This window comes from Myotis yumanensis, unplaced genomic scaffold (genome assembly GCF_028538775.1).
Source record: "Myotis yumanensis isolate MYYU_CA2020_CCGP unplaced genomic scaffold, mMyoYum1.0.hap1 SCAF_15, whole genome shotgun sequence".
In the NCBI taxonomy this organism is placed as follows: Eukaryota; Metazoa; Chordata; class Mammalia; order Chiroptera; family Vespertilionidae; genus Myotis; species Myotis yumanensis.
The window spans coordinates 49,189,987-49,301,767 of record NW_027223766.1 but is presented as its reverse complement, the minus strand read 5'-3'; the positions used below and the strand labels follow the sequence as shown (position 1 = coordinate 49,301,767).

Below are 111,781 nucleotides of genomic sequence, written 5' to 3'. Positions count from 1 at the left end.
GGACTCCCAGCTTGGAGGACTTGGCTGACCGCGGTATGTGTCATTTATGTTTGTATCTGTTTGTTTCTGTGTTGTGTGAGCTCACTTCTGAAATCTGTATTCGCCCACATTGATCGTGGACGCACATGGGGATCAAAGGGCGGGAGGAGTCGGGGGACGCCTCGATCCTCCATCTGTATCTGTAGGGGTGTAATTTTGCTTCCGCAAAGTTGGAAGGTCTGTAGAAACCCCAATCTGAGATGGCCGGGTCGCACCCGCTGGTTGGTCTGCAGCCACTGGGTGGTGAGCAGCCATTGTTTTCGGTTTACAGGCGGTTCGCTCCCGCTTCGGTTTTCGCTTCCATGGAATTGGAAGGCTGTATTTTCGGGCCCATTTAGTTTTCTGTGTTTGTATGTTTCTTTCTGTGAACTTACTGTTATGCCCAGATTTCAAGATTCCCAAGAAACCACATCAGGGAGCCAGCCAATCCGATGCAAAAGCACAAGAATCTGTATTTCAAGCTAGCTCGGCTCCCGTCCACCAGACTCACCGACACAACGGCAACCCAAGTGGCTGAGAGAGCGAACCCCGCCTAGAGTCCGGTTATATAGGGGGGGTTGGAGTAAGGGGAGGAGAAAGGACTGTGCTTTGCCGATTGGCCAGGCGCAAGCCGGGTCTTGTTCTATGGCGCGCACTTCCCTTGATTGTCATTGGTTAGTTTAAAATCCCGGGCATGGCCAGCAGAGGCCTGGGCTTCCGGGAAGAAGGCCGCATGTGGCCCCAACATGAAGGATACAGGCAAGATGGAGGGCATAGCCCTCGCCCTTTCATTCCCCCCTTTGTCTTGGAACTTCCGGCTCAATCATGAGACGGACTGCATTTCTATTCCACCATTGCTAGAGGCCCGAACTGGGCATATTTTAACAAATGGTCTGGTGGAAGGGAAAGAAACCATTTTAGCTTTAACAACTTCTATTGAAATAGGATTTTTCTTCTTAAAATCCCTCCATGGCTATCAAAAAGCCAAATTAAGATTAATTTATCCACTGTCCTGATGTTTGCATAAACACAACAAGAATGGTAACTGACTACCTTTGCTGGAATCTCATGGTTGAATCTCAATGTGCCCCGTAGGGCCAGGAAGCCACGCCACCCAGCTGCCATCAGGCCCACCTGCAGTATCTGCTGAGTTAGGTGAATCCCTCACCTGCAGCAACTCCACCTGAGCCCACGCTCTAGGCTTTAAGCCAATCTCAGTAGCCCCCCTACTTGTTGCGGCCCAGAGTGTGTGGGAGTTCCGCAGGAATGCAGAGGCATCCCTACTGCTCCCCTTCTACTCTTACCAACCGCCAGTGATGGTAGGGCATGGGCCTGACGCTCCAGCGCCAGCCATCTTCAGGGCTTCCAAGCAGGATACCAGGCTTTCTTCGTGGCATTTTTACTGGCTTCAAGTCTTTAGAGCTCAGACAGGGCTCTTTAAAACATGATACTCCAGTCAAAGTTTTCCGTTAATAAAACCACTATTAGGAACCAGTCTTATTGAATCTATGCAAAGAAATGTATTGCCATGTTAGCATTGCCAAATTTCGGAGGAATTACACAAGAAGAAAAACATACTGATCTACGCTAAGATTTTCTGACTTTCCTTGCCAATTCCTTTTAATAAAACAGTAATTGTTGGCATTAAATTTTCTTTCTATGCATAACCATGCCTTAGACCTTCTATTCTAAACAGGCTTCTTTCAGACTACCCCTGACATGGGCATGGTCACAAAGGCCTGCAAACAGTACACAGGCTGCCAACTGTTAGCTGTCTCTCGACAGAGACCAAAACCTGATGGGCACCGTTCCTGCCCATTTGGGCACCTGTCCTCTTGGCAGCTGGAACCCTTTACTTTTGGGGGGTTACCCCACATAGTTCCCTTCCAGGACAGCCAACATACATTCAAACCTGCAAGAGAATTAAAGGTCAATATAACACATCAATACAATGAAACATAATATTGGCATCATGGCCACTTTAGGCAGCCAAATTCTACTAAAGTCTATTCTTGGCCTTCCTATAAATTGTCCTTGTCTCTTTGGAGCCATGTCCATGAAGATGCAAGCATCATCTAAGTCTATTGTGGGGGCTCCTGGCGACAGGAGTGATCGCGAGTCATGTTACCAGCATCAGGCAGGTGGAGCACACCGTAGCTTGAGCTTGAGTGGGTTGCGTTGATCTCGATTGATGCTCCATTTGGTGATGAAGTCTTTTTGGACCGTGGATGGGTCCGCTGACCGGACGTGGGTGTGAAGGACCCAGGTCGCGATGCCGTCTACCTTGAGAGCAGTGGGGTCATCAGCACCACGGAGTAGAGTGTAGGGACCTTTCCATCGAGGCTCCAGGTGGTGCCTTTTGACGTAGACCCAATCTCCTGGTCTGTGCTGATGAGGAGTTGGGGTTGGGCCAGTCGCCTGGGTGGCGCCGAGGCGTGGCCAAATGTCCTGGTGCGCCCTCTGGAGCCCTTTCAAGGAAAGAGACAATTCGTGCAGGAAGAAAGTCAGCTTTAAGGTTAGGAATGACAGGGGGTGGTCTGCCAAACATGATAGGAGAGCCACCCAGTCCTCGCCAGTTTCCATGGTTCGTTTCTACCAGTTCCCTTTGTGGCAGAGCAGCAACCAGGCCTCTTTCAAGGGAATGCGCTAGAAGGAGATATCAGCCCCTTCTTTTCTAGCAGCAATAGGTACCAAATCCTTTCAGTATATTTGACCAGCTTCATTCCCGCCCATCTTTACAGATTCCAAGGCCCATTGTCTTCCTTTAATCAGTACTGGCCTGTATTATCTAATTCAGCACAGGCATGGGGAAGGGCCATTAAATCTTTGCCTTGAGGAACTGTGAGCCCCACTCTTAAATGTAAAAGCCATAAATACCTTTTAAGTTTACCCCAGAATTTCAAAATTCCAACCCAGCACAGAATATCACATAGCAAATCAAAGTTCCCAGCAAACAAACAGACAGAGGTGTTTACAAACATACTTACACCTTTTCAGTGAACAAGTATCTTTACAGTCTTGGGCTCTTGAGCAGATAACAGGAACACCGCCCCCAAGTCCCCTGATGGGGGCCTGACAGGAACAGATGTGGGGGCCTTTCCCACATCCCAGGACAGGATTCTTGACCTATGTCTCATTTAGATAGAAACGGTTTTCATCACAAGTAAACAAACAAATCCAAAACCAAAAACTAAGAAAATCAAGGCCAGAAGTACCCTCTGATGTTTCAGGGGTACCAAGGAAGGAGAAGTTAGGCAATGTCCAGCGCTTCTCACAATCCACCACCAGTGACCAGTTCCAGCTTACTGGCCTACCATTCATTTAACATTTCTTTCCTCCCATCACACCAAAGCCATGCTTTTTAGTTAGTTGGAACTTTTAGCCTTAATTTTTAGGTGATATGTAAATAATTAACATTCCTCAGATTAACAATATATTCAAATTCAATAACAAGGATACACATTTAAGCATTAAGGACAGATCAGTTTACAGAAGCAGAGACAGCATGCAATCCAAACCACAGCTGTGGGTAAACACATTATCTAGAGTCCTTGGGTAACCTAGGTCAAACTTAGGCATATCCTGGGTCTCCCAAACACTGAGTTGCAAGTTAGCTGGAGCCCTCCCGACCCTGGGACAGCTGCACTGTCCCTCCCAGGCAAAGGAAAAATATGCCCTTGAAGATCAGTATGAAGCCACAGTTTCTATCTGACTTTAGAAATTGGATTACTACTATCAGTCTCTTTTAAAGACTTTGACATAACCTTTAATTGTCCTTAGTTTGAGGAAAGCAGGGTTTTCTAGATTTAAGAGATTAGCTTAAAAATAAATCCGCAAAACAAGCACACTTGCAGCCCCATAAAACTTTGCCTTAAAGCTCCACCCCTGACTATATCAGAGGGCGGGGCCTTTGCTGTTTCAAGATGGTGGCCCCCAGGGGAGCGGCAAACCATGCGGCCAACATGGCGGCTGCCAAGGCTTGCAGCCCAAAATGGTGGCTGTACCAATAAGCAAAGGCATTTAGTTACCACAATAACATAATTTTTCCCAATTCAATCCAAACATTTGTCAGGTTCATCTGCCATTTTTAAGGCCAAAACAGTCTCGGGTTTTTATTCTGTACACAGCAAAAGGTCAAGTTCAGCTCAAAACTATGCGCACTCGTTTTTAAACTGGCCTTTTCCCTCTTCATGTGCACAGAAATCCCGGATGCATTTTAAAACTTTTCAATTACAAGAAGGACTTTCAAATCAATACTTTTACATTGAAGGATACATTGAACTTCTATCATCTAGCTGGGGTGATCTCCATGGGAAGAGCCCTGCTCCCGTCCAGAGTAGCCGCCGCCGCCACCGCCCCCAGGTGTCCGCCCCGCGGGCTCTGCGCGGGACCTTTCCCAGACCTTCCCCTGGACCCGAGGCTGCCGGGGGCCTCGCTGCTCCGGCCTCCCGCAAGTGACTCCCCGGCCTTGACCCCCGCGCTCCGCCCAGCTCCACTCGCTCGCCACAAGCCCAGGGGCCAACGCCCTGCCGCCGCCGCTGCCGCGGAGCCTAAGCCGCCTGGGCCCACGGCGCGGCCGGGCCCCGGGGCGAGGGCTGCGCTTGCCGCGCACTGCGCTCCTGCACACCTGCCCCCAGGCGCCCGGCGCCCCGACTGCGCAGCAAGCGGCCTCGGTGCGCCGGCCTCAGCCTCCGCATCCAGGCGCATCTTTCCTCTCCTGTGGCCCGAGGCACAGTGATCCCTGCTCACCTTCCCTGTCTGGGAGGCGTGTGGGCGGGCGGGGACCCCTCCCCTGCCTTTACACTCACATACTTTTACCAGACATTCATTCAGAGTTTAAACAATAACAACTTCCCAACTCCTGAGGGAGCTCTACAGCCTCCCCCAATCTCCTTGAAATGATCAATCACAATACCCAAAGGAGCAGTTTGAGTCCATTCCATAACGTCCGTCCAGTAAGTTCACAGAAAGAAACATACAAACACAGAAAACTAAATGGGCCCGAAAATACAGCCTTCCAATTCCATGGAAGCGAAAACCGAAGCGGGAGCGAACCGCCTGTAAACCGAAAACAATGGCTACTCACCACCCAGTGGCTGCAGACCAACCAGCGGGTGCGACCCGGCCATCTCAGATTGGGGTTTCTACAGACCTTCCAACTTTGCGGAAGCAAAATTACACCCCTACAGATACAGATGGAGGATCGAGGCGTCCCCCGACTCCTCCCGCCCTTTGATCCCCATGTGCGTCCACGATCAATGTGGGCGAATACAGATTTCAGAAGTGAGCTCACACAGAACAGATAAAGCACACAGAACAGAATACACAACACACAGACACTTTCCGCGGCCACGCAGATTCTACGAATTGGGGGAGTCCCTACATGGTCTTGGGAACCCCGGGCGAGCCCCCAAATGTTATGCCCAGATTTCAAGATTCCCAAGAAACCACATCAGGGAGCCAGCCAATCCGATGCAAAAGCACAAGAATCTGTATTTCAAGCTAGCTCAGCTCCCGTCCACTAGACTCACCGACACAACCAAGTGGCTGAGAGAGCGAACCCCGCCTAGAGTCCGGTTATATAGGGGGGGCTGGAGTAAGGGGAGGAGAAAGGACTGTGCTTTGCCGATTGGCCAGGCGCAAGCCGGGTCTTGTTCTATGGCACGCACTTCCCTTGATTGTCATTGGTTAGTTTAAAATCCCGGGCGTGGCCAGCAGAGGCCTGGGCTTCCGGGAAGAAGGCCGCATGTGGCCCCAACATGGAGGATACAGGCAAGATGGAGGGCATAGCCCTCGCCCTTTCACTTACTGGACGGACGTTATGGAATGGACTCAGACTGCTCCTTTGGGTATTGTGATTGATCAGTTCAAGGAGATTGCGGGAGGCTTTAGAGCTCCCTCAGGAGTTGGGAAGTTGTTAAACTCTGAATGAATGTCTGGTGAAAGCATGTGAGTGTAGAGGCAGGGGAGGGGTCCCCGCTCGCCGCTCCCTCCTTGCTCGTCACCTGCCCGAGGGCCTCCCGGGCAGGGAAGGTGAGCAGGGGTGTGCAGGAGCGCGGCGCGTGGCAGGCGCAGCCCTCGCCCCCGAGCCCGTCCACGTCGCGGGCCCAGGCGGTTTGGTGGCGGCGGCGGCCGCAGGCCGGCGTTGGACCCCGGGCTTGTGGCAAGCTAGTGGAGCCTGGTGGAGCACAGGGGGCGGGGCGGGCGCGTTGCTCACGGTAGGCGGGAGCGGCGAGGCCCCCGGGGGCGTCGGGTCCGGGGGGAGGTCGCCCCAGCTAGATCATAGAAGTTAAATGTAAAAGTTTTAAAATGCATCCGGGATTTCTGTGCACGTGTAAAGAGGAAAGGCCAGTTTAAAAACGAGTGCGCATAGTTTTGAGCTGAACCTGACCTTTTTCTGTGTACAGAATAAAAACCCGAGACTGTTTTGGCCTTAAAAAGTGGCAGAGAAGAACCTGACAAAGAAATGCAGGCTGATTTCCCAAGGCGATTTAAAATAGCTCTTTTGAAATTTCTCGTCCCAAGGCAAGTACCACCAGGAAGTTAATAGTCAAATTTAAAGAATGTGGTCAATTTACATCTGAAAAGACCAGGTAGACCAGAATCTGTTTGCAGGGCTCAAATGTGGTTTTCCAGAGCCCATTGGAAGTAAAAAAAGTAGTTTACTCTAATTTGCCTCATGAAGAATCTAAAGAACAGAATTCGATTCTCAGTTTCCCCAGGCAGAGAAAAAAAGCATGGTTTAAAGTTAACTATTAGATTCTGAAGTTTATTCTTAAAAATATAAAAGTATAATTAGTCCAAGAACTGCTAATATTTGACTTGTGGGCTCTGAAGGTTTAAAGTGCAAATTGAATCGGAAGAAATTAATATCTAATATATAACTTGTTGTTGTCAAAATATGTTACCCATTGGTCTGATTAAAAAAGGAGATTAATTTTAAGATCTCAACTGAATTTTTAATACAAAAACCAGTTTAAATTTAATTAATATTCTTTAAGATAATTATAAAAGGTATAAACAGTTAATGAAATTTCTGTTTGTCTACAATATAATGTTGGCCATCTATCTTTTAGGGATTTTGATTTGCTCTTCCCTTGTTTATTATGAGAATAAAGAAATCATCTTTTCTGTCAGAGAACAGTTTAGACAGCCACAATGTTGAGCTGCGTGACTTGGCAGCCGCCATGTTGGCCGCATGGCCTGCCGCTCCCCTGGGGGCCGCCATCTTGGAACAGCAAAGGCCCCTCCCTCTGATTTAGTCAGGGGTGGAGTTTGAAGGCCGAGTTTTGCTACAGAAATGTGGATAGGGCAGGAAATGTGTTTGCTTCATGGATTTATTTTTAAGCTAATCTCTTAAATCTAGAAAACCCTGCTTTCCTTAAACTAAAGACAATTAAAGGTTATGGCAAAGTCTTTAAAAGGAACTGATAGCAGTAATCCAATTTCTAAAGTACGATTATTTCAGGTAGAAACTGGTCTCTGTAAATTGATCTGTCCTTATTGCTTAAATATGTATAACTAGTGAAATTTCTGTGTCTCTTAAAAATTTTGAATGTATTACTAATCTGAGAAATGTTCATTATTTACATGACACCTAAAAATTAAAGCCAAGAGTTCTAACTAGAAAGCATGGCTTTGGTATGATAGAAAAATAAAATAAAATATTGAATAAATAATAGACCAGTGAGCTGGGACTGGTCACTAGTGGATTGTGAGAAGAACTGGACGTGGCCTAACTTCTCCTTCCTTGGTACCCCTGAAAGGTCAGAGGGTACTTCTGGCCTTGTTTTCTTGGGTTTTGGTTTTGGATTTGTTTGTTTATTTGTTTGTGATGAGTGCCGTTTCTATCTGGATAAGACATAGGTCAAGGACTTGTTCACTGAAAGAATGTAAGTGTAAATATTTATTTAATATTTGTATACATATGAAAGTCTGAGGAGAAAAAAAAAAAGGCACACGCTTGATTTCTTAAGGCTCAGTGCTCTGACCGATAGCAAAGCATCCTGAGCGGCCGCTGGGATCTTTCCCCAAGGGCGCTTGCTCTCTGCCAGAGGTGGAATCGGCCCGCCTAACTAGTAAACATCTCTGTTTGTTTGCTGGGAACTTTGATTTGCTATGTGATATTCTGTGCTGGGTTGGGATTTTTGAAATTCTAGGGTAAACTTAAAAGGTATTTGTACATTTAAGGATGGAGCTCACAGTTCCTCAAGGCAAAGACAATGGGCCCTTCCCCCTGCCTGTGAAGGAAGACAATGGGCCTTGGAATCTGTAAAGATAGGCGGGAATGAAGCTGGTCTAATGCACTGAAAGGGTTTGGTACCTGTCTGCTGCTAGCAAAGGAGGGGCTGATACCCACTCCTAGCACACTCCCTTGAAAGAGGCCTGGTTGCTGCTCTGCCACAAAGGGAACTGGTAGAAACAAACCATGGAAACTGGCGGGGACTGGGTGGCTCTCCTATCATGTTTGTCAGGCCCCACCCCCTATCATTCCTGACTTTCTTGCTGCAAGAATTGTCTCTTTTCTTGAGAGGGCTCCAGAAGGTGCACGAGGACATTTGGCTGCGCCTCGGCGCCACCCAGGCAAAAGGAACCACCTGGAGCCTCAATGTAAAGGTCCCTACACCATACTCCGTGGTGCTGACGACCCCCACGGCTCTCAAAATATATAGACGGCGTCTCGACCTGGGTCCATCACACCCACGTCCGGTCAGCGGACCCATCCACGGTCCGGAAAGACTTCATCACCAAATGGAGTGTCGATCAAGATCAACGCAACCTACTATGGCGTGCTCAGCCTGCCTGATGCTGGTAACATTGCTCGCGATCACTACTGCTACCGGGAGCCCCCACAATACTGTGTAATAGACTTAGATGATACCTTCATCTTCATGGACATGGCTCCAAAGAGACAAGGACAATTTATAGAAAGGCCAAGAATAGACTCTAGTAGAATTTGGCTGCCTAAAGCGGCCATGATGCCAATATCATGTTTCATTGTATTGATATGTTATATTGACCTTTAATTCTCTTGCAGGTTTGAATGTGTTCTGGCTGTCCTAGAAGGGAACTATGTGGGATGACCCCCAAAAGTAAAGGATGGCCAGCTGCCAAGAGGACAGGTGCCCAAATGGGCAGGAACAGTGCCCATCAGGTTTTGGTCTCTGTTGAGAGACAGCTAACAGTTGGCAGCCTGTAATACTGTCTTGCAGGCCTTTGTGACCATGCCCATGTCAGGGGTAGTAAGCTGGAAAAGGCCTGTTTAGAATAGAAGGTCTAAGGCATGGTTATGCATAGAAAGAAAATTTAATGCCAACAATTACTGTTTTATCAAAAAGAATTGTCAAGGAAAGTCAGAAAATCTTAAAGTAGATTAGTATGTCTTTCTTCTTATGTAATTCCTCCGAAATTTGGCAATGCTAACATGGCAATACATTTCTTTGCATAGATTCAATAAGACCGGTTCCTAATAGTAGTTTTATTAACGGAAAACTTTGACTGGAGTATCATGTTTTAAAGAGCCCTGTCTGAGCTCTAAAGACTTGAAGCCAGTAAAAATGCCACGAAGAAAGCCTGGTATCCTGCTTGGAAGCCCTGAAGATGGCTGGCGCTGGAGCGTCAGGCCCATGCCCTACCATCACTGGCGGTTGGTAAGAGTAGAAGGGGAGCAGTAGGGATGCCTCTGCGTTCCTGCAGAACCCCCACACACTCTGAGCCGCAACAACTACTGAGATTGGCTTAAAGCCTAGAGCGTGGGCTCAGGTGGAGTTGCTACAGGTGAAGGATTCACCTAACTCAGCAGATACTGCAGGTGGGCCTGATGGCAGCTGGGTGGTGTGGCTTCCTGGCCCTACGGGGCACATTGAGATTCAACCATGAGATTCCAGCAAAGGTAGTCAGTTACCATTCTTGTTGTGTTTATGCAAACATCAGGGCAGTGGATAAATTAATCTCGATTTGGCTTTTTAATGGCCATGGAGGAATTTTAAGAAGAAAAATCCTATTTCAATAGAAGTTGTTACTTTCCCTTCCACCAGACCATTTGTTAAGATATGCCCAGTACAGGCCTCTAGCAACGGTGGAATAGAAATGCAGCCTGACTCATGATTGAGCCGGAAGTTCCAAGACAAAGGGGGGAATGAAAGGGCGAGGGCTATGCCCTCCCCTCCATCTTGCCTGTATCCTCCATGTTGGGGCCACGTGTGGCCTTCTTCCCGGAAGCCCAGGCCCCTGTTGGCCACGCCCGGGATTTTAAACTAACCAATGACAATCAAGGGAAGTGCGCCGTAGATATGACCACATCCTGTGTAACAAGACCCGGCTTGCGCCTGGCCAATCGGCAGGGCCCACAATCCCCTCGCTCCACCCCCCTATTAAAGCTGTTTTTTTCCCAAGGGGGGGGGGGCACTCTGTTCTTGTCGCTGGGCCGGCCGGGAGCAGAGTCGGGTTGGCGCCCCCAATAAAAGGACCTTCTGCTTTTGCATCGAACTGGCTCCCAGTCTGGTCTTTGGGGATCATGGAATCTGGGCATAACACTGGGCTGGAGTCTGAGGTCACCGCTGGGCGACCTCTGCTGGACAACTCCATTCTCCCCACTACCTTTTTCTCCCTTTATTGGGTTGTTATTGGATCAAATTAAATAATGTCTACAAAGAACCTACCCAGACTTGCGTGCCTGCCTGCACCCGCCGCTGTGATGGAGGCGGAGAAGGCGGGGGCCAAGGAGCAGCAAGGACTCTTTTACCAACAGACATGCAAAAAGAAGCACTATTAACAGGGAAGATGTGAAGCTCTTAGCCAGGAGGAGTAATTCACTGCTAAAATACATCACAGAGAAAAGTGAAGAGATCACTAAGTTTAATGTAGAATGAAAAACAAAGAAGAAAAAGAAACTAGAGGATGAAAACAAAGATTCGTTGGAGCCAGCAGAGGCTGGAGGAGTGGGAAGTGAGAATTAAACTCTGTTACCACTTGGACAAAGCAGCCCTCAGCAGGGAGAGCCACCGAAAACGCATATTGCCACAAAGGGAACTTTGAAGGGAGAAGAGATTAAACAACAAAAACAAAAAAAGAGGCGAGGGGGCCTTTTGTGCTGTTTTCTCCAAGTCAGTGACCGCAAACTTTAAAAGAGAATGGGAAACGCAAGCAGAATGCTCCCATCCCGGGACTCACTGAAGCACATGGAAAAGGTTCGTGACTCAGTGGTGTATATTGGAAGTTGTATCTATTGCAATTAATAAAATTGTGTTGGTAGTTAAAGTAAAGATTATGTAGCTTAAGTGTGATTGTTCATAGTTAAAGTGATTAACTACCCGCCTGGCACTTAGTTAAGGGGTTTTACTGATAAAAATCCTCACCTGGGGAAACAACCTTTCTCGGGGAGGTGGTCCTGTTTAAAACACATAGCGTTAAGAGGGGGAGCAAACATATTAAGAACAGTATGCCATATACGCCAGGTCCCTTGAAACATAAGCTGTGCAGATGTTTCTTCCCTGCAGTGACTGCGTCAAGCAGCAAGGGTGGATCGGCTTCCAGCACCCAACACTGGAATCAAGAAAATGTGTAGAAAGTGTAGACCCCAAACTTAGAAACTAGCTGGCCGACTGGCTGGCTCAGCAAGGGTGGGGCTCTGAGAAGCTTATATTGTTCTGTATAAGGAAAGGGAGAGGGAATTCGGGGAGAGCAGAAACCTAGAAGCTCATGACTGAAACCTGTAAGGCTTTGGGGGTAGGAAAGGGGAAAGAAAGTAGAGGAGAAGGAAGAGGGGAGGCAGGTGTAAGGCAGGGAGGGGCCGAGAAATCTCCATGAAACTGAACAAGGCCAACGTGAAAAGAGAGCTAGTGGGGAATTTTCAAGATAATAAGGTGCTGGGCAATGGCCATCCCACCTCAGTCCCCCCTGAAACCTTAAGTAAATTGGCGTCACTTACTCTTATGCAGGGGACCAAGCACTACCCTGTGGTGTGGGCACAAACAGAAGACTCCTGTGTGAGGTTTGCCAGGAGGGAGGCATGGGTGCTGCTTGCACACTGCAGGGAGGAACGTGGAGCTTCTCTGCTTTTCCAGGATCCCTGCTTCCCCACTGGCGGCTGTTCCCAGTGGAGGACCAGGGATGCTCAGCTGTGGCTGCACACTCACTGCCCCAGGTTTCCCGTTTATATCTCTCCTCTGGAATGTCCGAGGTGCTTCCTGATGGAAAACAGGGAACTGGGAAAGGAAAGCTAGCAGCTGCTTATGGTGACGTTGGTTCTAAATGAAGCCTAATTAAAACAAACAAACACAGACTTCCGGGGACTCACATAATGACAGGAGTTTTTAGGGGTAAAACAGGCAGGTTTAGGGAGTTTTAGGAATTAGGGGGCTGATGGGGGAGGGAGGCACAGTTGGTTGGGGACTTGGAGCTGGCAAAAGGCATACATTCACAAAGAACTAAAGATGCCACAGGATAAGGGGAGAGGAAGACACGCATTCACAGAGGGTAGGGGAAAGCACAGGGAGTAGAGAAACAAAAGGAAGAAAGAGGAAAACAGATTTTCACAGGGAATAGAGGATTCTACCATAGAAGGGGAGAAAAAGGGGGGGCCCCATCTGGGGTTTGAGCTTTGAAGCTGCTATAGTGACCAATAAGAAGGGAGCATCAAAAGACAAAGAACTGCAACCTTTATAAACTTTAGAAAAAAGGGGCTTAGTGGGTCACCCCCTTCAGGGCCCCCGCCCCATGTGGGAGTCTGTACTTGTTTCAAATAAATTTCCACCTTTCCATATACCACCTTTTATCCATGGCTTCATTCTTCGAATCCACCTGGACAAGAACCTGGTAAAGAAATCAACTTTGCATCCTGCCCAGACGAAAACCACCCGTTTCAGTTTGGTTTTCAAGTTTCAATAACTCACCCCAAACAGCTGAGTCACATTTCCTTGGTTTCTAGAATGTTCCAGAGTAGGGCAGAGCCCTCAGGTGCTGGCATGTGGCATAGTGGTATATGCACCTACAAAACTGTATATTTCGAGTCTGTTGTTTTTACACAAAAACAACAAATTTGGGAAGTAAATTCAGTTTGGAGAAATTCTTTCGTCTGGTGCAGTGGTCGGCAAACTGCGGCTCACGAGCCCCTTGAGTGTGGCTCTTCCACAAAATACCACGTGCGGGTGCGCACTTACTGTGCGATTGAAACTTCGTGGCCCATGGGCAGAGGTCGGTTTTGGGCCTGGGTCTATTTTGAAGTGACGTTAGAAGATGTAGGGGATGTCGGTCAGTTGGGCGACGGGAGACGAGGTGCTGGCGGGCTGAGGGATACGCAGTGCGGGGAGGTGCCAAATATCAACAGTACTTAAACTATATAGGTAGGTTAATAACAATGTACCTACCTACATAGTTTAAGTTTAAAAAATTTGGCTCCCAAAAGAAATTTCAGTCGTTGTACTGTTGATATTTGGCTCTGTTGACTAATGAGTTTGCCAACCACTGGTCTGGTGCGTCATGTAGAAAGCACAGCCGTGAGCCCTCTGGCGCATAGAGTGGGTGTCCCATTCCCCAGGTGGGGAAGGGCAGGTGTGGGACTTGCATGAACAGTGGATGGAAGAAGAGGGGATAAGTGCCTTGTGAAGCGCCCTCAGCTGCCCCTCTGAGCGTCAGAGCTGGGACTGCCTGCTCCCACAGGTTCCCCTCTGCCAGGCATTGCCCTTTGACACCGAATTTTTGGACTGGAATCTGGATTCCTTGTCTGCCGGAATGGAAGAATGAATCCATGGACAGAAAGTGGTATAGCAAAGGTGGAAATTTATTGAAGAACTAGAGGCCCAGTGCACAAAAAATTTGTATACTGGGGAGGGGGGTGTCCCTCAGCCTGGCTTGCGCCCATTCACAGTCCAGGACCCCTTGGGGGATGTCCACCTGTTGACTTAGGCTCACTCCCCAGGGGATCAGGCCTAAGCTTGCAGTCAGACATCCTTCTGGCAGCCAGGGAGCCCTCAGGGGATTTCTGACTAAAGGCTTAGGCCCCCAAGGGATCAGGTCTAAACCGCTAGTTGGACATTCTTAGTGCTGCCACAAAGGTGGGAGAGGCTCCTGCCACCACCACTGTGCTGGCCAGCCATGAGCCAGCTTCTGGATGAGTGGCACTCCCCATATGGAAGTGCACTGACCACCAGGGGGCAGCTCCTGCATTGAGCGTCTGTCCCCAGGTGGCCAGTGTGCATCATAGCAACCAGTCATTCTGCTGTTCAGTCAATGTGTATATTAGCCTTTTATTATTATTATATAGGATGTCCCTATTTCCCCCCTTTTGTCCCCTCTACCCAGCTCTTGCCCCCCACTTCTCTCTGGTTATCACCATACTGTTGTCTGTGTCCATGGGTTGTGCATATATTTTCTTTGGCTAATCCCTTCTTTAAATTCACTTCTTTAAATTTTTATTTTCAGATAAGTGCTTATAACTGCACTATTCTATATTTTCTATTATATCATTTAGAATTAAGATATTTTTTAATTGAACCCTTGTAAATTTTAGCACAATTTAATAAATTATGCTAGAAGTAATTAGGAGATTTTTCATGTAATGCAGATACATTTCAATTAATATTTTATTAATTTTTAATTTTTTAATATTTTAATTTAAAATAATCTCATACATGTAAAAAAAACTATAAAATACTACAGCATATTATATGAACCCTTCACCCAATTTCTTAGGTTTTAATAATTTAAACATAACCATTATACAACTAACAAAATTTGGTATATATTTTTCTTATAATCTCTTTAATGTTACTTAATCCATTTACTTTGTTTTTGTTAATCTTTACCCAAGGATATTTTTTGATTGAATTTTAGAGAGAGTGAAGGGAAAGGGAGAGACACATTGATTGGTTACCTCCTGCACATGCTTTGATTGGGACTGGGGATCAAGCCAGCAACTGAGGTACATGCCCTTGACTGGGATCGAACCTGGGACCCTTCAGTCCACGGGTTAATGCTCTATCCACTGAGCAAAACAGGCTGCAGCTTAATTCATTTACTTTTAATCTATATGTGTTTTTATATTTAAAGTGGGTTTTGTTTTTGATTCACCCTCATAATCTGTCTTTTAATTGGTGCATTTATGCCACTGACTTTCAGAGTGCTTACTGATAGAGTTACTACCATATCAGGCGGCTTCTGGGGTTTCTGGGGCCAGCTTGCCCTGCAGTATGCAAATTAGCCGCCATCTTTGTTGGCAGTTAATTTGCATATCATGCTGATTAGGCAATGGGATGTGTAGAGAAGGTATGGTCAATTACCATGTTTGTCTATTATTAGATAGGATAGATACAGACTCCCACGTGGGGAGAGGGAAGAGTCCCACAGAATGAACTCCCACGTAGGGAGAGGGAATGGGTACCACTGAGTCCCTTTTCTCTACTGCAGTGGTTCTCAACCTTCCTAATGCCACAACCCTTTAATACAGTTCCTCATGTTGTGGTGACCCCCAACCATAAAATTATTTCGTTGCTCTTCATAACTGTAATTTTGCTATTGTTATGAATTGTAATGTAAATATCTGATATGCAGGATGTATTTTCATTGTTACAAATTGAACATAATTATATATCTGTTTTCTGATGGTCTTGGTCTTAGGCAACCCCTGTGAACTGGTCGTTTGACCCCCAAATGGGTCGCGACCCACAGGTTGAAAACTGCTGCTCTACAGCTCATAAAAGCTGCAGTTCCTGTGTCCTGATATCCCCTCTGATTGGTCAATATTCCCCTTGGAATTGGTTACTATAGTGATTCCTAAGACCCTCCTTCCTCATAGTCCTTCCATTCCTCTGGGCTGTCTTCTTTTCCATCTGAATGAAGGGCTTCCTTCTCTTTATTTTGTAAATATAGACCTTTCCTGGCTACTTCCAGTTCCCTTGTCATATGTAAATGCATCTGTTAATCCCTAACTCCAGGGAAACATCCCTACCTGGGGAAACAACCTTTCTCGGGGAGGGGGCCTTGGTTAGAATACATAGCACTAAGAAGGGGAGCAAACATATTAATAACAGTATGCCATATACACCAGGTCCCTTGGAACATATGCTATGCAGATGTTTCTTCTCTGCAGTGACTGTGTCAAGCAACAAGAATGCACTGGCTTCCTGCAGACTACGTCATACTCTGCTCACCAGTTGGGGGAAGGGAGGATATGCTCTGCTTCTGGAAATCTGATCTTCTGTGCTGTGGGACAGCCTGGCAGATACAGTATATATAGAAATCCTGCCTGATTCTAGTCTCCACTCGGCTGAGAAGGACTTGAGAGGTAAGACTGTGATCCAGAGCTCAGCCCCAGACCTGGTCTGGAGGAGGCGAGGGCTTCATCTGCTTCTTATTACAGGATATTGCCCTGGAACTTGAGTCGGGGACCAGCTGGTGGGAAGAAAACATGACCAGCGGAGTCATACTTCTCTGTTCTCTGGATTTTGTCTGACCTCAGGCGGTCTGGAGATTGGAAGGAGCACTACCCATTGGAGCCTTTCTCTCTATAAGACAAGACAATATACAACTGGTAAGTTCTAACCGGGGACCAGGGGGTGAATAAGAAGATACTGTTATAAGTGGAAATGGGGTTCTTGAGATGCCACGAGGAAAAGAATTTCCTGAGGTCCCCATAGGAGGATGGAGTTTCATGGAGTGGAGAGCTTTATTGATGATGTAAAATTAAGGGGTTGCCCTCCAAGGTCCCATCTCCTTGGAATTCCTAACAGGTCAGCGCACCAGATAGATGGCAACACAGATACTGGCTCCTTCCTGGAACCTGTGACGGACCTGCTCGCGGCGGGAACTCCCACAGCTCATGCTCCCCTGCCCTCACTGAACAGCTGTATAAAAAATGCCTCCACTCCTTCTCGGCGTGACTTCACTGGCCCCGCTCTTTGGGGCCCGTGTAGCTCGCTCAGGAGTGCAGATTAAAGTACCACCTTTGATTTGCCTGGCTCTTTAACTCTCTGACTTTGTCTCCTGTATCACGAACTCTTACAGGGAGCACACGGCCAAGTGCTGGTCACAGAGCAAGAGAGAGAAAGAGAACAACAGCGAACAAGAGAGAGGGAACTCTTTGTCTGGGGTTTTAATCAATAGCTTCTACAAACCAATGAACTCTTCAAGATTTCACATGCTTCTGATGGGGTCACCTCCTAGCCAATCCATTGTTCCCCAGGCTAGACTGACAGCCAAGCACCCCCCCTGCAAGCCACTCCCTGACTTGTGCACATGCGCCCATCTCCCCCTGTGTTCTATCCCTTCCCCCAGTGACCTGCAGGGAGTGGACTGGTGGTTCCCAGATGAGCATGCTTATAGTGTCTGGCCTCCCCTTTGCTTTTTCCCTTTATTAATATTAACCAGCTAACTCCGGCAATAACAATACTATGGTCGGAGAGAGAAATGTTCAGACTAGGTTTGAGAAATGGGTAGAGGTGCTTTTGGTTTATTTTAGTTTGAAACCCCCCAAAGTCAGCACTTGTTCTTACAGTTCTCCCCAGTGCAGAGAATTCTGGGTGAAAACATGCAAGCAGATAAGGCGAAGGGATGTGTCTTCTCTGTATGATTTAATTCACTTAGTATAATGTTTCCAGGTTCATCCATGTTGTCACAAATGGCAAGATTTCATTCTTTTTATGGTGGAGTCATATTCCACTGTGTAAATGTACATCTTCTCCACCCACTCATCTATCAGTGCCATCTACCTGCCCTCAGAGTCTTCAGCCATGCCAACCCGCCTCAGCGCTGTGGGTGGGATGAGAAAGAAGCAGGCCTCTTAGGAGTGTCCTGCATAGGAGTGTGTGTGTGGGGAGCGGGGCGGGAAGGGGGCTCACTATGCTCTCCCTTCCCCATGGACCTCGGGGTTAGTCTTGACTGAATTGTGCTGCCTCAGAGGAGGGGTGACATGGGGAAGTGAAACTGCTCTGCTTTCACTCCTCAGTACATCCATTCCTCAAGATTTTGACCCGCTGGACTCTGTGTTGTGGCGTGAGAGCGACTGAATGACCACAAGAGTCCACTCCAATTAGAATTTAAGAGCCTTTATTACTGGCCAGTGACTGCTCACCCTTTCTCCATGCAGGGACTCCAGAGAGCAGCTCTGACCAGATGCAGAGCTGGGGTTTTAAAGGCTGAAACCACATCCTCATAGACAACCGTGCAGAGCAAGCAAGCGAGTTACATAAGCTAATTTTGCAGTTAGCTTGTTAAAGAAGAGCAAAGAAATACCAAGCATGTTCCCTAGAGAAAGGGAGGAACCCATTTATTAACACTAGTGACTAGTGGACTCCAGGAGTAATTTCCAAATCAGAGTGAACTAACATACAGAAGCTTCACTTTTTATAATCTTCTGGGGTCTTTGTCTTGTAGATATGGTTCCTTCCCCTTGTGGGCTTACAGGAAGGCCCCCAGGTGTTGGGGTTCCCAGGTCATACCAGATGATCTGTCCTGGGGCCAATGATCCTCCCCCCCCCCGCCCCCCCCCCCCCCAGGGCAGTGTATTGTTCAGTTTTTATGGCCTGACAAGCCTTGCAAGACCAGTTTCCTCCTCAAACTGAGCAAAAAAACAAATCTTGGAAAATCCCCTATAAGCCTTGTGATTAGAGTTCTTAAAATATCCTCACAGGAAGTTTAAAAAGAAAATGTGCCACTCTAGCACATTCCCCACTGGTCAAATCATGGATTCTTTGTCGGTGGTGCCTGGAGTGTGGACCTGGGAGACCAGGGCTTCATCTAAGGTGCGGGTGAGCTCCCAGGTATAGTTTACTAGCTTATGGGGGTGGCCACTATTTGCCCCCGCCGCCCCCCCCCCCCGCCCCCCCGCAGGGCCTAAGACAGCAGGAAGATTAGGGGGAGGGCCTGCGTGTAAGTCTAATTTTTAGCCGGTCCTCGGTACACTGGGTGGTCCATCTTTCAGGGAGCTGCTCCTGGGGTGCCTCCTTTACTCACGTGCAGTGAGATTGGTGTTGAGAGTACGACCTGGAATGCGGTTGGTGTTGAGAGGATGACTTTGAATGGTCCGTCCCAGCGAGGTTCAAGGTTGGTGGAGTGAAGTCTCTTAAGTCAGATGAAGTCTCTTAAGTCAGATGAAGTCCCTAGGTAAATTTGAGGGTGATTCACTGGGATTTTCAGCTCCTCTGGCCCAGGATGTGCTGCTTTAACAATCTGCTGCTGTCTGCTGAGCTGTTCCCTGGAGTGCCTGTAAGGACTTGAGCAAGCTAGGGTTAGTTTCGCGAGTGCTTCCTGTTCTAATTTTGGCAGGGGAGGAGGCGAGCGCCCGAACATGACTTTAAAAGGAGTGATTCCCTTTACATATGGGGTGCACTGTACTCGCAAGAGAGCAAAGGGGAGGAAGCTCACCCAGGTTTTGCCAGTCTCTAGTTTTAATTTGGTTAAAATCTTTTTTAAGGTTTTGTTTATTTTTTTTATCTGCCCCGAACTCTGGGGTCTGTAGATATAGTGTAACTTCTAGGTTAGTCTCAGTGTCTTAGCTAAAGATTGAGCTACTTGGGTGATGAACGTCGGGCCATTGTCGGACCCCAAAGCTAATGGGAGGCTGAATCGAGGAAGGATCTCTGTGATAAGCTTCTTGGTAACTACCTGAGCTGTCTTTCCTTTGGTGGGGAATGCTTCTGCCTAGCCTGAGAGGGTATCGATGAATGCTAAGAGATACTTAGAATTGTATTGGGATGTCTGGATCTTAGTGAAGTCTACCTTCTACCTTTCCCCTGGAGCTTGTCCTCTGAGCAGGGTGGAGGGGAGAGCAGGTAGGTCTCGTCCAGGGTTTACAAGTCTGGCATTGCCTTATTACAGACTTGGAGAGGGTATGTAGCCTAGGGATGTAGTAGTCTCTGCTGAGGAGCTCCGCCAGCTTTGTGGATCCGAGGTGTGTGCTCTGGTGAATCTGGCTGATCACAGTCCTCCCGAGGGGCTCGGGTAGTAGTACCCTCTGGTCTGGTAATATTTCCCATCCGCTAGCCACCGGCCGAGTTCCTAACTTGTTAGCTAGCTTGTACTCCTCTGTGGAGTACCTACGTGTTCCTTCTAACAGGTGTGCCAGGAGGACAGTAAGATGTCCAGGGGCCCCACTGGTTTTTGAGCCACCTCTTTGGCTGTCCTGTCTGCAAATGTGTTTCCCGAGCCTCTTCGGTGTCTGCTGTTTGGTGTCCCTTGCAGTGTATTACAGATACCGCTTTTGGCAACCACAAGGCTTTAAGTAGGTCAAGGATTTCGGGGACGTTTTTGATTTTCTTTTCCCCTGATGTCAGTAGCCCTCTCTCCTTGTACAGGGCCCTGTGGACGCGGATGGTGGCGAAAGCATATCTGCTGTCCGTGTAGACGTTGACTGCTTTTCCTCTTGCCCACCGTAGGGCCTGGGGAGGGCGATGAGCTTTGCCTTCTGTGCTGAAGTCCCATGCCCCAAGGCTTGGGCCCAAATTACCCGATCTGCCGTTACCACTGCCAGTCCTGCATATTGGACGCCGTCTGACACGAAACTGCCCCCATCCGTGTGCTGGGTTTCATCGGGGTTGGGCAGTGGCAGGTCAGTCAGGTCTTCTTGGAGGTTTTTCAGTGATGACAAAACCTTGGAACAGTCATGCTATGTAGGGTCATTGTCAGGGAGGAGGGTGGCTGGAATCAGAGCCGCTGTTTTCAGGAAACTGACCCTCAGGGGAGGGGGAGCCGAGCAAAAGTACCTGGTACTGAGTGATGCGGGCGTTGGACAGCCATCACTCCAGTGGGCTCCTCAGTAGGGTTTTTATAGCGTGGGGTGCTATTACCTGTAGATCTTGTCATAAGGTGAGCTTAGAAGCCTCCTTAACTAATACTGCCATGGCTGCTATTGCCCTCAGGTAGCTCGGCTAAACTGCAGCCATATAGTCCAGTTTCTTCGAGAGGTAGGCTACTGGCCTCTTCCAGGGACCGAGGAGTTGAGTCAGGACTCCTTTGGCAATTCCCCGGGCTTCAGCCACATGTAGCTGGAAAGGCTTGGGGAGGTCGGGCAACGCCAGGGCTGGAGCACTAACTAGTGCCTGCTTTAACTGTTGGAAAGCTTTTGTTTTGCTTTTAGTTTATTTTATTTAGTTTTTTTGTTTGTGCAGTTTCTATACTGTCCCTGTTGTTAAAAACCTTCTGGACTACTTTTTCTAACTCTGATAATTTTTTTTAAAGCCTTTTAATTTTTGTAATTTTTCAAAAATATCTGGGGCCGACTGTAACATAAATGCTGTATTGACTGTGTGCCTGTTCTCGGGCACCTCGGGATCTATGGGAGTGTAAAGCCGGTAGGCTTCATAGAGGTGCTCCAAAAATGTGGCGGGGGACTCGGTAGGACCCTGAACGGTCTCAGTTACCTTGGACAGATTGGTGGGCTTCCGTGCCACGTGCGGATCCCTTGCAACAGAGTCTGGTGATACCGATCGAGAGCCTCCTTACCTCTATCTGAGTTGGGGTCCCACGAGGGGCGGGATAAGGGAAAACCGTCTCCATTCTCCTGGGGTCTGAGGTGGGCTGCCTGTCTGGGCCCAAGACTAATTTCCTCCCTTCTTTGCACACCCGCTCCCATTCTTCTGAGGTGAAAAGGGTCTGGAGCAGTTGTTGACAGTCATTCCAGGTTGGCTGGTGAGTAAAGAAAACAGTCTCCAAGAGGGAGATTAGTCCTTGAGGTCTCTCAGAGAAGGAGGGGTTCTGGTTCTTCCAGTTATACAGGTCACTGGTGGAGAATGGGACATAGACCATGAAGGGTCTCTTCCCCTAGGGGTGATGCGACCTGCCTCAGAGGCAGCATCGGGATTCCAGACGAATCTGGAACATTTCCTGCAGGGGGAGGTTGCTAAGCGGAGCCACTCCTTGCATGTGGCGGGCTCACCAGGAGGCCCTGATCTGGGGATGGGGCGGCCAGGCTATAGTCCGACAGGGGTCGGGGTTCTGGCTTGGAAGGCAGAGGTGAGGAGGGGTACACTGGGGGGTCAGGGCTGAGGGGATCCTCCACGGGTGGAGGCAAAACGGGGGTCTTCTCTCTCTCTCTGGGGGAGATCAGGTCAGAAGGATGGACTTCCCGCTCTTGGTTTTCTTCCCTGAGGGAGGCTGCAGGCAGTCCTTCAACCACTTGGGATTGTCTGTTAAAATGTCAACCCAAATCTGGATATGTGGTATCTGGTCAGGATGGCCGGGGTCCCCAAAAAATGACTCTCTGGACCCAATAGGCTAGGCCAAGGTCTGTTGACCCCTCCGGGGACCATCCTATGCCCGGGAGTGTTGGCCACTCTCACAGAATTTTTGTAGATCAAAGGTGTTCATGGGGGCTCCGTAGCTCTCAGCTCTTCGCTTGAAATCCTGAAATTTTTTTTAAGAAACATGGTAATGGAGTACAAACAGTAACAGGGGGATCTGCAACTGGGGCAGATGGGTCCTCGGGAGGATCCGCCACAAGGGGGTCCTGGGGGCGGTGGGGGTGGTGGTAGAACGGGAGGTTGTTTCTCAGTCCCTCTGGGAGGCTTACTAAGGAGAACAGTCCGTCTCTGGCCCAATTTCTTTTTCTTTTGGCAATCCCAGAGCCATTTTGGGTTATCTGTCAAAATGTCTATCCAAATTTGGATATAGGGAATTTTGTCAGGATGTCCGGGATTTCCAAAAATTACAGCCTGGACCTGATATGCCAATCCAAGGTCCATCCAAGGTCCATTGACCCCTCCGGGGGCCACTCAGTCTGTGGGAAGGTGGGCCATTCCCGCTCACAGAACTTCCATAAATCAAAAGTGTTAACAGGGGTTCCGTAGTCGTCTGCTCTCTGTTTGAAGTCCTGAAAATTTTTCAAAAAACATTGCAGAGGCGTGCAAACAATGCCAGAAGCAGACTGTCCTATCGTTTATTCTAACGATAAAGACAAATTGAACACAGAGACTGAGACAGACAAAACAAATGACAACCAGACTCACGATCACCGGGCACCTTCGTGCTCCGGGATCTGGTCTCAACGGAAGTAATGCTGCGTCCAGCCTTCCGGAGACCCCAGACAGGCCCACAGAACCAGAATCAGGACTCAAAAGAATTGAGTCTTCTTACCGGTAAGAATCAGATCCAGATGGCTCCAGTTGAAGTCAATTAGACAATTTTCGGACAGACCCGCCAAACTCTATCGGTACCGGGGCTGAGGAACGTCTCTCAGAGATCTCCCCCTAGGTCCGAGAGTCTGGGTGTCTTCCCTGGACTCCAGTTTTGGGACTGGTCAATGGCTGGTCTATCTCACTGGGGCCTCCAAGTGTTGTGGAGTACGAGTGACCGAATGACCACAAGAGTCCACTCCAATTAGAATTTAAGAGCCTTTATTACTGGCCAGTGACTGCTCACCCTTTCTCCATGCAGGGAGTCCAGAGAGCAGCCTGACCAGAAGCAGAGCTGGGGTTTTAAAGGCTGAAACCACATCCTGATAGACAACTGTGCAGAGCAAGCAAGTGAGTTACATAAGCTAATTTTGCAGTTAGCTGAGCAAAAAACCAAATATTGGAAAGTCCTCTATAAGCCTTGTGATTAGAGTTCTCAAAACTTCCTCACAGGGGCTTAGTTTAAACATTTCCACTCTAGCACACTCTGGAACTCTGGTCCACAGATGGTTGTCAAAACTGGTGTTTCTGTGCAGGGATGAGGGCTGAAAGGTCCTGTTCTGCCACCTTACTGACGTCATTCTTTGAAATGGGAAGTGTTTAAAAGCACAATGAGAGTGTCATCCAGGTTGAGGACTACAGGTTGAGACTACAGGTTGAGACTACAGGTTGATGATAACAATTTGACAATTACCCATCCAAAGCCCCTGACACTTAGCAATGAGGCACTTCATAATTTTCTGGTGAGTCAGGGTCCACTTAGCACAACAAGGCAGGCATCTGGGCTTTTATTTAACTATCTCATGCCCACCTTTGTGACAGCCACACTCTTGTTCTGTTTCAGTCACAGCAAGACTCAGTAAGGTCTTAGAAAGCAAGGGCTTTGCAGCACTGAACACGGGTAGTTCACACACACTAACAGTCAGTCCTACAGGGGGACTAACCATCGTACAGTGTGGCTAGCTTGATGGGAACTGTGGTGGCATAAGGAAGTGTGTACATTTGGTTTTGGAGGGGAACTTACCTCCTCTTTGGCACGTCCAACAAGTTAAGCAAGTGCTCATTGGTCCCCTGATGCAGCAGGGACTCAGGTCTCGGTATCTCATCTGTTCACTAAAGACCATCCTGAGGACAGTTATTTAAGGAAGACCCAGGGGCCGTTCCAGGTAACAGGGGGTCACTTGCACATGCATATGACTTCACTGTGAATATACGACAAAGGCCTATGACACAGTCAAGCCACTACCAACTCTCTCGACATGACATGGGAAAACTCTTTTAATCTCATCTGTAAGACCCACTTGATCTTTGTGCTTCCCTTCTCTCTGCCCCTAGCAACATGCCCTCCATGTTTGAGAGAACTACCAAGAAATTGGTCAAAGAGATCGGAGACCGAGAGCTCAGACCTGTCAAAAGCTGGGTGGATGCCACCAAGATACGCCGGTTTTCTCTAATACAGAGGAAGAAGGCTCGCTCTCGGTTTTGGCATCGACCTGATGTCCCACTTGACGTCTCCCTCATGGACATCCTCGAACCAGGTTCTTCAGTCCCAGGTATTGTGAGCCAGGGGCATAGGAGGCAGGTGCTGCAAAACAAGGGTGCAGGGAGAAGGGGTGCAGCCGGCAAGACATGCTGAGACACCCACACAGGGGACCTCATCATTCCTTAGGGTTAGGACAGTATCCCTGGTATCCAGCCCCTGGGTGGATTCAAACGTCCTCAGGAGTCATTTACACTCAAAATGTCAGCTGATGAGTTAGCTTCTCGGTGGAGATTCAGTTGAGTGGGAGAGCTGGGGCGAGCTAGGGCCCAGTCGTTCCGTTTCCATGCCATTTGCCAGCTGTTCCAGAGGGAATTCTTGGCTGAACCTAAGGCACCTTGTTCTTTTCCAGATGCTGTTGTGGTGTCTGCCCTCTTCAGTGACACTGAGGTCAGGAAGCAGCAGGCGGCTGGGAGCGTGGATGCTGGGGCAGAAGCGGGCTTGTCGGGGGAGACTGCTGCCTGCCGAGGGTCCTCTCTTGAGTACCAGATTGTTAGCACCCCACAGGAAACCTGGACAGAGCTTGAGAAGAGGTGAGGGCATGGGGAGGGACCTGGTCAATGGGCCCCACGCGGAGCTCTCCTTGTGGACAAAGAGGCTCAGAATGAAGAAAATGACACCCCAGATCACGCTGCCCTTTTTGGATGTTCACCTGTCCATTCCTTCATCGAACAGTGATTAGTTATCTAATAAGTCTTCACTAAAGGTGCGGTTGTCACCTGGCTGGTGTGGCTCAGTGATTGAAAGTTGATCTATGAACCAGGAGGTCACGTTCAATTTCTGGTCAGGACACATGCCTGGGTTGCAGGCTCAATCCCCAGTGGGGGGCGTGCAGGAGACAGCTGATAAATTATTCTCCTCATTGATGTTTCTATTTATCTCTCCCTCTCCCTTCCTTTCTGAAATAAATAAAAATACAGTGGGGCTTTGACTTACGAGTTTAATTCATTCTGTGATGGAGCTCGTAACTGAAATTACTCGTATGTCAAATCAGGCTAATGTTGTGGCGTTCACGGTGACGTTCGCTGCACCAACTAGCAGTGGGGTATCTGAAGATCCCCCAACTAGCGGTGGGGTATCTGAAGCTGGCTCATAACCTGAATTTTAGCTCGCAACTCAAAACAAAAAATCGGCCGAGAGATGGCTCGTATCTCGAAAAACTCGTTAGTCGGGACACTTGTAAGTCAAGGCCCCACTGTATATTAAAAAAAGAAAAAGCTGCTGTTGTCCATTACTATGCTGTTTTGTGGTGAGACTAGAGTGATAACATGACAGATAAAAATTTCTGCCCTAAAACGTATTTACTGGGGCAGGGGACATGCAGAGAGTGAGAAAAATAAGCAATAAAAAATAAGTTAAAGTATTAATTTAAGTGAGGCAAAGGCTCTGAAAATCTGTTTAAATGAAGTGTGGCTCCAAGTGTTAGAATTTAATTTACCTCAGTGCCTGTGGGAAAAGACCTTTTAGAAACAGAGATTTCAATTTAAAGAGTATTTTTTTAAAATTAAATCTTTATTGTTTAGATTATTACAGTTGTTCCTCTTTTTCCCCCCATAGCTCTCCTCCACCCAGTTCCCGCCCCACTCTTTGCCCTTACCCCTCCCACTCTCCTCATCCATAGGTGTACGATTTTTGTCCAGTCTCTTCCTGTACACCCCTCACCCCTTTCCCCCGAGAATTGTCAGTCCACTCCCTTTCTATGCCCCTCATTCTATTATATTCACCAGTTTACTCTGTTAATCAGATTTTTTATTCACTTGATTTTTAGATTCACTTGTTGAAAAATATGTATTTGTTGTTCATAATTTTTATCTTTACCTTTTTCTTCTTCCTCTTCTTAAAGAATACCTTTCAGCATTTCATATAATACTGGTTTGGTGGTGATGAACTCCTTTAGCTTTTTCTTATCTGTGAAGCTCTTTATCTGACCTTCAATTCTGAATGATAGTTTTGCTGGGTAAAGTAATCTTGGTTGTAGGTTCTTGCTATTCATCACTTTGAATATTTCTTGCCACTCCCTTCTGGCCTGCATAGTTTCTATTGAGAAATCAGCTGACAGTCATATGGGTACTCCCTTGTTTGTAGGTAACTGACTATTTTTCTCTTGCTGCTTTTAAGATTCTCTCTTTGTCTTTTGCCCTTGGCATTTTAATGATGATGTGTCTTGGTGTGGTCCTCTTTGGATTCCTTTTGTTTGGAGTTCTCTGCACTTCCTGGACTTGTAAGTCTATTTCTTTCAGGAGGTAGGGGAAGTTTTCTGTCATTATTTCTTCAAATAGGTTTTCAATATCTTGCTCTCTCTCTTCTTCTGGCACCCCTAAAATTCGGATATTGGTACGCTTGAAGTTGTCCCAGAGGCTCCTTACACTATCTTCATATTTTTGGATTCTTTTTTCTTTTTGCTTTTCTGGTTGGGTATTTTTTGCTTCTTCATATTTCAAATCTTTGACTTGATTCTTGGGATCCTCTTGTCTGCTGTTGGATCTCTGTATATTATTCTTTATTTCAGCCAGTGTATGCTTAATTTCTAGTTGGTCATTTTTCATGTCCTCCAGGGTCTCATTAAATTTACCAGCGGTTTCTAGAAAATGCTTGAAAAACCTTATAACCGTGGTTTTGAACTCTATATCCAGTAGTTTGCTTTCCTCCATTTCTTTCATTTGTGACCTGTTTCTTTGTCTCCGCACTTTGGCTGCTTTCTTGTGTTGATAGAGTGGCTTTTTGTGCTAGGTGTCCTATAGGGCCCAGTGGCTCAGCCTCCCCAATTACCTGAGGTGGACACTCTTAGTGCACCACTGTGTGGGCTTTGTGCAGAGTCTTGTTGTAGTTAAGCCTTGATTGTTGTAGGTATCACTGGGAGGAATTGACCTCCAGGCCAATTGGCTGTGAGAATCAGCTGTGTCTATGTGGGCGAACTTCTGTGCTGAAGACACCCTTATGGGACAAGACTTGCTCCAGTGGGGCTTTGGTGCTCACTGAGTCTGCCCCCTGAGTGTGTCCCTTATGGATCTGAGGAGTTGTAATTGGATGGTCCCACTCTGACCACTGGGTACACTGGCTCTTGGATCTAAGGAGGTGCTAATTTAGCCTCTTCCTAAGGCTACCCAGCAGGAACTCTGGAGAGATCTGCAGATTCCCCTTTCTTGTTTGGGGTTTGGAGGTGCCCAGATGAGGCCCAGCTGTGAAGCAATGCAAGCTGCTGTGGGGCCTTGGGCCTTCTTTTGGATGTTCTGGGCCTCTCTGACCCAGCTGCAGTTTGTTAGTTAATTTTAGATTGCAAAGGGCCAGGGCATTCATATGCAAAAGCCTCTGCGCAGCTTGGGTGCAGCAAGGTCTCAGGGAATCAACAGGGCGGAGCAAACAGCTATGGCTGATCCTCAGTCCTGCCCTAAGAGGCCCCTGTCTCAGTGTCCCGAGGTAATCGCTGCAAGCTCCTCTAAGATAAAGCCACCCTCTAGTTCCAAGTTCTGCCCGCTGCCAGACAGTCCAGTTTCCTCGCGCATGAGTCTGGGTCCCCAGAGACTTCCCGTAACTGGAGTTGAGAGCAGTCGGGGGCCTGTGTCTCCCTCCCGATTCAAAAAGACAGCCGCGTCCTCAGTTTCCAGCCCTTTCTGCGTGCGCCTTGTCTTCAGTTGCCAGCCCTTTCGGCCTCCATACCTCTGCACTTTACTTCTGCTCCTCCTCTGAGTCTCAGTGTGCTTTGCTTTCCTTCTAGTTGTAGAATTTCCACTCAGCCAGCCTTCCTGTGGTTCTGGATGATGTCCGTTTTGTCTTTTAGTTGTATTTTTGAAGTGGTTGTGTGAGGCAGCAATTTCAGGTGTTTACCTTTGCCGCCATCTTGGTTTCTCTCTAAAGAGTATTGCTTTTAAAAAAATATTTTTATTTCAGAGAGGAAGGGAGAGGGAGACAGCAATAGAAACATCAATGATGAGAGAGATTTGTTGCCTCCTGCACACCCCACACTGGGGATTGAGCCTGCAACCCAGGCATGTGCCCTGATTGGGATTTGAACTGTGACCTCCTGGTTCATAGGTTGACACAGAACCACTGAGCAACACAGGCCAGGCCTAAATAGTATTTCTATCAGTGCAAAGAAATACTAAAGCAACTAGTGAAAATCCCAGGCTATTGGAGACTGAAAGCTACTTAGACCGGGTGTGGCACAGTTTCTCCTGGTGTCTTGTAAGACTTATTAGAACTAACATTTACAAAGACTTTATGGTGTAAAAGAGTATGTGGGTTTTTGCTGCAGGAAAATAAAATAAAATTTGTCCTAGAAATTTTTCAGCAGTTGAAGAGGCTCCAATTTGAGGGACACTTTTTATTATCCAGCACCAAGAAAAAAAAGTCTGTCTAAGGTCAAACTTGAAATGTGAGAAGAAAGGCAGTGAGACACTTGATAAATGGATGTGGGTAGTGTCAGGAGCTGGTGGAAGAGGGGCTGGACGGAGGGGCCTATTTAGGTCTCTCTGTGGAGCTAACAGTTGAACTGAGACCTGCAGAATAAAGGGAGCAAAGAGCAGGAGGAAAGTGGTCCAGATGAGGGGTTTGAAGCCTGGGCCAGGACCAGCCTGGCGTTTTCTGGAGCCGTGGGAAGTCAGTGAGGTGGGAGCTTAGCCAACCAGGATGAAGGTGACAGAAGTGAGGCTTGGAGGTGAGTGAATGTCAGATGACACAACATCTTAGACACACGGTAAGGGCCTTGACTTCCCCCAAAGGGTGACAGGAAAACCCACACTGGAGGCTCAGTGACCTCCTCCACTGAAAAGCAATGCAAGGATCTCTCAGTATTTCCCTCTGCTCTACAGGGCGCCAACCCAGTGGGGCCTTTAGTGGAAGGAGAGTTGAGCCAGAGAACAGAAATGCAGATGAAATCTGTTTTCAGTACTTTCAACCCGTCACATCCCCTGCCCAGACCTGCATCTTCACGGCAGCCTCCCAGCCACCTGCCAGGGACAGTTACTCTGTCCACATCCCCATGTGCTTGTCCTGGAAACTCATCCAGCACCTCCTGCTTCATCACAAACAGATAAACATCTGTTTGGCCCCACCCCACCCTGGCTGAGCCTCTGAACAATGTTCAGGGTCCCTGGGGACTGTTGTCAACCACGTGGACTTGTCCACTCCCGGCCTCTTCAGGTGGGAGGCCCAGGCACTGGGCATCTATAAACTGCCCCTCTAACAGGACCAATATAATTTTAGAAAATGCTGATGCCTTTCACAAAATGGACTGCGTACTCTCCTTCCCACGCCCCCATCAGAAAATGGGGCCCCTGCACCCTGCGTAGCAAAGAAGATGTTTTGCTTTCCTTGGTAACTTACCCCATGTGCCAGGATCTTTCTACCTGCAGCAGGAACACCCCTTCCAGGTTCTGAGGAGGAGGGTGACCCAGGGCCACCTGGGAAGGCATCTCTTCCCACTCTGACCCTCTCCTCCCCGCAGGAAACTGCCGGACCCAGAGCCGGCCTTCCTGAGGCAGTGCCGGGAAGCAGAGGTGAATCTGTATGTTGTGACTGACACCGTGGAGCTGCGCAACAGCTCCGTGCTGCAGGATCTCAGCAGCAAGAAGATTTCAGGGAAATTCTCCCTCCCTCTGGATATTTTTGTCAAGGTATGAGGTGGGGACCCAGGTCGATAAAATAGGAAGTAGATTTAATTATGTGGTATTACATTTGCTTTGAGTAAGTGATGGATTCTGGCAAATCTAAAGGGGTTTTATGCTGGAAGAAATGTGAAACCCCACTACCAAACCTCAGTGGTTGAAGTTCCCTAAATGCTGTGGCTTCCTGAGAAGAATGGGTAGCAGGCGGGAGATTTAAATGCCTTCAGGCTCATAGAAATGATATAACTCACTCACAAAAACCAACGATAGTACTTTCAATTATAAAGTAAATTCACTTATCAGATAGTGTGTGTTACAATGTGCTCTTACACATTATATATTTCGTGTGTAGTTTGTCCTCACTTAGAAGAATAAGAACTCAAGGAAAAAAGTGAAATTCAGAACTAATTTCCCCAAGGTCGGTGATTTTGTCTCAGAGGAGGGGAGTTTGAACAAGTGAAACATTGCTCCAGTGTGAAGGGTGTTTGATTTTCAGCTTTCGGTTTCCAACTGCTTGGGCTGGGAAACTGGCTTTCTGAGAACAGGGGACAATCCTGGGTCAGCCCCCCTCCCAGGCAGACAGGTGGTAAGTGGCTAAGGGCTGTGATGTTGTTAAACAGTTTGTGTATCACCTTGGTCATGTTTGCATCAATTTTGTTTTGGTCAATGAGACAAAAGATCAATAAGGAAATGGAGGAGTTGAGCAGCGCCATATGGGTTAATTGAACTACATTCCCTAACAGACAGACAGAACATGCTGCCGAGTAGCACACACGTTCTTCCCACGTACACCCAGAGCATTTTCCAGCTTCCTTATCAGTCTGACCAAGTTTAAGAAGCCTGAAGTTACACCAGATATCTTCTCTGGCCACAGAGGAATGAAACTAGAGATCAATAACAAATGGAAAACTAACAAATTCACAAATATATGGACACTAAGAAATACACTCTTGAACCTCCCATGGGTCAAAGAAGATACCATGAGGGAGATCAGAAAATATCTCTAGACCAGTGATGGTGAACCTATGACACCTCTGACAGGCGAACTCATTTTTTTTGGTTGATTTGTCTTTGTTAAATGGCATTTAAATATATAAAATAAATATCAAAAATATAAGTTTTTGTTTTACTCTGGTTGCAAATATCAAAAAATTTCTATATGTGACATGACACCAGAATTAAGTTAGGGTTTTTCAAAATGCTGACACGCCGAGCTCAAAAGGTTCGCGATCACTGCTCTAGACAAATGAAAATGAAAATACAATACTGTACTCTACACCTAAAATTGGTGAAATACTACATTTTTGGTGTGTGCTTTTTTTTTTTTTACCACAATAGAAATTAAATGGAAGAACTACATAATAACAAAAAAGCTTTACAAAACTAAAACTATTTTTTTTTTGTAGAACTAAAATCCATCTTGCTTTTATAGCAAGATATTGGTCTTACTTGTATCCTCAAATACCTTATTGTCATGTTCCTATTGAACAAGGTATAAAATCATAAAGCCCTCACCCCAAAAAATAGTGAAAATAACAGCAAACAAGAAATATCTGACTTCTTTCAATATCCCCTGACTTTTAATATATTTTCTTTATCTGTCATTTTCTGCAGTTTGAATTCATAGGTCTAAAATTTTTAACTTTATTTTTATTGCTTGGAGTTCTCTGAGCTTCCCAGATCTGTGATTTCATGTCTGACATTAATTTAGAGGGAAATCCTCAGTTATTATTGCTTCAAATCTTTTTTCTGTTTCTTTCTCTTCTCCTTATATTATCATTACATGTATGTTACAACTTTTGTAGTTGTCCCACAGTTCTTGGCTATTATGTTTCATTTTTTAGTCATTTTTCCTTTGCTTTTCAGTTTTGAGATTTCCTCAAGTGCAGAGGTATTTCTCTCACTTGTGTCCAGTCTACTAATGAGCCAAACAAAGGGTTTCTTTATTTCTCTTGTAGTATTCTTATCTCTCTAGCATTTCTTTCTGATTTTTTTCTTATAATTTTCATCTCTCTGCTTACATTACCCATCGGCTCTTGCATTTTGTCTGTTTTCTATTAGCTCTCTTAGCAAACTAATCACAGTGGTTTAAAATTCCCAGGCTAAGAGTTCCAATATCTATGTTATAATTGAGTTTGATCCTCAATTTGACCTGTCTTTTAAAATGGTGTTTGTTGCCTTTGAATATGCCTTGTAATATTTATTTTTGTTGAAAGTTGGACATGATACATGTGATAAAGGAACTCTGGTAAACCTGCCTTTATTGATATGGCGGTAGATCTATGAGAAGGGAAGCACTCTGAAGTTTCATGGATGGGTCCCAGCATTTTCTTTTTAGTGAGCCTGTGTCCTGGGCTGTGGACTCCCAAGAGCTTCTCAGTGCTCTCTCCCCTCTTGGATGTGGCAGGAGGGTAGAGGGAACTAGATTTGGATGATGCCCATGACCTGCATGGAAGATTAGAAGAGGTTGGAGTTGGGTATTACCCTTTTATCAATTGCTTTGGCTCCTAGAAAGAGTAGGAAAATGAAAGCCTCATCATCAACAAGAGAAAATGACTAGATATACCTGAATATATAAAAATCTAATCATTGCCATATCAACATGAAATTGAGGGACGTGAAGGTAAATATGGATGAAATAAGGAAAAAAGAGCAGGAACTAGAAACCAGGAGTAGAGAGGGTGAGGGCAGGGGGCTGCTGATCCCTTTTCTCATGTGCTTTCTAGATGTATTTGACTTTATTTATTTATTTATTTATTTATTTATTTATTTTTTATTTGGAATTATTCTTTTTATTTTTTTTATTTTATTTTTCGCTTAAAGTATTACAAAGGGTATTACATAAGTGTCCTTTTTTCCCCCCCGCCCTTTACAAGCCCCTGCCCTCCTTTACCCCCCAGTGTCTTATGTCCATTAGTTATGGTTATATGAGTGCATACAAGTCCTTCGGTTGATCTCTTACTCCCCTCCCTCCTGTCCCCCAACCCTCCCTGGCTTTCCCACTGCAGTTTGACAATCAGTTTGAGGCAGCTCTGCCACTGTATTTATTATTGTTCAAAAGTTTGTAATGGTCTTAATTATCATGAAAGAGTGAGATCATGTGGTATTTTTCCTTCATTGACTGGCTTGTTTCACTTAGCATAATGCTCTCCAGTTCCATCCATGCTGTTGCAAATGGTAGGAGTTCCTTCTTTTTAACAGCAGCATAGTATTCCATCGTGTAGATGTACCACAGTTTTCTAATCCATTCATCTACTGATGGGCACTTAGGCTGTTTCCAGATCTTAGCTATGGTGAATTGTGCTGCTATGAACATAGGGGTGCATATATCCTTTCTAATTGGTGTTTCTGGTTTCTTGGGATATATTCCTAGAAGTGGGATCACAGGGTCAAATGGGAGTTCCATTTCCAATTTTTTGAGGAACCTCCATACTGCCTTCCATAGTGGCTGCACCAGTCTGCATTCCCACCAGCAGTGCACAAGTGTTCCTTTTTCTCCACATCCTCTCCAGCACTTGTCGTTTGTTGATTTGTTGATGATGGCCATTCTGACAGGTGTGAGATGGTACCTCATTGTTGTTTTGATTTGCATCTCTCGGATGATTAGTGACTTTGAGCATGTTTTCATATGTCTCTTGGCTTTCTGAATGTCCTCTTTTGAAAGGTGTCTATTTAGATCCTTTGCCCATTTTTTGATTGGATTGTTTATCTTCTTTTTGTTAAGTTGTATGAGTTCCCTATAAATTTTGGAGATTAAGCCCTTATCAGATATGACGTTGGCAAATATGTTTTCCCACGAGGTGGGTTTTCTTGTTGTTTTGTTGATGGTTTCTTTTGCTGTGCAGAAGCTTTTTATTTTGATGTAGTCCCATTTGTTCAGTTTCTCTTTAGTTTCAACTGCCCTAGGAGCTGTATCAGTGAAGAAATTGTTTTGGCATATGTCTGAGATTTTGTTGCCTTTGTATTCTTCTAGAATTTTTATGGTTTCCTGTCGTACATTTAAGTCCTTTATCCATTTTGAGTTTATTCTTGTGTATGGTGTAAGTTGGTGGTCTACTTTCATTTTCTTGCATATATCTGTCCAATTTTCCCAACACCATTTATTGAAGAGACTATCTTGGCTCCATTGTATGTTCATGCCTCCTTTGTCAAAAATTAATTGAGCATATTGGTTCGGGCTAATTTCTGGACTCTCTATTCTATTCCACTGATCTATATATCTGTTCTTGTGCCAGTACCAGGCAGTTTTGAGAACAGTGGCTTTGTAATACAGCTTGATATCTGGCATTGAGATCCCACCTACTTTGTTCTTTCTCAGGATCGTTGCAGCTATTCGGGGTCTTTTTTTATTCCAGATGAATTTTTGGAGAGTTCGTTCTAGATCTTTGAAGAAGGCCATTGGTATTTTAATGGGAAGTGCGTTGAATTTATAGATTGCTTTGGGTAGTATGGACATTTTAATGATGTTGATTCTACCAATCCAAGAACATGGTATGTTCTTCCATCTGTTTATGTCTTCCTCTATCTCTTTTTTCAACGTCCTGTAGTTTTCTGAGTAGAGGTCTTTAACCTCTTTAGTTAAGTTTATTCCTAGGTATCTTAATTTTTTTGGTGCGATGGTAAATGGGATTGTTTTTCTAATCTCTCTTTCTGAAAGTTCACTATTGGTGTAAAGAAATGCCTAAGATTTCTTGGGGTTAATTTTGTATCCTGCTACATTGCCAAATTCATGTATTAAGTCTAGTAGCTTTTTGATGGAGTCTCTAGGGTTTTGTATGTATAATATCATGTCATCTGCAAATAAGGACAGTTTTACTTCCTCTTTTCCAATTTGGATGCCTTTTATTTCTTCTTCTTGCCTAATTGCAATGGCTAATACTTCCAGTACTATGTTGAACAGGAGTGGTGAGAGTGGGCATCCCTGTCTTGTTCCTCTTCTTAGGGGAAATGGTGTTAGTTTTTGTCCATTGAGTATGATGTTGGCTGTGGGCCTGTCATATATGGCTTTTATTATGTTGAGGTATGATCCTTCTATTCCCACCTTTCTGAGAGTTTTTATCAAAAATGGGTGTTGGATTTTGTCGAATGCTTTTTCTGCATCAATTGATATGACCATGTGGTTTTTTTCTTTCAATTTGTTTATGTGATGTATCACATTTATTGATTTACGGATGTTGTACCATCCTTGCATCTCTGGGATAAATCCTACTTGGTCATGGTGTATGATCCTTCTGATGTACTGCTGGATCCGATTTGCTAAGATTTTGTTGAGGATTTCGGCATCTATGTTCATGAGGGATATTGGCCTGTAATTCTCTTTCATTGTGATGTCTTTACCTGGTTTTGGTATTAGGGTGATGCTGGCTTCATAGAATGAGTTTGGAAGTGTTCCTTCCTCTTGAATTTTTTGTAGTAGTCTGAGGAGGGTAGGTTTTAGTTCTTCCTTGAATGTTTGGTAGAACTCCCCTGTGAAGCCGTCTGGCCCTGGGCTTTTGTTTGCTGGAAGCTTTCTGATGACTGCTTCAATTTCTTCCATAGTTATTGGCCTATTGAGGTTTTTAGATTCTTCCTGATTGAGTTTTGGAATGTTGTATTTTTCTAGGAATTTGTCCATTTCCTCCAGGTTGTCTAGTTTGTTGGAGTAGAGTTGCCCGTAGTATTGTTTAACAATCATTTGTATTTCTGTGGGGTCTGTTGTTATTTCGCCTCTATCATTTCTGATTTGGATTATTTGGGACCTCTCTCTTTGCTTCTTGGTGAGCCTGGCTAGGGGTTTGTCAATCTTGTTTATCCTTTCAAAGAACCAGCTCTTGGTTTCATTGATTTTCTGTATTGTTTTTTTGGTCTCTATTTCATTTATTTCTGCTCTAATCTTTATTATCTCCTTCCTTCTGCTCACTCTGGGGTTTTCTTGTTGCTCTCTTTCTAATTCTTTGAGTTGTAGAGTTAGATGATTAACTACCATTTTTTCTTGTTTTTTGAGATAGGCCTGTAGAGCTATAAACTTTCCTCTCAGGACTGCTTTCATTGTGTCCCAGAGGTTTTGGATTGTTGTGTTTTCATTGTCATTAGTGTCCAGGATGTTTTTAATTTCTTCTTTGATGTCATCGGTAACCCAATCAATATTTAATAACATGCTATTCAGCTTCCAAGTGTTTGAGTATTTTGAGTTGTTTTTATTGTAGTTTATTTCTAACATTATGCCATCGTGGTCTGAGAAGATGCTTTTTATGATTTCAATCTTCTTGAATTTGTGGAGACTTTGCTTGTGACCCAATATGTGGTCTATTTTTGAATATGTCCCATGAGCACCTGAGAGGAATGTATATTCCGCAGCTGTGGGGTGAAGTGTTCTGAAGATGTCAATTAAGTCCATCTGATCTAGTGAGTCATTTAGGATTGCTGTTTCTTTGCTGATTGTTTGTCTAGCGTATTTATCCAGTGATGTCAGTGGTGTATTAAAGTCCCCTACTATGATTGTATTATTGTCGATCTCTCCCCTGATAACTTCCAGAAGTTTTCTTATGTATGTGGGTGCTCCTGCATTGGATGCATATATGTTTACCAGGGTTATATCTTCTTGTTGTATTGATCCCTTTAGTATTATGAAGTGGCCTTCCTTATCTCTGGTTATGGCCTTCACTTTGAGATGTATTTTGTCAGATATAAGTATTGCTACCCCAGCTTTCTTTTCCTTTCCATTGGCGTGAAAGATATTTTTCCATCCCTTCACTTTCAGTCTGTGTGAGTCCCTTCTAATGAGGTGGGTCTCTTGTAGACAGCAGATGTATGGGTCATGTTTTTTTATCCATTCAGCCACTCGATGTCTTTTGGTTGGAGCATTTAGTCCATTTACATTTAAAGTTATTATTGAAAGGTACTTGTTTGTAGCCATTTCTTTTTGTGTGTGTGTGTGGCTCTTTTCTTTCTGAGCTTGATATTTCTTCTTTTTACACCAGTCCCTTTAGCATTTCTTGCATGGCTGGCTTGGTGGTGATAAACTCCCTTAGCCCTTTTTTGTCTGTGAAGCTTCTTATTTCCCCTTCAATTTTGAATGATAGCCTTGCTGGATAGAGTATTCTTGGATTCAGTCCTTTGCTTTGCATCACTTTGTAGATTTCCGTCCATTCTTTTCTGGCCTGATGTGTTTCTGTTGAGAAATCATTTGATAATCTAATGGGAGATCCCTTGTATGTTACTTTCCGTCTCTCTCTTGCAGCCTGTAAGATTCTCTCTTTATCCTGAACATTTGCCATGGTAATTATGATATGTCTTGGTGTGGGTCTTTTTGGGTTCACCTTGTTTGGGACTCTCTGGGCTTGTGTGACTTTTTTCTTCCCCACCTCAGGGAAGTTTTCTGATATTATTTCTTCGAATAGGTTTTCTAATCCATGTTCATCTTTCTGTTGTTCTGGCACCCCTATTATTCGTATGTTGTTTCGTTTCATGTTGTCCCAAAGTTCCCTTAGGCTCTCCTCCTGTCTTTTAATTTTTTTCTCCATTTGCAGTAGTTTGAGTGTGTTTTGCTTCCTTGTCTTCTAATTCACTAATTTGGTCCTCCGCTTCTCCCAGTCTACTGTTGATACTTTCAATGGTGTTTTTTATTGCAGCTATGTCGCTCTTCATTTCTTCTTGGGACTTACTTAAGTTGTTGATTTTTTCATCTGTTTCTTCTAGCTTCTTGCATAAGTAGTTGAGTTTTTCATCTGTTTCTTCTTGCTTCTTGAACATCTGGTGCATGTACTCTAGGAACCTTATTCTGAATTCTTTTTCCGTCATGTTGCATATCTCTGTCTCACTTAGCTGCTTTTCTGGCGAGTCCTCCTTTTCTTTCCTTTGGGGGTTTCTTTGTCTACCCATGTTTGATCTCACTGACATGACTAGTTGTTGAGTCGTTCAGTGGCTGGACCCTGGGTGGCAGTGGCTGCTCCCTGGGTGGCAGTGGCTCCTCGGGCTGTGGTTGCTCCTTGGGCGGTTGTGGTAGCAGCGGCTCCTCTGTTGATAGCAGAGCCTCTGGTGGGTGCTGTTCACAGTTGTGGTGGCTCTTCTGGCTGGTGGAGGGAGGCTTCACACACAGCAACTGTTCCCCAGGCAGAGCGTGTGGTGATCAGGAGGCCGCTGTTGCTTGAATCTGCTGCATTGATTTAAAGGCACAAAATACAACACAACAAGGCACAACGTACCAGGCACTGAACACTATTGTATTTGCGATATTACTAACCCCAAATAAAGGTGGCCACCCGAGCTAAGAGAGTTGGGAGATAAGGGGGAAAGAAGAGAAAAAGGTAGAAGAGAAAAAAGAAAGAAAGAAAAAAAGGAGTGCAAAAATGAAATTGGAAAAAGGGAGGGGAAAAAGAGGAGGGAAAAAAAAAGTAAGAGAGAAAAGAGAATGAAGTGTAAAAGGGGAAGAGACTATTTATATGAGGAGAAAACTCCTATAGGTCCGCCACTAATACCAACAAATTACAGCAACAGATTCCTGGAGATGAATACAAACTACAAACAACCAATAATATCAAGCGACGCAAGGGGAAACAGAAGCACAGAAATAACCGGGGGGGGGGGGGGGGTGGAGGGAGGGGCAGGAAAATAAAAAGAATAAGCAGTCTAACCTCACAAACAATCCTAAAAAAAAAAACAAACCCCCAATATACTCGTCAATCAAGCAAACAACAATAAAACAATAGAGAGAGAAAAGAAGAAGAAGAGAAGAAAAAAAAAATTGGATAGTGAAGGAAGATAAGGGAAAGGTGTATAAGGATTTAGAACATGGGATTGGACGTAGGATATATAAGCAGGGTTAAATTTTGACAGGGGGTAAAAAGAATAGGGAAAATCAAAAGCTGGAGTAGGGTAAGAGAAACAGGACAGCAAAAGGGAAAAAGTGGGGAAGATTGTTTAGCACAGAGGCAAATTGAGGTAGAGAAAAATGTTGCTATAGGAACGATGAAAATAGAATGGAGAACATTAGTCCCAAAATAAAATAAAGACAAAATAAAATGACACTTTAAAAAATGGTAAAATGGTAGCGGTAATAATACTAGTTAAAAATAAAAATGTAGTAGCTGAAAGGGCAAAATCAGGTGATGGAGAAAAAGAAAAAAGAAAAAAGAAAAAAAAGAAAAAAAATGTTTTCTTAGTTAAAAGGAGAAAAAGTAATTTAAAAAAATAAAAATAAAAATGTGCGGTAATGCAGGTGCTTCAGATCTTCTACTCTTCTTATTGGCACGCCCGGAATTCAGGAGAATGTTGAATTTCCCTCTGATACACTGTTCCTCCGTGTTGTAAGCCACAGTCCTGATTTTAAAGTCGGCCGTAAAATCCCCTTATTGCCTTATCTGTATTTACAGAAGAGTCAGTTCGTGGCTCTGCCTCTGGGTGGCAGTGTGCCTGGATTGACCTCCGAGGCTATAAGTTCTCTCTAACCAGGAGCTCTCTATTGTACCTGAACCAGCTCCGCCCAGAGCTGGCTCCCCAGGCGCCACTCCCAGCTCTGTTTCCCAGGCTCCCCAAAAACAATCTTCCCCTATAAGCTCTGCTAGTGACCCCAACTGGGCAATCACATGTACTGGGGTCAACAATCAAACTCACAGAAGTAAGAGGAAGTGTGCAAACAAGAGCCTGGGAAGCTGTTCGAACTCGCAGGGTTCCACCCTCCAGAACTGCGCGGAGTGTCTGCGCGCGCTCAAGCCCCTGGCAACAAGTAGCCGGCTATCAGGGAAACTCTGAGGCAGCCCTTTTGCATCCAGTCCAACTATGGGCTTATTTATAGTGTTACCTTCTGGCAGCAGCCCTGCGGGAGCCCTCCCCACTTGCGAGTCACGCTGGCCTCTATGGGCGCGGATTTCCCCCTGCGCCCGCGCGCGCGCTCCTCGCTCCAACCTGAACTGCAAACCACACCTTTGGGGTAAGTCTAACCTTTCCGTGGAGGGGTGCAGGTCTCCTCTGGGCTCTTGCAGTCGCGCTGCTTGCGAGTCGTTGCCTCCGGGTTAGTAGCTGCCGGGTTAGTAGCTGATCTCTGGATGCCGGTAACCGCTACCTAAGATGGCGCGGTCTCGCCGCTGCGCTAGCGCCCAGGGGGAGGTTACAGCCTCAATCTCTAACCATCCGCATTTTTTAGGAGTTCTCTGTCTTTCCTGGCTGCAGATTGTCTCTCAGCTGAACCTCCCCAGCTTAATCGGGCTGATTGTTACCCGTTTCAGCTGCTCGCCCCTATCTGCTCTGGGACAAAGCACCAACACGTCCGTCTAAGTCTCCGCCATTTTTTCGTCGGCTTTATTTATTTATTTATTTATTTTTTAAATATATTTTTTTTTATTTTTTACAGAGAGGAAGGGAGAGGAATACAGAGTTAGAAACATCGATGAGAGAGAAACATTGATCAGCTTCCTCCTGCACACTCCCCACTGGGGATGTGCCCGCAACCAAGGTACATGCCCTTGACCGGAATCGAACCTGGGACCCTTCAGTCTGCAGGCCGATGCTCTATCCACTGAGCCAAACAGGGTAGGGTGATGTATTTGACTTTAAAACAAGATGTACCCTACCCGGTTTGGCTCAGTGGATAGAGCATCGGCCTGCAGACTCAAGCATCCCGGGTTCGATTCCGGTCAGGGGCATGTACCTTGGTTGCAGGCACATCCCCAGTGGCGGGTGTGCAGGAGGCAGCTGATCGACGTTTCTCTCTCATCGATGTTTCTAACTTTTTATCCCTCTCCCTTCCTCTCTGTAAAAAATGAATAAAATGTATTTAAAAAAACACACACAGAAAAAAAAAAAGATGCATTTATGATGGTGTCACCTGGCTTCTGTTCCCAGGGTGAAGCACAGGCAGAGGGTATCAAAGTGACAGAGAAGCAGCTGTCTGTGCCTAAGGGCTCGGTGCTGGCCTATAAGAGGAAGCAGCTGGTTTTCAACGAGAAAGACTGGGGTAAGCAAAGGCTGAAGGAGATGGTGAGGTATGGGGGTCTCCTTCTCCTGGGAAGATAAATGAAAAGGGGAGACCATCATCAGGCAACCTTGGCTTCTCTACCTGTTCAGAGAGAAGCAGCATTTCCCAGGTGTCCAGGGCACACACATCACCACTAACCACAGCCACCTCCAAGCAAGATCACACTGATCTGGGAGGCAGAGACAGAAGGGGTGCCCAATGTGGAGGTGTGCTTAGCACTGGGTGAAGCATGATCCTACAACCACCCATCTCTATTCAAGGTTTTCCCCCACTCTCAGCAGCTCACCTGGCGGAGCCACAGAGACCTCCCAGGTTACCCATACCCCCACGGTAAAGGCTATAACATATTGGCACAACCATGAACAAAACTGTAGAGGCAGAGCCCTAACCATAAATGCATAATTGTGTCTGCATCACTCCCTCCCTCACCTGCATCAAGATGTACCTTTCTACAATACACAGTGGGTTTCAACTTCACATGGGAGAACTATTTGCATCAAATACAACTACAAACAGGGTCAAATAGTGGATGTTGTAAACCCAACCAGCTCAGGGTCCTTAGCCTCTACCTGCCCAAATGTGGAGTCCAAGAGAGAGGCCAGCCTGAGGAGGGGTCCAGCTCCTCAGAGATGAGGGGCTATACACACCATACAGCACACTTTCCACTTCTCTCTCTCTCTCTCTCTCTCTCTCTCTCTCTCTCTCTCTTTCTCTCTCTCTTTCTTTCCCCTCTATAATAAAAGCCTAGGTGGCATCGTGCGATGTTGTCACAAGATGGCCACCGCAAGATGGCCATCAAAAGATGACCGCCACAAGATGGTCACCACAAGATGGTCACCACAAGATGGCTAGCAGGAGAGCAGTTAGGCATCAATCAGGCTGGCAGGGGAGCAGTTAGGGGGTGATCAGGCTGGCAGGCAGAAGCAGTTAGGGGCAATCAGGCAGGCAGGCAGGAGAGCAGTTCGGAGAGAGCAGTCCTGGATTGCGAGTCGGACATCCCCCGAGGGGTCCCAGATTAGAGAGGGTGCAGGCCAGGTTGAGGAACACACCCTCCCCCGTGCATGGATTTCACCCTCTAGTATACTAGAGGCCTGGTGAATGACATTCATGCACATGGGGTGGAGGGGGTGAGGGGTGGGACCACTCAGCCTGGCCTGCATCCTTTTGCAGTCTGGGAGCCCTCCAGGGATGTCCAACTGCTGGCTTAGGCCTGGCTCCCCGTCAGTCGGACATCCTTAGTGCTGCCCCAGCTGTGCTCACCAGCCATGAGCCGGGCTTCTGGCTGAGCAGTGCTCCCCCTGTGGGAGTGCACTGACCACCAGGGGGCACCTCCTATGTTGAGCATCTGTCCCCTGGTGGTCAGTCCATGTCATAGTGACTGGTTGTTCTGCCGTTCAGTCAATTTGCATATTACCCATTTATTATATAGAAGATCACACACACACACACATTCACTGTTCACTATAGAGTCCTCACTGCAACATGTAGTGAAGGATGGGTTCTGCAGTCAGTGACCTCCTGTCACTGGCTGTGGATGGAATGAGTATGAGCTCTTTAATCTTATGGAGTCAGTGGCTGAACTCAAACTTCAAAATTATGTTTTGAAAGTGTTGACAAGTGTCAACTAAATGGAGTTAGATTCCAAAGGCTAACCTCACAGCAGTGTCTGCAAGTCATTTCCTGCCCACTAGGGGATGCGCGAAGCTCATCTGTTTCTACAGTTCAGGTCTAAGGGTGACTAGAAGGAACTTTTACAAAGAATGGCCCAGTGCAGTGAGCATTGCACTTCCATGAACTAATTTCATGCTCCTAACACCTAATAGTGTAGACTAATTCAAAGAACAGTTCAATAAGTTGCCTGCTTTGTGGCTTTGGAGAAAATAAGAATTCCTCTGTCCTCCATGTTATCTAAGAAATGGAAGTGAGACCTTAGCTCCAGAGCTGACGGAGATAAATGTCTGATAAGGTGTCTGAGCCATATCTATGTTCCCTCTCTCCAGTTCACCTGGACCTTTCCTCTGACCTGACCACAAGGTCAGATCTCTCCCACCTCATAACCCCTCACTCAAGCGTGTCCCCTCTTCCCACCAGTGTCCCCTCACTGCCAACTTCCTTAAAGAATCTTCTGCATCCTGCTCACTGCCTACATGCTGTCCATGCCTCACCCCACTGCAGTCTGTTCTCCTGGGAATTTACTCTCATCATCATCAACACCCACACACTTGATTATTCCTGCCTTGGACTCTCTTCTCCCTGGATGCTGTGTCACCATGGTCTTGGGTCTCTATAATGGGACTGCTTTCCTCTACCTCCTTTCTTCATGGGCTCCTGTGCCTTGTCAAACATATCAATATGATTGTTAGGCAAGTTTCAGAATTATAAACATTTCTCTATGTGAAATGTGAAACCACCCAGGAGGAGGGCAGGAAGGGACTAGATGTGTGAGGGAGGAGAGTCAGGAGAGGAAACAAAGGGCAGGAAAGAGGCGATTTCTTTTCGTGGACAAGGCAGTTCTCCAATTTGAGACTAGAATGGATAACCATCACCCAGGTGCCTATGGAAACTGCAGGTTCTAGCTTCCTTTTTAGAGAGTCTGGTGCAGAAGGTATGGAGTGAGGTCAGGGACTCTAATGAGTTTCCACAAGTGTCCCAGGTGATTCTGATGCAAGGAGTCCCAGGGCACCCTGACCAAAGCTGCCACACATGGCCCAGAGGAGGAAGTTTTGGGCTACAGGTGCTGGGATGTGAGAGGCTCCGGGAGGGATACCCTTCTCTGCTGACCTGGCTTTTTCTCACCCAGAAATTCTTCACATCACAGATGATGATTATCAGAAAACCTTTCCAACAGGTGAGTTGGCTGTTTAATAATACTTAGACCTCAGTCACAGTGAGACCTTGACCCCCTTTAGACACCCATAAACACCCTGCTGGGAATCAGCCCTGACAAACCCACAGGGAATCCTTTCCCAGCCAGGCTCCTCCATCATCTCCTCATCTGAATGCTGTGACACAGGCCTCTGGCCCCATGTCTCTTTTAAGTACTGGGGTTGGAGTGTGTGTGTCTATGTGTGTGTGTGTGTGTGTGTGTGAAACTGGGGAGCAGAGACTAAGCCTTTGTGAGTGATCACTCCTGTTTCTCTTTCCAACAGCAAGCACAATCCTTAAGTGGACAGGAGACTGTAGAGCCAGGAAAGTGGGATGTGATCCCTCCATGAGGCCACATTTTACAACTGAAATCCAACGTGATTGCCTTTGCCATCCTAACCTGGGCCACTGGGCTCTGGTTCCCTGGACAAAGGGGAGGGGTGGATGGAAAAGAGGGGTCAGGGAGTAGTGGGCAGAATGTAGATGAACTGAGAGTCTTCAGAGACTAACTCTTGAATGGTAATTTAATTTCTTTTCTAGGCAGCACAAGACACTCCATCCACCCAATAAGAGTGTGTGTTTGCTGGGGTTGAGAAGGGGTCCTCCTTGTACTCATCTGGTGAGCAGGGCAGAGTGTCCCTGCCTTTGCCACCATAGATGCTGGGCCTGGCCATAGTTTCTGTAGGTTAGGGAGAGTAAGGGAGGTTGGGGAAGGGTCAAGGAAGGTCAGAATATTGGAAGAATGGACTGGCATGGAGCAGGAAGAGATTAAACGAGGAGAGTGGCAGTAAAAGGCAGAACCTTTGGAATGATCTCTAAAGCAAATATGGTAGAAGAGAAAGGGAGAAGATCACTTATCATTCATTTTCTAGCAAGAATACAGGAACCCCTTTGACTAGGTGTTTACTGAAGCCTGCTGGGTAGAGAAGACACAATCTCAGTACCTAAAATAGAGGTATCCAAGCAACTCAGAAAACTGAGTTTTACTTCCAAATTTACACTTTGCTCAGCCCCACTTTTCATTTATTTATTTATTTATTTATTTATTTATTTATTTACTCTTTCCTTATTTATTCACTCTTCTCTTCTCTTCATTTAATTGTGGATGCGTGCAACAACCAGCTCAGGGGCCTTGGTACCTTTGTGCCCAAATATTGAGTCTCAGGTAGAGGTCAACCTGATATATCTCCTTGGAGATTGTGGGTTCCCTCAACACATATAACATTCTCTCTCTCCCTCTCTCTCTCTCTCACACACACACACACACACACATGCACACATGTACACACTCATTGTTCACTATAATCCTTACTGCAACATTTAGTGAAGGATGGGTTCTGTAGTCAGTGACCTCCTGTCACTGGCTGTGGATGGAATGAGTATGAACTCTTCAATATTATGGGGTCAGTGGCTGAACTCAAACTTCAAAATTATGTTTTGAAAGTGTTGACAAGTGTCAACTAAATGGAGTTAGATTCCAAAGGCTAACCTCACAGCAGTGTCTGCAAGTCATTTCCTGCCCACTAGGGGGTGCACGAAGCTCATCTGTTTCTACAGTTCAGGTCTAAGGGTGACTAGAAGGAACTTTTACAAAGAATGGTTCAGTGCAGTGAGCATTGCACTTCCATGTACTAATTTCATGCTCCTAACACCTAACAGTGTAAACTAATTCAATGTACAGTTCAATAAGTTGCTCGCTTTGTGGCTTTGTAGAAAATAAGAATTCCTCTGTCCTCCATGTTATCTATGAATTGGAAGTGAGATCTTAGCTCCAGAGCTGATGGAGATAAATGTCTGATAAGGTGGCTGAGCCAAATCTATCTTCCCTCTCTCCAGTTCACCTGGACCCTTCCCCTGACCCACAAGGTCAGGTCTCTGCCACCTCATAACCCCTCACTCATGCGTGTCCCCTCTTCCCCCCAGTGTCCCCTCACTGCCTACTTCCTTAGAGAATATTCTGCACCCTGCTCAATCCCTACCTGTTGGGGTCCAACCCCATCGGGTCCAGGGATCCCCAAAGGTGTGGACGGAGTCGGCGAAGAATGAATGACATGAAAACTGGTTTCAGTTCATCAGCATAGCGAGGTTCTCCCTCCAGGATCTCCAGCGAAGTTCTGGTTAGGAACTCCAGCCAAGTTCTGGTCAGGATCTCCAACCAAGTTCTGGTGCCATGTTCTCTTGCTAGGTTCTCCAGCCAGGTTCTCCAGGTTCAGTCACCAGGTTCTATCCAGGTTCTTTTGCCATGTTCTGTCTAGGTTCTCCAGTGAAGTTCTGTAGCCAGGTTCTGTCCAGGATCTTTTGCCATGTTCTCTGGCTAGGTTCTGGTTAGGATCTGATGTGGATCTGATGAGGATCTGATGATTATTGTCTTGTTACATTCGTATTTATACCAGCCGATTTTAATCCTGTCAATTTCTATTACAAAGGTTAGGGCGTTTCTTATCTCCATTCCAGGGAGTAAAGATTATGTAGCTTAACTACCCGCCTGGCACTTAATTAAGAGGTTGTATCCCCTCCCTAACCTCAGGGAAAGATCCCCACCTGGGGAAACAACCTTTCTCGGAGAGGTGACCTTGGTTAAAACACATGGCCCTAAAGGGAGCAAACATATTAAGAACAGTATGCTATATATGCCAGGTCCCTTGAAACAGCAAGGATGGACCGGCTCCCGGCACCTACCTGCTGTCCATGCCTCGCCCCACTGCAGTCTCTCCTACTGGGAATTTCCTCATGTCATCATTAACAACCACACACTTGATTATTCCCGCTTGGACTCTCTTCTCCCTGGATACTGCGTCACCACGGTCTTGGGTCTCCTATAATGGGACTGCTTTCCCTCTGCCTCCTTCCTTCATGGGCTCCTGTCCCTTGTCAAAAACCTAGTAAATATGATTGTTAGGAATTTCAGAACTTTGAACATTTCTCTATGTGAAATGAGAAACCACCCAGGAGTAGGGCAGAAAGGGCCTAGATGTGTAAGGAAGAGATGTGTCTGGGAGAGGAAGACAAAGGGTATGAGGAAGGTGATTTCATTTCCATCGACAAGGCAGGTCTCCAGTGTGAGAATAAAGTGGATAACCATCACCCAGGTGCTTATGGAAACCGCAGGTTCTAGCTTCCTTTTTAGAGAGCCTGGTGCAGAAGGTATGGAGTGAGGTCAGGGATTCTGAGTTTCTACAAGTGTCCCAGGTGATTCTGAAGAATGGGTCCCCAGTGCACCCTGAGCAAAGCTGGCTCACCTGGCCCAGAGGAGGAAGTGTGGGGGCTGCAGGTGTGGGCATGTGATAGGCTCCAGCAGGGATACCCTGCTCTGCTGACCCGGCTTCTTCCCACCTTGGTATTCTTCACATCACAGATGCTGCTGCTGCTGCTGCTGCTGATCAGAAAACCTCTACAGTAGGTGAGTTGGCCATAATGCTTAGACCTTGACCTCCCCTTTTTAAATTTAAATTCTTTATTGCTTAAAGTATTACATATGTCTCCTTTTTCTCCCATTAACCTCTCCCTGGCTATTTCCACTTCTCAGCACATGCCCTCACTCCCCTACTGTCTGTGTACATGCGTTATGCTTATATACATGCATACAAATCCTTTGGTTGATCTCTTACCCCCCACCCTCCCCTGCCTTCCCTCTGAGGTTGGACAGTCTGTTTGATGCTTCTATGTCTCTGGCTCTATTCTTCATCAGTTTATGCTGTTCATTATATTCCGCAAATGAGTGAGGTCACGTGATATTTATCTTTCTCTGACTGGCTTATTTCACTTAGAATAATATAGTACTCTCCAGGTCCATTCTTGCTTTTGCAAATGGTAAGAGTTTCTTCTTTTTTATACCAGCATAACATTCCATTGTGCAGATGTACCCCAGTTTTTTAATCCACTCATCTGCTGATGTACACTTACACTATTTCCAAATCTTAGCTATTGCAAATTGTGCTGCTATGAACATAGGGGCACCTTGACCCTCTTTGACCCATAAACACCCTGCTGGGACTCAGCCCTGACAAACCCACAAGGAAACCTTCTCCAGCCAGGCTCCTCCGTCACCTCCTCATCTTACTGCTGTGACATAGGTCCCTGACCCCAGGGAGAGTCCCATGTCTCTTTTAAGTACTGGGGTTGGAGTGTGTATGTGTGTGTGTGTGTGTGTGTGTGTGTGTGTGTGTTGGGGGGATCAGAGACTAAGCCTTTGTGAATGATCACTTCTGTTTCTCTTCCCAACATCAAGCACAATCCTTGAGTGGACCGGAGACTGTAGGGAAAGGAAAGTGGGATATGATCCCTCCATGAGGCCACATTTTACAACTGAAACCCCATGTGATTGCCTTTGCCATCCTCACCTGGGCCACTGGGCTCTGGTTCCCTGGACAAAGGGCAGGGGTTAATGGAAAAGAGAGGTCAGGGAGTAGGGGGCAGAATGTAGATGAACTGAGAGTCTTCAGAGACTAACTCTTGAATGGTAATTTAATTTCTCTTCTAGGCAGCACAAGACGCTCCATTCACCGAATGAGAGGTGTGTTTGCTGGGGTTGAGAAGGGGTCCTCCTTGTACTCATCTGGTGAGCAGAGCAGAGTGTCCTGCCTTTGCCAACATGGCCCCTGGGCCTGGCTATAGTTTCTGTAGGTTAGGAAGGGTAAGGGAGGATGGGGAAGGGTCAAGAAAGGTCGGAATGTTGTACGGATGGACTGGCATGGAGCAGGAAGAGATTAAACAAGGAGGGTGGCAGTAGAAGGCAGAACCTTTGGAATGATCTCTAAAGCAAATATGGTAGAAGAGAAAGGGAGAAGATCACTTGTCATTCATTTTCTAGCAAGAATACAGGAACCTTTTTGACTAGGTGTTTACTAAGAGGGAACCTGAAGCCTGCCCGGTAGAGAACACACAATCTCAGTACCCAAAATAGAGGTATCCAAGCAACTCAGAAAACTGAATTTTACTTCCAAATTTATACTTTGCTCAGCCCCACTTTTCACTTATTTATTTACTCTTTCCTTATTTATTCACTCTCCCCTCCCCTCCCCTCCCCTCCCCTCCCCTCCCCTCCCCTTCCCTTCATGTGGGTGCATGCAACAACCAGCTCAGGGGCCTTGGTGCCTTTGTGCCCGAATGTTGAGTCCCAGGTAAAGTTCAACCTGATATGTGTCCTTGGAAATTAGGGGTTCCCTCACCACATATAACATTCTCTCTCTCTCTCGCTCTCGCTCTCTCTCTCTCTCTCTCTCTCTCTCTCTCTCTCACACACACACACACACACACACACACACTTGTACACACTCATTGCTCACTATAGAGTCCTCACTGTAACATCTGGTATAGGATGGGTCCTGCTGTCACTGGCTGTAGATGGAATGTGTATGAACTCTCCAGTCTTGTGGGGTCAGTGGCTAAACTCAAACTTCAAAATTATGTTTTGTAAGTGTTGACAAGTGTGAACTAATTGGAGTTAGATTCCAAAGGTTAACCTTACAGCATTGTCTGCAAGTCATTTCCTGCCCACTAGGGGGCGAGTGGGGCTTGCCTATTTCTAAAGTTTAGGACTAAAGGTGACTAGAAGGAACTTTTACAAAGAATGGCCCAGTGCAGTGAGCATTGCACTTCCGTGAACTAATTTCATCCTCCTAACACCTCATAGTGTAACTAATTCAAAGAACAGTTCAATAAGTTGCTCACTTTGTGGCTTTGGAGAAAATAAGAATTCTTCTGTCCTCCATGTTATCTATGAAAGGGAAGTGAGATCTTAGCTCCAGAGCTGATGGAGATAAATGTTTGATAAGGTGTCTGAGCCAAATCTATGTTCCCTCTCTCCAGTTCACCCGGACCCTTCCCCTGACCTGACCACAAGGTCAGGTCTCTACCATCTCATAACCCCTCACTCACATTTGTCCCCTCTTCCCACCCAGTGTCCCCTCACTGCCAATTTCCTTAAAGAATATTCTGAACCCTGCTCACTCCCTCCCTGCTGTCCATGCCTTGCCCCACTGCAGTCTCTCCTACTGGGAATTTCCTCATGTCATCATCAACAACCACACACTTAATTATTCCCGTCTTGGACTCTCTTCCCCCTGGATATTGTGTCACCATGGTCTTGGGGTCTCCTATAATGGGACTGCTTTCCCTCTGCCTCCTTACTTCATGGACTCCTGGCCCTTGTCAAACACGTCAATATGATTGTTAGGCAATTTTCAGAACTATGAACATTTCTCTATGTGAAATGTGAACCCACCCAGGAGGAGAGCAGGAAGGGAGTAGATGTGTGAGGGAGGAGAGTCCTGAGAGGAAGACAAAGGGCAGGAAGGAGGCGATTACTTTTCCATGGAAAAAGGCAATCTCCAATGTCAGACGAGAGTGGATAATGATCACCCAGGTGCCTATTGAAAAGGCAGGTTCCAGGTTCCTTTTTAGAGACTCTGAATCAGAAGGAAGAGAGTTAGGTCAGGGAATCTGAGTTTCCACAAGTGTCCCAGGTGATTCTGATGCAAGAGGGTCCCCAGGATCCCTGAGCAAAGCTGCACACCTGGCCCAGAGGAGAAAGTTTGGGGCTGCAGGAGTGGGCATGTGAGAGGCTCCAGCCTGGATATTCTGCTCTGCTAACCTGGTTTCTTCCCACCCAGTTAAATGCGCCAGAGTGAATCCTGCTTCTATTAGACTATCTACATTAGGTGAGTTGGTCAGGTTCTCTGCTTGGACCTAAGGCCCCGCTGAGCCCTTGACCCTCTTTGACCCATAAACACCTGCTGGGGCTCAGCCCCGACAAACCCACAGGGAAATCTTCCCCAGCCAGGCTCCTCCATCACCTCCTCATCTCACTGCTGTGACCCACACAGGCCCCTGCCCACAGGGAGATCCTGTCTCCTTTGAGTCCTGGGGTAGGAGTGTGTGTGTTGGGGAGCAGAGACTAAGCTGTTGTGAGTGTCCACTTCTGTTCCTCTTTCCAACAGCAGGCATATGTCAGCCACAGTCCTTAAGTGGACAGGAGCCTGTAAAGTGGGATGTGATCCCTCCACGAGGCCCCTTTTTTTTTACAACCGAAACCCCACCTGATTGCTTTGGCTGTCCTCATCTGAGCCACTGGGCTCTGGTTCCCTGTGCCAAGGGCAGTTGTGGATGGAAAAGAGGGGCCGGGGAGTAAAGGGCAGAATGTAGACAAACCGAGAGTCTTCAGAGATTAACTTTTAGGTGTTCATTTGATTTCTCTCTAGGCATCTACGAACCTCCCAGTGGTGAGTGTGTGTTTGCTGGGGTTGGGGAGCGTCATTGTACTCATCTGGTGAGCAGGGAGGATTAGACCTGCCTTGGCCACCGTGACCCCGGGGAGTGGCCATAGGTCTGTGGGATGGGAAGGTTAAGAAAGGGTTGGGAATGGTCAGGAAAGGTTGGAAAGTTGGAGGGATGGACTGGCATGGAGCAGGAAGAGGTTCAGCAAGAGGAGGGTGGCAGTAGAGGGCAGAACCCTTGGAAGTGACTTTAAAGCAAATTTGGCAGAGGAGAAAGGGAGAAGGCCACTCTTTCTATAAAGAATGTAGGAAGCCCTCTGACTAGGAGTTTACCAAGAGGGAACCTGAAGCCTGCTGTGTAGGGAAGACCCAATTTCAGAACCCAAATTGGAGGTTTCCAGCAACTCAGAAAACCGAGTTTTATTTTCAAATTTGTACTTTCCTTAGCCCCAGTTTTCATTTACTCACTCACTCACTCACTCACTCACTCATTCATTCATTCATTCTTTATTAATTAATTAGTTCCTTCATTTGTGGATGCATGCAACAACCAGCTCAGGGCCCTTGGTGCCATTGTTCCCAAATGTTGAGTCTCAGGTAGAGGTCAACCTGATATGTCTCCTTGTAGATTGGGGGTTCCCTCACCACACATAACGTTCTCTCTCTCTCTCTCACCCGTGTACACACTCACTGTTCACTATAGTCCTCACTGCAACATGTGGTGAAGGATGGGTCCAGCAGACAGTGACCTCCTGTCACTGGCTGTGGATGGAATGAGTATGAGCTCTTTAATCTTATGGGGTCAATGGATGAACTCAAACTTGAAAATTATGTTTTGAAAGTGTTGACAAGTGTCAACTAAATGGAGTTAGATTCCAAAGGCTAACCTCACAGCAGTGTCTGCAAGTCATTTCCTGCCCACTAGGGGGTGCACGAAGCTCATCTGTTTCTACAGTTCAGATCTAAGGGTGACTAGAAGGAACTTTTACAAAGAATGGCCCAGTGCAGTGAGCATTGCACTTCTGTGAACTAATTTCATGCTCCTAACACCTAATAGTGTAGACTAATTCAATGAACAGTTCAATAAGTTGCTCGCTTTGTGACATTGGAGAAAATAAGTATTCCTCTGTCCTCCATGTTATCTATGAATTGGAAGTGAGATCTTAGCTCCAGAGCTGATGGAGATAAATGTTTGATAAGGTGTCTGAGCCAAATCTATGTTCCCTCTCTCCAGTTCACCCGGACCCTTCCTCTGACCTGACCACAAGGTCAGGTCTCTGCCACCTCATAACCCCTCACTCACGCGTGTCCCCTCTTCCCACCAGTGTCCCCTCACTGCCTACTTCCTTAGAGAATATTCTGCACCCTGCTCACTCCCTACCTGCTGTCCATGCCTCGCCCCACTGCAGTCTCTCCTACTGGGAATTTCCTCATGTCATCATCAACAACCACACACTTGATTATTCCCGTCTTGGGCTCTCTTCTCCCTGGATACTGCGTCACCACGGTCTTGGGTCTCCTATAATGGGACTGCTTTCCCTCTGCCTCCTTCCCTCATGGGCTCCTGGCCCTTGTCAATCACCGAGTAAACATGATTGTTAGGAATTCCAGAACTTTGAACATTTCTCTATGGGAAATGTGAAACCATCCAGGAGTAGGGCAGAAAGGGCCTAGATGTGTAAGGAAGAGATGTGTCTGGGAGAGGAAGACAAAGGGTATGAGGAAGGTGATTTCATTTCCATGGACAAAGCAGTTCTCCAGTGTGAGACTAGAGTGGATAACCATCAACCAGGTGCCTATGGAAACATCAGGTTCTAGCTTCCTTTTTAGAGAGCCTGGTGCAGAAGGTATGGAGTGAGGTCAGGGATTCTGAGTTTCCACAAGAGTCCCAGGTGATTCTGATGAATGGGTCCCCAGGGCAAAGCTGGCACACCTGGCCCAGAAGAGGAAGTGTGGGGGCTGCAGGTGTGGGCATGTGATAGGCTCCAAGAGGGATACCCTGCTCTGCTGACCCGGCTTCTTCCCACCTAGGCATTCTTCACATCACAGGTGATGATAATGATGCTGCTGCTGCTGCTGCTGATCAGAAAACCTCTACAGTAGGTGAGTTGGCCATAATGCTTAGACCTTGACCTCCCCTTTTTAAATTTAAATTCTTTATTGCTTAAAGTATTACATATGTCTCCTTTTTCTCCCATTAACCTCTCCCTGGCTATTCCCACCTCTCAGCACATGCCCTCACTCCCCTACTGTCTGTGTCCATGCGTTATGCTTATATACATGCATACAAGTCCTTTGGTTGATCTCTTACCGCCACCCTCCCCTGCCTTCCCTCTGAGTTTGGACAGTCTGTTTGATGCTTCTATGTCTCGGGCTCCATTGTTCATCAGTTTATGTTGTTCATTATATTCCACAAATGAGAGTGATCATGTGGTATTTATCTTTCTCCGACTGCGACTGGCTTATTTCACTTAGCAAAATACTCTCCAGGTCCATTCTTGCTGTTGCAAATGGTAAGACTTTTTTCTTTTTTATGGCAGCATAGCATTCCATTGTGCAGATGTACCCCAGTTTTTTTTTTAAATATATATTTTATTGATTTTTTTACAGAGAGGAAGGGAGAAGGACAAAGAGTCAGAAACATCGATGAGAGAGAAACATCGATCGGCCGCCTCCTGCACACTTCCCACTGGGGATGTGCCACAACCGAGGCACATGCCCCTGACCGGAATCAAACCTGCGACCCTTCAGTCCGCAGGCCGACACCCTATCCACTGAGCCAAACCGGTCAGGGCTGTACCCCAGTTTTTTAATCCACTCATCTGCTGATGGACACAGACGCTATTTCCTAATCTTAGCTATTGTAAATTGTGCTGCTATGAACATAGGGGTACCGTGACCCTCTTTGACCCATAAACACCTGCTGGGGCTCAGCCCCGACAAACCCACAGGGAAACCTTCCCCAGCCAGGCTCCTCCATCACCTCCTCATCTCACTGCTGTGACCCACACAGGCCCCTTCCCACAGGGAGATCCTGTCTCCTTTGAGTCCTGGGGTAGGAGTGTGTGTGTTGGGGAGCAGAGACTAAGCTGTTGTGAGTGTCCACTTCTGTTCCTCTTTCCAACAGCAGGCATATGTCAGCCACAGTCCTTAAGTGGACAGGAGCCTGTAAAGTGGGATGTGATCCCTCCACGAGGCCCCTTTTTTTTTTACAACCGAAACCCCACCTGATTGCTTTGGCTGTCCTCATCTGAGCCACTGGGCTCTGGTTCCCTGTGCCAAGGGCAGTTGTGGATGGAAAAGAGGGGCCGGGGAGTAAAGGGCAGAATGTAGACAAACCGAGAGTCTTCAGAGATTAACTTTTAGGTGTTCATTTGATTTCTCTCTAGGCATCTACGAACCTCCCAGTGGTGAGTGTGTGTTTGCTGGGGTTGGGGAGCGTCATTGTACTCATCTGGTGAGCAGGGAGGATTAGACCTGCCTTGGCCACCGTGACCCCGGGGAGTGGCCATAGGTCTGTGGGATGGGAAGGTTAAGAAAGGGTTGGGAATGGTCAGGAAAGGTTGGAAAGTTGGAGGGATGGACTGGCATGGAGCAGGAAGAGGTTCAGCAAGAGGAGGGTGGCAGTAGAGGGCAGAACCCTTGGAAGTGACTTTAAAGCAAATTTGGCAGAGGAGAAAGGGAGAAGGCCACTCTTTCTATAAAGAATGTAGGAAGCCCTCTGACTAGGAGTTTACCAAGAGGGAACCTGAAGCCTGCTGTGTAGGGAAGACCCAATTTCAGAACCCAAATTGGAGGTTTCCAGCAACTCAGAAAACCGAGTTTTATTTTCAAATTTGTACTTTCCTTAGCCCCAGTTTTCATTTACTCACTCACTCACTCACTCACTCATTCATTCATTCATTCTTTATTAATTAATTAGTTCCTTCATTTGTGGATGCATGCAACAACCAGCTCAGGGCCCTTGGTGCCATTGTTCCCAAATGTTGAGTCTCAGGTAGAGGTCAACCTGATATGTCTCCTTGTAGATTGGGGGTTCCCTCACCACACATAACGTTCTCTCTCTCTCTCTCACCCGTGTACACACTCACTGTTCACTATAGTCCTCACTGCAACATGTGGTGAAGGATGGGTCCAGCAGACAGTGACCTCCTGTCACTGGCTGTGGATGGAATGAGTATGAGCTCTTTAATCTTATGGGGTCAATGGATGAACTCAAACTTGAAAATTATGTTTTGAAAGTGTTGACAAGTGTCAACTAAATGGAGTTAGATTCCAAAGGCTAACCTCACAGCAGTGTCTGCAAGTCATTTCCTGCCCACTAGGGGGTGCACGAAGCTCATCTGTTTCTACAGTTCAGATCTAAGGGTGACTAGAAGGAACTTTTACAAAGAATGGCCCAGTGCAGTGAGCATTGCACTTCTGTGAACTAATTTCATGCTCCTAACACCTAATAGTGTAGACTAATTCAATGAACAGTTCAATAAGTTGCTCGCTTTGTGACATTGGAGAAAATAAGTATTCCTCTGTCCTCCATGTTATCTATGAATTGGAAGTGAGATCTTAGCTCCAGAGCTGATGGAGATAAATGTTTGATAAGGTGTCTGAGCCAAATCTATGTTCCCTCTCTCCAGTTCACCCGGACCCTTCCTCTGACCTGACCACAAGGTCAGGTCTCTGCCACCTCATAACCCCTCACTCACGCGTGTCCCCTCTTCCCACCAGTGTCCCCTCACTGCCTACTTCCTTAGAGAATATTCTGCACCCTGCTCACTCCCTACCTGCTGTCCATGCCTCGCCCCACTGCAGTCTCTCCTACTGGGAATTTCCTCATGTCATCATCAACAACCACACACTTGATTATTCCCGTCTTGGGCTCTCTTCTCCCTGGATACTGCGTCACCACGGTCTTGGGTCTCCTATAATGGGACTGCTTTCCCTCTGCCTCCTTCCCTCATGGGCTCCTGGCCCTTGTCAATCACCGAGTAAACATGATTGTTAGGAATTCCAGAACTTTGAACATTTCTCTATGGGAAATGTGAAACCATCCAGGAGTAGGGCAGAAAGGGCCTAGATGTGTAAGGAAGAGATGTGTCTGGGAGAGGAAGACAAAGGGTATGAGGAAGGTGATTTCATTTCCATGGACAAGGCAGTTCTCCAGTGTGAGACTAGAGTGGATAACCATCAACCAGGTGCCTATGGAAACATCAGGTTCTAGCTTCCTTTTTAGAGAGCCTGGTGCAGAAGGTATGGAGTGAGGTCAGGGATTCTGAGTTTCCACAAGAGTCCCAGGTGATTCTGATGAATGGGTCCCCAGGGCAAAGCTGGCACACCTGGCCCAGAAGAGGAAGTGTGGGGGCTGCAGGTGTGGGCATGTGATAGGCTCCAAGAGGGATACCCTGCTCTGCTGACCCGGCTTCTTCCCACCTAGGCATTCTTCACATCACAGGTGATGATAATGATGCTGCTGCTGCTGCTGCTGATCAGAAAACCTCTACAGTAGGTGAGTTGGCCATAATGCTTAGACCTTGACCTCCCCTTTTTAAATTTAAATTCTTTATTGCTTAAAGTATTACATATGTCTCCTTTTTCTCCCATTAACCTCTCCCTGGCTATTCCCACCTCTCAGCACATGCCCTCACTCCCCTACTGTCTGTGTCCATGCGTTATGCTTATATACATGCATACAAGTCCTTTGGTTGATCTCTTACCGCCACCCTCCCCTGCCTTCCCTCTGAGTTTGGACAGTCTGTTTGATGCTTCTATGTCTCGGGCTCCATTGTTCATCAGTTTATGTTGTTCATTATATTCCACAAATGAGAGTGATCATGTGGTATTTATCTTTCTCTGACTGCGACTGGCTTATTTCACTTAGCAAAATACTCTCCAGGTCCATTCTTGCTGTTGCAAATGGTAAGACTTTTTTCTTTTTTATGGCAGCATAGCATTCCATTGTGCAGATGTACCCCAGTTTTTTTTTTTAAATATATATTTTATTGATTTTTTTACAGAGAGGAAGGGAGAAGGACAAAGAGTCAGAAACATCGATGAGAGAGAAACATCGATCGGCCGCCTCCTGCACACTTCCCACTGGGGATGTGCCACAACCGAGGCACATGCCCCTGACCGGAATCAAACCTGCGACCCTTCAGTCCGCAGGCCGACACCCTATCCACTGAGCCAAACCGGTCAGGGCTGTACCCCAGTTTTTTAATCCACTCATCTGCTGATGGACACAGACGCTATTTCCTAATCTTAGCTATTGTAAATTGTGCTGCTATGAACATAGGGGTACCGTGACCCTCTTTGACCCATAAACACCTGCTGGGGCTCAGCCCCGACAAACCCACAGGGAAACCTTCCCCAGCCAGGCTCCTCCATCACCTCCTCATCTCACTGCTGTGACCCACACAGGCCCCTTCCCACAGGGAGATCCTGTCTCCTTTGAGTCCTGGGGTAGGAGTGTGTGTGTTGGGGAGCAGAGACTAAGCTGTTGTGAGTGTCCACTTCTGTTCCTCTTTCCAACAGCAGGCATATGTCAGCCACAGTCCTTAAGTGGACAGGAGCCTGTAAAGTGGGATGTGATCCCTCCACGAGGCCCCTTTTTTTTTACAACCGAAACCCCACCTGATTGCTTTGGCTGTCCTCATCTGAGCCACTGGGCTCTGGTTCCCTGTGCCAAGGGCAGTTGTGGATGGAAAAGAGGGGCCGGGGAGTAAAGGGCAGAATGTAGACAAACCGAGAGTCTTCAGAGATTAACTTTTAGGTGTTCATTTGATTTCTCTCTAGGCATCTACGAACCTCCCAGTGGTGAGTGTGTGTTTGCTGGGGTTGGGGAGCGTCATTGTACTCATCTGGTGAGCAGGGAGGATTAGACCTGCCTTGGCCACCGTGACCCCGGGGAGTGGCCATAGGTCTGTGGGATGGGAAGGTTAAGAAAGGGTTGGGAATGGTCAGGAAAGGTTGGAAAGTTGGAGGGATGGACTGGCATGGAGCAGGAAGAGGTTCAGCAAGAGGAGGGTGGCAGTAGAGGGCAGAACCCTTGGAAGTGACTTTAAAGCAAATTTGGCAGAGGAGAAAGGGAGAAGGCCACTCTTTCTATAAAGAATGTAGGAAGCCCTCTGACTAGGAGTTTACCAAGAGGGAACCTGAAGCCTGCTGTGTAGGGAAGACCCAATTTCAGAACCCAAATTGGAGGTTTCCAGCAACTCAGAAAACCGAGTTTTATTTTCAAATTTGTACTTTCCTTAGCCCCAGTTTTCATTTACTCACTCACTCACTCACTCACTCACTCATTCATTCATTCATTCTTTATTAATTAATTAGTTCCTTCATTTGTGGATGCATGCAACAACCAGCTCAGGGCCCTTGGTGCCATTGTTCCCAAATGTTGAGTCTCAGGTAGAGGTCAACCTGATATGTCTCCTTGTAGATTGGGGGTTCCCTCACCACACATAACGTTCTCTCTCTCTCTCTCACCCGTGTACACACTCACTGTTCACTATAGTCCTCACTGCAACATGTGGTGAAGGATGGGTCCAGCAGACAGTGACCTCCTGTCACTGGCTGTGGATGGAATGAGTATGAGCTCTTTAATCTTATGGGGTCAATGGATGAACTCAAACTTGAAAATTATGTTTTGAAAGTGTTGACAAGTGTCAACTAAATGGAGTTAGATTCCAAAGGCTAACCTCACAGCAGTGTCTGCAAGTCATTTCCTGCCCACTAGGGGGTGCACGAAGCTCATCTGTTTCTACAGTTCAGATCTAAGGGTGACTAGAAGGAACTTTTACAAAGAATGGCCCAGTGCAGTGAGCATTGCACTTCTGTGAACTAATTTCATGCTCCTAACACCTAATAGTGTAGACTAATTCAATGAACAGTTCAATAAGTTGCTCGCTTTGTGACATTGGAGAAAATAAGTATTCCTCTGTCCTCCATGTTATCTATGAATTGGAAGTGAGATCTTAGCTCCAGAGCTGATGGAGATAAATGTTTGATAAGGTGTCTGAGCCAAATCTATGTTCCCTCTCTCCAGTTCACCCGGACCCTTCCTCTGACCTGACCACAAGGTCAGGTCTCTGCCACCTCATAACCCCTCACTCACGCGTGTCCCCTCTTCCCACCAGTGTCCCCTCACTGCCTACTTCCTTAGAGAATATTCTGCACCCTGCTCACTCCCTACCTGCTGTCCATGCCTCGCCCCACTGCAGTCTCTCCTACTGGGAATTTCCTCATGTCATCATCAACAACCACACACTTGATTATTCCCGTCTTGGGCTCTCTTCTCCCTGGATACTGCGTCACCACGGTCTTGGGTCTCCTATAATGGGACTGCTTTCCCTCTGCCTCCTTCCCTCATGGGCTCCTGGCCCTTGTCAATCACCGAGTAAACATGATTGTTAGGAATTCCAGAACTTTGAACATTTCTCTATGGGAAATGTGAAACCATCCAGGAGTAGGGCAGAAAGGGCCTAGATGTGTAAGGAAGAGATGTGTCTGGGAGAGGAAGACAAAGGGTATGAGGAAGGTGATTTCATTTCCATGGACAAGGCAGTTCTCCAGTGTGAGACTAGAGTGGATAACCATCAACCAGGTGCCTATGGAAACATCAGGTTCTAGCTTCCTTTTTAGAGAGCCTGGTGCAGAAGGTATGGAGTGAGGTCAGGGATTCTGAGTTTCCACAAGAGTCCCAGGTGATTCTGATGAATGGGTCCCCAGGGCAAAGCTGGCACACCTGGCCCAGAAGAGGAAGTGTGGGGGCTGCAGGTGTGGGCATGTGATAGGCTCCAAGAGGGATACCCTGCTCTGCTGACCCGGCTTCTTCCCACCTAGGCATTCTTCACATCACAGGTGATGATAATGATGCTGCTGCTGCTGCTGCTGATCAGAAAACCTCTACAGTAGGTGAGTTGGCCATAATGCTTAGACCTTGACCTCCCCTTTTTAAATTTAAATTCTTTATTGCTTAAAGTATTACATATGTCTCCTTTTTCTCCCATTAACCTCTCCCTGGCTATTCCCACCTCTCAGCACATGCCCTCACTCCCCTACTGTCTGTGTCCATGCGTTATGCTTATATACATGCATACAAGTCCTTTGGTTGATCTCTTACCGCCACCCTCCCCTGCCTTCCCTCTGAGTTTGGACAGTCTGTTTGATGCTTCTATGTCTCGGGCTCCATTGTTCATCAGTTTATGTTGTTCATTATATTCCACAAATGAGAGTGATCATGTGGTGTTTATCTTTCTCCGACTGCGACTGGCTTATTTCACTTAGCAAAATACTCTCCAGGTCCATTCTTGCTGTTGCAAATGGTAAGACTTTTTTCTTTTTTATGGCAGCATAGCATTCCATTGTACAGATGTACCCCAGTTTTTTTTTTTAAATATATATTTTATTGATTTTTTTACAGAGAGGAAGGGAGAAGGACAAAGAGTCAGAAACATCGATGAGAGAGAAACATCGATCGGCCGCCTCCTGCACACTTCCCACTGGGGATGTGCCACAACCGAGGCACATGCCCCTGACCGGAATCAAACCTGCGACCCTTCAGTCCGCAGGCCGACACCCTATCCACTGAGCCAAACCGGTCAGGGCTGTACCCCAGTTTTTTAATCCACTCATCTGCTGATGGACACAGACGCTATTTCCTAATCTTAGCTATTGTAAATTGTGCTGCTATGAACATAGGGGTACCGTGACCCTCTTTGACCCATAAACACCTGCTGGGGCTCAGCCCCGACAAACCCACAGGGAAACCTTCCCCAGCCAGGCTCCTCCATCACCTCCTCATCTCACTGCTGTGACCCACACAGGCCCCTTCCCACAGGGAGATCCTGTCTCCTTTGAGTCCTGGGGTAGGAGTGTGTGTGTTGGGGAGCAGAGACTAAGCTGTTGTGAGTGTCCACTTCTGTTCCTCTTTCCAACAGCAGGCATATGTCAGCCACAGTCCTTAAGTGGACAGGAGCCTGTAAAGTGGGATGTGATCCCTCCACGAGGCCCCTTTTTTTTTACAACCGAAACCCCACCTGATTGCTTTGGCTGTCCTCATCTGAGCCACTGGGCTCTGGTTCCCTGTGCCAAGGGCAGTTGTGGATGGAAAAGAGGGGCCGGGGAGTAAAGGGCAGAATGTAGACAAACCGAGAGTCTTCAGAGATTAACTTTTAGGTGTTCATTTGATTTCTCTCTAGGCATCTACGAACCTCCCAGTGGTGAGTGTGTGTTTGCTGGGGTTGGGGAGCGTCATTGTACTCATCTGGTGAGCAGGGAGGATTAGACCTGCCTTGGCCACCGTGACCCCGGGGAGTGGCCATAGGTCTGTGGGATGGGAAGGTTAAGAAAGGGTTGGGAATGGTTAGGAAAGGTTGGAAAGTTGGAGGGATGGACAGGCATGGAGCAGGAAGAGGTTCAGCAAGAGGAGGGTGGCAGTAGAGGGCAGAACCCTTGGAAGTGACTTTAAAGCAAATTTGGCAGAGGAGAAAGGGAGAAGGCCACTCTTTCTATAAAGAATGTAGGAAGCCCTCTGACTAGGAGTTTACCAAGAGGGAACCTGAAGCCTGCTGTGTAGGGAAGACCCAATTTCAGAACCCAAATTGGAGGTTTCCAGCAACTCAGAAAACCGAGTTTTATTTTCAAATTTGTACTTTCCTTAGCCCCAGTTTTCATTTACTCACTCACTCACTCACTCACTCACTCATTCATTCATTCATTCTTTATTAATTAATTAGTTCCTTCATTTGTGGATGCATGCAACAACCAGCTCAGGGCCCTTGGTGCCATTGTTCCCAAATGTTGAGTCTCAGGTAGAGGTCAACCTGATATGTCTCCTTGTAGATTGGGGGTTCCCTCACCACACATAACGTTCTCTCTCTCTCTCTCACCCGTGTACACACTCACTGTTCACTATAGTCCTCACTGCAACATGTGGTGAAGGATGGGTCCAGCAGACAGTGACCTCCTGTCACTGGCTGTGGATGGAATGAGTATGAGCTCTTTAATCTTATGGGGTCAATGGATGAACTCAAACTTGAAAATTATGTTTTGAAAGTGTTGACAAGTGTCAACTAAATGGAGTTAGATTCCAAAGGCTAACCTCACAGCAGTGTCTGCAAGTCATTTCCTGCCCACTAGGGGGTGCACGAAGCTCATCTGTTTCTACAGTTCAGATCTAAGGGTGACTAGAAGGAACTTTTACAAAGAATGGCCCAGTGCAGTGAGCATTGCACTTCTGTGAACTAATTTCATGCTCCTAACACCTAATAGTGTAGACTAATTCAATGAACAGTTCAATAAGTTGCTCGCTTTGTGACATTGGAGAAAATAAGTATTCCTCTGTCCTCCATGTTATCTATGAATTGGAAGTGAGATCTTAGCTCCAGAGCTGATGGAGATAAATGTTTGATAAGGTGTCTGAGCCAAATCTATGTTCCCTCTCTCCAGTTCACCCGGACCCTTCCTCTGACCTGACCACAAGGTCAGGTCTCTGCCACCTCATAACCCCTCACTCACGCGTGTCCCCTCTTCCCACCAGTGTCCCCTCACTGCCTACTTCCTTAGAGAATATTCTGCACCCTGCTCACTCCCTACCTGCTGTCCATGCCTCGCCCCACTGCAGTCTCTCCTACTGGGAATTTCCTCATGTCATCATCAACAACCACACACTTGATTATTCCCGTCTTGGGCTCTCTTCTCCCTGGATACTGCGTCACCACGGTCTTGGGTCTCCTATAATGGGACTGCTTTCCCTCTGCCTCCTTCCCTCATGGGCTCCTGGCCCTTGTCAATCACCGAGTAAACATGATTGTTAGGAATTCCAGAACTTTGAACATTTCTCTATGGGAAATGTGAAACCATCCAGGAGTAGGGCAGAAAGGGCCTAGATGTGTAAGGAAGAGATGTGTCTGGGAGAGGAAGACAAAGGGTATGAGGAAGGTGATTTCATTTCCATGGACAAGGCAGTTCTCCAGTGTGAGACTAGAGTGGATAACCATCAACCAGGTGCCTATGGAAACATCAGGTTCTAGCTTCCTTTTTAGAGAGCCTGGTGCAGAAGGTATGGAGTGAGGTCAGGGATTCTGAGTTTCCACAAGAGTCCCAGGTGATTCTGATGAATGGGTCCCCAGGGCAAAGCTGGCACACCTGGCCCAGAAGAGGAAGTGTGGGGGCTGCAGGTGTGGGCATGTGATAGGCTCCAAGAGGGATACCCTGCTCTGCTGACCCGGCTTCTTCCCACCTAGGCATTCTTCACATCACAGGTGATGATAATGATGCTGCTGCTGCTGCTGCTGATCAGAAAACCTCTACAGTAGGTGAGTTGGCCATAATGCTTAGACCTTGACCTCCCCTTTTTAAATTTAAATTCTTTATTGCTTAAAGTATTACATATGTCTCCTTTTTCTCCCATTAACCTCTCCCTGGCTATTCCCACCTCTCAGCACATGCCCTCACTCCCCTACTGTCTGTGTCCATGCGTTATGCTTATATACATGCATACAAGTCCTTTGGTTGATCTCTTACCGCCACCCTCCCCTGCCTTCCCTCTGAGTTTGGACAGTCTGTTTGATGCTTCTATGTCTCGGGCTCCATTGTTCATCAGTTTATGTTGTTCATTATATTCCACAAATGAGAGTGATCATGTGGTATTTATCTTTCTCTGACTGCGACTGGCTTATTTCACTTAGCAAAATACTCTCCAGGTCCATTCTTGCTGTTGCAAATGGTAAGACTTTTTTCTTTTTTATGGCAGCATAGCATTCCATTGTGCAGATGTACCCCAGTTTTTTTTTTAAATATATATTTTATTGATTTTTTTACAGAGAGGAAGGGAGAAGGACAAAGAGTCAGAAACATCGATGAGAGAGAAACATCGATCGGCCGCCTCCTGCACACTTCCCACTGGGGATGTGCCACAACCGAGGCACATGCCCCTGACCGGAATCAAACCTGCGACCCTTCAGTCCGCAGGCCGACACCCTATCCACTGAGCCAAACCGGTCAGGGCTGTACCCCAGTTTTTTAATCCACTCATCTGCTGATGGACACAGACGCTATTTCCTAATCTTAGCTATTGTAAATTGTGCTGCTATGAACATAGGGGTACCGTGACCCTCTTTGACCCATAAACACCTGCTGGGGCTCAGCCCCGACAAACCCACAGGGAAACCTTCCCCAGCCAGGCTCCTCCATCACCTCCTCATCTCACTGCTGTGACCCACACAGGCCCCTTCCCACAGGGAGATCCTGTCTCCTTTGAGTCCTGGGGTAGGAGTGTGTGTGTTGGGGAGCAGAGACTAAGCTGTTGTGAGTGTCCACTTCTGTTCCTCTTTCCAACAGCAGGCATATGTCAGCCACAGTCCTTAAGTGGACAGGAGCCTGTAAAGTGGGATGTGATCCCTCCACGAGGCCCCTTTTTTTTTACAACCGAAACCCCACCTGATTGCTTTGGCTGTCCTCATCTGAGCCACTGGGCTCTGGTTCCCTGTGCCAAGGGCAGTTGTGGATGGAAAAGAGGGGCCGGGGAGTAAAGGGCAGAATGTAGACAAACCGAGAGTCTTCAGAGATTAACTTTTAGGTGTTCATTTGATTTCTCTCTAGGCATCTACGAACCTCCCAGTGGTGAGTGTGTGTTTGCTGGGGTTGGGGAGGGTCATTGTACTCATCTGGTGAGCAGGGAGGATTAGACCTGCCTTGGCCACCGTGACCCCGGGGAGTGGCCATAGGTCTGTGGGATGGGAAGGTTAAGAAAGGGTTGGGAATGGTCAGGAAAGGTTGGAAAGTTGGAGGGATGGACAGGCATGGAGCAGGAAGAGGTTCAGCAAGAGGAGGGTGGCAGTAGAGGGCAGAACCCTTGGAAGTGACTTTAAAGCAAATTTGGCAGAGGAGAAAGGGAGAAGGCCACTCTTTCTATAAAGAATGTAGGAAGCCCTCTGACTAGGAGTTTACCAAGAGGGAACCTGAAGCCTGCTGTGTAGGGAAGACCCAATTTCAGAACCCAAATTGGAGGTTTCCAGCAACTCAGAAAACCGAGTTTTATTTTCAAATTTGTACTTTCCTTAGCCCCAGTTTTCATTTACTCACTCACTCACTCACTCACTCATTCATTCATTCATTCTTTATTAATTAATTAGTTCCTTCATTTGTGGATGCATGCAACAACCAGCTCAGGGCCCTTGGTGCCATTGTTCCCAAATGTTGAGTCTCAGGTAGAGGTCAACCTGATATGTCTCCTTGTAGATTGGGGGTTCCCTCACCACACATAACGTTCTCTCTCTCTCTCTCACCCGTGTACACACTCACTGTTCACTATAGTCCTCACTGCAACATGTGGTGAAGGATGGGTCCAGCAGACAGTGACCTCCTGTCACTGGCTGTGGATGGAATGAGTATGAGCTCTTTAATCTTATGGGGTCAATGGATGAACTCAAACTTGAAAATTATGTTTTGAAAGTGTTGACAAGTGTCAACTAAATGGAGTTAGATTCCAAAGGCTAACCTCACAGCAGTGTCTGCAAGTCATTTCCTGCCCACTAGGGGGTGCACGAAGCTCATCTGTTTCTACAGTTCAGGTCTAAGGGTGACTAGAAGGAACTTTTACAAAGAATGGCCCAGTGCAGTGAGCATTGCACTTCTGTGAACTAATTTCATGCTCCTAACACCTAATAGTGTAGACTAATTCAATGAACAGTTCAATAAGTTGCTCGCTTTGTGACATTGGAGAAAATAAGTATTCCTCTGTCCTCCATGTTATCTATGAATTGGAAGTGAGATCTTAGCTCCAGAGCTGATGGAGATAAATGTTTGATAAGGTGTCTGAGCCAAATCTATGTTCCCTCTCTCCAGTTCACCCGGACCCTTCCTCTGACCTGACCACAAGGTCAGGTCTCTGCCACCTCATAACCCCTCACTCACATTTGTCCCCTCTTCCCACCAGTGTCCCCTCACTGCCTACTTCCTTAGAGAATATTCTGCACCCTGCTCACTCCCTACCTGCTGTCCATGCCTCGCCCCACTGCAGTCTCTCCTACTGGGAATTTCCTCATGTCATCATCAACAACCACACACTTGATTATTCCCGTCTTGGGCTCTCTTCTCCCTGGATACTGCGTCACCACGGTCTTGGGTCTCCTATAATGGGACTGCTTTCCCTCTGCCTCCTTCCCTCATGGGCTCCTGGCCCTTGTCAATCACCGAGTAAACATGATTGTTAGGAATTCCAGAACTTTGAACATTTCTCTATGGGAAATGTGAAACCCTCCAGGAGTAGGGCAGAAAGGGCCTAGATGTGTAAGGAAGAGATGTGTCTGGGAGAGGAAGACAAAGGGTATGAAGAAGGTGATTTCATTTCCATTGACAAGGCAGTTCTCCAGTTTGAGAGTAAAGTGGGTAACCATCAACCAGGTGCCTATGAAAACCGAAGGTTCTAGGTTTCTTTTTAGAGAGCCTGGTGCAGATGGTATGGAGTGAGGCCAGGGACTCTGAGTTTGCACAAGTGTCCCCGGTGATTCTGTTGAATGGACCCCCAGTGCACCCTGAGCAGAGCTGGCACACCTGGCCTAGAGTAGGAAGTGTGGGGCCTGCAGTTGTGGCATGTGAGAGGCTCCTGCAGGGGATACCCTGCTCTGCTGACCGGGCTTCTTCCCACCTAGGCATTCTTCACATCACAGATGATGATGATGATGATGATGATGATGATGATGATGATAAAACGTTTTCTGCAGGTGAGTTGGCCATAATGCTTCGACTTTGACCTCTCCTCTCTAAATTTAAATTCTTTATTGTTTAAGGAATTACATATGTCTCCTTTTTCTCCCATTAACCTCTCCCTGTCTATTCCTACCTCTCAGCTCATGCCCTCACTCCCCTACTGTCTGTGTCCATGCCTTATGCCTATATACATGCATACAAGTCCTTTGGTTGATCTCTTACCCCCCACCCTCCCCTGCCTTCCCTCTGAGGTTGGACAGTCTGTTTGATGCTTCTATGTCTCTGGCTGTATTGCTCATCACTTTATGTTGTTCATTATATTCCGCAAATGAGTGAGGTCACGTGATATTTATCTTTCTCTGACTGGCTTATTTCACTCAGCATAATACTCTCCAGGTCCATTCTTGCTTTTGCAAATGGTAAGAGTTTCTTCTTTTTTTTTTTTTTTTTAGCAGCATAGCATTCCATTGTGCAGATGTACCCCAGTTTTTTAATCCCCTCATCTTTTGATGGATACTTATGCTATTTCCTAATCTTAGCTATTGTAAATTGTGCTGCTATGAACATAGGGGTACCTTGACCCTCTTTGACCCATAAACACCCTGCTGGGGCTTAGCCCTGACAAACCCACAGGGAAACCTTCCCCAGCCAGGCTCCTCCATCACCTCCTCTTCTCACTGTTGTTACCCACAGAGGCTCCTGTCCACAGGGAGATCCTCTCTCCTTTGAGTCCTGGGGTAGGAGTGTGTGTGTTGGGGAGCAGAGACTAAGCTGTTGTGAGTGTCCACTTCTGTTTCTCTTTCCAACAGCAGGCATATGTCAGCCACAGTCCTTAAGTGGACAGGAGCCTGTAAAGTGGGATGTGACCCCTCCACAAGGCGCCTTTTTTACAACTGAAACCCCATGTGATTACCTTGGCTGTCCTTATCTGAGCCACTGGGCTCTTATTTCCTGGGCAAAGGGTAGGGGTGGATGGGAAAGATAGGTTGGGGAGTAGAGGGAAGAATGTATACAAACTAAGAATCTTCAGAGATTAACTTTTAGGTGTTAATTTGATTTTTCTCTAGGGAGCATGGTACGTTCCCTCCTTCGAAGAGGTGAGTGTGTGTTTGCGGGGGTTGGGGAGGGTCCTCCTTGTACTCATCTGGTGAGCAGGGCAGAGTGCCCCTGCCTTTGTCACAATGGCCTCAGGGAAAGCTCATAGTTTCTGTGGGTTCAAGGGGCCAGGAAGGGTCAGGAATGTGGAGGGATGGACTGGGATGAAGCAGAAAAATGTTAAGCAAGAGGGTGGCAGCAGTAGAGGGCGGAAGCCTCAGAAGTGTCTCTAAAGCAAATTTGGGGGATGAGAGAGGGAGATGACCACGTGCCATTCTCTTTCTGGGAAGGGTGCAGGCACCCCTCGGGCTGGGTGTTCACTAAGAGGGAACCTGAGGCTGCTGGGTAGAAACGGCAGAGCTCAGAACCCAAATTGGAGGTTTCCAAACTACTCAGAAAACTGAACTTTAATTTAAGATTTACACTTTGGTCATGGCTACTTTTCATTTATTCCTTCATTCGTTGATGCATTCAGGAAACATTTGTTAAAGACTCATTGGGCATTAGGCTTTATTCTGAGCACTGGTATAGGACAGTGAACCAAACAGAAATGCCTGCCTCCCTGGCGCTTCCATTCTAGTGACTTCTCATTTTCACTAGGGCCAACTTGAGGCCACCTCAGGTGTCCTGGCAGAAGCAGACAGCCCCAACATCCACTCCTTGGTTAATTCCTTATAGACTCTGAAGATACAGACACATCTGCATGTATTACCAAACACTGTATATACGTATTCAGATAGTTGTCATGACACCCTCATTTTGAGGTCCAATGCTGGAATCTCTGACATTTTCATCTCTGGAGACCAGTCTAGAACCCACATTATTTGCGAAGTGTCAGAAGTGAGCACCTGGTCAGTTTCTTCCTCTTCCCGTGACCCTTTCCCAGATCCTCTCCTTTCGTCCCTGCATGTACCCCCACCTCATCTCAGCAGAGACTTTCCATCTGTGTAGCCTGTTGTGGCAATTCCAACCCAGAGCTCAACCATGTCATCTTCAGAGATGCTCTGGGTGAGCATCTTAAATGGAAGAGCAGCTTTGCTCATATTGGAGGGAGAAGAATGGTCTAATCTGAGAATTGCCTGTTTTCTGGTTGGCATTAATGCCCGAGGGTAGATTTCTTTTTTTTTCCCTTAAAAAAATTTTTTTTTATTGATTTCAGAGAGGAAAGGAGAGGGAAAGAGAGATAAAAACATCAATGATGTGAGAGAATCATTGACTGGCTGCCTCCTGCACACCCCACACTGGGGATTGAGCCCGCACCCGGGCATGTGCCCTGACCCCTGACTAGGAGTCCAACTGTGACCTCCTGGTTCATAGGTCTATACCTACTCATAAAGATAAAACAGATGTTCCAGTGGACAGATTTCAAGCTGCTACAAGAGGAGGTTTCCCAGAATATAAAAGCAGCTGAGCTCTCGAAGGACATGCAGGATGTTGTGTTCTCCAACCTCCTGGCCATGCTTGGGGACCGCGAGGCTCTCCAGGACCTCATGGACAAGGTGAGGGGCCCTGCCGCTCCCTAAGCCTGATCTGTCTTGTAAATGGGAAGTGTTTCAGAGGTAGGGCTGCCAAGGTGTGTGGGGAAAGGAAAATGGGGGTAATCTTAGTGGGATGAGAAGGATGTCTGAGGAGAGGGGCTTTGCCCCTGTGTCCAACGACCAGGGCCAGGGAAGGCAGCCCTCACACACTGGGGTGCTCCATGTTCCCTGAGGGTGCATGGAGCCATTACCCCCACTCCTTGGTTAATCACTTGTAGATGCAGAATTTACAGGCGATATCACTGATGTTATCAACATCATTAATAAGCCCTGTCTCCTATAGCTTGAACAGGAACCCTTCGGTCATTTGGATGGCCCTGGTGGCACCATCCTAACTGAACTGCGAAAGGACTCCCGCTATCCAGAGGTTGGCTCAAAGTGCCTCATCCTTTACCTGCTTGAAGCCTTAATGGGTAAGAGTGGTTTGGAGGAAGAATGGGGGAGTCACAAGGTTGGTCCCTCAGAGCCCCGAAAGGGCTGCATTAGGTGTCACCTCTCCAAACCCCTTGACATGCTATGATTTTTCACCCTCACATCACAGGCCTCTCCGAGGCTCAGTGTGATGAGCTTGCCCTGTGACAGAGCCTGAGGCCTGCAAGGCCAGCCAGGTTCATGCAGCGGATCAGTGGGGCGGTGATGCCAGGTCCAGCCACAGAAGCCCACCCTGGGCCATGTTAGGTAGCTTCCTGGAGACCATCCCATGAGCACGAGCAGAAGGGGGACTTTCCAGGACAGGGAACTTGACCTTCACGCTAGCGAGTTTTATTCCTCTGCCTCAGAGTTCGCTTCTGAAGGTCTCTGAGTTCATCATGGGGACAGGAACATCTGACTCTTTCCCCAAATGTCCCCCTGTCCCCAGTGCTGAGTGACATCCAACATGTCCTGCTGGCTCAGTCCATGGAGAAGAGGATCCTCCTCCCGCAGAGGGACCTGGTGAGCAATCCCCAGGGGCCGGAGTCTTGGAAAAGAGTGAGGGAAGCAGGATAAGAATGGTTCTGAGAAAGGAGAGATGACTGGGGTTGCTGCTGGGAGGGAAGGGGAGGTCCCGGTGTGGGCCTGGGAAATCCAGGCTGCATCTCCGTCTGGGAAACAGGCCCAGTGGGCATGAGTCTACCTGGCAAGGCCTCTGTTTCCATGGCAACATTGCAGAGGGCCCCTCCCCTCAGTTCTAAAATAGCCGTCTAGGAATACAGGTTTGGGGAGCTCAAGGGATCTGAATTATCTAAACCCCTGCTGTACTCACACGATTACCATTTGCAAATTGTGCACTCTGCATGTATGTATATGTAAGTATATATATGTGTGTATAGACATGTACATACACACATTACACATGCAAGCATACACATACAATTCCAAACCCCACTATTTTCTGAGTAAGTGTCAGTGTTACTATTTAGCAGCTCAGTGATTTCCAACAATGTGTCCATGGTCACACTGACCCCATAACAGGACAAGGAGTGACCCCAAAGCTCCTGCCCCCACAGTCACCCTGCATGACCCCTGGCCCTTGGGACCGAAGGTTCTCTCTTCCTGACCTCAGAGGCTGGCCTGTAACATCTGATACTGTTTCTTCAAGGTGAGGAGCATCCTGGAGCCCAAGTTCAACTGCTCTGAGAACGCTCGCTTTACCCTCCAGCCTGAGCTCCTCACCCCACTCCAGGGGGAGGACTTGGCCATTACCTATGGGCTGCTGGATGAGTGTGGCCTGAAGATGAAGCTGAACAGCCTCAGGTCAACCTGGGATCCGGAAGCCAAGGAGCCCCTGTCTGCCCTCTATGGGACCCTCTCTGTGCTGAAGCAGCTGGCTGAGGCCTGAGCCCTCCTGGGGGCAGGCCCAGGAGTCAGTCCAGTGAGGCTAGTCAGTCCTGGTCCTGTCGTTTGATGTAAACACCCCCAGGCTGTTCTCTGTATCTGTGAGTCTGTATCTATTCCACAAATAAGTGATAAGTCTTTGTCTTTGATTTATTTTGCTTAGCACAAGACATTCAAGGTTGATCCATGTTGTCACAAACCACAGGCAACTCTGGCTGCTGAGTGGGGGGATGGGCTGGAAGGTGGGGGGCCCACGTGTATGTAGGGAGAACATTGAAGGAGTTTCTCTAATTGCCCAGGCACTCAGTGGTATAATTTAAAAGATCAGTGGTATATATGAAAAGGTAGGAGCTTGAAAAGTAGATATATTTAATTCTGGTTGAAATAGATCCCAGGAATACCTGGGGGATATCTATGTAAACTCATAGGATCACATCCTTGTGCTTCTTCTATTGAATGACCAAGATTGGCGCTATTTTCTAATGAATTTATAATTTACACCAGAAGGTGGCAGCATTGACACACAGAAGGAAGCTTGTTGGTGATGGCACTTTCCTTGATTTGCTTTGGGACTTCTGAGTTAAAGGCAGACCCCTCTGCTCTGCTCTCCCACCTCTCTCCCCCCACTTTTCCCTTCTCCTTTGCTGCCTCCCTGCTGAATTTAACATGGAATAGGCTGGGAGAAATGGGCTGGGGCAGAGGGGGTCAACTTTGGCTTCTTTTTTATAGCCTCTAGAACAGGGGTCCTCAAACTACGGCCCATGGGCCACATGCAAATACAAATATTGTATTTGTTCCCATTTTGTTTTTTTTACTTCAAAATAAGATATGTGCAGAGTGCATAGGAATTTGTTCGTAGTTTTTTTTTAAACTATAGTTCGGCCCTCCAACGGTCTGAGGGAGAGTGAACTGGCCCCCTGTTTAAAAAGTTTGAGGACCCCTGCTCTAGAACCTTCTTTTTAAACACTGCATTGGCTGTATTGAATAATTCCCATAAAGAGCTCTGGGAGGTACGAGTGAGTTATGCGGAACTTAGAGCTGTTTCCAGTGTTTCCAGAAACACCAGCCCTTCTGCTCGGATTACTATGGTTCTGTTGTCTCATGCTGAGCCCAGGCAGAAGCTGTGAAGAGCTTGAATGTCGCTCAGTAAGCAGGGTATATAGTTTCTAAATGAATTCAGCCAAGCATGGGAACTGTTCAAAATATTGCAACCTTGATCAACCCATCGGAAAGCAGGGCTGGTACAAATGATAGGGGGACTTATAATCTGATAGATAGAGCACCTGCATTAATCTGAAAAATAATCATAGTGTTTAAATCTTAGAATACATATACTAGTACTTATGTGAATAGGGGGTTAAGTTGTTCCTAAGTTTCCTTTCCAAGGCCTGTGGGAAGCAATTGAGGAGGTGACTCAGCTGTGAACCCAGCAAGCAGAACCAATAAGCATGGTCAGACCGACCCACCAGGAGTCAAAACATCATCTCATCAACACCATCTCATTACCTGATGATTAAGGACAATAGCTGACGTCTGGGGACCTCCAGGGCTGTGCATAGCTGCATTCCATCCCCAGCCTCACCCCGCCCCTTCCCCTGTATAATCCTGTCCCCCATTGAATGCTTGTAAGCACCCTCTCTTCTTGGTTGGCTGGCCTTCTCAATAAATGTCTTCTATGATTCGACCCTGCCTTCGTTATTGGACACAGTGACAGGTAGCCCGAGCCCAACCTGGGGTTTCCTGGTAACAAAAATGTGGAGATTTGCTGTCTTCTTGGAGAACGGAGCCTGTCCTCAGGAAGAATTGCAGCTGCACAGGTCTGGGCTGGAGTCTTAGGTTACCGCTGGGCGACCTCTGCTGGACAACTTCATCCACCCCACTTCCTTTTTCTCCCTTTATTGGGTTGTTATTGAATCAAATTAAATGATGTCTACAAAGAACCTACCCAGTGCCTAACAGGTAGGTGATACTCAATAAGCTGTTCTCGAGTGAACTGAACCGAGACAACAGTGAGGGACACCTTGGAAGCCTGGGTGTCCCCGCTGTGGTCCCACGGGCAGCCCCAAAACCAGGGGGTGGGAGGAGAGACTCTGTGGTCTGGGATGTTGAACTCTTCAATTTTTAGAAATTCTCAGGCAGTGGAGCATGTCTAAGGATGCCCCTCCCTCTGGTAGGGAGTCTGGGCTCTGCTCTTCTGGCCTGCTTCACAGCCTGCAGTAGAGCACACATCACTAGTTGTTTGTTTTTTTTTAAACTTCAGGGGTCTTTGCATTTGAATCCAGTTAGCCCTGGGTTATCTGAGATTGGCTTTAAATCCGACCAGTCCTAGTTGTCACAGAGGGAACCAGACAGGGATTTGCTGCCAGGATCCACCTTCTCTCCTTTCTGAGGAGGTGGGGAGCCTCTAGGCAATGGGTCCTCAAACTTTTTAAACAGGGGGCCAGTTCACTGTCCCTCAGACCGTTGGAGGGCCGGACTATAGTTTAAAAAAAAAACTATGAACAAATTCCTATGCACACTGCACATATCTTATTTTGAAGTAAAAAAAAACAAAACGGGAACAAATACAATATTTGTATTTGCATGTGGCCCCTGGGCTGTAGTTTGAGGACCCCTGCTCTAGGCTGACAGTCTCCTAAGATTAGGGAGGAAGGAAGTGCATGAATGGAGTGTGGGTAATCTGTGCCAGGCCTTCTTCCTTGGCGTTTTCAGGCCAGCAGGGGGCAGGAGAGTGTGCCCCCACCTGCCCCATGTGTGCTGGGAGCAGAGGCAGGTCTCCCAAGCAGCTCAAGTCAGAAAGGTACTGCAGGGCATCGTGCCCAGCTGGCCTTCGCGTGAATGTCTCTGGTGGCTTTGCTTCTAGAGGACATTGAGACAGTCCCCACGTGGGACCGGAGGCCTTCGTCCCCCTGTGCTTGGGCCTCTCAGGCTGTGTCCTTGCTGATTGTTCGTCCCCTGGATAGAGTGAAGCCCTGCATTCCTTCTACAGGCAGCTTCCCTCCTCCCTCAATAATTGGAACCAATTATGCAAGTTCTAACAGCACTTTTTAGATAATTTCTTATAATTCCTGTTTAAATAATTATGTATGTACCTATCTATCATTTATCTGTCTATCTATCTATCTATCTATCTATTATATCTATCTATCCATTTATGTATGTATGTATCTATCATTTATCTGTCTATCATCTATCTATCATATCTCTCTATTTACCAATCATTTATCTACCTATCATCTATTTATTTTCTATCTTACTAGTTAGCAGTCCTTCCTTAATTTGGGGCAGCAGCTACTCAGAACTATCCCTCCCACTCATTCATTATAATTTGGGTGGCACTGGGGTCAGTGTTTTTGTAACAAGCCATGCCCACTGAGCAATGCTGATTGGATGAATGGATGGATGGATGGACTGATGGATAGATGGATAGAAGGATGGATGGATGGATGGATGGATGGACTGATGGATAGGTGGATAGAAGGATGGATGGATGGATGGATGGATGGATGGATGGATGACTGCAGAGTGTTTCTGTCTCTTCGTTCTTTGAGCAAAGATTTCCAAAGTCTCTGCTTTATGACGGGCTGTTTGGGTCCAACCCCAGCAGGTCCAGGGGTCCCCAAAGGTGTGGACGGAGTCGGAGAAGAATGAATGACACGGAGACAGTGTTCAGTTGATCAGCAGCCCAGCCAGGATCTTTAGCCAGGATCTCCAGCCAAGTTCTGTCCAGAATCTCCAGCCAGGTTCTTAGCCATGTTCTCTAGCTAGGTTCTCCACATTCTCTAGCTAGGTTCGGTCGCCAGGTTCTTCTTTTATTGTCTTGTTACATCTGTATTTATACCAGTTGATTTTAATCCTGTCAATTTCTATTCCAAAGGTTAGGGCGTTTCTTATCTTCATTCCAGGGAGTAAAGATTATGTAGCTTAAGGGTGATTGTTCGTAGTTAAAGTGATTAACTACCCGCCTGGCATTTAGTTAAGGGGTTTTATTCCCTCCCTAACTTCAGGGAAAAATCCCCACCTGGGGAAACAACCTTTCTCGGAGAGGTGACCTTGGTTAAAACACATAGCGCTAAGGGGAGCAAACATATTAAGAACAGTATGCCATATACGCCAGGTCCCTTGAAACATATGCTGTGCAGATGTTTCTTCCCTGCAGCAACTGTGTCAAGCAGCAAGGATGGACCGGCTCCCGGCAATGGGCACTGAGCTGTCTCTGGTGACACAGTGGTCATGGACAGATGAGGCGCAGGGGCTCAGGTCGCTTTCCCCAGCAGCTCCTGGAGGGGCTGGAACCAAGCTGTCCGTAGGAGCAGGTGCTGGTGGGGCCAAAGCTGGGTGAGAGGACGCCCTGAAAAGACGTGTGGTGGGAAGGGCATGGGAGACCGAGGCCAGAGCCCGCTGGCCGCTGCCGGCCGTCTCCCTGGGGGCACCCGGGGGTTTCCTCAGCCCAATGGGAGCACCAGCCGCGTCCTGTGATGTCTGGAACCACCTCCTGCCAACACACCGTCTGTTCTGAGTGTCTCACTTAGCATCGGTGAGAGATGGCCTTTCCCACCCACGGCCGCCACTTCTCTCAGGGGCCTGTGGGCTCTTCCCAGAGCAAACCACCGGCAGCGCCCACAGGTCAGGCTCCACTGTTTATGGCCCTAAATTAAGGGGTGGCTGCGGGTCGGGGTCAGGCCTGTGTCTGGCTGCTCGCTCCTTGGAGGCAGCTGGGTCTCCTTGGGAAGCCCCTGAAAGACAGTATTTACTGGCCTGGAAACGCCTCCACCGCAGGTTGGTTTGTCTGAGACACTCTGCCCCCGAGCACGTTGGCTGCTGGTTCTTGTCTCTGACCCGGGGGCTCTGTGGGCATTAATGGCGTAGGGGGTGCACTCTCCACATTTCCAAGGCCTCTCAGTGCACAGAATGCGCTTTAAGAACCCACCACATGGCAGCATCTGGGGTTTGCTGGTGGCACAGGGCGCATTCCTGAGCTAGGGCGTCGCTCTCCTCCCTCGGCCACAGAGCCCCATTGACACTGGGACACCCCATCCCTGCTCCTGAGAGACTCCGGGCTCCCCCGGCCAGCAGCTCCCCCCTGAGCACAGACGTGCCTGTGGGCCTGTGCGACTCAGGATGAGTGTTGACTTCATAGGGCGGTTGCCATCGGAGACGTCTCTGCCTGGTCCAAATCCAGAAGCTTTGGGGGCTCGAGTGTTATCATGGGAGCAGCCCGGGAGCCTCCTGATGACCCAGGAGGGGCGGGGAGTGTGAGGGAAGGAGGGGGCCGGGGCAATCTGGGCTTTGCCAAATGGAGGGATCTCACCTGACCTGACAGGTGCTTGTCCAGGTGCAGTCTCTCTCTCTCTCTCTCTCTCTCTCTCTCTCTCTCTCTTAAATGTGTGTTATTGGTTTCAGAGGGGAAGGGAGAGGGAGAGAGATAGAAACATCAATGATGAGAGGGAATCATTGATTGGCTGCCTCCTGCACACCCCACACTGGGGATCAAGCGCACAACCCAACATGTGGCCTTGACTGGAATCGAACCCGAGACCCTTCAGTCTGCAGGCCGATGCTCTATCCACTGAGCCACACCAGCCAGGGCCAGGTGCAGTCTCCATCTGTATCTCCCCATGCCACACTCTGGGCCCTGCTGTCCCAAGGCGGAAGGGAGGGTCTTAGGAAACTCTGCAGGAATTGAACAAAACGAGGCTTCAGGTCCCACTCAGGTTCTTCCTCTCAGCCCATCTTTTGTCCAGTTACCTGGCCAGCAGCTGGGATGAGACTCTCCTGGCACCAGCCGCCCCCCTTCCTCCTTCTCTGTCCTTGTTCTTATCGTGCAGATACTTCCCAGCCCTGCCTGGTCCAGATGGGACCTTCTCCCCAGGGACGCAGCCTGTCCTGGAGCCCCAGGCCAGCGGTTCAGGTCTTGCCGACTAGAGCCCATCCTGCTGAGGAGACTTGTGCTGCAGAGGACACATGGCTCCCGACGGCTCGGCACTGTGCTCTGTCTTCTGAGGCGGGCGGTGCACCCACCACTGGTGAGTCTGCCCTGTACTGGGGTCAGGCTACTGGGCTGGATGCTTTCCTAGGCCATGCAGCTCTGTCCGAGCTCAAAACGCTTAACTTCAAGTCCTGGGCTGTCTTGGACTGTCCGTCTGTGTCATCCAGGGGTAGCTCATCAGGAGATTCCCAAGCACCTACTGCGAAATGAGAATGAACCCCCTCGGTGGGGAACTCAGTTAATGATTAGATGTGCCAGGTGCTAGGTCAGTACTTTCCCTTTCCCTGTGTCAGATCCCCAAAGCTGAGGAGACATCCTCCTCCTCCTCCTCCTCCTCCTCCTCCTCCTCCTCCTCCTCCTCCTCCCCCTCCTCCTCCTCATCATTATTACTGCTATTTCTGTGCTCAGCGCACAGGCACAACAGCTGAAGTCCCAGGCTGAAATCCCTACTCCCCGCTTCCTAAGTGGGTTTCTTGGATAAATTGCTTCCTCTCTTGGCGACCCAGTTTTCTCACCCATGGTGGTACCACTTCCAAGTTGTCATGCATTTAAGCACTTGGAACAGTGCCTCAGGAGGCCGCAGAGGCTGACACAGTGAGCAAGGAAGTTGAGGTCCGCAGAGGCCCCTGGCTCTAAGGCCTCTTCCTCTGCCTGTCCCCGCCCCCTTGCTCAGCTGTGGAGCCCCGAGGTCACCTGGGGAGGCCTTAGGTGGCAAGGCTTCACTGCTTGGCCACGGTCAAGGGCCTCGCTTTCATCGATGTTGAACTTGTCACCTGTAGCTGGAAAGACCATCTGATTAATCTGCTTGTCAAGAAAAAACAACAGCAGTGTCTCTGGTATTGTGGTGAAGAGCATGGAATTAGCCTTGGGAACATTTGGTATTGGGAACCAGGCTGTGTTCTGTCCCACTGGTGACCTTGGGCCGGTCCAGTCACCAGATTTCTTCCATGTCTGTTTCCTCACCTGTACGAGAAGGAGAATGGTACTGACTCGGGGCCTATGTGGTGACACGGATAGGAGTGGGAGTGGAAGCATCTTGGTAACCTCTTTTGAAGCTTTAGCTAGCTTTCTTCCTTCCTTCCTTCCTTCCTTCCTTCCTTCCTTCCTTCCTTCCTTCCTTTCTTTCTTTTATTGATTTCAGAGAGAAAGGGAGAGGGAGAGATAGATACATCAATGATGAGAGAGAATCATTGATTGGCTGCCTCCTGCACACCTCCAGCACACTGGGGATTGAGCCTGCAACCCAGGCATGTGCCCTTGGCCGGAATCAAACCGAGGACCCTTCAATTTGCAGGCTGATGCTATCCACTGAACTAAACCGGCCAGGGCAAAGCTTTGGCTTTCTAGTGTGGGAAAAGGGATGATGACACCCTCCTGTGAGGATTCAGTGAGAAAGACCACAGAGGAACTCAACACAGAGCGTGGCCCACGGTGACTCCTCAGCATGTGCTGGTCATTGTGCCCTAGATCCCCTGCAGATGTAAACAGGAACCCGCTTTCCTCTGATGAAGGGTCTCCCCTAAGCCGTCCCCTGGACAAAGGCACGGACTTGCACGATGGTTGCCCAGCGCTAGTGCATGGACCACGGCTGGGAAGCAGATCTTCCCTCGGCCTGCAGATAACTGGCCTCCGGAGGGCTCGGACCCGTGACCCTGTCCTCATTAGCCGTGTGAACCGGCTGGCCCAGGCTGCCCTCGGCAATGATTCCTGCCAGGTCACAGAGAATACCTCCCCCACGAGCCGAGGCGAGCAGCCACCTCTGACCCTGCTCACTTAGAAGGTAATCAGCCACAGCCGCCCTCATTCATGTGGCCAGCAGGCCTTTATCAGGGGACATTCTTGCGGCTCTCAGTTCCCCGTGACTCAGTGCGCCGGCTGCCGACGCCTTCTGAGTGCCCGAGATAAGAACAGGCCCAGGTATCTGCGCTCCTTGAACGGGGCCATCCATCACCTTTCCTCTTCTCTCCACACCCCGGCCCGGCAGGGCCGCACATGAAAGGGGCTTTGAGCTGACGACTCTGAGAAAGCCCAGGACCCCGTCCCTGTTCCTTTATGATCCCATTAGCGGGCGGGTGGGTGACGGCCCTGTGAGGGCCGAGCATAGGAAAGGCCCACCGATAAACGCAGAACACATGGTCGCTGTCACGGGAGGTGGCACTTCCGCTCACACGCAGGTCTGCGTAGTTCAGTGCCGCCCAGCAAGTTTTGGGGAAGTGCCCAGCTGCACGTTCATTCAGTGATTCGCGCATTCATCCATCAACCCTTTTCTGAGTGTTGTGTACAGACGCCGTGCCGTACGGCACCCTGGGCTGGAAACAAAGGAATCTAACGCCTCCCCTGCCTGCATTCTCAGGGGAGATGCCATCTGCATTTGCAAAACACCCAGGAAAGAACTCCATGCAGAGGAGAGGAGAAAACAAATATTTACTACACTGATCATTCATTTATTCATTCATTCAACGAAATACATACTAATTACCAACTGTGGGTCCCGTGCTAGATGCCGGTACTGAGAGATGAGCAACAGAAGCATCGTCTCTGCCGTCCTGGAAACTGGGGCCCACTGAGACCAGGTGATCACAGAACCCACGCGGAACCTGAGGTCTCTGCTGGGAGAAAGGGCCGGTCATGCCAGGAGTGGGGAGAGGCCGCGCCACACAAGGGGACAGCACACGCAGAGCCCTGCTGGGGACAAGAGACCGACATGTCTGAGGAGACATTTAGGAGACGGGCCAGTGGGCGGGAGGGTAGCAGTGGAAGAGAAGAAGGAGAAGAGGTGAGATTGGAGGAGGAGGGGGGCAGGGTGTGCAGGGCCTCGGCCAGCGCAGGAGCTTGCGATTGTTTATCTACTTATTTTAGGACAAAAGGAAACTGGAAGAGCTGGAAGCTGGCGCTGTCTAATGGCATCTACCGTGTGCCCCGGACGTGTCGGGCCCTGTGCGGAGGGCGCGTGTTAGAGCAGCGCTCATGCTGTGAATGGCGGTTCCGTCCAGCGCTGCTCACCCCGCTCAGCGGTGCTCAGCAGGTGGATGCGGCTGCTTGCATGTCAGGAGGCGGAGCTCCGAGAGAGCAGGGGACAGCAGCCCGGCGGGTGGTGCGGTGTCTCCTTGGCTTCTGGAGGAGAGAGCAGAGCACGCACAGCGAGGGCGGTGAGAACAGGGCTCCTTCCTCCCTGCACCCTGCACCCTGCACCCCGCTGCTTTTCCCTGCGCCTGGGCCACCTCCCTGAACCGCCATGAAGTCTTACAGAGCGGGTACTACCCCAGTTTTCAGATGAGGAAACTGAGGTCCACGAAGCCAAGGACACCCAGCCAGGGGGTGGAGGGGCGCTGGCCTGGCGTGGGAAGGCTCACCGTCCAGGGGTGCACCAGGGAGAACACCCCGATCTCCCACAGCTGAGCAGGACTTGGTGCCGGGAGAGGAACTGCAGGTATTTTTCCCCCCGTGGGCTGAGGGGGGATTCCACGTCTCCGCCTGGTAGTGCCGGGGCGCGGGGGAGGAGTGGGCATGTCAGAGGGGAAAGCCCCTGGTGCTGACCGGCCCCCGTTTCTGGTCGGAGGCGCCTCATGAAGGCATGGGTGAGAGGCTGGTCTGTGGCCGGGCTGGCGGCGCCTGGGCTGTGAGTCCTGTGAGTGTGCAGTGCTGTCCTGGCAATCTTTCCCGTCTAGTCAGAGAGGTGAGCTTACGCCCCCTGAGCCAGATTTTCCGGGTGCAGCCCCCTGCCCCACAGAGCCCTAAGTGTATGACGCCTGAAAGATCATGGGGCCTCCTCTGCCTTCATTCTCTCATCTGCATAATGGGGAGAATGGAATGCACGTGAAGGTCATTGCTGTGAAGGTTCGGTGAGCTCACACCTGGAGCGTGTTTGGAGCAGGTGCTAGAACTCAGCTAGTGCTTCTGCGTGTTGGCCGTCACGTGGTGGGCGGTCCGGCCCTCCATCCACCCAGGAACTGCTCCCTCCAGCAGGAGGAGGGGGTCTGTGGGGCGCTAGCTCCCGGGCTTCCCCAGCCCAGCTTGTCCCCCGTGGGAGGATGTCAGGCCTCCCGGAGAGTGATCCTGGGGCCGTGTGATATGTCACCCCTTCATGCAGCCTCAGGACCCAGGGCTTTCTGAGGTCACACCCAGCGAGGGCGCACTTGCGAATGGCTGCTGGGGAGCTGTAATGATGTCTAAGAAATGGTGTGACTGCTGGGCAGGCGCTGGACCAGGAGCCTGAGGTCTCTATTCTTGTCGCAGCTCAGCCACGGCCACCCCCTGGGATCTGGGGCCCATCACTCAGCTCCCGTCTCACTTTCTGCTCCCCAACGCTGTGTCTCTCCCGAGGTTGTTCCCAGAATCAAATGGGAGTGAATGTGCTTTGAAAATAAGGGATGGAAATGAGGGAAGAAGGAAGGAAGGCTGGAAGGAGGGTGGAAAGAAGGAAGGAAAGAAGAAAAGAGGAAAAGAAAGCAAGGAAGGGGGGGTAGGAGGACAAGCCCAGCTTCTGCTCGGCTCCCCTCTCTCCTGGTGCCCGGACCTGATCACATGGCCTAGTGAGAATGGGGCTGTCTGCAGCTGGTCATGGGCAGCGAGGCTTTTAGCCGCAGCGATTTATTGCAGGTCAAAAGCGGCCCCTTTGTGCGGGTCACAGACCCTGGAAGCCTCGTGATGGATTAGGAACCCAGGGCTGTGAGGGGAGACGCGGGGGGCGGGGACCACAGCACAGGCCTGGGCGTTAGGATCAGCTCGAGGCTAACCTAACGGCCAACCTCTTTGGCTTCTCTCTGGCCCTCGGCTTCCTATTTGTAACAGGAGGGGGCTGAGTAAGATGTGTGGGAGGGTGACCAGTAATTTCCTGTCCTCGTCTTCTTCTGGGCTCATCACCAGTGAATATTCTGCTGCATCTGTGTGTCTTAGGGACCGGCGATGGCAGTCACGTTGTTTATGTCGTCTTCCTTGCTGCCTCTAACTTTTTAAATTGATTTCAGAGAGGAAGGGAGAGGTAGAGAGAGAGATACATCAATGATGAGAGAGAATCACTGATTGGCTGCCTCCTACACGTGCCCTACTAGGGATGGAGCTCCCATCCCGGGCATGTGTCCTGACTGGGAATTGAACCATAGCTTCCTGGTTCACAGATCAATGCGCAACCACTGAGCCACAGTGGCTGGGCTCCTTTAACTTCTTTTCCCTTTAAATCCCAAGTCTGTCTCAGAGCTGTCGACACCCTATTTCATGCTCTGGGCCCTGGAGATGTTCCTGGCTCCGGGCGCTGTCATGGGAAGGGGAGGCAGGACTAGAGCCCGGGCCCTGGGTGACTGGGGTTGGGTCCTGGTTCTGGTTAGCGGTTACCTGGACACATTCATCCTTGGGCATCAACCTCTTGTCTACACCGCGGAACCACACAACCACCTCAACAGGCTCCTGGGAGGGTCAAACGCACTGATGTGTCTGCACGCAGTGTCTTAGCTCTGTCCGTAACCTTGGCAAAGATGAAGGTGCTGGTCGTTACAGGCACATCTCAGGGACATTACGGGTTTGGGTCCTGACCACCCCAGTAAAGTGACTATCGTAACCAAGCGCAACATCTATAGAACAAACTTGTCTGCTAATATCGACCCCCTCTACCCACCATTCCAGTATGTTATTGTATTAAGAGGCCGCCTTTTTCTTCTTCTTACCCAAATGCCCTCCCAGGAAAAGCTTGGGAGGGAGGAAAACCCTCACACTTTATAGAGCCTCTAGCGCTGGGCCCACAGCCAACCTCCTCAGGCCATAGTTATTGCTGGTAGCAATCATGGGAGCAGAGGCATTTCCAATGGGCACGTGAGGGTGCTGACCTTGTTTTTCTGGCATTCCCGGATGGCGTGAGGTGGTGGTGAGTTGTGTGCTGATGACAGGTGGCCTCGAGCAGGGGCAGAGTCTCAGCCGGGGGTCTCTGACTGTCAGAGGAGGGGTGGGGAGCATGGCTGGGCGGAGCCCAGGTTATCAGCAGGCCCTGGAACAGAGACCAACATTTTATCTCCGGCAAACATATGGTATCTAGGCTGTCAGCCCCAACCTCCAACAGCAAGGAGAAGCCAAGTACTTAGAAATGGACAGTGGCCAGTGTACAACGAACACAGTTAATCAAAGCGCAGGGAAGTATCAGCCCAAGTGAATGAAGTCAGCTCTTTTCAGGGAGGGAGGAGGGCTCTGTATCTCTAATGAAAGAGTGATACAGCGGTTGAGTGTCTACTTTGTGCTTCTGTAGCCAATGCTCAAAATAATTATGTTGATCTTCCTTTGGGAGACAGAACAATGAGGCTCAGAGAGATTAAGTGACTTACCCAAAGACACACAGTAATGTCTAGAGGCAGGATTCAAACCCCAGGCCAGGGCTCTTTCTACTCTATTAGGCTGTCATCTAAAGGGACATATGATAAGGAAAGAAGGTGATCTTCTTGGTCAAATCTGTATTCGTTTTCTATTGTTGCTGTGAACAATTGCCCCAAACTTGTGGCTGATAATGATGTAAATGTATTTTGCCGTCTGGAGGCCGGAAGGCCCCAATAGGTCTGAAGTGGCTAGAATCCAGGTCTGGGCAGGCTTCCATTCCTTCTGGAGGCTTCCGGGCCTTTCCCAGCTCTTAGAGGCTGCCCACATTCCCTGACTCCTGGCCACGGAATCCCACCCACCCCTTCCTTGATCGCCTCACCTTCTTCTGTCTCTGACGGCCCCTCCTGCCCCCTGTCATATGGACCCCTGTGATTGCCGGCCCCTGTGGCTAATCCAGGGTAAGCTCCCCACATCCAGATCCTTAATTTAGCCGCATCTTCAAAGTCTCTTTGACCAAATAAAGTGACAGGCCTCCGGGCGGAGGACGTGGCATCTTTGGGACCTTTATCCTGCTGCCACGATACCCAAGGCATGCTGTAAGCCAGTGCGCTCGAAGGGTAATCTCCTCCCCCCAGAACCGGCACCTGTGCTGTTCAGCCTCGACCTTCAGCCCGGCTATGGGGCCAGAGGGGGGACCCCAGGACTTGCCACAGGATAACAATTGCTGACATTATTGAGGCGTCTGGCCCCGCACAGCTGTTTTATAACCTCAGTTCTCAACAGCGTCATGAGGCCATTATTATTATTATTATTTTTTTTAAAATATATTTTATTGATATTTTACAGAGAGGAAGGGAGAGGGATAGAGAGTTAGAAACATCGATGAGAGAGAAACATCGATCAGCTGCCTCCTGCACACTCCCCACTGGGGATGCGCCCGCAACCAAGGTACATGCCCTTGACTGGAATCGAACCCGGGACCCTTGAGTCTGCAGGCCGACGCTCTATCCACTGAGCCAAACCGGTTAGGGCATGAGGTCAGTATTATTATCTGCTTTTCCAGGTGAGGAAGGTAACAGCACAGAGAAGGGGAGCTACCTGCCCAGGCCTCTCAGGGGGGAGGTGGTGGACGGGTACCCAGCTGTCGGGTCCCAGAGCAGCGGCCTCGCCAGGAAGCTGCCTCGGGACAGCGCCTGCGTCTGTTCCACTGACGGTTGTGGGCCCTGTGCGTCCACGCAGTGCCTGACCACAGTGGGTGCTAAATAAACACGCTATCTTCACGGAAGCAGACAACACCCGAGACCGATGGCGTGCCGTTTCTCTGAGTGGCGTCTTTAAGCAGGAGAAGACGAGGCGTGGTGGAGAGATCTCTCATTCTTGCCATCCAAGAATAAAATGAGGAGGCATTTTCGCTTACCGTGCTGGTAAGCAAGATCTTAAACCTTTTCTCTTTTACCCAAAGTCTGTATTCTGGGATCATCGTGGTGAATGGAGTACCTGGGAGGAAGATCCCCTGAGGATGAGGTCAGGGTCATGACCGTGAATGTGCAATAGGCGTGGGGCCTGGCCATTTAAACTGGTGGGCAGTGAGGGGCCCCCAAAGCCCACGTCTCTTTGCTTGGCTGCAGTCTGTTAGCCTCCGTGCTGGCGTGAAGCCAAGCCCAGGACTTGGGGGCGCTAAGCTCATGTTCTGTGTGTGGACCTCCCGGCCTCACACATCCCAGGGCTCTCAGGGGGAACCTATGTGCAGAGAGAGGATAAAACCCGTCCCATCTCCCAGCGACAGCAAAGGCTCCCGTGCGGCAACACCACGGGGCTTGCTGGTGCTTGTACGCAGACCTGTGGTCTCCCGTGTGGGATAGCAGGGCGGCCAGAACTCTCTCACTCCAAGTCACTCTCCCACTGGGGCTGAGGGGAGCCCCGTCCTCCTGTGAGCCCTGCCTGGCCACGCTTCCTTTCTTTTTTTAAAATATATTTTTATTGACTTCAGCGAGGAAGTGAGAAGGAGAGAGAGGGAAACATCAATGATGAAAGAGGTAGGGTATGGGCCACAGACATGATGGATCCTTGGGCATCATCCTCAATGATGGATCGGCTGCCTCCTGCACGGCCCATACTGGGGATGGAGCCCACAACCCGGGCACGTGCCCTGCCTGGGAATTGAACCCTGACCTCTGGTTCATAGGTCCACACTCAACCATGAGCTACACCATCCAGGCCCACACTTTCTTTCTTACACAGATACTCTCTTCAAAGGTGCAAAGTTTGAAGATGCGAGTCGATCACTTTTATTACACTAACTCTAGAATTTAAGCATTAAAAGAGGGGGCAGGCACTTAGAGGCAAAGCAATAACTTAATCACTCGTGAGGACACTGCTGTGATGTGAGCCCCGCGTGCTCATCTGCTTGCCGACAGGGCCTGGGATCCCGTGTGCTGGACCCAGGCCTCTCCATACACGTGAGGGGCAGGGCTGGGCCTGGGCCTCGGGGTCCTTATATCCAAACCAGTGCCCCTCACAGAATCAAACTGTGATCTCCTGATTCATAGGTCGATGCTCAACTTGCCTTTTTGCCACAAAAAAGCTTAAATCACGTTCATTCCCCCGGCATTCAGTGGGGTTCAGACCCCTACACTCCCTGGTAGTATGTTTGATGCTTACTTCTGTGTGGCCTCGGGTGGTGGAGTATTTACTGGGGATGGGCAGGAGGAAGGCAGTCCTTCCTGGGTTGGGTAGGTCTGGGCTCTTGTGCAAAGCACGGCTCTCGGGTGATATCACCCATGTCCAGCAGATGGCGACAGTGCTGCACCTAAGAGGACTTCTGGAAGGTGAGTTGGACAGGCCACCGCCTCCCTTTCCAGAAAAAATAAAATAAAATAAAAGGCGAGGTCTGTGTTTTCCTTCTTTGAAAAATGGAGACAGAGTTTTCTAAGCTTTAGCAGTTGAGGATTTAAAATTAATTTGAAGGACACCATATCCTCTTCTCGGGCTTACACTATCTATTCCTCCTGCAGAATTCAAGTGTCTGTGGCCCCCACCCCACCCCGCCTTCCCCGCCTGTGCTGGCACCATCTTATTTAATACGTGGATTTTAAAACGACAGAATGCAAATTAGGAACCCCTACCTCTATACTCGAGAACTGCACATACAGTTCCATTAAAAAATGCCTAAGGGAGAAGACAGACAAGAAGGGAACCCAGGGTGGGGTAAAAGTCGGTCTACCCTTGCGAGCACTCGAAACAGAGTCAATTCTTGTATGAACACTGATTAGTTACTGTATTATTTTCCATACGAACAACTGGGAGCCGCCCGCTGCCCGCCCCTGAAGGCCACGATGTTACCAGAGGCTTCTTTCCTCTGTTGGTTGCTGGGATCTCAGGGACTTTTTCTTTTTGTGTGTTTTTTAAAGTATTATTTTTATTGATATCAGAGAGGAAGAGAGAGAGAAAGATAAGAACATCAATGATGAGAGAGAATCATTGACCAGCTGCCTCCTGCACGCTCCACACCAAGGACCGAGCCCGTAACTGTGACCTCCTGGTTCATAGGTCGATGCTCAACCACTGAGCCACACCAGCCAGGCTCTTTTTGTTGATTGTATTTTTTAAGTCAGGGGTCCTCAAACTTTTTAAACAGGGGGCCAGTTCACTGTCCCTCAGACTGTTGGGGGGCCGGACTATAGTTAAAAAAAAAACTATGAACAAATTCCTATGCACACTGCACATATCTTATTTTGAAGTAAAAAAACAAAACGGGAACAAATACAATATTTGTATTTGCATGTGGCCCGCGGGCCGTAGTGTGAGGACTCCTGTTTTAAGCCATCCTGTGGCAAACGTGGCCTATTCTGCTGAACAGCTCTGTGTGTTAGCACATGTGTGCTAGCACATGTGTACATTTGTGTAACCACGTGTGGCTGCCTCCTCCCCTCCTTCCCCCTCACCAGGCCCTCTCAGCCTTCCCTGTTCTCCCACTGTGCGGCCCCTTCCTTCCTGCCTCCTTATCTGGCTCCCCCTTCGCTGGATGCCTTTAAATGCTGGTGTCTTAGCTTTTTATTTTATTTTTTAATAGGGACCCTGTCCTGGTGGTGCCCTTACCCACTCCCATAGGTCCTGTGGATCACCTTCATACCAAATGGCCCCAAACTGGATCAACCCAGACGTCTCAGGCCCGATTCCTTTGCTCTCCAGCCTTTCGGACGTCGCCTGGGTGTCCCACAGGTAACTCCAGCTCTGCATGTCACAGACTAAACACATCTTTCTTACTGTGTCACTCTTACATCCCAAATCCCTGCTAATGGTGCCACTGGGAACCAAGTTACAACCCCCAGAGGCACTTTTATGGGGTTTTCCCATTGCCTCCTGCATCAATCAAGGGGCAAACCCCCCTGCGGGGTGCTTTGGGCCTGTCCCTTGATCTAGTCCCTTATCTGCGTGGTCTTTTGCCTCCGTCTGGGCCCTTATCTTATCATTCCACAGGCACACAGCGCACAAGTACCAGGTGAGCTCCGGGAAGGAGAGAGACAGGGGTGCACGTGTCGGGAGGAAGGGTGTGGGCTGGTGTGTGGAGGGTGGGCAAGGAGGGCATGTCTGAGGAAGACACAGGAGACCTGAAGGATGAGTAGGAACTGGCAAAACATGGGGATGGAGGAGGGGACATCCCAAGCAAAATTCATTCTAATTAGGCATTGTTTTATTCCACTCAAGAGAGATCCTTTCTGGAACAGTCATTTAAATATGAGAGTTTCAGCTCTAGCCGATTTGGCTCAGTGGACAGAGTGTTGGCCTGCGGACTGAAGGGTCCTGGGTTCGATTCTGGTCAAGGGTACAGATCTTGGTTGCAGGCTCCCGGCTCTGGTCAGGGAGGCAACCAATCGCTGTGTCTCTCTTACATCGGTGTTTCTCTCTGTCTCTCTCCCTCCTTTCCACTCTCTCTAAAAATCAATGGAAAAAATACTCTTGAGAGAGGATTAAGAATGAATAAATAAATAAATAGTTTCCGAAAGGAACTGAGAGTGAGGCTCCTGGCCGGGGGCAAGCTGGGGGCATCGGCTTCCAGCCCTTCCCCAGGGCAGTAATCCATCCAGCTGGTGCCAAGGCCCCAGGGGTCTCTGCCAAGGGCCTTGGGGCCATGAGCAGGAGCTGCCAGTCACAAAGAGACGTCTGTTCCCCATGGCCTACCCTCCACCCTGGCCCAGAGGCACAGCCGTCCCCTGACCCCTCCGGCCGCTTCCCTGTGTGAAGACCCCACTCCCGCCACTTCAATGGCAGGAGGCGGCCGGCAGCAGCTGGGAACTGTTGTTGGCTTCTGGCAGAGCCCTGGGATTCTTTCTTGGTGGATCCTCTGTCCTGAGCTGTGGGGGCCCCTGGCTGACTTGACCTGAAGTTGAACTGAGCTGAAGGGTCCCGGGCCAGGAGTCGCCTCCGTGTCAGCCCTGATAGCAGCATGAAGTTGCACAATCTTTCTAAGAAAGACCAGCCCCTCTCCCCGCCTGGGGTGGGACGACTATGGGAGGCCGCGTATCCTGCAAATCCATTCATGCTTTCGCAGGGCAGGATGGTGCAGGGCAGGATGGTGCACGGCACGGGGACCAGATAAGGTACTTGCTTTTGTTCACAAACACACGGGGAGGCCCCATGGGAGATAGCAAGGCTCCCGGTGGGAACGGGGCAGAGCAGGGCGGCCGCCGATAAGACCTGGTTAAGGAGAATGGCCGTTGTCCAGGGTGGAGCCCAAAACATCCGTTATTACTGTGTGTGTCTGGGGGGGAGCTTCCATTCACAGAAACGGAGCGCGGGAAGTTGCAGCGATTCCAGTCTTTTAAGTGCAAGTAAAACCAGGCCCAGAGAGGGGAAGTAATTTTCCCTAGGTCACACAGCAAATCAGAGGCAAAGTTCTGTATGGAACTTGGACCCTCTGACATCAAATCCCTTGTTTTTTCTCTGTACAATAGCTTAGCTTCTCTATCCCAGGCAGATGTAGGACAGGCTAGCAACCCAGCTTGCAAAGCTCGGCTTTGCCCACAGAGGGCGCTCAAGGTCAGTCTGTCAACCGAGGTGGTTATTACCGACTCTGCAGGGTGGTGGACGCTGTTCGCTTCCCTGTCCTTAGCACGATGCAGAAGATGTTGGGCAAATAAAAGCGAATGCGTGCGAGCAGACACTGTGCTCCTATGTCCACGCACCGTCGCAATGCCCTCAGTTAGGGACTGTGGGGGGCCCAGGGAAAAGGGCTGCGTGGAAGGCAGAGCTTTCTCCAGGAGACCCAGGTCTCACCTTACTTGCAATCTGCTTGGGACTCAGACCAGGATCTCAGTTGGGGCTAATAGTACTCTTCCCACAGATCTCACAGGACGTCTCTCTGTTTTGTTGACTTAGGGGGGGAGTCCCGTTTGAAGGCGGGAGGAAGTCAAAGATAGAATTTCCAAGCCCCTTCCAGCCCTAGGGTTTTAGGAAAAAATTTAATCGTGTTTCACACCAGCAGATGTAAGCACGTATTGTGACTGGCCAGAGGACAATCACGCTCTTTTACTCCAATTAGACCAAGAAGCGCGGCTCAGGCTTTGATTAGAAGGACGGAACTTAGACAGAAATCCCTTTGTGACGTCAGGGGACCTGTTTCATGGGAATGGGGCCCGAGAGCGGCTTCCCAGAGGAACATCGGGGAACCAGGAGGACTGGGGGGCGCAGAGGGCGGGAATGGAGGGTGAGGACACATTTTGACTTAAGGGAGACTTTCCAGAAGTTCAGGCTGTAAGGCTTTGCACTGCGCCTTGGGAATAGGAGACGGTCTCAGAGCCAACAGAACAGACGTCTGAACGTGAATGCTCATCTATTGATCGAGGTCTCTGGTCGAGGGGTGAGAGCCCCCATATCTTTCCAAGTTGTTTAGAGCTTGGGCTTTGGAGTTAGATGGGGGCCCAGCCCCTCCCTTGTCATTTACCCATTGTTGACCTTGTACAAGTTACGGAAACAGCTGAGCCCCAGGTGCCTTAGCTGCAACAGCGAGGGAGGTATCTCTTCCCGGGAGGATTAGACGAGTCAAGGCATGCAAAACAGCACAGTGCTTGGCACACTAAGCATTTAGGCCTCCTGGTTATATATGCGAAATCCTATCAATCTTGTTCATGTGGACAGTTTGGAAAATCTACAGGTTGGGGCAGGAGAATCCCTGTGCTGCTATTATTATTTTAAAAAACACACCATATTTTTATTGATTTCAGAGAGGAAGGGAGAGGGAGAGAGAGATAGAAACATCAATGAAGAGGGAGAATCACTGATTGGCCGCCTCCTGCATGCCCCACACTGGGGATCGAGCGCACAGCCTGGGCATGTGCCCTGACGGGGAATCGAACCCTGAGCTCCTGGTCCATAGGTCGACGCTCAACCACTGAGCCACAGCGGCCAGCCTCCCTGTGCTATTAAGTGACAAATGCTTTCAGTATTTCGAAAGGAAGGCAAATTGAACTTTGATTTTTTTAAATGAAAAACCTTAAGTGAAGGCAGGGCTCGGTGGAGCCCCAAAGAGTCCTCGTGCTCCGTGACTGGGGCCTGGCTCGAGCGGGTGTTGGAATGCCCTGCTCCCCCCGACTTCCTCCTGCTACTCCGGTGGCTGCCCACAGACAGGCCAGCTCCCAGCCATCGGAAACAGCACTCAGAAGGCAGGAATTTGCAATCCGTTCCAAGCTGGAAGTGACTTTCATGTGATGGGGCCGCACCGCTCTGTGACTCTGGAACGAATGCTCCGGGCCCTGGCCGCTCTCCAAGTTCCTGGGATGTGATCAATTGGCCAGCGGACTTCAGGGCAGACCCAGGAGGACGCCGGGTCTGGAATCTGGCGAGAGAGCTCCCTGCACGTGAAAAACTCAGACCCCCGCTGTCTTTATGTTCCCCCCACTCTTTTCAGACAGCCCTTGTTAGGAAAGGAATATGCAACCCTCCACGCTGAAAGCATTCAGTTTAGGTAAAAAAAAAAAAATTAGAGCCAGAACTTGATGACTGAAGAGATCACTGTTAGTGGCAAATGTTTGCTTTAATTGAAACAAAATAAATGGAAATGAACTGAATGGCCTTCAACGCATTTCTGTGAGCATGTTTGGAACGTTCGTCTCTCCAAGGGTGGCCTTTTAATGGAATATTGCACCCTGGCTTCCGCTCAGTGGATCGAGCATCTGCCTGGGCTCGAAGGGTCATAGGTTTGGTTCCCAGTCAAGTGCATGCACCTGGGTTGCAGGTTTGCTCCCGGCCCTGAGTCGGGGTGTATGCGCAAGGCACCCAGTCGATGTGTCTCTCTCACATCAATGTTTCTCTCTCTCTCTCTCCCTCTCTCCCTTCGTGGCTTCCACTATTTGAAAAGCAATAGAAAAAATATCCTCAGGTGAGGATTCAAAAACTAAATGAAAGGAATATTGCCCGAGAATCCTGACGCCGGCTTCCAGCACCAGCTGGGTTCCCAACTCGCCTAGAAACTGAGCAAACTTCTCCCTTCCCAGGAAGCCAGTGTCCCTGTTTCTATAATTAGTGGCTTCACGTTTCCTTCCCTATTGAAAATTCTTTTAAAAAAAAAATATATATTTTATTGATTTTTTACAGAGAGAAAGGGAGAGGGACAGAGAGTTAGAAACATTGATGAGAGAGAAACATCAATTCAGCTGCCTCCTGCACACTCCCCACTGGGGATGTGCCCACAACCAAGGTACATGCCCTTGACCGGAATCAAACCCGGGACCCTTCAGTCTGCAGGCCGACGCTCCATCCACTGAGCCAAACCAGCTGGGGCTCCTTTTGTTTTTTCAAGTGTTAGATAAATCCGTCGTTGATGGAGCCGCAAAGGAATTGGTAAGGATCTCTGAGCTCGGTGGGCGTGTGGCCTACACCGAGCACATAGGCAGGAAACCGAGGCTCAGATGCGCCGAGGGCAATGGCCGCGGGTTTGGGCTGGCGAATGGGGAAGGTGAGAATAAAACTCAGGTCTCCACAGGTCTCCAGGTCTTTTTTCCAGAGTTCTTTCCAGTCTTGCTGTGTAAGACTGTGGCCTGAGCAAGAAACCTTATCCAACCATGGCTGGTCTGGCCAGAGGCAAAATCCCCCTCAACTTGTTCTTTGTAATTGTGGTCATCGGCCACCTGGGGGAGCTCTTTTCAGGTTCTCATTTGGGGTTCAGTTTATAGTAAAATGGGCAACATGTCAACAATGCAGATGTTTAAGGCGAGTCTTAAACCCAGGCCTGGGAAGGTGGCGTGGCATGTGGGCGTGGCAGACGGAGTTCAGGAGGAACCCAGCAGGTGGGCTTCTGCTCCACCATCGACCAGCTGCTCACTTACCTTCCTTTTCACCTCGTAAAACTGGGCGATAGAAGCGCTAATGTGTAGGATATTCCGGACATCAGTTCTCTCACTCTCTTCACCTTAATCCAGTGGTTCTCAACCTTCTGGCCCTTTAAATACAGTTCCTCATATTGTGACCCAACCATAAAATTATTTTCGTTGCTACTTCATAACTGTAGTGTTGCTACTGTTATGAATCGTAATGTAAATATCTGATATGCAGGATGGTCTTAGGCGACCTCTGTGAAAGGGTCGTTCGACTGCCAAAGGGGTCGCTGCTTTAATCCATTGTAAATGGGATATTCGGCCTCCATTACAAATGATGTCATATAGGAACATTGAACACTAGAGAGATGCTATGGGAGACAAACGATACAAGGTAGTGTGCTTTGCATGAACTCATTTTTGCATAAAAATACAAAATAGCCGAAACCGGTTTGGCTCAGTGGATAGAGCGTCGGCCTGCGGACTCAGAGGTCCCGGGTTCGATTCCGGTCAAGGGCATGTACCTGGGTTGCGGGCACATCCCCGGTGGGGGATGTGCAAGAGGCAGCTGATCGATGTTTCTAACTCTCTCTATCTCTCTCTCTTCCTCTCTGTGAAAAATCAATAAAATATATTTAAAAAAAAAAAATACAAAATAGGTGTCTGACGAAGAGAAGGATTATCACGCGTGGGCTAATGTCTTTTCTCTATGCGGGGGGACTACACGTACTTTTTGCTTCTTCCCTTGCTTTTCTATTTTCTCTTAAATATATAAACCAACCACATGTCAGTGTGGTAATTCGGTTTTGGAAGCTTCTTCTTTGAAAGGCGTACAGGTGATGATTCTATTTGATCGGGAAGAAACTGGATAACCCGTTTCGCCTATTCAACAGGCGGTTGTTGAATAAGACCGACTCCCAGAGAGTTTCAAAGCAGACACACGTGGTGCCATCCCCAGTCGCTGCTAATCAACCCTCGTTTCGTCCAATTGAGGCGGCCGCTCTGAGCGCCGTGGGTCAGTGGGTGGAGGACGCTCCTGCCAGGCGGTCGGGCCGGGCGCCACATCTGCTGTGGGCCTTTGCCAGGCAGCTGCGTTCTGAGCACGCGGTGTGATGACAGTCACCTTCGGGCAGCGGGGGACGAAGAGCTGACGCGTCCGCTCCAACAGGTGGGCCTGCCAGTGGCGGGAGGGGAGCAATGGGCAAGGCATGCCTGTTGCTCTTAGTAATGAGTGAGCGTGTCCCAGCTGCTGGATTAGACCCCGGGCAGGACGCTGTGGCATGTGGCCGAGAACCCACAGTCCGGGCTCAGGGCCTACAACACAGAGGATCCTGGTGGGACCCCCCACCCCCCATCTCTGTGTGGGGCTGGAGAGAGCACAGCAGAGAAAAGGGCTCACATAGAGGCACCAATTGAAGACGCTCGCTGCTCGAAGGGATAGCTTTACCCCATGTCTCTGTCTTAGCAGCAGCAGAGAGGGGCCCCTTTCTGTCCTCTCAGTAGGCAGTGGCTCCCCGCCCCCCAAGTTAGAAAGCAGATGACGTGATTTCGTATGGGAATGTACGTTCTTGTTTTAATTTTTGTGTTTAAGCGCAACTTCTTTTTATGCTTGGGTTTTGTTTTGTGGCGAGGGATCTTGTTTTTCCATTTGTGAACGTAACAGTGTTCTTTTCAAAGTACACTGGTTTAAGCGAAAATGGGCTCGCTTCTAAGGCTGCTAGTAATGCCGTTAGACCGCGGCGTTGGCAAGAATCTTTAAAGCGCGACCCAAACAGCAGACACGTGGGCCTCGCGAGCCTCGGAGCTGGAAGGCCCGGGCCTCCGGGGTCAGACCTCCTGACTGGCCGAATGGAAGCCAGCGGCTCGCCCTCCTGCCTGTACATTGGAGTCACCTGAGCGCGGAGGGAAGGGCTTCCAAATCCCCCCAGGCCCCCCGAGTGAACAGGTCGGAGGTGGGGCCCGGGCTCTGGAGGCTGAAGGAGATCCCCAGGCGATCCTGACGGCAGGCACGTGGGGAACCTTTTCTTGCATGTCCCTCGCCTTCGTTTCCTGATCTATAATTTGGGGTGTCGAGTGTCTGCTAACCCGGATCTTCCCTGTCCTCCATGTCCTTACAACAGTAAGCAAACACCTTCAAGGGGTGGCTCCACGTCTTCCCTGAAGGGACCTGGGCAGTAGGAGACACCTGGTCCCAGAAGGACAAGAGCAACCCCAGGCAGGTCTCGGCTGGAGCTGCTGGTGCAGGAGGGAGAGGGTGGGACAGAAGATGGAGAGGAGAGGCTGCCGGGCAGAAACTCCGTCCTCTACGCCAGCTTCCTGCCATTTCACATTTTTCCGGGGTAGAAACAGCATGGGGCCTCGGTTTTTCCGTTTGGAAGACGAGGGTGTGGACAATGGGTCTGTGAGATCCTTTCCCTTGTGGTGAGGAGATCTGCTAAGATACCTCCCTCCCCGGAGTCCTCTCTTGGCTTTTCACCAGTGGATCCTCGGACGGTCGGTAGATGGCAGTAGAGGCCTTTGGATTATGATTCTAAGGCAGCGGCCCACCTGATTTCAACCTCCCACCCTGGCAATGCGGGCAGGGCTACCCTGGAAGTGTTTGCTGTTTGTGAGGCACAAAGGGGCAACATTTAAAGGCGTAGCATTCCTTGGGGTTCCCAGCCCACCCAGGGAACAGCACAGTGGGACTACGCCGAGTCCAGCTCCATCTTCCCTCTCTCTGGGGTGGGGCCTCACCCGTGTCTGACATCTGGCTCCTGTTCCTGCGATGATGAATCAGTAGGGGGCCTGGGAGTGTATAACAGGACTATTGGCATAAGAGAGGAACCCGGGACAAACCCAACTTCTGGGAGGGACTTAGGTTTGCACATTTCTTTATAGTTTTAAAGGGTGGTTCTATACATGGACTCAAAAAAAACAACCCTTTAAGACAGTGTTTCTCAAGCTGTGGGTCGAGACCCCTTTGGCAGTCTAACGACCCTTTCACAGGGGTCGCCTAAGACCATCCTGCATATCAGATATTTACATTACGATTCATAACAGTAGCAACATTACAGTTACGAGGTAACAACGAAAATAATTTTATGGTTGGGTCACAACATGAGGAACCGTATTTAAAGGGCCAGAAGGTTGAGAACCACTGCTTTAAGAGAAAACAAAACAAGCAAACAGCCTAACCCTTTGAGGTTGGGAGGTACTGAATTTCTAGCTTCCATTGTCAGATGAGGGAGTTGAATCTCAGGGTGGATGAGAAAGTGACTTGTTCAATGTCATCTGCTCTGAGGGCCGATCAGAGCTCCAGCTCAAGTCAAGTTCCGTGGATTAAGGTACGTGGCTCACATGCCCGCACGTGGAGTCCTGTAGCTGCTGGGCGGTCTACATTTGATGAATCACCCCCTCTCTCTCACTGTGGCAGGCACGTAACGGTGTCTTGGAATACAGAGATGAGAAACAGCAACCAGCCTGTCACAGTGCTTTAGGTTCCAGGAACTGTTCTAATTACTTTAAAAGCAACTGCTAACACCCAGGCCGGTGTGGCTCAGGTGGTTGAGTGTCGTTTCATGTACCAAGAGGTCTCTGGTTCCATTCCTCATCCCCAGTAGGGGTCACACAGGAGGCAGCCTATTGATGTTTCTCGTTCTCTCTCCCTTTGCCTTCCTGTCTCTCTAAAAATCAATACAAGCAATGATTTTTAATTCACTAATTTAACTCCTTATAATCCTTTGAGGTAGGCATTGTTTGAAACCGATTTAGTGGTGGAGAAACGGAGGCCCAGAGAAGTTGTGTAACTTATTCCAGATCACACAGGCAGTCACCTTTTTAAAAAGCAGCTTTATTGAGGTACAATTTGCCTACTCTACCTTCTCGCATTTAAAGCTTACACGTCAGTGGTTTCTAGTCTACATGACAGGGATATGCAACTATCCACCTCGGTCAATTTTAGAGCATTTTTTTGTCACCCCAATAGGAGGCGCTGCACCCATGAGCAGCTGGGCAGTGGGTTCTCAATTGCTTTGCTCTCTCCCGTCTCATCCACGGATGAGGCATGGAGAGGTCCCCTGCCTGTCAGGAGCTCTGTGGGCACGTGGATACATGATCGCATGCCAATGCAATGAACACTGTGCTAATCGAGGCCCAAGGAACCAATGGCCTGCAGTGTCACACGGAGCTTCGAAGCAAGGCCTTGTGCCTAGAAAGGGAGGGAGAATGAGTTTCCATACAAAGCCCAAGCGCTGTTTGTAACCCGGCTGTGGATGAGTGCATCAGCTACTTGTGGAAATTAGAATGATATTTATGGGTGTGTGTGTGTGTGCGCGCGCACGTGTGCTTACAGAGAACTTGTGTGATGTTATCAGATTAGCTGAAGACCCCTTGGAGGAATGTACTGGGAAGGCGAGAGGATGCGGCATGGTGTGGGGTAAACTGAGTCAGGGTCTGAGCCCTGGGTGCTTGGTACGTGGGCTGTTTGCCAAGAGGAAGCGTGGTTGGCCTCCCGGCCATTCCTAGGGTCAATCTGGTGCCATCAGCGTCTCCAGCGGCGAAGTTTATCTGGGATCCGTGTTATCCCGGAAGTTACAGAACCTGGCAGGAGCCCCCGGAGGCCGGAGGCGCCCCAGCTGGGGTTCCCTCACTCCGTTCCTGCTGCCTCGGCCCCTCGGAGAGCCTGGTGTTTATGAAGATCCCGAACAGCTGGCCGCAGACCCGCTCCAGGAGCCCGGTTTCCGGGAGGGTGGGAAGAATGTGTTTCCGCCCCGAGAAGGGAAGGGCGAGAACAGCGCCGCTGAAAACCCCAGGCCCACAGCCTCAGCCATAATAAGAGCTCCATTAACTGCCTGCCTTCCAAGTGCCAGGCGACATGCTATGGCTTTTCCATTTTTTCTTTTTTCCCACTTAAATCTCATGATAAAACTATCAGGCTCCCATTCTTTTTTTTAAAAATAATATATTTTTTATTGATTTCAGAGAGGAAGGGAGAAGGAGAGATAGAAACATCAATGATAAGAGAGAATCACTGACCGGCTGCCTCCTGCACGCCCCCTACTGAGGATGGAGCCCCTAACCTGGGCGTGTGTCCGGACTGGGAATCGAACCGCAACCTCCTGGTTCATAGGTTGATGCTCAACCACTGAGCCAAGCCAGCCGGGCTGGACTCCCATTTTGGTGGAGAGGAGGATGGGGAGAGGGGCTGTGGCTTGCCCAAGAGTCACATGGTAGAAACGGACAGGACTGGAGCCGTAACCAGGCCACCCGCTCAACCTGGTTTGCTGGGACTTTGTGGTTTAAAACTGATGCCTTTAAACATGCCCTGGGCAGCGACCCCTGTGCTGGGCGATGACTCCCTGATACCCAGGCCCGCTGGCTTCTCTCTGCTCTGCCTGCCTTGTAGGTGCTGAGCAGTTTCCTTGGCTCCACTCTTGACAGCAGCCCGGGGTTTGGGCTCCCCTGAGGGACTGTCCCCAGCGCCTGCCCCCTCGCTGCTCAGAGCCGGTCCCTCCCAGCTGTTTCCTGGCCCCTCAGCTGTCTGCTCGCTGCTGTTTGGAGGCAGGCCCTTCGCTGTGCATGTGTTTGGAGCTTCCTCTGAGCACCGACCACTGCTGGCTGCGAACATCTGAGATGGGGCTTGCGTTCCAGCCCAGCCACCTCCTGGCTGTGCCCCCGGGGAACCACGCCGACCCCTGGAGCCTTTGCTTTCTCATCCAAGACCAGGCTGACAACTGCGCTCGCCTCGCCTCGCCTCCCCGCATGGCCTGTAGTTTAACCCCGACAGGCGCGGCACAGGTGGGCCTCACAGGTGGGCTGTGGCCACAGTGGGGTGACTCCGACCCCCCCAGCTCGGGAAGGATGAGTGAGTTCCGTGGCTGCATGGCCCCGATGTGGCACGGAAGGCGTGGTGCTGGCTGGTTCTGCGTTTCTTCTCTGCATTTGGTGGATTTAGAAATAGGGCGTCTGAGAAGTTAGTGAGTGGGGTGCTGAGTCTTGCGTCTGGACTGGCTTCAGGCTGGAAGAGAGGGTTGGGGTCACGTGTGTTGAGGTCACTGTCCAGACCTGGTGCTGGAATGCTGGCTCCCAGCGCTGCCAATGCGTGTCCGTGGCAAGGAGGAGCCCGTGGGCGAACGTGACACAGTCCACGCCCCCGGATGAGGGGTGGAGAGAACATCGGGCTGGAAGGTGAAAGGGCTTTGCAAGGTTAGACATATTCAGTGCACACAAGCTGATTTCTACAAACCCCCTTAAATTTCCCCGCAGAAGGTGGCTTGTGGAGAAATACATGAATAAGTAGGGTGATATTTTTCGTGGTCCCTTATCTTTTCTTCCTGGCTCTCATTCTTTTCACTCCTTAGCATCTCTTTGCTGCCGTAATCACATTCTGTTCACCTCTGGTCAACTGAGCCCCCATGAGTCATTCTGTGTATCTATTTTAGGAGCATTTAAGTAGGTTACTTCCCCATCTCCAAACCAATCCAGAACTCAGGGTCATTTCAGCTATCTCCTTATCTCACTGGTTACTTCTCCCCAGTCTCCTGGGCTGGTTTCCTCTGTCTGCCCAGACCTCTTCCATCAGCAGGCCTGGGCCCTCATACTTGGGACCCCCTTTCTCTGCCTGCACGCCTTCCCCTGGGGAGCTCATTCAGTCTTCTGGCTTCAATGATTCTTTATATCCCTGGGCTCTCAAATGCATATCTTTACTCTAATCCTCTCTCCTGAACTTGTATATTCCACTGTCAACAAGGCATCCTCTCTTGTAGCTTTAATAGACGTCTCACCTTAACATATCCCAAGCTGTACTCCTGGTCCGCACCTTCCCCGCCTCCCAGCCTGCTCCCCCTGTGGTCCTCCTCATCTCAGCTGGGACAGCGCCATCCTTCCCATCATTCAGGCCGCAGAGACATCCCTGACCCCCCTTTACTCTTGTCCCCACTTCTAATCTGCCAGAACCCCTGTATTCAACTTAAGAATCCCTTATGTCCTAGATGCCAGGATAAAGATGATGTCACCATTGAATATCTCCACATTAGGATTGTGTTCCACCAACACGCATCTTAGATTCCATGAGATATGGCATATCAAGGATGGGGCCCTTTCTCAGCCCTCCACTGCGAACATTCGGGTCCCAGCCACCTTCACTTCTCACCTGGATTCCTGTTGTAGCTTCTGGAGTTGTCTCCCTGACTATCTGTGACAACCCATTGTCTATGTTCAAATGGGGTATCACTTTTAAAGCATAAATTAGATCAAAACCTTCATGTAGAGAAAGGGCTGGTGTCCCTATAATGTCCTGCAAGCTCTATGTGACCGGGCCCTTCTTTCCTCTCTGACCTCATGGCTACTCTATTGACCCCACACGTGCGCCTCCCCAGCCTCACTTGCTTCGTTGCTGTCCTTTGAGAAAGTCAGACTCGCTTCCGTGGACTTCCGTAGTGGCTGCTCCTGGTCCTTAGAGCGCTCTTCCCTCACGCTATTTGGTTAACCCCCTTATCTCTACTAAGTTTTGCTCAAACATCACATTATCACCAAGGCTTACTTTGACTCTCTAATTAAAATTGCAATGAACCCCTGACCCTTGTACATAACTCCCCCCCAGCACTTATAAATACTTCTCTTCCATTACAACAATGTAAACTTCACCAGGGTAAGAATTATTTTGTCTGTTTTGCTTACTGATGTGTCCCAACACCCAGAGGAGGTCTGCATACATATTTGTTGACTGAGTGAATACATTTCAAATTCCACAAAAGCGGCAGTAATCAGAGAATCAAAAGTGGAGCCTGCAGCCTTGTTTAAGACACCGGTGTGCTTCCTCTTTCTCCTTTTCAAAGTGAGACTCCCCAAGCTGAGGCTGTTACTGCAGGCAGCGGTGGGAAGGATGGCGCATGAAAAACAGTGAAGTCAGCGTCTTTCATGAGCTTAGGTAAGTCAGAGGCCGGATGGCCATGTGTGACTTTCATTAATCACCCTCTTGACATGACATCAACACAAGTGACCACCTTTGTCTGCACCCCCTGCCTCCAGTGCCATGATATATGGCCTGAGAAGAGTCCGGGGCACTAACAGTTGAAGAACCCAAAAAGATGGATGCTCACGTCTTGGCCCACGAAGGAGGAGTTAATCATGATGAAGGGCGGATGGGCCCTGCGCACCTGCGCTGGCTGTGGCCTCCCAAGCCTGGTTCGGCTGTTTTCCCAATACAGGGGTCTGCTGGCTGTTATCCGGGGTAGCAGTGGCATTCACGCATGGCTTTGTGACCACTTGGTTGCGTGGCTCTTTGAGAAGTCAACGGGAGAGGAGGACAGATGAGGGCAGAAGAGATGAGATTGGGCAAAACAGTGAGATTCAGAGCCTCTCCTCTGTACAGATCTTTCCCCCTCACCCCTGCTTTCCACCCCGACAAAGGGCTCCAAGTGAAAGTATGTTATTATGGACAGAGATGAGGACTTGGATCACCCGTCTCACTTTGCCATTCCTTGCACCTTTGGGCAAATGACTGATTCTTTTTAGTTTTCCCCATGATTCATAAAGTGATCATCTCTTGTAGCTGTACAGAATTTTAGGTGTCACAAATGCTTTAACAATTACTAGCTAATATGAGCCCCTCAATTCTATAAGTTCAGGGGAGATATTTATTTTTTAATTTTTTTAATTTTAATTTTTTTATTGCTTAAAGTATTACAAAGAGTATTACATAGAGATATAATTATTTTTACTTTACATACAAAATCCTCCGCCCCCCCAAGGTTCCAAGAATTAAAGCCATTTGTCTGAGGTCACAAAGCTGGTAAACAGCAGAGATGAAATAAAAGTTCAGTTCTTTGTTTCCGGCTCTCTAAAATTTTAAGTCTCTTGGGCATTCAAATCTAACTCTTTGACAGTGAAGTAGAGTAACCAATGATAACCATCAAGGAAAGATTTTCTTAAACACAGAGGACACAAAGACAGTGGTTGATTGGAAGAGCATTGAATCCTGAGCTACAATTCTTCATTAATTTCACAGTTGTTTTGTGTGTACTGTGAATTGTTGCAGTTATTTGAATTTTAGGTTTCATGGCACCTAAATCTTGAAATACCTTTGTGTGGTAGGGAAGAAGATCTTTCAAGTCCTGCAAAAGTTAACCCCCCAGCGTGGGTATTCATGTGATCAGAGAACAAACCCTAGAACATTTGTGATTCCCAGAAAAGGCTATGTCTCTGTTCATGCTGTTTCCTCCATGTGTAATGCCCTTCCCTCAACTGGCTGCCCATCTACCTCTGCTTCCCTTCAAAGATTCACCTCAAACATCACCCCTGGATGAGACTTTCTTCGCTACCTCATCACTTCCCATAGAATTGACCGCTGTCAGCTCTTTGAACCCTGCAGACAGACACTGTCACATACTTGCAATTCTTCCTAATATTGGTTTATGCATCTGACTTCCTTTACCAGGATCTGAGAACCTTAAAGAAGAGATAGTCACCATTCATAAAATTTTGTAGTGTAGAAAAATTCAGAGACAACCATCATTAACGTTTTCAGATATTTCATTGCATTATTGATTAACGTATGCTTAAATATGTTATTTTTCTAAATCTGAAGTCATGTGGCTATATTTCCCTTCTTCTAACAAAGTTGGGTTTTCCCTTACATTTTAATTCTTCTGAACTGGGACACATTTTACAACTGATATTATGTTATTATTTATATTACAGTGTTTATCAGCACCCAAATTTGATACTAAATGGATAGTGAGTCTTAAATTGCTACCATCTAGAATTGAGGGAATACTGTATGTGTACATGTGTGTGTATACTATCCTTTCAGGAATATGCAATGTAATATGCATTGACCACATTATGGTATGAGCATTTTCTCATGATACTAAATATCCCTTGAAAACATGAATTTCAATGGATGCCAAGTATCCCAGTTTATGGATGAATCACACATTCTTTGATTATTGTTGGTCCTTAAGCTGTTTCCAGATTTTTGTTAATATATGTTTACAATTCTATGGTGAACATCCATGCACATTTATGTGGTTATATCCTTGAGACACACCCCAGAAATAGCATCACTAGTCCAAAGACAAACAAGTTTTTGACCGGCCAGTCCAGGGCAGGTTGTGTAAGCCGCCCCTGTCCAGTCCCAGCAGCCAGGGTCCTCCACAGAGCCACCTTCTTTAGCAAAAAAGCATGCCAGCAATTGTAACAAACACATCCGGTCTTTTATAAAAGATGAAAAAGAGACTTAAGTAAAAATGTTACATGATGACCCTATCTTTGAACCCAAATTACTTGAGTCCTGAATGCCACAAGTTCAAAGTTGCCCAAATCTGTGATGTGAGGCAGGACGAAGACTATGCCACCCAGGCTGACTTGGACCAAGGAAAAAATAATGAAACAAGGGAGCCGCTGAGGTTTGGTAAAAGCACGCTCCATCCCAGCCCTTGCACATGAAGGAAACACCTTCTGGATGTTGGCACTGTGCTGGCTCTGGGAGCGCAATGGTCAACAAGCTCCAACCTTACCTTCCAGAGGCTCAGAGCCTGGTGGGGGAGTCAGACTAGTCAATCCAGGAGTGTGATGAAGCATCACACTGGTTTTGTTGGGTTTGCAGATAACAGCCAGGGCAACTGGGAGGAAACATCCTGTAGATGGGAGAGGAGGTTCAGGAAAGACGAGATTGCAGCTTGAGCGGAGACTGGGAAGATAAATGAGAATCTGACACATAGAGAATGTCGTGAGATTTGATTTTCTCACTCACTCCTTCATTACTGTAGCAAGCAGGCCCTTTACAATTCTTACGGAAGGCCTGATTATGCTGGTTCCAGGAAAGACACTTATACATTCTTCATCACAGTGACACCTGGCCTGAGGGGACTGTGAGCTCAGGGTGTCTTCTTCAGGTTGGTCAATGAGAGTCACCTGGGCAAGTCTCCGAGGCCAGAATGACACTGATCAAGAGGACAGGATGGCTCCTTCCCCCATATATGTGTGTCCTGTAATGACGCAGTTTTGCTAAGAAGGCAGAACGGGAGAGAATAACCTTCTGGAAAGAGCCCCTGAGTGTGGGAGCAGATGCGACATTAGTCTGGACGGTTTAATGAGCCGGCGCTAGGGGACCTCACCCAGTAATTTACTAGGACGTTGATAAGACCTTCCTCCTTCAGAGGTCACTTATCTGGCCACATTGGCCATATGACAAACATCTGAGAATGAGGAAATGGGTACCCCCCTCCCTCCCAAAGATGTCAAAGGCAACGTCAAGAAGCCGACAGAAAGAAGCAAGTACTTTCTGTCTTTGGTGAAGCACTTACATTTTCTCCATTAAGAAGCCATTCTAACTTGATAATCTGGCTTCCATAGACATAGCAGATTAGAGACAGAAAATGAGAAGTCCGAAGAGGAAGGAGATGCATGAAATTTGAGACCCTGACAGAGAATGACCAGGAAATAGCAGAGAAAACTCAGTAAGTGGCCACCTTCTGGCATTTTGTGCAAGGACAACAGCGTGCTTATGGGTCACTATTTCCTGTGGCTGTCACAGTGCAATGAAGGATGACCCTTGGACACTGAACAGGACTAAAATATTGTTTATTGTCCTCAAATTACAAAGCCAAGAGAGGCAAGACACTTGATATTGAGTTCATACTTAAAATAGACATTTGTTGGTTTAATTTGGAAAACTGACTCATTTGAAATTCTTCTTTCTTGATAAAACAAGGTTAATGAAATACCACTGTCTCAAAAGGCAGATACTATCAAGAAACAAAGCAGAAGTCATGCGTGCTTAGTGGATGCAACGAAGCAGTGAATGCAACGGAGGGGAGGGGAGGAAATAGATGTCAGATATAAGCAACTCTGAGTAGCTCGTGATGGGTGGCTTCATACAGGTCTCCATGGAGCACTGGGGAGGATGAGTGTGGAGATGTTGGCAGAGGGTCAGCCATGGAGGCCCTTATATGGCACGAGGACACACTGCAGGGTGTTCGGAAGGAGAGGCAAGTAGGCAGATGTACATTCTAGAATAAGCATTTTGACCATCACTGGGCGGAGGGTGGCCTGAGTGTATTAGACAGTTGAGCATCTGTCCCTTCTCCTGAATAGCTCCTTTATCCATGAACAGAGTCACCAGAATGCCTATTTCTGCACGGTGGTTGATCAGTAAATGGATAAGACGATAGCCGTGTGGGTGTCAGGACACGGAACTCTCCCCATTGCTAGTGCTCTACCTTGGACAAGACTTTTCTCCCCTTGAGCCTTCCTTTCATTTTATGATTTTTAATTTTAATTTTAAAATTTATTTTGTATTAGTTTCAAGTGTACAGCTCAGTGGTTAGACAAGCATATACTTTGCTTAGTATTCTCCTCGATGTTTTCAGTGCCCCATTGGCACCATACACAGTTACTACCATATTATTGACTATATTTCCTATGCTCTACTTCCCATCCCCTTGACTATTTTGTAACTACCAATTTGTGTGAGCCTTCTTTTCTTGATCTGTAACATGGGGACCATAATCCCTGCCCTCCTTTCTCATGGGGTGTTTGTGAGGAGCAAATATACAAGGAATGGGAAAATACTTTATGAAACAAAATGCTCTCCTTTTCCTTTTCCCATTAAAGAATACTGTGGGCAGTGCCCAGTACGGAGCTGGGCATAGCCAAGAGTGTGATAAACAGGCTTGACTCACTAAAATCTGAAATGGTGCATGGGTCTTATGTTGGGTCGCCTTCCATCCTCCACCTGCTCGGCCTCCAGAGACTGAATTTAAGGACATGTATTTTCTGGGCTCCCTTGCTCTCTAGTTTCTGGTTGGGTTTTAGCAATGGAAGGAGACCAGCGGGTGAGAGAAGCCAGGGTATTTAGCCACATTTGGCAGGAAGGGGGTAGGGAGTACTTGCTAAAAAAAAGTCTGCAGCCCCAGGTGGGTGGCCCCTGACCCATGCTTTAACCTCACTAGATTTTGGTACCGGCCCTATTCAGGTCTCCACGTGGCAATGGCTTCCCCAGGTTGCAAGTCCCTGGGTCTTCTACCACCCTTCTCTGGTTCTCCTAATTCTGCCCACACCTTCGAAAACAGACCTTTCAGGAAACTCTTCCATTTTCTTGTGAGCGTGTCATCTGTCTTGTTGTAGGACTTTAATCCACATGGATTCCATAGGACTTGCTATAATATCAGAGTTCAAATTCACGGTAGCTGCTTACAAGACTTCTTTTTGTGGTTGGACTTTCAACTTGTTTGGGGCTCCTGTACTGATCTTTCAATTCTTCCTAAGTCCACTAGATTGAAATTTGTATATCTTTTGTTAAATGCCCCACCAAACCAAGTTTTCTTCCCTTCCTCGTAACAATTTTTCTAAATAAACTTTATGGAGGTATAACGTCCCAGCTCACCTAGCTGGTAGGTACAAACCTCTTCCTACCTTGTTTCAGAATCTCTTCCATGGTTGGCTATTAAATAATTGTCGACTGGTTGGCTGAAGGAGTAAATGAACAAATGAATGAAAGCAACCTTTCCCCCTTTTTTTTTCATGAATGGAATAGGCCCACCTAACGAGAAAAAAAAAACCAGTTTGGAAACTAGCATGTTGGTAGGGCGTGAGGGAGGGCAACAACGAGGGGGGTAGGGAGTACTTGCTAAAAAAAGGAAAAGGAAGTGTAAACTATAAATTTACTTGACAGGGTTGCATCTCTGCGGCTTAGACGTTGGCCACTTCATCTTGGCATGATTCTTATATAACAGGAGGATGGAGAAATGGCCGGAAAGTATTGCTTCCTATTACATAACTCTTACTCGGTGCCTGACAGCACTTGTGATAATGGGAGAAAGCACGCCTCTCTCCCGGTGAAAGGCTTCAAGCTTCTTGCAGTAGAATTGTTCTGGTCTCCGGCCGTTTGGAGCGTTAAAGTGGGGACTGTTTCCTCAGCCAGCCTCAGGCTGTGTCCCCGGGCCCGTGTCTTCCCCCGGAAATAATGTCTTATAGTCACACTCCTCCCAGATACTTTCAAGATCTTTGAAATATGCAGCCCCTGAGAACCCAAAGAGGGAGTTCTCATGGAGAATGTTCTAGAACGTTTGAGTTTTTGTCAATAGGTCAAATCGATCCCCGCCGAGCTGGCCATGTTTTTTCTTTTTCTTTTTTTTTTTCACTAACTATCTAACATTTACTAAAAATTGAAGATTACAGAAAAGCATGAATAAGATGGGCTTTATTACACAAGCTTAATGAACCCACTGTGGACTTGGCCATATATATTTGCTTCCTTACTGCTAGGTATTTTGGTGATAAGAAACTGGAATCTGAATAGTTCCTACTTGTCTGGTTTGCGTGTTTCAAAACACTGTATGTCACAATAGGCATTACCTGGCGGCCTCTCAGCAGACTGATCGGAGTGGAGCCACCTTGCAGATTGGCTGAGGTCTACCTTCAGAGCACCCAAACCACTAGTGCTTTCTGTCTGACCACTCCCCTTTGACCTACCTAGATCCTGCTTACCGCCCAGCGATTTTCCTATGTCAATACGTCAAACCAAATGAACACAAGTTGGATTCCTGTATGTTTTCACCTGTACAGGCAATCCCCCAGCCACTCCTGGTGGCTCTACCACCTCTGAATCCCTCTGGAATCCAGCCACTTCTTTTTAAAAAATATATTTTTATTGATTTCCAGAGAAAGGAAGGAGAGGGAGAGAGGGATAGAAACATAAATGATGAGAGAGAATCATTGATTGGCTGCCTTCTACTTGCCCCACACTGGGGATTTAGCCTGCAACCTGGGTGTATGCCCTGACCAGGAATTGAACCTGGGACTCTTCAGTCCACAGGCTGAAGCTCTATCCACTGAGCCAAACCAGCTGGGACTTTTTTTAAAAACATGTTTTTATTGATTTCAGAGAAGAAGGGAGAGGGAGAGAGAGAGAGATATAAACATCAATGATGAGAGAGAATCATTGGTCAGCTGTCTCTTGCACGCCCCACACTGGGGATTGAGCCCTCAACCCAGGTATGTGCCCTGATTGGGAATTGAACTTTGACCTTTTGGTTCATAGGTCGATGCTCAACCACTGAGCCACGCCGGCTGGGCTCCAGCCACTTCCTACTCTCTGTCCTGCTCCCTCTGTATGCCAGCCACCTCCCTGCTCTTCCTCCTTTCGCTTTTGTATCTCTAATGCCAATTCACCATGAAGTGGCCGGAGTTAATAGTTTCAAACTTGTACAGTAAAGCATGCCATGAGGCTGCAAAGAGTCCTTCTAACGCTTTCTATTGCACTTAGAAGATCCCACCTCCTCCCTGAGCCCTTAAGATCCACCTTTTGACTTGACCTCCTACCACTCTTGTTCCAAAAAAGCTGGCCTGTCTATTGTCCAAACACACTTTGTTTTTGGCTCTTTGTTCTCGCTCTTTCTACTACTTGGGAAACTGATCCTCAGGATCCTGGCATGGCTGGTTCGTCAGCATTCTGGTCTGACCTCAAATATCATCTTCTCCCTCGCTACCCAACGTAAACTCCCCCCTTATTCTCTCTTACCACACTGCTTTATTTTCCTTGTAGAACTTACCTCTGTTCCCATACTTTTTGTCTATCTCGATTTATTTCCATGTTCATTCTCTATCGCAGAGGTTGACACACAGCTGTGGGTCCAATCAAGCCTGCCGGTTCTTGTAAATAAAGTTTTATTGGAATGCAGCCACGCCTGCTTGTTTACATACTGTTAGTGGCTGCTTTGGCTCCACGAGATGATGAAGCTAAATAATTGTGTCAGAGACCATCTGGCTTGTAAAGTCTAAAATATTTACTAGTACAAATTGGTAGTTACCGAATAGTCCTGGGGTGTAAAGTACAGCATCGAGAAAATAGTCAATAATATTGTAGTAACTGTGTATGGTGCCTGATGGGTACTACCTTTATTGGGGTGATCACTTCATAAATGTCTAATCATGGGGTTTTATACCTGAAACTAATCTAATGTATGTTAACTGTAATTTAAAAAGAAAAGAGAAGAAAAAAAATACTTGGTTTCTGGCCCTTCACTAAAAATGCCTGTGGACCCCTCCTCTCTCCTTGCACGACCTGCCTGCCTTGCTCACTGCCAGTTTCTCGCAGCTCCAGGCACATGTGGTGCCCAATAAATAACTGTCAAATGAATGTAATGAATGAGGGGACACAGGACACTGTGACTGGCTTCGGCTCTAGGCCCATATGTCTTCTGAGCCCATATTTCTTGCAGGTAAAAAAACTAATAAGGGCCTTGTGTACATGCACATGCATGTTTGCATGTCTGGGAATGAGAAGGCATGGGGCGGAAGGACATGGTGTAGGTTTTGCATCCATATAGTCATTATTCCAACCCTGGTTCCACCACTTAGTGTCTGTATGACTCTGGGGACAAAATTCAACCCCTTATGTTTCCGTCTCTTCACCGTAAAAAAGGAGAAAGACTCCTGCCTTTCATGGTTCCAGTGAGCATGTTAGAGAGAACGCTGCCTGGCAGTAGATGCATGGCCAAGGCAGTGGAGTGCGTAGTGGACGGGGCTTAGATTCTTGAAGTATTTGAAGGAACAGAGGCAGGTGGAGCCCAAAGTACAGTCACCAACATTTTGGAAATTTGGTTCAACTCAATCATCTGACCTAACAGATGTTTAGTAAGTAGCCCCTGCCTTCCACAGGCTGTTCCAGAAAGGTAGAAACTAGCCAATTAGACCATAACAGCCCTCAATTCCTGGGGAGCAGGTATGCACAAGGCCAGGTGCTACCTGCTGGGGAATGCAGAGACCAACAAGACATACTGCCACCCCTGCAGATCTTCTACAGGCGATCAGAGAAGTTCGCCTACCACACCTCTGCAGGGAAGGTTGTAAGAACCACAGGAGATACGCAGGCGCCAAAGAAGATCAGAAGAAGGGGATATGACCACACCAAGTTTATTTTTAGGTTCAGACGGAGAGTCCTGCAGTATTGTCACTCTTTTTATTTATTCTAGTTTCCTCTGATTTTATTTTTAAATGACCTTTATATACTACCTATTGCAATGTCTCAAATCTTATGTTTTTTTCCTAAGTAGGTGAGCAACAGTATTTAAAAAAAAAAAATAACACAAAGGTCTAGCTTGAGGGGAAGACAGGCAGACATATAATTATTGGTGGCACATCATTTTTTTTCTTGTGCAGAGAAATATGATGGATTGGCTTTGGGTGTTAGTTCGTTGGGCACATGTGGCTCAATTATCCAGGCTCATCTCCATCTGTGTCTTTCGCTCCATTTTTTTTGGTATTAACTGAAGTACCAGTGTGATCATTGACATGAAGACTGCTGAAAAAACCCTTTACTCGGTCTCTGTCTTTTGAGAAAATATCAAATAACTTGTAGATACAGTGCTAGGACCTGTAGATAACAGAGATGAACAGTGACTATTTTAAAACTCGGAGTTGTGAGCTCATTAAATGCTGTACATTTCTTGTAAATGAAACGAGAAACGTATGAAAATGAAGTGCCCAGTTCTCGTCTCTCAGTCACTCAGTGAGTGAGACATTGGGTGTTAGAAAGAAAACAGCGAACGTCATCTCTGCCCGCTAGGAGCTTCTTGTTTTGTGGGAATATTGATTGGTGAATCATTCATTGCTGCAGAGATTTTAAAGTTACATGACTGAGAGTATGTTGTAGTTCCTGGTTCAGATCCCAGGTCCACACCTGACCATCTATTTGACCACAGGAAAATTACTCACCTTTCCACCACCTCAGTGTCTTCGTCTGTAACATGGAGATAATAATGTGTAACTCATAGTGCTGGACTTTAACTGGACCATTCTCAACATGGTTCAGTAGGGTATAATAAATAATGAGTTAAATTGAACTGAAGTGAAATGAATTGAATCACATTGAAAAGTTACATATGAACTCAACACAGGAAGTATTAAATTAATATTATTTGGAGAAGTTTGCATGAGAAAGCAGTGCTTAGTGCACAGTAGGTGACCAGCGCATGTTACTGATGATGGTAGAAGGAATCTGTGGAGCTAAAAGAATATAATGTAGAAGGCGGGGCACTCAGACGTGGGTTCTCCATTTTTTACAAAGGATTTTTCCTAAAATTTTCTCTTGAGATTTAAGAATGACGTTTGCCTCATCTGTATTGGATTGATCCTCTGTGACATCTATGTACTCATTCTCTCCCTTTTTTCTTTTGTTTCCTCACCGGATTCCCAATGAGTCCAACATACGTATTTCCGATTTTGCCTAATGGCAGACACCCACCACACAGAGAGTAGCTGTTTAAAAAATCACATAGCTACTGCGCCAACCAATTTCCATGGACAGAGCCATTGGACGCTTCAGTATTCCCTCAGCTGGGGATGGGGTTGCAAGTAGCATACTACACTCACGTTACATATTTAACTGATAGAGAGTAACGGCAACGCATGTTAACTTTAATCATAGTTTATTAAGCCATGGGAAGACATGGTGATATTTACATGCCATGCAATTGGGTACAATATATTTCTAGCAAGCTGTGGAGAGAGAAGAGAAAATATATTCATTTGTTGGGTTGCAACTATATGCCAAGTCCTAAGTAAGGCACAGAGTTAACTCGGACATTTCATGTTTCCTATCCTCATGGCAATACAGAGATAAGTCTAGTTGTTGTTATTAGGGGAGAAACCAAATAATATTAATTTAATACTTCCTGTGTTGAGTTCATAGGTAACTTTTCAATGCAATTCAATTCATTTCACTTCAGTTCAATTCAACTCATTTATTATACC

The 111,781-nt window shown here is 48.0% G+C and overlaps 1 protein-coding gene across 1 annotated transcript; it reads left to right on the top strand.

Annotated features, from left to right (window-relative positions):
* The first annotated feature begins 18,733 nt into the window (after positions 1–18,733).
* LOC138993223 (gasdermin-C-like) lies at positions 18,734–73,130 on the top strand. Its single transcript, XM_070392329.1, has 24 exons — positions 18,734–18,755; positions 24,456–24,673; positions 25,013–25,193; positions 30,104–30,272; positions 41,082–41,193; positions 44,015–44,062; positions 47,435–47,479; positions 48,560–48,637; positions 50,691–50,738; positions 51,279–51,299; positions 53,325–53,396; positions 54,683–54,703; positions 56,725–56,796; positions 58,083–58,103; positions 60,129–60,200; positions 61,487–61,507; positions 63,533–63,604; positions 64,890–64,910; positions 66,941–67,012; positions 68,066–68,095; positions 69,411–69,592; positions 69,915–70,044; positions 70,491–70,564; positions 71,211–73,130. Exons 2-24 carry the CDS (start codon positions 24,460–24,462, stop codon positions 71,448–71,450), a joined length of 2,016 nt encoding a protein of 671 aa, XP_070248430.1. The 5' UTR covers positions 18,734–18,755; positions 24,456–24,459; the 3' UTR covers positions 71,451–73,130.
* Positions 73,131–111,781: the final 38,651 nt, after the last annotated feature.

Coding starts and splice junctions, on each gene's coding strand:
- LOC138993223 (XM_070392329.1), top strand. CDS start 24,460: ATGCCCTCCATGTTTGAGAGAACTACCAAGAAATTGGTCAAAGAGATC. Junction 50,739..51,278: donor TATTAGACTATCTACATTAG/GTGAGTTGGTCA, acceptor ATTTCTCTCTAG/GCATCTACGAACCTCCCAGT. Junction 69,593..69,914: donor TCCAGGACCTCATGGACAAG/GTGAGGGGCCCT, acceptor TGTCTCCTATAG/CTTGAACAGGAACCCTTCGG.